Source organism: Rhinatrema bivittatum, chromosome 1 (genome assembly GCF_901001135.1).
Source record: "Rhinatrema bivittatum chromosome 1, aRhiBiv1.1, whole genome shotgun sequence".
Classification (NCBI taxonomy): domain Eukaryota; kingdom Metazoa; phylum Chordata; class Amphibia; order Gymnophiona; family Rhinatrematidae; genus Rhinatrema; species Rhinatrema bivittatum.
The window spans coordinates 168,066,393-168,210,571 of record NC_042615.1 but is presented as its reverse complement, the minus strand read 5'-3'; positions in this window follow the sequence as shown (position 1 = coordinate 168,210,571).

Below are 144,179 nucleotides of genomic sequence, written 5' to 3'. Positions count from 1 at the left end.
AATGTTCATTAATGGATTGCCAAGAGCTGCAACTCAATTCACATATTGGTAGCATACATTGTCACAGTATGGAAGTCACATTAACAGTTACAGAGCACACTCAATGTTCTCATCCTATTTCTTTCCTATAGATTGAGGATCTGAAGAAGAGGGCCCGGTGAATGTGCCTCCGCAAATGGAGGTGACTTGATTGGCTATAGCTCAGCAAGATAGGGCTAGTGGTAAGTAAATCTTCAAGCCTACTGGACACTGTCCCTACAAAAAGAACATTTCTCTATGTATCTATAACTGGACATCATTCTCACACACACACATGCTTTTGTGAGAAGGAAGCCCCAGCCCTAGCCCCTGCACAAGCAGCAGCCACCACTGGGGGGGGGGCGGGTAGAAGAAGCAGCAGTGATTGAGCCTCACCTTCTAGTAGAGGTGCACCCCAGGCCTACAGCAGTTCCTGACCCCTTTTCCATTCCTATAAGGCCAGTTCCCCATTTTGCCCTGGGAGTTAGGGATGCAGAAACCCAGACCAGCCAGCCTTTGCTCACTGAAGTAGGTAGGCATGACCCTCTGCTTCATCCGCTACCTCCCCCAGCTCAGCAGCCAAGAAGTTCATCATCAGGAGCATTTGCCTCTCACTAGGTATGAGTTTCAGGGTTTTCTGAGGGGGGTAGCAGTGAAGCAGGGAGCTTTTCATGCCTACATAATGGAGGGTGCTCGGGATGCATTGCTGGATGCCCACCTACAGGTCTTACAATTCCTGGAGCAGCTGTAAGGATCCTGTGCAGCAAGATGCCATTGTCCAGAGCAGCCTCCTACCTAACTCCCTGGGATTTTCTTGTTTTAAAGTTTTGTACAATCTTTAGTCCCTAGATGTCCCCTCCCATGTTTTTTAAGTTTAAACAAGGAATATTTATCAAAAATTCACATCTGTTTTTATTGACTATCTACTGAGAGGAGGAAGGTGATAGTCGGGGGAAGGTAGGTTGGGAGAGGGAGGCCCTAGTAAGAGGAGGAAGTGAGCAGTGAGGGGAAGGGGGAAAGGGGTTTGGGAGAGGGTTTATGTACTGAGAATGAAATAACTTGAAAAGGAAGAACAGACCATAAATAATAAAAAAAAAAAACCTCCAGACATGTATTATCAGTTCATGTAGTTTATTTCACCTTAAAGCAACATGCCAAGAGTCGAAGAGGGAGAGACATCTGCGAAGAGATGAAGTGTGCAGGAATGAAATGCATCTGCCCTAGAAGGAAGTGCTGGACCGCAAATACCATCTCCATATACAGCAGTGACAAGTGACGGCATTGACAGCCACCTGAAAAAATTAATTAAAATTAAATACATTTGCAATGCAACCTTCACACATTGCTGCATAGCCTGGGGACCCTGAAAGGATAGCACCACTTAAAATTATGAATGTAGCCACTTATCTATAGAGAAGAGATGAGTGAAAGTGAATGGTGGGACAGGGAATGGGCAAGTTCAGTAGGAGGTGGAGGCATCTGCAAAGAAATGAAGTGTGCATGTGTTGTATCCTCTCTTTAGTAGCAACTAGGCCTATTTAGTGGGCAAATGGCCAGTAATGTTGTTCCCCAACCTCTTATCAGGCTTAAGAAGCCAATCTGCAGGGCTGTTCTCTAGGCTCTCCAATCGTCATACCCCTTCCCCTTTGCTCTCACCCTGTATTGCTGGGAGAAGAACAGGAAGGGGCACACAAACAAAAGAAGGGATTTTGCATTAGTCAGAAAATGTGGAACTTGTGCATGCTGCACTGGATCACTGCTTTACACTCTCCTGGGTGTGTTGTCTTCTAGCTTCTCAGGCTATCACCTCAGGCCTTGCTGCCTCTCCAGCTGACTACATACATGAGGGTAAAAGAGGGAAGATAGTAAATCAAGGAATGGGGAAGAAGAATGATGATGGAGGCTCAGAATAACTAATGCAGAGAAGAGCAGGCCTTATGAAGAGAGAAAGCCACATTCTCCTCTTCAGCCCTGTGATCCAGCATTTCTATCCTCCTGCTGCCCTTCTCCTACCAGTGTTCAACAAACATGTAAAGATTGTGAATAATAGTGAAAGATTTTTCCAAAAAGTGCTATTAAGATCCCTCTTTGCCCTATGGATCTAAGATGTAAGAGAAAATAAATGCTACAATTCAGTTCCTAAACACATGCTATGCTATCCTACCTGTTTTAATCAAGCTGTCTTAATTATGAGCTGTACCTTGCTTAGTGCTCTCCATGCTCACAAGAATTAGCAGGTAATCACCAGCTAATCAGCTGAAGGAAATCATATCTTCAAAAACCACCCAAAAATAACTTCTGTAGGACCTACCCGTGTCTATCCCACAGTATATTTGAAAAGTAGGACATGTAGCTTCATGAGCTTTTATCTGACCCAAACACTCAAGCTTTCAGCTGAAGACAGTCACGCCCTCTACCACTACCTCTTCCTTGTATGGTAAATGCTAAGGACTAGCAGAGTGACCTGATTGAAGTTAATCCTGAGAGTTTGCCTCACACCTGGAGTCTGATGTGAAATGTAAATGTCAGCAGCTGTTTCACATTCACTGAGATTAATAGGTGTCTCACTGGTAATGAAAAAGAGAATGAGTTACACATGTACCTGGATGTCTGATAACCATCTACTCTTGAATATAAAAAAAACAAAAACAGAGGCAATCTGTTTTTCTTGAGATTCAAGTTTCCTAGTTAAAAATAACTTAGATGGGCTTGTAATTTTAGGGGAAGCAATTATATTTAAAGATTCAATAGGGGATTTAGGAAGCATATTGGGTGCTAAACTTTCTTTTAAGAACCATTTTCAACAAGTTTTGAAATCAGGATGTTAGGACCTGGAGCGTGGACCCTTGTTCTGAGGTAGAGTCTGCACTGCCTTCAAGGAGATAATTCCTCGTCGGTCTCTACCGTCAGATGGCGAGGCCTGTTGCAGATGTAGATCAAACTTCACCCTGGAAGTACGTAATCCCCCCAGAAGGAGCCCATAGGGACACGGCCGCTGGGACTTAGGCGACTCCATGAAGATAGAAGATGGTCTGGATGCAGGCGCCTCCTGCAGGCCGTGGGTTCAGGATGGCTGGCGCCTCCAGCAGGTCGTACGTAGTCTCTGTAGAGAAGTTGAAGAAACTCCAGAAGTTGGTCCAGGAATCAGAGTCCAAAGAGAAGTCCGCAGCCAGTCCAGGGGTCGGAGTCCAGATCGTGGTCCAAAGCCAGTCCAAGGGTCGATGTCCGGAGAGTGGTCCAAAGCCAATCCAGAGGTCGGAGTCCAAAGCGCGGTCCAAAGCCAGTCCAGTGGTCGGGGTCCAGAAGAATCAATCCAGCAAGGAGAGCAGAGCAGAAGCGGAATAAAGAACCAGGATACCAGGAACACAGGAACCAGCAAGACCTCAATACTAAGGCAAGGTCTGAGGAGCAGACCTTGCCTTTAAATAACAAACCCAGGAGGAAGTGCTGTAGAAGGGAGCCACGACACTTCCTGTCATGGCCCCTTTAAATGCTGTCTTCAGCCGCGCGCGCGGCCCTAGTGTAGCTGAGAAGGGGGCGGAGCCACAGCCGGAATCAGAGGCCTGCGGCCGGCCACACAGCGACCCAGGCCGCTCGGAGAACGTCGTCTGAGGCTCCCTGCACCTGCAGGAGCCTCTGCGGAGACTCAATGCCGCGGGTAAGAGTTAGGTCCCGGCTGCGGACCGCTGCGGCCGGCAGACTGCCGCGGCCGGCGGTCATAACATAGGATACTACAAGCTTAGATTATTGTGGCATCTTAAGTTTGATCTTAAGCATGATTTTTGCACAGTGGTTCAAGCGTTTGTACTAATAATAGTAGATTATGCAATTCTTGATTTGTGGGACTTCCAGCAGCTTCTCTAAAGGCGTTTCAGGTCCTCCAAAATTCCACAGTGCACCTAATAGTAGGTTGCTAATGGTAGGAGCATATTTCTTCCTACCTCCAAGATCAGCTTTGGATGCCAGTGAAATATCATATTGATTTCAAGATTTTGATTTTAGTTTTTAAGCATTGAAATTGATGGACCATCTTATTTAGCAAATCTTTTGAAATACTACATTCCTGTTCACCTGTTGCGATCCAACGGTAGTAAGCTGCTGCTAATCCCATCAGCAAATGAAGTAAGATTAAATATGTCAAGCTCTAGAAGGTTTTCTGTGATGAGGCGTAAGCTATGGAACTTCTTGCGGAGAATCTGCGTAAAATAGATGAAATTTGTCTTTTTAGAAAATGTTTAAAAGCTAATTTATTTAAGCAAACTAGCCATCTTATTGATGGCTAGCATGATAAAAGGTTTGTTGTAGATTTTTTTGTATTATGTATTTTAATTATTTGCTGTATTTCAAGATTGCTTGTTTGACATTAAGATGTTGTAACGCATCTAGTATGATTGTTTTGCAAAAGACAGGATATAAATTGTATGAACTAACTAACTAACTAATGAACTAACTAACTAACTAAATAACCAGGTTATTTACCAACTCGCAATATAGCATTTTTGCATACAAAAAATGCCTTAGCGCATGCAATAAGCACAATAACGCAAGGTGTGATGCAAATTTGTAAAAGATGAGGGATTGGGGAGGAGTCAGCGGCTGGATTTCAGCAAAAGTGGGCTGGCTTCAGAAAGCCATAACACACAATATCACACAGTTTTAATGCCAAAAATAACTACACCTTTTTCAATTGCGTTAAGCTGTACGATATCATGTGTTATGCCCATAACACAATTTGTAATTTTTTGCAAATTCCATTTTTGATATTTTTAGGCTGGGGAAGGGCCTGAGATGAGGAAGGAGAAGGAGAAAGAGAGAGAAATAGAGAGCGAGAGAGAGAGCACCTCTGGTGGTGGCACCATAGTAAGCAGCTTTTTATGCTACTATAGGAGGCCCACCTAATAACTCTAGGTAGTAGTATAGGGGTTAGGGGCCTCTTTTACATACAGAGTGAGACATACAAACAGAACAGTGCACTCTTATGAACATTTGATGTCCTTCGGAGTGAGGAAAATCACACAACAATGACATTTGTACAATGTTCTCTCAACCTAGCTTGATGGACTTTATGGAAGGCACTGCTAACACAATTGTTCCACTTTGACATTCTATGTGACACCTACGAACAGAACAGTGGTCTCTTGTGAAGATTTGATGGCATTCGGAGTGAGGAAACTCACTCCAAGATGAGATTTGGGCAAGGTTCTCTCAACCTACCCAGGTAGAGAGTCCATCAAGCTAGGTTGAGAGAACCTTGCCCAAATCTCATCTTGGAGTGAGTTTCCTCACTCCAAAGGTCATCAAATCTTCATGAGACCACTGTTCTGTTCGTAGGTGTCATGTACAATGTCAAAGTGGCCCCTAACCCCATACACTCTTACCTAATCCCCACCTCGAGTTACTAGGTGGGCCTATCATAGGGATACAAATACCTACCTATGGGCCATGACATTATGGCCAGTCTCTCTCTCTCTCTCTCTCTCTCTCTCTCTCTCTCTCTCCCTCCCTCTTCATTAACAATGGTCCCCCAGTGATTGAATGCAGGAAATACAACAGGTCAGCACCTATTGCAGAATCTGAAAAGGGTATTGCAATTTGTGCTAACTTAGCTCTTCGCACAGGTAATTAGCAATAAATGCTATATTAGCATAAAACATGCCCCTTTTGCTAACGCATGCGGTACTTACCGCATTTTGATAAATCCAGGCCTTAACCAGTTGGCTGTCCTAATTTCCTAAGAAGTCTCTTGTGAGGGACTTTGTCAAATGCTTTCTGGAAATCCGTATACACTATCAACCTTTATCCACATGTTTGTATATGCCCTCAAAAAATTTAGCAAATTTGTGAGGCAAGAATTTCCTTGCCTAAATCCATGTTGGCTTTGTCTTAATAAACTATGCTTATCTATATGTTCAGTAATTTTGTTTTTTATGATAGCTTCTACTATTTTGCCTGACACAGATGTCAGACTCACTAGTCTTTAGTTTCCTGGATCACCCTTTGATCCTTGTTTAAAAATTAGTGGTACATTGGAAACCCTCCAGTCTTCAGGTTCCATAGATGATGTTACAGATAGTTTACAAATTTGCTATAGCATTTCCACAGTTTCATTTCTCAGTTCTTTCAGCACTCTGGAATGAATACCATCTGGACAAGTTTCTCATTTTGCCTTAATACATCTTCCAGGTTCACTGAGATTTGTTTCAGTTCTTCTGAAACATCACCTTTGAATATCATTTCTGGCAGGGGTATATCTCTTACATTAAGGGGCAAAGTTTCAAAGGGTTATGTGCGTAAGATATGGGCGTAACCCCCGAAAAACTGCCCCTGCACATGCCGAGCCTATCGTGCATAGGCTTGGTGGTACGTGCAAACCCCAGGACGTGTGTATGTCCCAGGGCTTCCAAAAAGGTGTGGGGAATGGGTGGTACGGTGCAGTCCGGGGTGTGGCCTGGTGTGGCCTGAGCCTCCAGGCACAGCGGCCATTTTCCGCTGTGCCCGCGATTGTGGGCGAGCCATTGGCCGGCGCTCATAAGTTACGCCTGCCAGGAGGCAGGCGTAACTTCATCAACAAAGGTAAGGGGGGTTCTAGGTAGGGCTGGGTGGCGGTTTAGGTAGGGGAAGGGAGTAGAAGGTACGTGGGGGTGGAAGGAAAGTTCCCTCTGAGGCCGATCCAATTTTGGAGCGGCCTCGGAGGGAACGGAGGCAGGCTGCATGACTCGGCGTGCACAAGTTGCACAATTGTGCACCTCCTTGTGCACGCCAACCCTGGATTTTATAACATGCGTGCGGCTGCGTGCACATGTTATAAAATCGGGCAAAGATTTATTCACGCTGGGTTGCACGAACAAATCTGCGCCCGCGCGCAGGTTTTAAAATCTGCCCCTAAGAACATAAGAACATAAGAAAATGCCATACTGGGTCAGACAAAGGGTCAATCAAGCCCAGCATCCTGTTTACAACAGTGGCCAATTCAGGCCATAAGAACCTGGCAAGTACCCAAAAACTAAATCTATTCCATGTTACTGTTGCTAGTATTAGCAGTGGCTATTTTCTAAGTCAACTTAATTAATAGCAGGTAATGGACTTCTCCAGCAAGAACTTATCCAATCCTTTTTTAATCACAGCTATACTAACTAGGGATGTGAATCGTTTTTCAATGATTAAAATTATCGTCCGATAATTTTAATATCGTCTTAAATCGTTATAGAACACAATACAATAGAAATTCTAACGATTTATCGTTAAAAATCGTTAAATCGTGTTAGTGCGCACTAACGGGAGTTAGTGCGCACTAACAGAAAATGATACAAATTGACACTTTCCAGGTCAGTGAAAGTCAGTTAGGAATGAATATGTATTCCTATTGGCTGGCTGCCCTCTTATCTATTGATGTTACCAAGGTTCCCACTGAGGTGATGGTTGGGGGGATGGGAAATGGAACTGGAAACTCATGAACACCAACAGAAAATGATACAAATTGTTGACACTTCCCAGGTCAGTAAAGGTCACTTAGGAATGAATATGTATTCCTATTGGCTGGCTGTGCTCTTATCTATTGATGTTACCAAGGTTCCCACTGAGGTAATGGTTGGGGGGATGTGAAATGGAAACAGTTGGAAGCTTGACAAAAAAATTAATGTGATGATCATCACTCATGTGACAAGAACTTGTTTGTTTATTATTTTTGTGCATTATGTGCACACATTGACTCCAGCTTGGGGAAAATGGCAGGTCTCCTTTACTGCACACATTGATTCCAGATTGGGGATAAGGCAGGTCTCCTTTACTGCACACATTGACTCCAGCTTGGGGAAAATGGCAGGTCTCCTTTACTGCACACATTGATTCCAGCTTGGGGATAAGGCAGGTCTCCTTTACTGCACACATTGACTTCAGCTTGTGGAAAAGGCAGGTCTCCTTTACAGCACACTGACTCCAGCTTGGGGACAAGGCAGGTCTCCTTTACTGCACCCATTGACTCCAGCTTGGGTACAAGGCAGGTCTCCTTTCCTGCACACATTGACTCCAGCTTGGGGAAAAGGCAGGTCTCCTTTACAGCACATTGACTCCAGCTTGGGGAAAAGGCAGGTCTCCTTTACTGCACACATTGACTCCAGCTTGTGGACAAGGCAGATCTCCTTTACTGCACACACTGACTCCAGCTGGGGAAAAGGCAGGTCTCCTTTCCTGCACACATTGATTCCAGCTTGTGGAAAAGGCAGGTCTTCTTTACTGCACACATTGACTCCAGCTTGTGGAAAAGGCAGGTCTACTTTACTGCACACACTGACTCCAGCTTGGGGACAAGGCAGGTCTCCTTTACTGCACACATTGACTCCAGCATGTGGAAAAGGCAGGTCTCCTTTACTCCACACATTGACTCCAGCTTGTGGAAAAGGCAGGTCTCCTTTACTGCACACATTGACTCCAGCTTGGGGACAAGGCAGGTCTCCTTTACTGCACCCATTGACTCCAGCTTGTGGAAAAGGCAGGTCTCCTTTCCTGCACACATTGACTCCAGCTTGGGGAAAAGGCAGGTCTCCTTTACAGCACATTGACTCCAGCTTGGGGAAAATGCAGGTTTCCTTTACAGCACACTGACTCCAGCTTGGGGACAAGGCAAGTCTCCTTTACTGCACCCATTGACTCCAGCTTGGGTACAAGGCAGGTCTCCTTTCCTGCACACATTGACTCCAGCTGGGGAAAAGGCAGGTCTCCTTTCCTGCACACATTGACTCCAACTTGTGGAAAAGGCAGGTCTCCTTTACTGCACACATTGACTCCAGCTTGTGGAAAAGGCAGGTCTACTTTACTGCACACACTGACACACTGGGATAGGGCACTGTGTGCAGGAAGATCACAACACCCCTGGTGTCAGGGTTAGGGCACTGTGTGCAGGAAGATCACAACACTCCTGGTATTAATAGGGATAGGGCACTGTGTGCAGGAAGATCACAACACTCCTGGTATTAATAGGGATAGGGCACTGTGTGCAGGAAGATCACAACACTCCTGGTATTAATAGGGATAGGGCACTGTGTACATGAAGATCACAACACCCCTGGGGCCAGGGTTAGGGCACTGTGTGCAGGAAGATCACAACACCCCTGGTATCAGGGTTAGGGCATAAGTTCTAGTCACTTTGACTGATCACATTACTTTTTTTGTCAAGCTACCAACTGTTTCCATTTCCCATCTCCCATATACTGTCAGTGGGAACCTTGGTAACATGAATAAATAAGAGGGCAGCCAATAGGAATACATATTCATTCCTAAACTGACCTTAACTGACCTGAAAAGTGTCAAATTGTATCATTTTCTGTTAGTGCGCACTAACCGGGAGTAATCGGAAAAAACGATTTTTAACGGTTTTTTAACTAAAAAATCGTGGCAAACACGATTTTCTTCTCCTGCCAGACGATTTCAATTGTTAAGACGATAGGGCACACAATTCACATCCCTAATACTAACTGCACTGGCAACAAATTCCTGAGTTTAATTGTACGTTGAGTGAAAAAGATCTTTCTCCGATTAGTTTTAAATGTGCCCCATGCTAACTTCATGTAGTGCCCCCTAGTCTTTCTATTATCTGAAAGAGTAAATAACCAATTCACATCTACCCGTTCTAGACCTCTCATGATTTTAAACACCTCTATCATATCCCCCCTCAGCCATCTCTTCTCCAAGCTGAAAAGTCCTAACCTCTTTAGTCTTTCCTCATAGGGGAGCTGTTCCATATCCCCTTATCATTTTGGAGTCAAGACCTCCTTTGGGTAATTCCATGCTGACTGTGTTCCATTAAACCATGTTTTTCTATATGTTCTGCGGTTTTGTTCTTTAGAATAGTTTCTACTATTTTTCCCAGCACTGAAGTCAGGCTCACTGGTCTATAGTTTCCCGAATCACTCCTGGAGCCTTTTTTAAATGTCAGGTTTTCACTGGCTACCCTCTAGTCTCTAGGTACAATGGGATGCAGCTTTAGGCCTGGATCCAGGCTCTGGCCTTGGCTGAGTCCCAGGCATCAGGATCTGACCTCTGAGTCAGGGCCAAGGCTTTGACGTCGGGATCGGGCCACTGGTTTGGGTTGTGGCATTGGGCCAAGCTCCAGCCTTTGCCAAATCCCAGGCATTGGGACCCTGCCTCCAGTTCGGATCATGGCATTGGGCCTGGATCCATGTTCTTGCATTTGCTGACTCTCAGGTGCTGGAACCTGGTCTGCGGGCCAGGCCTCGGCATTGGGCTTGGGTCCAGGCACCCACCGAGGCTGAGGCCTAGGCATTGGGATCAGACTCTGTGTCGGGTTGTGGCATCAGACCTAGCTCCATCTGGCATTAGGATCCTGCCTCCAGGCCAGTTTGCAGCATCAGGCCTGGGCCCGGCCTTCAGTAGGTCAAGGCCCAGGTGTCAGGACTCGAGACCAGCCTTGCATCAGATACCTGATGGATCAGGTAAGAACTTGTTTGGGTCTCGACTGAGACCTCAACATCAGGCTGGGCCTAGGGTGAAACCCTGGCATCAGTTTGGGTCTAAGTTTATATCCCATCATTGTGTTCCAGCCTAGACTGCGACCCCTACTTTGGGAATGCTGAGGCAACTCGCACTAAGGAACACAGAGTGATCTATGCTGAGGCGAGGACTGAAGGGAAGCAAGGGCTTTTTATAGGCCAGAGCCCATAGAGTCATTAGTAGGCACAGCGGGGAATTTCCTGGTGCAAGCCCTTTCAATCTGAAGCTGTAGGGTATGTGCATGCCTAGGGGAGGCCAGGAAGAGTGTCGGCAGCCTTGGTGGTATCAGGAGCTGGTGACAGCTGATAAGACCTAGTGATAAGTGTTGCGGACTGCAATGGGAGCCTGAAGACTACCAAATTCAGCATATACATAAAAAAAATGTACAATGATCCCACCCTCAAATATTCTCAAAAACTCAACAGTTTAGTCAAGGTAACCTCCATATTATATATATTTAAGATCTGTGCTCCTAAGGATACTTTGCTATTTTCTAGAATTCCCAAGTTAAAATATCTTCTCACGATGATAACCTTTCTGATATATATAAAATTTTCAACAGTAATTCCTTCTCATCAAAAACAGAAAAAACATATTACATCCTTCACATGTGAAATAATATGGGGCGGATTTTAAAAGCCCTGCTTGCGTAAATCCGCCCGGATTTACGTGAGCAGGGCCTTGCGCGCCGGCAGGCCTATTTTCCATAGGCCTGCCGGCGCACGCAGAGCCCCAGGACTCGTGGAAAGTCCCGGGGTTTTATGTCGGGGGCGGGGCCGATCAACGCGGCGTTTTGGGGGCGGGCCACGGCATTTCGGGGGCGGGCCCGGGGGCGCGGTTTCGGCCCGGGGCGGTCCGGGGGCGTGGCTGCGCCCTCCGGAACCGCCCCCGGGTCGCGTCTCGGCGCGCCGGCGGCCCGCTGGTGCGCGTGGATTTACGTCTTCCTCCGGGAGGCGTAAATCCCTGGACAAAGGTAGGGGGGGTTTAGATAGGGCCGGGGGGGTGGGTTAGGTAGAGGAAGGGAGGGGAAGGTGAGGGGAGGGCGAAAGAGAGTTCCCTCCGAGGCCGCTCCGATTTCGGAGCGGCCTTGGAGGGAACGGAGGCAGGCTGCTTGCAGTAACAGGGCTTACTGTGCAGTAATGGGAGTTTCTGCATGGTAACTCCTGTTACTATGCAATAACTGAAATTAATGAAAAAGAAAAAAAGAAAATAATCTGACCCATTTTAAACACAAAATACACTAGGAAATGAAACAAACTAAAAATGAAACAAAAGAAAAAAATAAACACCCCATTTAGCAATATCCACCACAAGATGACAAGATGATAAAACAAAAAGTCATAAAGTACAAACTCTTACAAAAGATAGTTCTTATGAGTCTTCTACATTTCACACATAGTATTAATGCTGTTATCGATCTTTATGCAGTGTCTGTCATCACTGAACTTATGGAGTGATTGACTGGGAAGTAGATAAATTAGATGTGTTGTCATTTGAGAGTACAAAGATGTTACTAGGCAATATATTCAAAGCTGAAAGGCAGCTGCTGAGTCTATTACATATAACATGAACATGGGCAAGGTTTATCAAAATGGTAGTCACAGAAATAAATTATAGTTGACAAAATCTGACATAGTTTGAATGTATGTACCTTCAAAGATTATATTCTTTAAAAATCATATGAATTCTCACTATGTTTTCAGCACTGCAGGGAGGATATTGAAAAGAAATATATTCTTAAATGAAATCATTTTTCCATCTGATTAAAAGAACAAAAAAATCAAACTTACTTTGAAAATCATTCTGTTCTGTCACTTAATTTTCTATAGTAATGTGTTTGAGAATGGTTTCAAAGTACCCCCTGATAATTTTCCATAAAATGTTTAAATCAATTCTTTTTACCCTGCTAAGTCTGATATCCCAAAAATAATTCTAATGTACATTGGCAATCTGTAAACCTAAAAACATGAGATGTGCCATGCTAGGTCAGTCCATCATTCTGTCTCAGATAGTGGCCAGTTCAGGTCACAAGTACCTGGAAGATTCAAATAACCCAGTACTCGAGACTTGCGTCCGGCTCTACATCTTTTAGCCCCTCCCCCTGTTCCCCAATAATACCAAGACACATCTGTATGGATAAAACAAAGGCCGCAGTTTATTAAACTTAAACTTAACCCGAGCCAAAATGTTAACAACAATCAAATACCCCCACCATAACTTTCTCGTCCTTATCCCCTCTTTGCTTACACCGCGACCCGGTGATAAGCTAACGTTGTTGCCCCCCTTTTCCCCTACTCGCCCCGCCGCGTCACCAGCGAGGGCAAGCTTGCGGCCTGAGCATCGGCCCCCTCTTGCTCATTAGGCCTTCCCGTGTAGCAGCCCCAAGCTACACGGGCATTCCTCCCCCCCCTCCGAACAATAAATTACAATTACACAATACACAATACAGCATATGGCTCGGGTTTTCCGCCACCACTGCGACAAGTACAACCAACGACACCAAAAACATCGCATCCCAGGGAGGGAGGGTGGGAAGCACGAACCCCTGCTTGATCCGCTGCCTGGTTCCCAACTGCCTCACTCCCTACTCAACCCCCTATTTTGCCTCCCTCTTAACCAATGGCGAAGCGGCATTTGAATTGCCGCTTCCCCATTGGTACCCTCTCTACTGTTTCCCCTTATGGCCCTGCTTACTCCCGCCCCGCTAGCCTCCTCCCGCGCTCGAGCCCGAGTTACCTGCGGCGACACTGGACTAGCCAGCGTCGCCTTCTTTAACCCAGTACTCGAGACTTGCGTCCGGCTCTACATCTTTTAGCCCCTCCCCCTGTTCCCCAATAATACCAAGACACATCTGTATGGATAAAACAAAGGCCGCAGTTTATTAAACTTAAACTTAACCCGAGCCAAAATGTTAACAACAATCAAATACCCCCACCATAACTTTCTCGTCCTTATCCCCTCTTTGCTTACACCGCGACCCGGTGATAAGCTAACGTTGTTGCCCCCCTTTTCCCCTACTCGCCCCGCCGCGTCACCAGCGAGGGCAAGCTTGCGGCCTGAGCATCGGCCCCCTCTTGCTCATTAGGCCTTCCCGTGTAGCAGCCCCAAGCTACACGGGCATTCCTCCCCCCCCTCCGAACAATAAATTACAATTACACAATACACAATACAGCATATGGCTCGGGTTTTCCGCCACCCAACAAGGACCTAATGTTAATTAGGCCTTGTGCCCCCACTGCGGCCCCCTAGGACTAAGCTAATCTGGCCCCTGAGCCCCTCCTCCAAGGCATTATTAAACAGGTCAATTCCGACATCGGAAAGGTGTACCCCATCACTCAGAAAATAACCCTCCAACAGGTCCCAGGACCACTGATGCCTAATCCAAAATCCGCCCTCCCTTACCAGCCATTTGCCAATTTGGCGGTTCAATTTCTTCACACCTTGCCGCCATAAGGGCTCGTGCTGGTGTTTCAGCCGAATAATGACATCCGACCAACCCCATGTCATGTGGGGCAAACGATTCATGAGGGACGCCATATCCTTTCTCATCATTTTTATGAGCTGGCGACAGGTCACACTACCGATGTCGTTGCCCCCCAAATGAATGATAAGCCATTCCGGGGCACCCCACCGCTCAATATTGCCTTGCAACAAATCCCAAAGGCCTTCCCATTTCAGCCCCCCTATTCCAATCCAGCGCACGTGCACATCCTCAGGAAGCAGATTCAAATGCTCGCCGTAAGGCCTCCTCTTTGCACGACGGTAGGCACGATGAATAAAGGAATGACCCACGATCCAGGCACAATTCCTTGTCAACTCCTTCCCAGCCCGATCTGCAAGACAAACAACCGCATTAGGCAGGAACAGACCGACCTGAACAATGCTGACTCTAGCGCCTAACATAAGTCCGAAACGCCTCCGACTTCCACCTCCCCAAAGCCTTAATCCTAGCTGTGGACCAGCCCAGTTCCGCAGCCGTGGTGGCCGCGCCTATGCGAAAAGAATGAGACGAAAAACGGGCCGCATCCCAACCTAGCACCTCCGCCCCTCTGCGCAAAACGGCCCCGAACTGATAGCGGGTGAGGGGAGAGCCATCAGCATGCACCAGGAAATAACCCCCGACTGGCGGACGCACCTCAAGGTAGCGCAGCGCCAAGCGCACTGGACAGACTAAAACACACTCCGCCGGGATCAAAGAAATCCAGGCGCCCCTACCGCTTTGATCAGTTTTAGAGCGGGGAATCCGCAAAGACACACGCTGGACAAAGACGCTCACGTCCCCCACCTGTAATCCGTCTCGCCAGTCCTGCGCCACCCGGGACCTAGCCACTAGCTCCCCTATGCGCAACGCACCAAAAAACGCCCAGGAAAAGGCTAAACGGAATAGGTCACGCTCGTACTCTGAGCTACAAACCCTGCCAAGGCCGTGGGCTAAATCCAGCAAATCCCCATGCCGGATCGGCAACCGCCTATCCACCCGTGTGCCCCCCCCCTACCCCAGCCCTCCAAAACTTTCTTAAGTAAAAAACTGCGCAAAGGGTGTGAACCCCCCTCCAACTTTTGGAAGAAGGCAAAGCCCGCCAGGTGACTACGGACAGACGCCAACGAAAAACCCGCCCCTTTTGCCCACAAAATAAACTGGAGCAACGCCGGCACCCGAACCCGTCCCCCTTTCCATCCCGAAGCCACCAGAAAACGTGTCACAACTGCATTCCCTGCCACGTAAGCTGTCCAGGTGGCCAGGGCCACAGAGCGCTGAATCAGGTCCCATGTCGCATCTTGACCAAGTTCCACAGATGGGCGGGGACCCGCTCCCCATGGCAGTCCGCTTGTGGAGCCACGACCCGGAATGTGTCCCACTTAAAACGAGAGAGAGCATCAGCTATGAGGTTGAAAGACCCTGGGACATGACGCGCCCGCAGGCTCACATTCAACTGCAAACATAGTAACACCATCACTCGCAAAAGAGCAGAGACTTTAGAGCACTTGGCTGCCTGCCTGTTGACCACTTGCACCACACCTAAGTTGTCACACCACCATACCACACGCTTATTGGCCAGGTCGCGCCCCCAAATAGTCAATGCCACTACAATCGGGAAGAGTTCAAGGAAGGTGATGTTCTTCACCAGGCCCTCGTTCACCCATGAAGTCGGCCAAGGCTCCGCGCACCATTTGCCGCGAAAATACAACCCCAGGCCCGACGCCCCAGCCGCATCGGAATACAATTCCAATTGAGCATTGGACACCTCGGGCTCCATCATCAAGCATATCCCATTGAAGGAACGTAAAAATTCTTCCCACACGGCCAGCTCTTCTCGGACCGGACGCGACACCCTAAGGAAGTGATGTGCTGACCGAATCCCAGCCGTTCTGGCCGACAAACGCCGTATGAACGCCCGCCCCATAGGAATCACTCGGCATGCAAAATTCAAGGAACCGATTAACGACTGCATCTGCCTTAATGTCACCTTACTCGCTGCCCGCACACTGCTAACCAACTGCCGTAATTTGTGCACTTTGTCCTCTGGTAAACGACAAACCATGGCCACCGAATCCAATTCAATGCCCAGGAACGTCAAACAAGTTACCGGACCTTCGGTTTTATCGGCCGCAATGGGCACGCCAAAGCGTTCCGCTGTTTGCAAAAAGCCTTGTAACTGCCTTAGGCAAACCTCTGTCCCCCCCGGACCGACAAATAAAAAAATTGTCCAAATAATGCAGCGAATCCTTGCACGCAGTAAAACACTTAGCCGCCCAGTGCACAAACGAACTAAACGTTTCGAACAAGGCACACAAAATTGCGCAGCCCATGGGAAGGCAGCGATCAATGAAGTAACCGCCCTCAAAGTAAAAACCAAACAACGGAAAACACGACGGGTGTATCGGGAGCAATCGAAAAGCGGACTCGATATCCGCTTTCGCCAACAAAGCTCCCCGCCCCGCCTTTTGAACCAAAGTAACCGCCTCGTCAAAAGAAGCATATTTGACCACGCACGCTGCCCGCGGGATAAAATCATTAATCGACCCCCCTCTTGGATACGACAAATACAAGATTAGACGAAACTTTCCCGTAACCTTTTTTGGAATCACCGCCAAGGGGGAAACATGCATTAGCCCATAAGGCTTACTCGAAAAAGGACCGACTATCCTGCCCTGCTCAAGCTCCTCGCGAATTTTCAATCTGGCCACCTGCACCAGTTTATAAACGGATCTGGAATTCCCAACCCTACCCCCGTGCCCCGGACCTACGTATGGGATACGAAACCCTTCGGAAAACCCTTCCTGTAAGAGGTGAGCCGCAACCCTATCCGGGTACCTGCTCAAACCAGCGACGAACTCAGGCAGCCGGATGGGGGAGTCAGCCTTACACTCGAGGAGGGACCTACTTGGTTCCTGTACTACCGCCCCCACCCCCGGCCCCGCGTGAACACGTAATGGCTGAGTGGGCTCCGCCGCATGTGGCACAAGCATGCCGGAACTTGCACTCCGGAAACAAGCAGGTGAGCTTGTTGAAGCGTCAGCATACGTCACCCGCCCCTCCAACTCCTTTAGAGCCAAGCTCTCCGCTTCGCGCTCCCCCGACACGAAAGGACTGACCCCGAGCCCCGACCCCCGACAACACAGTCCCGGTAGCATTTGCCCCTAGCCCCCCTTGGCTCTTCCGGGCCACCCTTACACTTTTGTTAGTCATTTGAGTCAACCAGAGGTGTATGTCCTGAGAACCCCAGGACATAAACTTGTTCCCAGCCATCTTATCTCGGAATTTCTCATCATAGTTGAGCCATGCCCAACCATCATAATCCCGAAAAGCCCCTAGGATACTGTCCGCGTAGGACAGTAAAGCACCGTACTGGGAGGGGTCAAAATGACTAACTACACTAGCTAACCGCAGAAACCCCCGCATCCAGTTAACGACGTTCTAGGCGATGCGCGGGACTGAGCCACTCCTCCAGAGGCACTTCTTCGCCTTCTTGGATAGCCGTTTCCCACCCCTTCGCCCCTCTAGTAACTTAAAGATATTAACAAATTTCCTACGCCGTATCCGCTTCACTAAGCGGGTGGGCACCTCCTCCCAGAGCTCCGAAAGGGAAGCCGCCGCCGGTTGACTCACGTCACATTTCGGACCCTCCCCCAGGACGCCGCCCATACTCGGCCGGGACTCGCTTGAACCCGTCTCAGAGGATGAGGAACTATCACTAGAATCCCCCCGCGATCTCATGCGCACTCCCCCACGCCCCTTACCGCGGCGCACGTCGCTATCCTTACCTGCATCCACATGCGTGCCGACATCCTCCATAGCCACTGTTACCGGGCCCTGCCTCTCCACGCCCTGACGCTCAGTCCCTCCGGCAGCCCTCGCAAGTCCTTGGTGGGACCTCCATTGCTCCCTGCTCGAAGGACCTGGGAGATCCTCCCCTGCAAAAGTGGTAGAAAAATCCCCCGCGCCACAAAGCCCAAGACGAGGGTCCGCAACCGGGGCCTGGGAAGCACTAGCATGAGGCACCGGAACCCTGAGCTGACCCACAAGTGAACCCTGCGTTCCCTGGAACATGGGGTCCCCTGACATCAGGCTTTGCACCCTTGGGTCCTGCACGCTGCTTCCACTAGGCCTTTGGAAAACAATATAACCAGCCCTAGCTAGGTGCTCAAGAATTTCCGCCAGGGCAGCAGCCGAAGCAGGCTGAGAGAAATTCCCCAGGGGCATAGCAGGCACGTGCACTGGAGGGGGCATATTATGAGGAACATCTGAGCCCCGTGAGGCGCCAGGACCACTAGGGGGGGCCACACTGCAACGGGAGGGGGCCACCGCATTTCCCACCGTGCCTCTACGGGGGGCACTGGACCTGCGGCCTCGGTGAGCGGAACGCGCTCTAGGACGGCAGGAGGGAGCTAGAAAAGCCGGGCTGCCGGCCACGGAGGGAGACTCCGGGGGGGCCACGTGGCCGCTCTGCGGGTGGCGGACAGCCGGCGCAGGAGCAAGTGGGGGGGCGATCGGGCCGGCAGCAACCGCCTGTGCCGCAGGGAAACAGGCCCCGGAAGGTAGGGAAAGAGTTTGAGGGCGCGGTGGACGCGGAACTGGTGGGGGCACCGGCCCGTCCAACAGCGCCACCTGTGCGTGCGGCGGAGAAAGGGGTGGGCCCAAGGCAAGGCCGAAGTGGGAGCCCGGGCTGTACGGGGGGGAATCGGGATCGGGCTCCGGACCACTTTCACCCGATTCCACAGTCAAATCGGGTGGAGGACACGGGGGAGGCACAGGAGCAACAGGGGGGGTGGGGGAAGGGAGCCGCATGGCCGGTGAAACAGGCTCACTCACCCGTGGCTCCGAGCTCCGGGCCTCCGGCAAAGCACGAGCCCCCCCTCACCTGGCTCCCGTCGTCGCTGCCGCCGTCGTCCTCGCGGGCCTAGGCCGCGACTGTGCAGGCTGCCGACCGCGAGTGCGCCGCATGTCGGCAAAACACACGAAAGCTGTGAAGCGGATGGGGGCAGAAGAGAAGCTAAGACCGGTAGGAAAAACGCCGCACAGCTGGGAATCAGTACAGCAGCAAGCATGAACCCCTGCTTGATCCGCTGCCTGGTTCCCAACTGCCTCACTCCCTACTCAACCCCCTATTTTGCCTCCCTCTTAACCAATGGCGAAGCGGCATTTGAATTGCCGCTTCCCCATTGGTACCCTCTCTACTGTTTCCCCTTATGGCCCTGCTTACTCCCGCCCCCGCTAGCCTCCTCCCGCGCTCGAGCCCGAGTTACCTGCGGCGACACTGGACTAGCCAGCGTCGCCTTCTTATAGTTGGTCTATTTTTGTATCTCGCTCCCAGGAATAAGAGATGGTTTTCCCAAGTCTACCTGAGTAAAGAAACTGTTTATGGACTTTTCTTTCAGGAATTTATCCAGTCCTCTTTTGAATCACACTGTGTTAATTCCTTTGACTATGTGCTACAGCAAAAGATTCCATAGCTTGATTTTGCACTGAGTGAAAAAATACTTCCTACGATTTGTTTTAAATCTGCCGTTTGTTAATTTCATTGAGTGTCCCTTAGTCCAAGGGTTATTTGAAAGGAAAAATAACCATTCCCTCTTTATCCGTTCCACCCCACTCATGATTTTATAAATCTGAATTGTATCCCCATTCACTTGTCTCTTTTTCAAGCTAAAGAGCCTTAAACAGTTTAGTCTCTCTATAAGGCAGTTTTTCCATCCCCTTTATCATATTCATCACCCCTTCTCTAAACTTGACCAGAGCTGCATAATATGCTCAAGGTGCAGTTGCATCATAGATCTATACAAGGACATTATGATATTCTCAGGTTTGTTTTATCTTCCTTTGCAACTAGTTCCTAACATTCTATTTGCATTTTTGACTTCTGTCTCACACTGAGGTGAAGATTTCAAGGCATTATTCACAAGTACTCTGAGGTCCTTTTCCTGGATGGTAACTCCTAACATAGAAACCAGCATTGTATACCTGTAGTTTGATAAATTTCTCCAAGAATCCAGTTCCAAATCTTGTCTAAGATTGCCACATGGATGTCCTACCACCACCTTAAATTTAACTATCTTTAAGGATGAATTTAAAAAATCCCATTGTAGTGTTGTCCAAGGTATGGTTTAGGTGTTACTGATAGACTCATGGTGGTATCCTGAAGCAGACACAATCAATGCCCTACATCTGACTGGGTTGTGTAATGAAAGGGCCTGAAACCCACCCAGTACAGTCTGCCAGATGGGAAGGAAAGTGGGGATCAAAATCAGGATTGCCCTTTTCAAAATAAGATAGAATGCTAAGAACAGATATTAAAGTTAATTTTAATTGTTTGCTTTTCTCTTACCTTTGTTTTGATGTTGCTGGCAGAAAAGAATATTCTCAGGTTAGCTGTTTTAATAAAAAAATAAAATTTACACAAATTAGAGGTAAATATAATTTCTCTTTACTAACATTATATAATACATATCCCCTTTATGGAGCTCCAAAAGTAAAAATACCCTAAGCTTAATAGCATGAATTTCAATAATGCGTTTGGTTTGTGTTTCCTTTACTGTAAATTTACCTTCTGTGTTCAGTACAGGGAATTTTTTCTCAAAAAATGTTGTGGTTTGGAAGATCTGTAAGGAAGTACCACAGCACAGTGTTGCATTCATAGGGGTAGATTTTAAAAAAATGTGTGCGTGCGTCCATGTGTGCATGTTACCCAGCGCACACACATGGACGTGCGATTTTATAACATGCATGCCTCGGTGTGCGCATGTTATAAAATCGCAGGCGGCACACAAAAGGGGGGGTAGACAAAAGCAAAAATCATGCGGTGACGCATCATCGGGCTTCCCCAGTTCCCTCCCAGACCGCTCCAATTAAGGAGTGGACTGGGAGGGACCTTCCCTACCCCCTACCCTAACCTCCCTTCCCCTTCCCCTTTCCTACTCACCCCCTATCCCTATCCTAGGTCCCCCCCATTTTTTTAACTGATATTTTGCTCCTCCAAAGGAGCAGTGGCAGGTTGCGCAATCCAGCACCCTGCCAGTGCATGATCTCCTGGCACAGCGGAAAATGGCCGCAATACCAGCACCTCCAGCCCTGCCCCTCCCCACCCCCGTCCAACTTTTTGCCGAGGCCCAGCTCTTGTGTACATAATATGGGTTCCGTGCGTGACCGGGCCCCTTTAAAAATGCGCATGGCACGCACAAGGCCCGGCCACGTGCGTAACCCCTGTGTTTTACGTGCGCAGGCCATTAAAAATCAAGCCGATAGTGCACTGCTCTCACTGTGAGAGAGAGGCAGAGGTACCTCTGTAATTTGTTCACTGCAGCAGGACAAAGAGCAGTACTATTGAAAAAATCAAACAGTAATGATAGTGATTTTTTTGTCTCTGACTGCACAGTGTGCACTTCTTGACTGGCTGAGAAGTGTGTGTCTGTGCAAAAACAGTTAATCTGCAAAACACACACATATACTGCGTGTGAGTCTGTGTGAGAGAAAATATTGCACAAACTGTTAGGGATAGCTTCCTCTCCCTCTCACATGCATACAGGCAGAACTATGCTCCCTCTCTCTTATACACATACACACAGATAGACAGAATCATGCTTCCTACCACTCACACATATGCAGAGAACCATGCTCCCTCTTTCACGATTGTGCCTCTGCTTTTTCTTTCCCCTGCTGGCAGCTGCTGTAATGAAAATTGTAAGTTTCTACTTTCTAATAAGAACTACTGCAGAATGGCGTTGATTGAAGCGGCTCCATGGGGATGGGGCTGCTACGACCAACCCACATGATTGGCCGGACCTGCCCACTGGGGCATGACCAAAGCCCCTTTAGGACAATCTGCCCCTGCTAATTTTTCAATAAATTGGTTAATCTATAAGGTGCCACCCAACTCCTGTCATTTTACACCAGACTAACACAGCTATCCTTCTGAAGATTTCTCACCACTATGCTATCATATATTGTTTCATTATTTATTTGTTAGTTTTAATTACATGATGTTTTTAACTTTATTTTTTCATAAATTGATTTGATCATATACAAGAAAGGCAACTAATCAAATTTTAAATACATTAAACTAAACTAAATAAAAAAATGGGACAGGTGTAACTGCGATGTACTCATGTCTTGACAAGTCATGTTATAAAAATGGTACTGGCTGGCCCTGAGGTCAGCACCACTATGTTGTATGGCCTTACAACAAAATGGCACTGATCTGAGGAGCAACTGGGGATTGTTCCTATCCCATTTTATCTTCTTATGATAAACAGAGTAGGCACAATCTGTCGAGGGAGGATTGAGAATTAAGGAAAGGCAGAGGGTTGGGGGTGGGGTTCAATTTTGTTATTTTGTTAGTGCTGGGAAGGGGGACCTGCCATTTTATTTTATTTTTTTCTTTCATTTTTTCCCTTTGGCATCCATTTCATTTGAAGTAAAAGAAAAAACTAAACATCAAACAAAATTAAATATGAATACAAAAAATGAAAAAAAGAAAGTAAAAGAAATTTTTTTCTGTGCATATTAGTGATGTGCTTTGTTAAAGATTTCGGTCAGGCTTTGGATCGGCTGCTCCGCGAAAATTTTTGTTTTGTTCTGCAATTTTCGGCGAAGTGCATTAGTGAGCACTAACGAGTCTTAATGCACATTAACAACCAGTTAGTAGCACTATCTCAGCATTAGTGCTCAGTAGGGATGTGAATTGGGTGATCGATCGTCTTAACGATCAATTTTGGCTGGGGGGGGAGGGAAATCTGATCGTCATGGTTTTTGTTTTTTTTTAAATCGTAAAAAATCGTAAATCGGGGGAGGGCGGGAAAACCGGCACCCTAAAACCCACCCCGACCCTTTAAAATAAATCCCCCACCCTCCCGAAGCCCCCCAAAATGTTTTAAATTACCTGGGGTCCAGTGGGGGGGTCCCGGCGCGATCTCCCGCTCTCGGGCCACGGCTGCGTTAAAAGAAATGGTGCCGGTGGCTTTTTGCCCTTACCATATGACAGGGCAAAGGTAGCGCCGGCTCCATTTTGGTTCCTGTCACCCGACATCACGAGTGCAGGAGATTGCTCCCGGACCCCCGCTGGACCCCCAGGGACTTTTGGCCAGCTTGGGGGGCCCTCCTGACCCCCACAAGACTTGCCAAAAGTCCAGCAGGGGTCCGAGAGCGACCTCCTGCACGCGGGCCATATTGCCAATATTCAAAATGGCGCCGGCGCTACTTTTGCCCTCACTAGCCTAGGAAGTGCTCTTGGCTGCCAATAGACATCAAGAATGTTTTCTCAAGGTATGGGGGTCTGGGGTAGAGGGGGATGTCTGCAGGTATGGTGGGGGACCACTGGATACCAGGGATTAGATTCAATAGAAGGAGGAATTGGATGCCTGGCAGTGGGGTTGAAGTGCTGGGTGAACTACCAGAGGGGGATTTTATTCAAAAGGAAGGGGATTTGGAAAGGTGTTGGAGTGTCAATGCAGAATTATTTTTAAAATATTTTTAAACATGTTGGCCTACTGAGCCACTTCTAGAGATGGCAGAGGAGGGGTCATGAGTCTAGCAAGACCCTGCCTCCCAAAGGGGAGTTTTATACTTTGGAGGGGGAAGGTTAGGGCCAATACAGACTCTTTACATTTTGTCCTGGAGCGTTGGGACATATGTTAAAGTCTCGATGTTCCAGCAGAAACGTTAGCCACACCTTTCGATTTGAAGTTTTAAAAGAGATGTACACGCCAAAAGCACAGACAGATGTGCATCTAGCACATGTGCTTCTCTGATCAATTTTATAAACGTTTTATACACATACATAAGATTAAGTACCAATGTGTGACTATCTCATATTGAGTAAAAAAGGAGCAGAATGGGGGTGGGGCAGGGGCATTCCCAGGCAGGGCCAGGAGATCTGTGTGTATATAGTGAAGTGAATGGGCATGACTCCAGGTTCGTTTCAGCGTAAATTTACTTCTGCTATAGATCAGGTGTAAATCTGAATAAAATTATTTTTAGCCAAATATGAAGTACTTGAGTGGTCTGGGTAAACTGGGGGAGTGCAGGCTAAAGAACCAGGGGGGTCTGTATGAACTAGATATAAACGGGCAAACTGGTGGATGAACTGGTTAAACTGGTCATTTCCTTCACGTGCACATGTTTTAAAATTTAGTCGCTTGAATGTATAAATGCCAACTATTCCTAGCTATTCATGTCCATGCTTAAAATTAGGAACATACATACACATACATGGCCTATTTTTAAACATGTGTGTGTAGTTGCTTGTAGGATATAAGACTTCAGCATATGTTGCTGCAGGCTCATATGCACATATATATTGGTACCCATGCGTTCATTTTGAAATTACCCTGCTTATGTTTTCTAAATGTTTGTAGATGTGTATTTATAATTATATATTTCATTTCTTTACTTTACCACATGCCTATAGGTTAACACATCTCCAATGAATGTCACAGTGGCTACTGCTTTTAAAATGGACTGCTGCAGTAGAACATTCTCTAGTGTGTTTCTTTTGAATGCCTAATCCAATAGAAAATATGTAGTTTAGCTTATTTGATGATAGAGACAGCAGCTGCGAAACCAAGTAGGATATCTTGTCTCTTCCCCAGGTACTTAATTACTTTCTGCCAGTTCGGATATATTTCCTATACTGCACTGCATGATACCCTGCTGAATCCATTAAAATGCATGCTATGGTAGATTTCTAAAATTAGTTTGAAAATCAGAAATGTCTTCCTTTAGTTGGAGTATTTGTGGCTTTAGTCATTTTTTACGCATATGTCTGATAAAAATGTTCAGGATTAGTGAATACATTGTTCAGCATTCTTTACTTTTTTCTAGCAGGGTATTAGAAACCAGAGGCTGTATGTGTCTGCATTTCTCATATGATACACCACCACAGAAAAACTGAATGTCATTGATTTGTTTAAAAAAAAAATGGAAAGAAACAACTTTGGAAGTACTGAGGGTGCTCTTAATCATTTGAATTATTTTTGACAGTATGAAAAGAAAAGATTACTTTTTGTTGGTTTTCAAAAGACAACTTACCTCCTATTGAGTGATGAAATTCCCTTATACTGATTTACTCTAGAATCTTCTTTCTTTAAACAATATCATAGTTTATGCAAAACAGAGCTTTATTTTTTTCTGAACAAATCTATATATTATGTCACAGATACCTAGGATTTCAAGAAGTTTTAAAATGAACATCTTGAATTTAGGTAAGATATGTTTAAACCATAATGCTGATATCTCCAATAAACAATATGTTTCTGCTCTGAAAAATAATTATCATTACTATGAATCCAGCAGTAAATATTTCTGAGCACCTATTTAGCTTCTTGACCTTTAGAAACCAAGGACTTAGTGCTCCATAAGAAAAAGGCTGGAACTTATTGCACCAATATAAAATATGGAATTGTTATTTAATAAAATAATTAACATGTTGCTTATTATAATTACTTAGTGAAAGACAATTAAGATAATTCAATTTTAAAGCCAACTTTCAGTTCCTGTAGAGAACTCACCAAGGGCACATTAGTTATTTTGGAAAAGCAAAAATTATGCTAATTGCATCTTCAAAAGAGGAGGTATTTTTTAATTCATATTATGGAACATAAGAAATAGAATAATAGAAAACAATTTGATGAAAACATTTGTAAAGAGAAGCCAGCTGCATGTGTTTTCTATAAAAGCTGAATTCCTTCCAGTTTAGAGAACAATAATCAAAACTGCTTGTGTTGGTGCAAAGTCCACGGGTATGTTTTATCTATGAGTTTTTCACTATTAATCAAATGGGTAGTCTTGCTTTCATTATTGCCCTGGAAAATTTACCCACAAGACATTTGTGCTTACTTTCTGTGTAGATAATTTTTACATTGGAAACAGTAAATATAGCTTTGAATACACAAAACCATATTGCATTGTTAGCCTGTCCTATCCCCATTCCATGAAATGCCTCTGAACAATATGGGCAAAATTATCTATATTGAAGAAACTAGTAATGTTGCCTGAATTAAGAATGGGCAATATCAAAGCCTCCATTTTATGAGGTCAAAACACTGTTTTACTCATGGAAAAGCCTTTGATTATGGCCCTCTCCATTTATAAGCAAACTATAATTGGAAAATTATTTTCTTTCAAGGTAGTTTTTTTTATTGCATTTTAAAATAATTACATCAAGAATCACTTGAAAATAGAAAATGAAAAGTGCATAATTAATAATAATAATACCTACTAAAACATGCCTAGGCAAAATATCTTATACAGTTCATCTTTTTCATAGCCCACTAGATAAAAGGGATCCATAAAAAAAATATGGAAAGTACACAAATAACAGAAAAAAAAAAAGTAAATGAACAAGGAAGTGTAAGGTTCATAGACCATTGTTTCTGTGGTGAGGTTGGCTCAATCTACAGGGAAGGACCTGTAGGTCCTTACTGACAGCTGGCGGATCTAGGCTGGGAAAAGTTGGATCAGGATCTTCTTCTATACCAACTCCTATCCCCTTGGGTTGATCCATCTGGTTTGGGCAGTTGGCAGGCCTTAGGTGAGAGTCTCTTAGGAATGGACGATAGCATATGTCACGAGTCAGGCTAGGGTCGGAGGCAGGAGGCAAATGAGAAAGGTTAGAGTCCAGGCTAAGATCAGTGGCAGGTGGCAGACCAGGATGGTGAGAGTCCATGCTAAGGTCAGATGCCACAGGCAGTCTGAGGGCAAGCGTAGAAGGCAAAGAGAAGGAGTGACACAACAGGGCAGGACTGGAGGAGGAGGCTGGACAAAGTACAGCTGAATGGAAATGAGGCAGGCTGGGCTGAAGAGACAAGCCTGCCTCATATTTAATGTATTTAAATATGTTTTATGTTAACCCATATGTACAGTATAACTCTGGTTTCCCACACCCTCTAATCCACCTCCCCTTCCTCCCCGCCCCCTCCCTCACCCCCCTCCCCTGTTCATTGTTTATTGTATCAGGTTCATTCTAAAGCCCTGTTGGCTATTTTATAGTTCTATGGAAACCGATGTGATGTTTTCCTAACGAATATTGGTATACAAAACCTTCAAAATAAATAAGCCAACTTGGCTGGAACAGGAGCATAAGCAGGAATGAGACAAGGAGCAGAGATGCAGAATAAAGCAGCAACTCACACTACACAGTAAAGCAGGTGACCCATTGCTGAGGCAGGGAAGAGGTGTTAGAAGGACCTTTTTCATAGGGCAGCTGAAGTGACATCATCTCGAGGTGCTTCGGCCTGTTTCCCACTGTGGACCCTGTAAGAGGGGAAGGTTGTGACCATGTGTGCCTAGGGGGTCTCAGCGGAGGTAGCGGGTCCAGCAGTATCCTGCCACAATCAAGACAGTTGGTGAGATTCTCCATGAAGGAGGGCCCATGGCATCCGACTATATTGTGATGGGTGCTGCAGCTCACCGGGTCTATGTGCAAGCTGTGAAAAGTAACAGGAAGACAAAAAATTACTAAATTTACAAAGCTCTAAACACACCATGGCCTAACAATATTATTTCATCACCCATTAAAAAATAAATTCACTAGAACCATTTGACCTCTTTGAAGTTCCTTTAAAAATGTATAACTGATCTCCATTTTGCATTTTGACATGATATAGACAATATTATTGACATTACCTATTCTGTTTCAAATAAAGCACATGCTATTAATAAGGCAAAATGCAAAGTTGATCTGTTTAGAATAGTCACACAGACTTTCTCAGAGATTTATCTATAAGAATCAAAACAGGAAAAGTAGACACTAGAGAGGTAGCATCCAGAGCTTTGTAATGCAGTTTTAGGATAAACATAGCAAACCTGATCCACAATCACTAGTATGGGCACTAATCAACAATATCGAAATGAATAAAACACATCTTAAAAATACAGACAGTCTATTCAAGGTAAAAAGAAGGGTTTAGCTTACCTTCATCAGCTACAATACTTCAAATTTGGCCTCAGAAAAGGCTAGAATAAGTGTTAGCACACAATAAAAGCAATAGAAAATTGTATTAAAATGAATCCGGCAAAGGAAGCTTGCAAAGTGCATGTCTCTTTTGGCTCAGTCCTTCATGAGCCACCTGAGGTGAGCCATCTCTGGTGTCTGGTCAACTTTTAAATATCAACCAGCAATGACTTTATTGAGGGGACAGGGCAACATAAGAATATAAGAAATTGCCATGCTGGGTCAGACCAAGGGTCCATCAAGCCCAGTATCCAGTTTCCAACTCAGGCCAAACAGGCCACAAGAACCTGGCAAGTACCCAAACACCAAGAAGATCCCATGCTACTGATGCAATTAATATCAGTGGCTATAACCTAAGTAAACTTGATTAATAGCAGTTAATGGACTTCTCCTACAAGAACTTATCTAAACCTTCGGGGAAAATCCATCTTGGGATTCAGGACCTCTGACCCATGCCGAATTGACAATTTCTTTGAAATTTTCCAACACCTTGCACTTGTCCACATTCAATTTCATCTACCATTTGGATGCCCAATCTTCCACTCTTGCAAGGTCCTCCTGTAATGTATCACAACCTGCTTGTGATTTAACTACTCTGAATAATTTTGTATTATCCACAAATTTGATAACCTCGCTCGTCGTATTCCTTTTCAGATCTTTTATAAATATATTGAAAAGCACCGGTCCAAGTACATATCCCTGAGGAACTCTACTGTTTACCCTTTTCCACTGAGAAAATTGACCATTTAATCCTACTCTCTGTTTCCTGTCTTTTAACCAGTTTGTAATCCATGAAAGGACATTGCCTCCTATCCCATGACTTTTTAGTTTTCGTAGAAGCCTCTCATGAGAGACTTTGTCAAACGCCTTCTGAAAATCCAAATACACTACATCTACTGGTTCACTTTTATCCACATGTTTATTGACCCCATATGAAGAAACTAACCACCAAAGAAGTCAGGTGCTTCAAGAAACAAAGAGGCAGGTGAGCTCAGAGAACACAGGAGACTACAAGGTAAGCAACAGCTTGAATCAACCAGCCACTTTTCTTTTGTCTCCAGCACTGTGTCAACTCTAGTAGGCCGATGCGATATCATGCGCTGAAACTAGTGCATAGGTTAAAGAGCTCTTGGAGGCGTGTTTTGGATGTGCGTCCATAACCCCTTTTGCAAAAAGGGTATTAGTGCATCCAAACCAACGTGTAGCTAATAGTGCTCATCACATGAAAATTCATGTTGATGAGTCTATTAACTATTACCTACTTATGTAAAAAATAAATGTGTACCTGATGCACACATTTTTATTCTTAAAAATTAACGTCTGCCCTGGAGTAGGCATTAAGTTTTGAGGAGCTCCTAAATTTAACAAAAAAGCAGAAAATATTCCTTTTTTTTTGGTTCCTTCAACTTAATATCATAGTGATATTAAGCTGGAGGAAGCAAAAAAAAGAGAAGGTAAAAAAAATTAAAAAAATAAATAGACACTCATAGAACTGAGTGTCCATTTTCCTAACCCATACACAGCCACTTCTCCTGGGCTCCCTCCCCATTCTGTGTAGGCACTAGGGAAGAACAATGTCCCCTAGTGCCTCTTTTTTAACTCAGCGGCTCATTTGCCTACTGCATCACGCACCAGGAGAGGTGGATGGGTGCGCATTAGGGAAGCGGGCGCCCAGTTTTAGTGCATCTGTATTAGGGATGTGAATCGTTTTAGGACGATTAAAATTATCGTCCGATAATTTTAATATCGTCTTAAACCGTTATGGAACACAATACAATAGAGATTCTAACGATTTATCGTTATAAATCGTTAGAATCGTGAGCCGGCACACTAAAACCCCCTAAAACCCACCCCCGACCCTTTAAATTAAATCCCCCACCCTCCCGAACCCCCCCCCAAATGACTTAAATAACCTGCGGGTCCAGCGGCGGTCCGGAACGGCAGCGGTCCGGAACGGGCTCCTGCTACTGAATCTTGTTGTCTTCGGCCGGCGCCATTTTGGACCCGCAGGTTATTTAAGTCATTTGGGGGGGGGGGTTCGGGAGGGTGGGGGATTTAATTTAAAGGGTCAGGGGTGGGTTTTAGGGGGTTTTAATGTGCCGGTTTTGCGATTTTACGTTTTTTCGATTTTTTACGATTTTTCACGATTTTTCACGATATTTTACCCCCCCAAACGGCAACAATACGATTCCCTCCCCCTCCCAGCCGAAATCGATCGTTAAGACGATCGAGGACACGATTCACATCTCTAATCTGTATTGCATTGACCTGTTCATGCATTGGCTGTCAATGACTTGATCGAGGGGCCAGAACTATTTGGTGATGGCAGGTTGATATTGCTGGAAACCAGGAAGCAGGGGCAAACAAGGAACACAGGATATTACATGTTGTTAAGGCATTTGGGTTCAGCAAAGAATTGTTTTTTTCACCTCCAGCATCCAGTCAACTTTTTAAGCATCAGCTGGCAATGACTTCATCAAGGAGGTAGGACTACTAGAAGGAGCTCAATGCCAACAGCAAGTTAGTGCTTCAGGAAAACAAGAAGCAAGGGAGCTCAGGTGACAGTATTTTAAGACAACAGTGGGGTTCAGCAAGGCACTTTCATTTGCCTCCAGTGTCAGTTCAACTTTTCTGCTATATTATTGAGAAGAAAGTCCAATCTGTGCCACTTCTCAAGAAAATATTGTAAACTACCTCTTGATTAATCCAAATATCTGAACCATTTTTTTAACACTCCATATATACACTGGATTACAGGGTGTCAAGGTAAACAGGATTTGAACTTATAGTTATTGTGCTTGCAGGGCATAAACTTACCACAGGGCTGAAGAGGTTACTGGCTTTCCTTAGAGTCCTAGCATTTTTATCTTGTATTTCTGGGAGAACTAGCTAAGTCTCTACAGAATCCCGATTGGACCAGAATCAGGTGTGCCCCAAATTGTGATCAGTATTTAAGGCATACTCAGAAGGTATGCAGTGCTGGTCCATCAGCCTTCTTGGTGTCTTCCCTACGGATGTGCTGCTTGTCCAGCCTTTGATCCTGACCTTGTTTCTGAGTTTCTGTTGTGTAACCTTGTTCTAGAGTTCCTGCCCTGTAACCTTGTCCAGTACTTCTGCCTAGTAATTGTCTTCAGGGTTTCTATTTATAAATGTGTTCTTACTTCTTGCCTTCTAATCAAGTTCCTGCTTTATCATCTTGCTCCAGTATTCCCAGAGTGCTGTCTTGTTCCCATGATAATACCCTGCAACCTAGCTTCTGTGCTCCTCCTTCATCAACTAGTCACTTGACTTCACCTCTTCAGGGATGTAACTTCCTCTCTGGGGTAGTCCTGGTTTAAAGAGCCAAGATATCTGTGACACAGTGTGTATTTGCATATCTATGTCATAGGATGGTCTCGCTGAGTCAGCTCTTTAGGACAGGAATTCCAGGTCCTTCTTCTTCCCAGAGATAAGGAAAAATGCCTATATATCATTTTACATAGTTTATTTCTAGTGACAAGTGTATACTTCACAAATTGCTTGCATTTAGGTTATTATCTTACCAAATACATACTCTAGTCTATTTGCAGCTTAACACAGCAAGACATTTAAGCAAGGTAATTAAAGAGACAGTTCTAGTCTATTATGACCCTTCCCAGCATGACCAGCTATAACCTCCCTCTCTTCTCCTGTCTTAATGTAATAAAGAGCCTGCAGGGAAGCCCTGGGATCCCTTGCATCACTCCAGTCCCAATAAGGATAAACAGCTAGCCTAGGGAACCCTTTCTCTGACCTCCTGCTCTATTTTTGATGCAGGATGATTTTTTTTTCCATGAGGAAGGGGAGTTTGGCTGACCAGCTTTAGGCCTGATTATATGGCACCTAGATTTGTCCAACAGAGTTAGATGGCTAGCACTAGCTGCTTAACTTTCTGAATCCACCCTAACACCGCACCCAGATTGCTCAGAATTGTCCCTGCTAAATTTATCCTCCTATTAAAATTTAAGAGGCTCAATTTAGCCAGTTAGGTTGTCCAATTTCAAAAAGCTTTGATCTTGCCAATAAGTCCTTAACCAGCTAGATCCCTTTGATTATTGACCCCTTTGTGTTGAAATCCTTACGGTGGCCAGAAGGCAGACTGCATCCTGCTGGACCAAAAATTTAGGATGACTTTTTGTTGCTTGAACCTGGTGAAAATAAAAGTTATTTGGCAAGTAAGCCATGAAGTTCTACTTCCAAGAGATTGTCTCTTACATTGATATAGTCAGTATCTCTCTGTGTTTACTTATGGAAATGTAAATGTGGCAGTGGCTGGAAAGTGCACGGTTTGTTCTCTCCTAGCAATTCTAATGATCTTTTCAGCTACAATCTGTACATTTTTTATTATCTGTTTCATAGACTGACTTTGAGTGACAGCTCCGTGGTACAGTGGGAATAAAAGTGAGAGTAATGATGATCTTAGAAGTTGCAGTTTCTTTTTCTCATAAATGAAATACTTAACCTGAGAGCAAAGAATCTCTTCTGACTGACAGTAAAGACCAGAACCCTGTTGCTTCATGATGATGCCTTGAAACCTCATGCTGAGATGGAAGATTCACCTATTTCCCTTCTTTTCTGCTGTATTTTTGTTGAATATCCTGAAGTTTACTTCATACAAGGCAAGGTGGAACATCCTTAGGGTGCAATCTGAACACAATGAATTATCTTTGCAGAGCTCTTTCTATGGGGCATTACTAATATTTTAACAACTTTCAATTATCAAATTTCAGTAAAATCAACTCATTGTATCTGTTTGGATCATTCATCTATTTGTAAGAGCTTAATCTGAGGACCGATAAAACATATTGAGACCCTGTTTATTTGTTGTTTTCCTATTATTTCTTAGCCTCTGTAAAGACCGCTATATCACCAGGCCTCCTTAATGCCTTACATCACCTTTAAAATCAGTTTAAGAACTGTCACTGTAGCCATGGCCAACTCTAGGATAACCGGCACCCTATTTTAAAATTGAAATTAATGTGCCCTCCCACAAACAAAATGTGTACAGGGCCAGCTCTAGAGCAAATTGCATCTTGGGTACAAATCATTGATGGTGCCCCCCAACTGATACCTGCTCCACAGGGGCATAGGGTAAGGAAGTCAGACTGGAGGAGGGGAAAAGGGTGACCCCTCCCCCCAAAGGTCAAATTGCTTAGAGGCAGTGGGCACACTTTCTCCCACACCCTGATTTCAGTGCTCCTTCCATTCCCTCTGCTCCCCCAAAACATTCCAGTGCTGGCCTTAGAAATATAGAAAACCACATTCTCTAGATATAGATATGCTGCATCTACAGATTAAAAACACATATTTTTAAATTTTTTGTCAATCATGTATTACTGGATCACATATCACCAACAGAATTGAGCCAAAAATCTCCAACACACATTTCAAATTTTGTCTAAGTAACAAAGTAGAGTGCATTCCTAGACTATGAATAGCTTAGCCTGAGTAACTTTTATCAGGCAACTTGGCTAAACAATATTACAGGAAATATTCCTAAGGGTCATGAATGTAATAAAGAAAGCCCTGGCCAGTTTTAGCTACCCAGCAAAACTATTTTTAAATTATCTGTCAGCATTGCATCAACAATTAAAGAAGATGGATACAAGATATTGTTTAGATAATATATAACATCATCTCATAGATTACAGAAAATATACCCAGAGGCTTCAGTTAACTGTTAAAGACAATACAGAATAAACAGATCATAAAGCATTAACAGAAATGTGCAGGGGAAAACTGAACTGGAAATCACCACAAGCCAGGCTCTGTATGCTGTGTAATATTACCATTCCTTTTAAAACATCAAACAAGAAAATCAAGAAAAAGTAAATCATGAATCATAGTGTAACCCCTGGGCTGGTTTATTCCAGATAGTGGATCCAGAGGACATATCTCAAATACAGACACTAATGGTATACTTCCCTGCTGTCCAATATATTATTAACTAGAATTCCCTCTCAAGATCCCATTAATTGGAAATGCTTAAGTCCCAGTTCCAAGTTTTGTATACAGCACTGATGATGACAGCACTGATAAGGATTTGAGTCACTATGCAATAAAAAGCACACTGAAAGCTAACTTTGTTTTCCAACATTACTTGTACTGATATATTATGAAATGATGAAAATATTCTTTTCGGAGGTTTAATTCATTTTTTGGTGTTACAAATGCTTAAAAATAAATTTGTGACTTCTCAATGTCTTGTGTGAAGTTTAAGATGGTAAACCAAATTAATTCAATTTTTAATATGATATTTCTCCCATTTCATTGATATAGGGCAAGTTTAGTGCATCCTTCCCAATGTTGGTGAAATATTAAAGATGAAATCCATTTCACTCAATCATATCTCCTACCTCTCCATGTTGTCTTCTCATACTCTTTAGTTTCCTCACAGAACCTGAATGGCACCAGTTATTCTCCTCTTCTCCCTTTTAGGAGCAGAGCAATACTGCTGTTACTCCTTTCACAATCTCCAGTAGATGCTACTGGATCCTGCTGCAGGTCCATCTCAGTTTCTTTCTCCCTTTCTTCTTCTCTTCTGGATGGCTGTAAGTCTTCTCTCCTTTGCATCCTTGGGTTCCTTTTAAGTGGAGCAACCTCTCCATTTGATGTTAGAGCAGCAAAGAAAATAACTAAGTCCCTCATTAATGGGTACTCAGAACTGAAATAAATCAGCATAAAAATTTAGAAAGGATAGGGAGAGTAGAAAGAAACTCCCATATGAAAAATAAAAGTCTCCATGGAGGCATTAAGACTTAAACAAAATTAAAAAAAATCAGGGAACAGCCAGGGCTTGCTGCCCCTGGAAGGGAAACAGAAAATTCACAACATAAGATGGTGATCTGATTATTTATATCAGAGGAGCTCAACATGTTCACTCTAGGGAACTACCTGTCCGCATTTCACTGTTTTCTATCCAATCAAGCTGACTATTCTGTATGGTTCCTGGTAAAGATCTAACAATAGTAAAACCATACTTATAAAAATAATAAATATTTTAAAACATCTGATGAATTGAACATCTAATAATTTATAAATGTTTTACATTTCCCAAAACACCAATAGAATATTTCAAAACAACAGAAACATCATATAACACCAAATAATTAAAACTAAGAAGCATTAAAAAATCTCCTGCTCTCCATACCAGGAAATTTTTTTTATTTTCAGTCACCCTGAGATTGCCATGGATTAGGGAATAAGGATGCACAAACTTTATTCTCTCTGTCTCACATACACACACACATATTCATTCTCTCACACTCTCCATCTCTCATATGCATAATCATGCTCTCACAAATATTTCCTCTCACACACATACACAGTCTCTCTCTCTCTCTCTCTCTCTCAAATACATAGACTCTTACATATGCAAACAGGCTCTCATACACATACATATACATGTATATAGGCTCATATATGTAAACAGGCTCTCTCTCATTCATACACACATGTACATATATAAACACATTATGTGTGTGTGTGTGTGTGTGTGTGTGTGAGCCTGTGTACATAGCTCATACACATGTACACAGGGTTTCTCTCTCTCTCTCACATATACATACAGGCTCTCATGCTCTCTCTCATACATACAAACTGATACATGTTCATTCTATCACATACTCCCTCTCTCATACACATGCCCATTCTCTCACACATCTTCCCTCTCACATACACAGTCTCTCTCTCCTTCAAACACACAGACTCTTACAGATGCAGATTCCCACACATGTACACAAATGCACATAGGCTCTTACATATGCAAACAGGCTCTCTCTCTCCCTCTCACACAAACACAAACAGATACATATACACACATTATGTATGTATGTGTGAGACTGCGTACATGGCTCATACACACATGAATATAGGGCTCTCTCTCACATACACAGACTCTCATGATCAGTCTCAAACACCCCCTCTCTCATATACATGCCCATTCTCTCCCTCTCTCACATATATAGGCTCTTTCTCCCTCACACACACAGACTCTTACAGATGAAAATAGGTTCTCTTATGTACACACACATGCACATAGGCTCTTATAGATACAAACAGGCTCTCTCTCTCACACACATATACACACATCTACACATAGACTTTTAGACATGCAAGCAGGCTCCCATACACATACACATTTGTGTGTGTGTAACAGAGCCTGTGTATGTGTGTATGTGACTCATAGGCTCTCACACACACATATGCACAAGGTTCTCACATACAGACTGGCTCTCACTCTCTCTCACATACAAATACATACTCTCAGAGTATTCCCTCTCTTTGGCCCATGATGGGATGGGGTCCACCACAGCCCCATTGCCATCCATCTTTCTTTGAGGTGTATCAGGATGGGCTTTGCTGTGGCCCACCGATGGCCTTCTCTGTTCAGGCTGTAGCAGGATGGGCTCTCTTGCAGCCCTACTGCTGATCTTTGTGTCATGGCAGGATTGCTCTACCCCGACTTCACTCCCAGCCTTTTCTCTTCAGGCCATGGCAGAATGGGCTCCACCACCGGCCTTCTCTGTTTGGACGGTGGTGCCTCCTCAGTCATGGCACCTTGGCGGTCTCATGGGTCACACACCCCAAAAGCCAAATATGAATGTAGTAATAACTGTATTTGCAAGTTTTATATTCAGGAAAAATGAAAATAGGAAGCATTCAAGACATAATTATATCTATGCTTTTTGTTTCATGAATAAGATTTTACTTCTAACAGTATATGACATATTTTGAGATGAGTAGTTTGCTTGTCATGGACCAAATTATGCAAAATCAACAAAGTCTAACAAAACTTCTATCTTCAAAAGCCTCAAATCAAACTGCAAACAAAAACAAAATGTCTTTTTCTTCAGTTACTGCTGCCCTCATAATTCACACAACAACTGCAGCAGGAAGAAATTACATGTGATTTCTACCAATTTTAAACAGCCATTTAGCTATTTAGCCACTTAAGCACGGTTGTTGCATATGGCTCTAAAAACTAAAAGTCTACAATTTAGATAATTATGTTTTTTTGTTTGATACACAGAACAACTACTTCCTTCTGCATCTTGCTTTTCCTTTGCAATACTAATCAAGGACCCATTCACTATGGATGCTCTCATATTTTATGTGTTTTGGAAAATCCATATTGAAAAGGAAAGATTCAAAATGACTTTATGTGGCATGTAAAAGAAAATATTTAAACTGACAGTCTCATTTGGATTTTGCTGAATGGAAAGTTTAACTTGCAAAATTTACTTTTCGTTGAAGCAGGAAGAGAGAAATTGACTTATTTAAAATAAGACATTTCAAATGTTTTTTTTCTTAGAATGTGTTACCACGTGCATCCATGTTTATAATAATATATGAGTAATCCTGTCAGTACAAAGACTTAGATTTCTGCTACTCCTAGAAGGAAAATTCTATCACAGAAAAGGTTGAACAAAAAACCATGTGCAAAAGGAGGAACTGCGATAGTGGATTCACCCCTTCCTTCTGATTGACTCAAATTGACGCTGCCACCAATGACTGTTGTAAGGAACTACTGCTTACTATGGATGGGCATTCAGAAGAAATGAAATAGGAAATGAGATGAAAATTCATATTTCATTTTAGATCATTTTCAAAATGGAAGGAATTAAATTCTGACAAAATTTCATCCGAATCTCTCTTCAACCTATTTTAAAAAAATAGTGGCTGTTTGTGCCAAGGTCTAGGCCTTAGGCCGGGGCCTTGCCTAGTGAGTAGGCTGAGACAGAAAGCAGAAGTTCTAGCTTACACCTAAGCATGGTTCCGGTGACTTACCCAGACCTAGGCCTGAAGCCTGGGCCTCACCTTGATATAGGCTTTGACCTGATAAAGGGGCAATGGCCTATGCCCGAGTGCAACACCAGGGTCTCAGCCTAGGCCCTGGCCCAATGCCAAGGCCTATGTTGAGACCTGAACAAAGGTCTAGGCCCATAAAATTTCCCGATGAATGCCCCTCCCCCATACTTACCAAATCAGACATCACATTTTGGCCAGTAATGATGGTCTGGGCCTAAGATCAGGTTCTGAAGCCAAGGCCTCAACCCGGACCCAGGCCTGACACCAGGGCCTGTCCTGTAGGCTGAACCTGATACCTGGGTTTTGGCCTAGGCCTGCTGCTACAGTGTGGTCTAGAGACTGGGTCCCGACTCTGGGACCTCAGCCAGGACACATGCCTGATGCTGGTACCTGGCCCGAAGGCTGGGTCCTGATACCTAGGTCTTAGCCCAGTTTCAAGCCCAGCTCCTCTTCGGCATTTCTTTCTTTGGCTCTTTGCCAATTGACACCATCCGCAGGAGTTGTTGTACCCGAGTTAATGAACTCCAGCATATCAACCCCAACGGAGGGTGCCATTTTTATATTTGGCTGCTAATTCAAATGCCATCCAGCAAAATGGAGCACGTCTCTGGGGAGGAAGTGCTGGAGTTCACAACAACCCCAGTGCATGGCATTGGTTGAAGAAAGAAGAGTCAAAAAAGAAAATACCCAAGAAAAGCTGTGAGGCCTGGGCTCCAAGCCTGTGGCTGATTCTAGTCTGAGGCCCATCCATTAGGACCCGGCCACTGGGCAGGGTCCTGGCATCAGGCCTGGGTCTAGGATAAGGCCATGGCATTGGGCCTACATCCAGCCAGAAGACCCAGCATCAGAACCCATCCTCCGGCCCAGGCCATGTATTTGAACCTGGGCCCAGTCTAGGACAAGGCCCAAGTGTTGGATTCAGGCATCCAACTCTAGGCCTTGCATAGGGCCTAGGCTGAGGTCTTTGTGACCTATTGCAGCCTAGGCTTATGCAAGGCTGAGGATTCAGTCTGAGCCTAGGCTGAAGCCTTGGCCTTGCATACCCCTAAGCCATGGTAGATCACCGTGACCTTGATCTAGGCCTCATGCAATGTCCTGGCTTGGGTTAGGGTCTAGGACTTGTCTGCAGATCCCCTCCTGGACTGGGTTAGTCAAAGGCAGGGAGGATCCTGACCCTGACCCTGACCCTTTTCCAGGTGGGAGGGATGGGTGGGGGGCACAGGAGGCCCTGGGAGGCCCCGTTTCTTTTTCTTTCCATCTTTTAAATGTTTTTCTTAAATAAAGAAAAAATATAAACATTATACAATATGAAATTCAAGTTGGAAAAAGCACCCCAGAAACAAAACAAAAACCAAAACAAAATTTTCTCCCTTCCCATTTCTACTACTTACCAGAAAGAGTGTTCAGAGTGGGGACATTCAGAGCTATTCAATAAAAGGAGAGGTTTGGGTTTTACTCCCCCTTTTTGGGAGTTGCAGATGGTATGCTCTAGCTATATATGACCATGAAGCATCATCTTAGGAACATTGAATTTTAATTGGTTTTCCTGAAGGCTGAAGCTCTCTGACTCCTGTTATTTATTTTTTGAAATTATCTTACAAGGTTTGCCTGTTTTTTCCTATTGGTGGGTCAGCTTGTCAACCTGACCTACTTGTAATTGCTTTTTATCTTTTAATCCATCTTTGAGAAACTTACATTTGTGAGACTCTTGTATAAATGGTGCACAGAGGATCAGGGTATACCTGTTTATCATTAAATCAAGGGAAGTGGAGAGTCACAATGTGGGCTATAATTCCTCCAGGATTTGACCTGTTTGTGACTTGATGCCATGAAGTTTCAGGCTTCAGTTGGTTTTTCTATCAGCCACCATTTCCTCATTTTGGAGGCAAGGAAGTTTTTCCGCCCTTCCTGCTTCTGTGTTGTTTTTCCCTTTTTTGGTAAAAAAAAATATATATTTTGTTCCCACTGGAGCTGAGTGCTCTTGGTACCAGGGCGTCAGTATCCATTAGGGATGTGAATCAGGCTTTGGACGATTGAAAATATCGTACGATATTTTCAAAATCGTCAGAAATCGGAGGCTCCCCCAAAACAATAGGAAAACCCCACGGAATTGTTTGTGGAGGTTCTCTTATTGTTTGGGGGGAGGGCGGGAAAAACGGCACACAAAAATAACCCCTAAACCCTCCCCGACCCTTTAAAACAAATCCCTTAGCTTCCCCCACCCTCCCAACCCCCCCAAAAAAGTTTTACAGGTACCTGGTGGTCCAGTGGGGATCCCGGGAGTGATCTCCCGCTCCCGGGCCGTCGGCTGCCATTAATCAAAATGGCACCGATGGCCCTTTGCCCTTACCATGTGACACGGTATTCGTGCCATTGGCCGGCCCCTGTCACATGGAGGGAGCACTGGATGGCCGGTGCCATCTTTAAGTCTGTGGGTACTTTTTCCTGAGCCATTATGTGAAGGGAAAACATGTTCCCTTTTTTTCCTTTTGAGAACTGGAGGAGTAACCTAGTGTTTAGAGAAGTGGACTGTGAAACGGAGGTCAAGATTCAAATCCTACTGCTGCTCCTTGTGATCTTGAGCAAGTCACTTCACCCTAAAGTTTTTTCCCACCTTAATCCACCCCAGTAGCAAGCAACCCACTTTTAGACTCCTAAATTTAGAAGCCTCATGAAACTAGAATACTGAATTTGGGCATACAGCCTTAGTAAATTTTCATAAGGTCTAATTTAGGGAGTTAGCTCCCAAAAGTAAGCAGTTAAACCCTTAAGAATTTGCCATAGTGGGTCAGACCAAGCGTCCATCAAGCCCAGCCTCCTGTTTCCAACAGTGGCCAAGCCAGACTACAAGTACCTGGCAAGTACCCAAACACTAAGTTGATCCCATGCTACTGATGTTAGTAACAGCTAGGGATGTGAATCGTTTTTTGACGATTTAAAATATCGTCCGATATATTTTAAATCGTCAAAAAATCGTTAGGGCCACGATACAATACCAATTCCCCCGATTTATCGTTAAAAAATCGTAAATCGGGGGAAGGGGGAGGGCAGGAAAACCGGCACACTAAAACCCCCTAAAACCCACCCCTGACCCTTTAAATTAAATCCCCCACCCTCCCGAACCCCCCCCCCAATGCTTTAAATTACCTGGGGATCCGGCGGTGGTCCAGAACGGCGGCGGTCCGGAACGGCCCCCTCAATAGAATCGTGTTGTCTTCAGCCGGCGCCATTTTTCAAAATGGCCGCCGCAAAATGGCGGCGGCCATAGACAAAAACGATTCGACGCAGGAGGTCGTTCCGGACCCCCGCTGGACTTTTGGCAAGTCTTGTGGGGGTCAGGAGGCCCCCCTAAGCTGGCCAAAATTTTCCTGGGAGTCCAGCGGGGTTCCGGGAGTGATTTCTTGCCGCGAATCGTTTTCGTACGGAAAATGGCGCCAGGCAGGAGATCGACTGCAGGAGGTCGTTCAGCGGCGGTCCAGAACCCCCGCTGAACGACCTCCTGCAGTCGATCTCCTGCCGGCGCCATTTTCAGTACGAAAACGATTCGCGGCAAGAAATCGCTCCCGGAACCCCGCTGGACTCCCAGGAAAATTTTGGCCAGCTTGGGGGGGCCTCCTGACCCCCACAAGACTTGCCAAAAGTCCAGCAGGGGTCCGGAACGACCTCCTGCGTCGAATCGTTTTTGTCTATGGCCGCCGCCATTTTGCGGCGGCCATTTTGAAAAATGGCACCGGCTGAAGACAACACGATTCTATTGAGGGGGCCGTTCCGGACCGCCGCCGTTCTGGACCACCGCCGGATCCCCAGGTAATTTAAAGCATTGGGGGGGGTTCGGGAGGGTGGGGGATTTAATTTAAAGGGTCGGGGTGGGTTTTAGGGGGGTTTAGTGTGCCGGCTCACGATTTTAACGATTTTTCACGATAGTTTACACACCCAAACGGCAACAATACGATTCCCTCCCCCTCCCAGCCGAAATCAATCGTTAAGACGATCGAGGACACGATTCACATCTCTAGTAACAGCAGTGGCTATTTTCTAAAAAGTAGATTCTCAAAGGGCTGTGCGTGCAAAAAACAGGAGTTATGCGCATGGCCGGGCCTTACATACACCATGCACATTTTAGAATGGCCTGGCCACAAGATTATCCCCAGTTACATGCAAAAGTGCTGGGTCCTGAAAAAGGGACAGGCCGGTGGAGTGGTCTGGGCAGGGAAGGTGGGATGGAGGTCGCCCTGGACAGCGGCCATTAGCTACTGTCCTGGGGAATCCTGCACTGGCAGCTGGTTAGCATGTGGAAAATACTTCTGCTCCGGAGGAGCAGTAAGTAGTGAAATAAAAAATATTAGGGTAGCTAGGTAGGGGTTAGAGGTCGGGTGGAGAGGGGAAGGGAAGGGAAGGAAGGTTAAGCATGAGGATAGGAAAATTCCCTCCCAGTCTGCTCCTTAATTGGGGCGAACTGGGAGGGAACTTGAAAAAAGGCCGATTGCATCGCCATGCATAATATGAACATTCCCCCCCCCCCCCCCCCCCCGAGTGCGCGAATTGTGGTCTGCCCACACATATGCACATGGATGTTAAAATCCATCAGATTTTATAACATGCGCGCAGCATGTTATAAAATCAGCGCATCCAGGTGTGCGAGCCGGGAACCGCGCAAATATGGACGCGCATGCACGGTTTTGAAAATTCACCTCTAAGTCACCTTGATTAATAGCAGTTAATGGACCTCTCTTCCAAGAACTTATCCAAAACCTTTTTAAACCCAGCTACATTTATTGCACTAACCACATCCTCTGGCAACAAATTCCAGAGCTTAATTGTGCATTGAGTGAAAAAGAAATTTCTCCTATTAGTCTTAAATGTGCTATTTGCTAACTTCATGGAGTTCCCCGTAATCCTTCTATTATCTGATTCACATTGACCCGTTCTAGACGTCTCATGATTTTAAAGACCTCTATCATATCTTCCCCCTCAGCCGACTCTTCTCAAAGCTGAACAGTCCAAACCTCTTTAGACTTTCCTCAAATGGGAGCTGTTGCATCCCCTTTAAAATTTTGGTCGTCCTTCTCTATACCTCCTCAATCGCAACTAATTCATTTTTGAGATGTTGTGACCAGCATTGTACACACAGTACTCAAGGTGTAGTCTCATCATGGAGTGCTACAGAAGCATTATGACATTTTCTGTTTTATTCACCATTTCCTTCCTAATAATTCCAGCATTCTGTTTGTTCTTTTGACTGCCGCAGCACACTGAGCTGACGATTTCAATGATTTATCCACTCTGATCCCTAGATCTTTTTCCTGGATGGTAGCTCCTAATATGGAACCTAACATTGTGAAACTACAGCATGGATTATTTTTTCCTATATGCATCACCTTGCTCTTGTCCACATTAAATTTCAACTGCCATTTGGATGCTAAGTCCTCCTGAAATTTATTACAATCTGCTTGTGATTTAACAACTCTGAATAATTTTGTATCATCTGCAAATTTGATTACCTCACTTGTATTATTCCTTTCCAGATCATTTATAAATATATTGAAAAGCACCAAAGTACAAATCCCTGAAGCACTCCACTGTTTACTCTTTCCCTCTGAGAAAATTGACCATTTAATCCTACTCTCTGTTTCCCATCTTTTACCCAGTTTGTAATCCATGAAAGGACATGCCACCTATCCAATGAATTTTTAGTTTTCTAAGAAGCCTCACATGAGGGACTTTGTCAAATGCCTTCTGAAAATACAAATACACTATATCTACTGGTTCATCTTGATATTTAGATTGAATCGTTTCCACTATTTTTCCCAGCACTAAAATCAGGCTCACTGATCTATAGTTTCCCAGATCACCCCTATTGGGGCTACATTGGCCACTCTCCAGTCTTCAAGTACAATAGATGATTTTAATGATAAGTTACAAAATTTAACTAATAGATCTGAAATTTCATTTTTTATTTCCTTCAGAACCCTGGGGTGTGTACACTCTGGTCCAGGTGATTTGCTACTGTTTAGTTTGTCAATCTGGCCTACTACATCTTCCAGTTTCACAGTGATTTGGTTCAGTTCATCTGACTCATCACCCTTGAAAACCATCTCTGAAACTGGTATCTCCCCAACAACCTAATTAGAAAACACAGAAGCAAAGAATTAATTTATTCTTTCTGTGATGGCCTTATCTTCCCTAAGATCCCCTTTAACCCTCAGTCATCTAACGGTCCAACTGACTTCCTCACAGGTTTCTTGTTTCAGATAAATTTATAAAGGTTTTGTTATGAGTTTTTGCCTCTATGGCCACCTTCATTTCAAATTCTCTCTTAGCCTGTCCTATCAATGTTTTATACTTATCTTGACTGCTTATGTTTTTTCCTATTTTCTTCAGAAGCATCCTTCTTCATTTTTTTGCTATAATAGCCTCTTTAACCTCATCCTTTAACCATGCCAGTAATCATTTTTCCTTCCTCCCTCCTTTCTTAATGCATGGAATACATTTAGAGTGCACTTCTAAGATTGTATTTTTAAACAATGTCCATGCCTGCTGTACACTTTTGCAGCTGCACCTTTCAGGTTTTTTCTAACTATTTTCCTCATTTTATTAAAGTTTCCCTTTTGAAAATTTAGTGTTAGAGCTGTTGATTTACATATTGTTCCCCTTCCAGTCATTAGTTCAAATTTGATCACTATTGCCAAGTGTCCCCACCACCATTACCTCTCTCACCAAATCCTGCATTCCACTAAGAATTAAATCTAAAAAAGCTCCCTCTCTCGTTGTTTCCTGAATCGATTGCTCCATAAAGCAATTGTTTATTCCATCCTGGAATTTTATGTCACTACCATGTACTGATGTTACATTTACCCCATCAGTACCGGGATAATTGAAATATCCCATTATTACTGCACTGCTACTGTTAGATTTGTGGACCCTTGAGCCGGCTGAGACAGATGAAGACTCACTGTGGGGAGGCCCACAGCGGATGTCGAAGCTGGGAGGCAGCACAGAGCAGGAGCCCGGAAGGATCTTCACCACTGGAAGCCCGAGGTCCCCACAGGAGGAGCCCGTGAGGACCCGAGCTGCTTGGACATATGTGCGGTCTAATGAAGGCCGGGGTCAAAAAAGGAGTTCCTGAAGGTTGAGAAGAGAAGGGACAAAGCCAGGAGGCCAGCTGGAACTTCACCACTGGAAGCCCGTGGTCCCCCCAAGAGGAGCTTGTGAGGACCGAGCTGCTTGGACTTAGGAGGAGCCTCCTGGATGAGAGCCGGAGTCAAGAACCAGTGGAACAAAGCCAGAATCAGAAGCCGTGGACGCGCCGAGGTCAGAAGCCAGTAGTCAGAAGCTGAAGTCAGAAGCCGGAATCAGAAGCCAGTAGTCCAAACCGAGGTCAGAAGCCAGTAGTCAGAAGCTGGGGTCGAAAACCAGAAGATGAAGACAGCAACTAGTAGCTCTCAAAGAGATTGAACCTTGTTGTAAGGCAACATCTGGGCCAAGCTGCAGGGTTTAAGTACCCCTGCAGCATCTGACGTCATCCCAGGGCTGTTCCTCGATCTTCCCGCGCTGGCCCCTTTAAATCATGAACCCCTGCGAGCGCGCCTAGGGGACGGGGCCAAGTGCATCGGGTTGGAGGCATCTCCCTCACAGAGGGAGTGCCATGGCAGAGGCCCGGATCGGGCCTCGACGGGCTGGGAAGGTGATTCAGCGGCCCGAGGTAAGTGGAGGGTACCGGGTTACGGCCCGGGACATAACAGTATCCCTCTCTTACGCCCCCTTCCCGGGGGCCTGGGCTTTGCAGGATGATCCAAGTGGAACTGGTGAAGCATGTTCTTGTCCAGGATGTGTGAGGATAGTTCCCACAAATTCTCCTCGGGGATGTAACCCTCCCAGGAGAGAAGGTACTCCCATCTGGGACAGTGGAACCATACGTATAGTACGTCCTTCACCTGATAGATGATATCCTGGTCAGCAGACATGTTGGTGGGTGCAGGAGATTTATTGTGGAATTTATATAGAACCACAGGCTTGAGGAAAGACACATGGAAGACATTGTGAATCCTCAGGGTGGACGGTAATCGAAGTCTTTAGGATACCGCACCCACTCGTTCGGCCATGGCAAACGGGCCAATAAACCTGGTAGCCAGGTGCATGGAAGGAGTCTGCAACTGGATGTTTCTAGTCCTCAACCACACTCTCTCCCCCGGGAGAAAAAACGGCGCTGGATGCCGTAGCCTTTCGGCATACTTCTTTGCCTTAGCTGCTGCCAAGCAGAGTTTCTCTTGGGTGGAACCCCAAAGGTCGCACAACTGCCGTGCTGTAAGTTGTGCTGCAGGAGACGGTACAGAGGCAGGGGCAAGGGAGGTCTAAGGGTCTTCCCATAGACCATCTGGAAGGGAGACAAGTTGGTGGCAGAATGTCGGTGGCGGTTTTAAGAGAACTCTGCCCAGGGCAATAGTGTTACCCAGTAATCCTGGAGATCCCCCACAAAGGCACGGAGGAAGGCCTTTAGCATTCAATTAGTGTGTTCGGCTTGGCCGTTGCCTTGGGGGTGAAAGACCGTCATGAGGTCTAGTTGAACCCTGAATTTCCTGCAGAGGGCTCTCCAATATTTTGCCATGAATTAGGGGCCTTGGTCCGAGGCAATGTGCAAAGGAAGCCCATGCAGGCGGAAGATATGTTGAGCAAAGAGACTTGCAAGTTCTGGTGCTGTGGGTAACTTAGAAAGGGGCACAAAATGGGCCGTCTTTGAGAATCTATCGACCGTGACCCAGATCACGGTCTTCCCATCCAAGGAAGGTAGATCCACAATGAAATATGTGGACAGATGGGTCCAGGGTTCAGTGGGAATGGGCAGCAGCTGGAGAAGGCCCCAGGGGCAGCCAGACAATGGCTTCTGTTGGGCACAGGTAGGGCAGGAACTAACATAGAGATGGATATCCCTCTTGACCTGGGGCCACCAGTAGAAATCGGTCAATAATTCCAAGGTCCGGGTAACTCCTGGATGACCTGCGGTCTGTGTGTCGTGGGCACAAGATAAGACCTTCCTATGCTGGTGAGTGGGCACCACCATCTTGCCTGCAGGAGCCAGCTCAGAAGCCGCAAGAAGGACTTTGGCCGGGTCGAGGATATATTGAAGCGGATTAGGGGTATCGTCCATCTCCGCCGTGCGAGAGAGGGCATCTGCCCCGATGTTCTTGGAAGTTGGCTTGTAGCGAAGGAGAAAGTTGAAGCGACTGAAAAAGAGGGACCACAGAGCTTGTCAAGGGTTGAGGCGCTGGGCACGACACAAGCATTCTAGATTCTTGTGGTCCTTGTAGACGATCATGGGATATTGGGTGCCCTCCAACCGTTGGCGCCATTCTTCGAAGGCTAGTTTGATGGCCAGAAGTTCTTTGTCTCCTATGCCGTAATTCTTTTCTGCGGGCGAGAATTTCCGGGAAAAGTAAGAACACGGCAAGGACTTGCCGTTGCTGGATACTTGGCTCAGGACGGCCCCGACCGCCACATCGGAGGCGTCCACCTCCATGACAAATAGACGCTGGGGGTCCAGATGGTGGAGACAGGTGTCTTGAAGGAAGGCAGACTTCAGTTCCTGGAAGGCTTGCCCGGCGGCTGTGGACCAGTTCCTAGCGTCGGCCCTCTTTTTGGTGAGGGCTGTCAGTGGAGCCACCATCCGGGAGTAGTGGGGTATGAACTGGCGGTAAAAATTTGCAAAGCCAAGGAAATGCTGAAGCGGCTTAACTCCTATGGGTTGGGGCCAATCTTTGATGTCTGTTACTTTCTCAGGGTCCATGTGGAAACCCGTGGAAGATACAATATACCCGAGAAAAGGTAGAGACTCTTGCTCAAATTGACACTTCTCCAACTTGGCGAAGAGTCGGTTATCTCAGAGTTTCTGTAGTACACTCCGAACATCTCTGCGGTGTGTGGCCAGGTCCTTTGAGTATATAAGCACATAGTCCAGATATACTATAACCGAGGTGTGTAGCATATCCTTCAGCACCTCATTCATTAAGTTCTGAAAAACTGCAGGGGCGTTGCAGAGACGAAAGGGTATGACCAGGTATTTGTTATGCCCATCCCTTGTGTTAAACACGGTCTTCCACTCGTCACCTGGTCGTATTCGTACCAGGTTGTATGCCCCACGGAGGTCCAACTTGGTGAAAACCTTGGCTCCTTGTAGTCGATCCAGTAGCTCCAGAATCAGTGGTAGTTGGTATCTGTCGTGTCGCACAATATTATTCAGGCCATAATAGTCTATGCAGGGCCGGAGAGACCCATCCTTCTTCGCAACAAAGAAGAATCCGGCCCTGGCCAGAGAGTTGGATGGCCTAATGAAGCCTCTTTCCAAATTCTCCCGGATATAGGAAGACATGGCCCAGGTCTCTGGAAGCGACAAGGGATAGACCCGCCCTCTAGGCGGCGAGGTGCCCGGGATCAGGTTGATGGCACAATCAAAGGGTCGGTGTTTCGGGAGGAGCCCAGCTTTTTCTTTTGAGACGACGTCCATATAATCCTGGTACTGCAGTGGCAGCACCCGGGATGTGGTCTGGAGTGGTACGGAGGGTCGAGGAATAGGTGCCAGGCAGGTGTCGAAACAATGCGGACTCCAGGACGCAATTTGGAGGGTATCCCAGCGGATAACCAGGGAGTGCTTCTGAAGCCAGGGTAAGCCCAAGATGACCGGGTGCATGGACCTCTCCAAGATGAGGAAGGAGAACTCTTCTATGTGCAGAAGACCCGTGCGTAAGGTTAGGGGCTTGGTACAGGTAGAAATGGTCCCCGGGAGGGGGGTCCCGTGAATGGAAGACACTCAGATGGGGGGCTCTTGGGGTCGAAACCAGATTTGTAGTTGTTGGACTAGATCCCAGAGGATGAAATTCCCCCCGGCTCCAGAGTCAGTCAGGGCAAGCGTTTCAAAGTCTCCTCCAGGAAAGGCTAGGGTAACCGGAATGGTACATGGGGAAGAAGTGGTGTTACCTAGGGTCAGCTCCCTGACGATCCATAAGTTCTGGCATTTCCCGGCTGCTCACCACACCAGGATAGAAAGTGCCCCTTGCCACCGCAATATAGGCACAGACCTTGGGTACGGCGTCTCCTTCTCTCTTCCTGTGAGATTGGGCCCTGGCCCAACTGAATAGGTTCTACGTCTTGATTCCCTGGAGAGGCGGAAGAGGAGGGTAATGGTAGGGAAAACGTAGTTCCAGAGTTAACGGGCTTACGGCCTGGCCTCCATTCCCAGAAACGGCGTTGGATACAGCGGTCCACCTGACCAGCCAAATCGATGAGGCTTTTCTGGTCATCCGGGAGATCCCTCGCCGCCAGCTCATCTTGGAGTTTTGGGGAGAGACCCTCCAGGAATATGCCATGGAGGCTGTCATCCCCCCAGTTCAGTTCGGCTGCAAGGGTCTGGAATTCCACCACATACTCAGACAGAGGCCGTTTGCCCTGGCATAGCTGAAGTAACTCAGAGGCGGCAGTGGGTCTGTGAGAGAGCTCATCGAAGATATGTCGGAATGCTGTGACAAACTATTCCAGGTTTTCCAGGCGGGGGTCCTGACGCCCCACCTGGAAAACCTGGAACAGGTTTCCCAGGTGGGGGTTTCCCATTGAACAATGAAATGATATAGCTGGTTTTAATCCGATCCGTAGAAAACTGGGTTGGCAGTAGGTTGAATCAGATGTAACACTGATTAAGGAACCCTGGGCATAGCTTCGCATCCCCAGAGTACCGTGAGGGTGCTGGCAGTTGTGTGGGCATGGCCGGTCCGATATCGGCCATGGCTACGGGTAACGGAGGGCTGAATGCAAGGGCTCCATCTATCCAATCGGTTAATCTCTGCACGGTCATCATCAAGGAGTCAATGCAGATTTGCTGTTGTTGCAACCACTGTGCAATACCAGTAATAGCTTTCAGGCCTGCCGGGTTCATGGCCTTGCAAACTGTTAGATTCGTGGACCCTTGAGCCGGCTGAGACAGATGAAAACTCACTGTGGGGAAGCCCACTGTGGATGTTGAAGCCGGGAGGTGGCACAGAGAAGGAGACCGGAGGGATCTTCACCACTGGAAGCCCGAGGTCTCCCCAGGAGGAGCCCGTGAGGACCCAAGCCACTTGGACTTACATGCGGTCTCCTGAAGGCCGGGGTCAGAAGAGGAGTTCCTGAATGTTGAGAAGAGAAGGGCCGAAGCCAGGAGGCCAGCTGGAACTTCACCATTGGAAGCCCGCGGTCCCCTTGAGAGGAGCTCGTGAGGATCCGAGCCACTTGGACTTAGGAGGAGCCTCATGGATGAGAGCCAGAGTCAGGAACCTGTGGAACAAAGCCAGAATTAGAAGCCGTGGACAAGCCGAGGTCAGAAGCCAGTGGTCAGAAGCTGAAGACAGGAGCCAGAAGTCAGAAGCCGGAATCAGAAGCCAGTAGTCCAAGCCGAGGTCAGAAGCCAGTAGTCAGAAGCCGAAGAGAGAAGCCAATAGTCCAAGCCAAGGTCAGAAGCCGGTAGTCAGAAGCCGGAATCAGAAGCCAGTAGTCCAAGCTGAGGTCAGAAGCCAGTAGTCAGAAGCCGAAGAGAGAAGCCAATAGTCCAAGCCGAGGTCAGAAGCCGGTAGTCAGAAGCCGGAATCAGAAGCCAGTAGTCCAAGCCGAGGTCAGAAGCCAGTAGTCAGAAGCCGGGGTCAAAAACCAGAAGACGAAGACAGCAACTAGTAGCTCTCAAAGAGAGTGAACCTTGTTGCAAGGAGATGTCTGGGCCAAGCTGCAGGGTTTAAATATCCCTGCAGCGTCTGACATCATCCCAGGGCTGTTCCTCGATCTTCCCTGCACTGGCCCCTTTAAATCAGGATGTGCAGAAAAGTCTCCCCCGTCCCCAAAAGATTGTCCCAGTTCCTTACAAAACTGAATACCTCTTCCCTGCACCATCGTCTTATCCAGACATTGAAACTCCTGAGTTTTGTCTGTCTCTTGGGACCTGTATGTGGTACATGTCAGAGTATATAAGCAGATTTGTGCAAAAATCGCATGTACATTCATGTAAATGAAAGTTATACATGATTTTGGATGTTACAAGTGCATGGTAAATGTTATTGTATGCTCTCTTCCACAGTTATTTCTAGGGATGTGAATCGTGTCCTCGATCGTCTTAACGATCGATTTCGGCTGGGAGGGGGAGGGAATCGTATTGTTGCCGTTTGGGGGGGGTAAAATATCGTGAAAAATCGTGAAAAATCGTGAAAAAAATCGAAAAAAACGTAAAATCGCAAAACCGGCACATTAAAACCCCCAAAAAACCCACCCCCGACCCTTTAAATTAAATCCCCACCCTCCCGAATGACTTAAATGACCTGCGGGTCCAGCGGCGGTCCGGAACGGCAGCGGTCCGGAACGGGCTCCTGCTACTGAATCTTGTTGTCTTCAGCCGGCGCCATTTTCCAAAATGGCGCCGAAAAATGGCGGCTGCCATAGACGAACACGATTGGACGGCAGGAGGTCCTTCCGGACCCCCGCTGGACTTTTGGCAAGTCTTGTGGGGGTCAGGAGGCCCCCCCCAAGCTGGCCAAAAGTTCCTGGAGGTCCAGCGGGGGTCAGGGAGCGATTTCCCGCCGCAAATCGTTTTTGTACGGAAAATGGCGCCGGCAGGAGATCGACTGCAGGAGGTCGTTCAGCGAGGCGCCGGAACCCTCACTGAACGACCTCCTGCAGTCGATCTCCTGCCGGCGCCATTTTCCGTACGAAAACGATTCGCGGCGGGAAATCACTCCCTGACCCCCGCTGGACCTCCAGGAACTTTTGGCCAGCTTGGGGGGGGCCTCCTGACCCCCACAAGACTTGCCAAAAGTCCAGCGGGGGTCCGGAAGGACCTCCTGCCGTCCAATCGTGTTCGTCTATGGCCGCCGCCATTTTTCGGCGCCATTTTGGAAAATGGCGCCGGCTGAAGACAACAAGATTCAGTAGCAGGAGCCCGTTCCGGACCGCTGTTATAAAATTTGCTATATGCGGTTCATGTGCACATGACTTTATATTGATGTGCTTATGTACACGCAAATGGCAACTTGAGTGCATTAAGTAGGGGGGATTTTAATAGATATGCATGCTGATGCAATTACCTGTTTCCCCAGTTCATTCCCAGTTTGCCGCAGTAAAGGAGAGCACTTCTTAAACCTCCCAGCTATCTTGCTTCCCTTTTACCCTGTTAGCCCAGACCCCTAAAAGCCCACTGACTAGCCTAGATTTTACTTTATTACTTATACACTGTCCATAACAGAAGTAAACTTACATGACCCCCTTAGTGCCCTTGTGCATGTAAATACTTACGCACAGACTTCAAAGTACAGATTTGGTTCACCCATGTTCTGCCCAGATACCACCCATGTCCGCACTTTTTTGAATGTTTTATTTTGTGTGTACCAGGAGATACCTGTGTACTTGCTCAGTTTTTAAAATCTCACGGCTTTGGCACATGAAGTGCTTTTAAAATTTGCAAGGGTGGCTATAAGTTGGGATACAGTTTTGCAATATGAACAGGAATAGTTGGACAAACTGGATGGTCCCAAAAGTCTTCATATACTATTATCTTCTAGTATTCTATTATGTTACTATGATTATTGGGGGGGGGGGGGGGGGGTCTAGCCTTGATGAAGGGGAATCCATTTTTGGGCAGGAGGTATTCCTTTGGATGACACTGCAGGCCTTAGAAAGGGATGCCCTGCTCGGGGCAAGTAAGCAGCTTGCACAGAGTGAGAAAATTCACTGGCCTGATGTGCTTATGCAGAGGAAGCTTTGATTTGTGTTGAGCTGGTTTGAGAGGATTAAGCCCCTGTGCTAACCAGCCCTTTCTTTTTGGGTTGGTTTGCAATGGCAATTTTGAGACACAGTGCTAAGTACATAAGAACATGCAATACTGGGTCAGACCAAGGGTCCATCAAGGCCCTCCTGTCTCCGACAGTGGCCAATCCAGGCCATAAGAAAATGGCAAGTTCCCAAAAACTAAGTCTATCCCATGATACTGTTGCTAGTAATAGCAGTGCCTATTTTCTAAGTCAACTTAATTAATACCAGGTAATGGACTTCTCCTCCAAGAACTTATCCAAACCTTTTTTAAACCCACCTGCACTAACCACATCCCCTGGCAACAAATTCCAGAGTTTAATTGTACGTTGAGTGAAAAAGAACTTTCTCCGATTAGTTTTAAATGTGCTACTTGCTAACTTCATGGAGTGCCCTCTAGTCCTTCTATTATCCAAAAGAGTAAATAACCGATTCACATTTACCCATTCTAGACCTTTCATGATTTTAAACATCTTTATCATATCCCCCCTCAGCCGTCTCTTCTTCAAGCTGAAAAATCCTAACCTCTTTTGTCTTTCTTCATAGGGGAGCTGTTCCATTCCCTTTATTATTTTGGTTGCCCTTCTCTGTACCTTCTCCATTGCAACTATATTTTTTTGAGATGTGGCGACTAGAATTGTACACAGTATTCAAGGTGTGGTCTCACCATGGAGCAATACAGAGGCATTATGACATTTTCTGTTTTATTCACCATTCCCTTTCTAATAATTCCCAACATTCTGTTAGCTTTTTTGACTGCCGCAACAACTGAGCCGACAATTTCAATGTGTTATCCACTATGACGCCTAGATCTCTTTCTTGGGTGGTAGCTCCTAAGATTTTTGCATAATCATGCAAATAAATTTTGTACACCCATTAAAAAGGCTTCATTATTGCAGGTCTGCAAATTTATTGCATTCCAAGTTGAGTAAGGTTTTAGAGGGCAATTTTATAACAGTCCACATAAGGCTGAAGTTCATGAGTAGAAAGTACACAGTGACTTTAGACCTAATTTTCAAAGTGGATTTACATATATATAGTAAGTCTGATTTGAAAATTAGTGGGTATGTCTGTACGCTTGTATAGCATAAATGCACACATTTATGCCTTCTTGGGAGCAGGCATTAATATGTATGCATACTAGAGATGTGAATCGGAACTGGAGTCAGTTCAGATTCCGGTTCCGATTCACATCGTGGGTTTTTTTTTTCATCCGGCCCAATCGCGATTTTGTTTATTGGCTGCGCCCAAACTGATAAACAAAAAACCCACCCTGACTCTTTAAAACTAATCCCTTAGCTTCCCCCACCCTCCTGACCCCTCCAAAAATATTTTACAGGTACCTGGTGGTCCAGTGGGGGTCCCGGGAGCGATCTCCCGCTCTCAGGCCGTCGGCTGCCATTAATAAAAATGGCACCAATGGCCTTTGCCCTTATCATGTGACAGGGTATCCATGCCATTGGCCGGCCCCTGTCACATGGAGGGAGCACTGGATAGCTGACGCCATCTTTAAAAATGGTGCCGGCCCCTGTCACATGGAGGGAGCACTGGATGGCCGGCGCCATCTTTAAAAATGGTGCGGGCCAGCCAGTGCTCCTACCATGTGACAAGGGCCAGCCAATGGCACGGATACCCTGTCACATGGTAAGGGCAAAGGGCCATTGGTGCCATTTACTCTCTCTGCTGCACTGTTTACAGGTTCCTTGCCTTCATTTCCTTGTGACAACCAACAAGAAGCCACCAACTCCGCTGTCGCAGGATCACCTCTTCTCTCCTCCTGCCTAGAAGTACCAGCTCCATCTGATGTTGCAGAATTCAAACCCTGTGGAGGAAGAACAGCAGACACAGTAACAGGAATGACAGGCCCTGCACTTAAACCAACACCCCCATTACACAAGGTCCATGAGCCGGCTAAGTACCCCAGGGAACATACCCACTGTAGGATGCCACTCCCTATTTGCCCCCATAAATGGCTGTCCTGCACTGCCCAAAACTCAGCAACCTCAGATCCCAGCCAATATCCTGGAAAAAAAACAATTGCTCTCTCATGGCAAATAAAATCTATCAGAATAACCCCCACCTGACCATGGAGGCAACACATACTCAAATCCGCCAGACAACTGTTGTGAATCCCCGCACATGACCCCCTTGGCAAACTGTCCAATGGCACACTACCCATTCCCCAATCTGGTTGCAAACCAGCCAGAAAAGACAATGCAGGACCAGCAGCACTCACACCAGCACTGTCAGATGGAGTATGAACTCCCACCTGACACCCAGGTGCACTTAATGCCACACCCCCCCCTACTCTAATACCAATACCCTTCCCAAATCTGAACCCTGACACATCCCTGTTAACTCCCCCACTTACCTCTGCATGCAGACCGGAATAAACATTACCCTCCTCCCCAGGGTGCAGCATCCTGCCAAATAAAGTTCTACCTAAAACACCATGAGCCCCTTGTCATGCCATGGCACATGAGAAACCCTGCCTCTGTGCTCCTCAAGAACACAAAGGAGGAGCTGTGTCCAACTGTTCACTCGACTCCAGGATGGAGCTGACTTCCCTCCCTACCACAGATTGCTCTATCTCTCCTCCACTGCAGCAACCCTGCGACCGTATCTTACTACAGAAGACACAGCTCTGTGCCCGTCTATTACCACCGAGCTGGAAATGCTCACCCAGGCTGCCGTCACTGCCGAAGCCATGCGGTCAGGAACACACCCCGCAGTACCAGCTCCTGCCCACTCCTCCACCAGAACCACCATCTTCAACCATTACTACCTCCTCCTATTCCAGCTCTGCAACTCTGACAATTCAGGCCAAATGAAAAACCGCTATTTTATGGACACCACGCAATTCTCCGCCCTTTGATCCAGCTTGCAGAGCATGAAACAGGCAAGTGACAATGTATCACTTACCTATTATTACCTCAACTCCTCCCCTTTCTCTTCAACCTCAGTACCATATGAATCTCCTGCCTGCTAGAGCCTCTAACAGCTCACTGTCCCGAAACATTTCCACAGCCATTTCCCCTTCCCCCCACTGCGAATCACCCAAGGTCAGGCCTGGTACCCATGTTATCCTGGACAGCCTGTCATGCCATCCAGCCTGCCCTTCACAAGCAGTGTGTAACTTCTACATGTAAACTTACACACAGACTTTTGAAAATTCAAAAGTGTGCAGAATGCCTACCAAGTGTGCATAAAAATTTGCACATAATCGGTTTACACAGTACTTTTACACACTTACCCGGCAGGGAAAATTTCAAACAGTCACACAAATAAAACTGTTTTATCTGCAATAAGTGACTTTGAAATGTTCCCTTCAAATACCACAAGTTTTATAGCTAATGTACAGGATGCTTGTATTTTAACAAGAAAGCAAGTTTGAAAACATGAGGTCTTGATATAAAGCAAGAAAGAGATATATCTAGGATTATTATAGCACCGATGGCAGAGGCAAAAGTTACATTGAAAGAGAAGAAAGCAAGGTAGAAACACAGAAGAAGGAAGGTAAAGTCATAGATCAAACAGAGTCTATGGCACTGAAGTAGGAAAGAAAGACAAGCAGATTCAACAGATCTTGGTATTATTGTCTGTTGTTATATTCTATTTCTATTCTCTGTATTATTCATGAATGATAATAAAAGTGATATTTCTTTTAGTATTAATGGCTATATATTCTCAGAACATTCTTTCTAACACTGCCAATATTGACAAAGAAATTATATAATGCATTTCCAAGTCTTGCTCTTCCTTTGTAATGCTCCAGTACTGTGGGATGAGTAAGCGGTGACACTGCCCACTAAGATTAAAGAGTACCAGGCAGTAAAACTGTTCATACTGCTGTATGGATATGAACATTGGATGCTATACTGTAGAGACCTCTGACAACTTGAAGAATTCCATTAGTGCTCCTTGAGATCCAATTGCAATATAAAGTGCCAAGATAGCATTTCCAACAAAGAAAACCTTGAAAGATGCCCCATTTCTATTGTGGAGAGAATGGTGGTGAAATCTCAGTTTTGCTGGGCAGGTCATGTCATAGGGATAGATGACACCAGAATTCCCAAATTTGTGTTCTAAAGTCAATTGAAAAGTGGGCATAAATCTCAGGGAAGACCACACTTTAAATTCAAGGATATCCTCAAGTTCAACCTTAAAATCTTAAAAGGTAGGACTCAACAGTTGAGAAGATATAACTTAGACAGGGTCAGATGGAGGCTGCTCTGTTACTTATCCATCCAAAGCTTGGGAACCAAGAGAACACAACCGTAAAAGAAAAACAATGAAAGCAGAAAGGTTACCTATACAACTTTATCAACTACAGGTTTCATCTAATATGTCTTCAGCAGTCTCATTTTCAGGTCAAGTACAGGTTTTGAATCACATTAACAGAGAGAATCTCTGACATCAATGATGTTTATGCTTCCAGCATAATGTGATCCTGGTGAAGAAAGGAGTTCAGGTGGGTGATGGGAGAGTTAGAGAGGGGATGGTGTTGTGGGGGAAGGAGAGGAGGGGGACACCTGTTAAAGTCTTTGCTAACTGGGGATGGAGTGGGGCAGTGCCACTCATCAGTCTTCTTTTATTTTTAAAATCATACTTGGAGGAGTTAAGGAAGGTTGGAGAGAACTCAGCCCAACAAAACACTTTTTTTCGACAGGCTCACATGCAACATTTTTGTAAAGATCTATTACCACTTAACCAACTATATTCTTTCTGAATAAAGCCGATTAAGGCTAAAGTTATCCTGCCACAAAAGGCCGGATTATTTTAGATCTGCTCTCAGCCATATCTTGAGTTAGCCAAAAAACATATTTGGCTAACTTCAGATATTGCCGTAAGCCAGATAACTAATTTGGCTAACTCAATCGCGCCCCGAGATGCCCCTAAAACATCTTTTACTTATCTGGCTACATTTTAGCCATATAAGATTTATCCTTCTTTTAGGGCCTCATTTTCCAAAGCTATCGCAGGCTTGCGCTTTTAGCGCAAGCCTGCGATAGCTAGCGAAAGTAGCACAGGCCTGCTCTACTGAAATCAGGGTGGAGTCGGCCCCAGAAGAGGAGGAGTCGAGGGCATCACCGGGGCTGACTCCGCGAGGACGGCGCACACAGCAGAAAGGTAAGGGCCTTTTTGCTGGCTATTTCGCACCCAATAACTACACCTTCTATGGTGTAGTTATTGGGCGCGATGCCGGCAGCGATCGCATCGTGGCTTCGGCCATCGCCCCCCCATTAGCGCAATTTTCTAAAGTATCGCAGGCCTGCGATAATTTAGAAAATGAGGTCCTTAGTCAGATAAGTTCCAGCGATATTCAAAATTCAGCATTTAGCCAGATAACCTATATGTTATCTAGCTTAATGTTTTTGAATATCAGTCTCTTATGGATAGATTTGTTTTTAAATCCAGATTTTTTTAGCTTGGTTCATATTTATACAGACACAGAATAAAACCGTTCATTTTATTTATTTATAGTTCAAACCTGCAAATATCATAAATGCTAATATATGACTATTTGCATATGAATTAGGTCAAGACATTGAAAACAAGTGACTATGAAGATTCATGTTGAGATATAATGCTCTAGATTTACTGAAATCAGGTCACAGATGTCTTGCAATTTTGCAAGTTATTTGCAAGCTATTCTCCAATGCTCCTCTTCCCTGCCCCCTCAAAACATCTCTCCAGAAATGAGCATTTCTTATTTATTTTGCATGAATTTCAGATTGGCATCAGGTCTTCTAAGCTAAAAATCCAAGGATTTTATTTAATGGAAAAAGCCTATTGTGTTACTATATTTTCTTGCATGACAAAGAACATAACAGATATCTAACTTTATTTTTCTTTATTTAGCTTTCTCTTAAAGCTGTTAACTCAACACAGTAAAATAGAAGAAATCAGAGAAACATTTTTAAAAAAGTGAACAATCCAAATGTCAATCACGTTGATCTATTTACTTTATGTGTGTGTTGTTTTTTTTTAAATGAGCAAAAATGAAACACATACCACCATTGCCTCAGATACAAGGATAAAAATAAGTTTCTAGTTTTGTTGGTACATTAAATTCTGACCTAAGTCATGAACTAGGAGACAAAGCTTTCTCAATAGTGGAACAGACATCAGTGAAAAAATAAAAATAAAAAATGGCTCTACAAAGCAAAGGTGCTCTGTCTGATTTATGGACTTGGCAGTAGCTTCTCCAGACATATTAGTTCTTTGAAGCCCTATAGTTTAGGTGATAGGATGGACCAGCAAAGCAATAAATTCAAATGGTTTAAAGGGACTATTTTCAAATCTTTCTTCTTGTTCAACTAGGTATACTGTGATAATTTTGAAATTAAGTTAAAAATATGTAAGGGGCAAGCTACAGTAGTTTCCTTTTTGAAAACTAATGCTGAATTCATTTTGCAGAGTGAGCTGAAATGCACTGTTATGGCATCTCAGAGTTTTGAGATTTGAAAAAATTGTCACCTCATTAACTTCAGAGAGATACAGGTTTCTTATCAGTTGGGAAGGGGGAAGAGGAAACCTGAATTGTTTGCATGTCATATTTCCTCACACTGTGGGAAATAAAATCTGGTAATATTAATGTACCTAATGATTCAGCACTTTGGGACATAAAACACCATTGCTTTGCTTCTTGAAATTTGTTTGATTTTTATGTACCTGGTTGATGTTATATTTCTTTAGAGCAAGATATAGAAAACAAATCTATTTTCATGATAAAACATGATTTCTATTCTCCTGATAACAAGATGGCAGCAGCTGACTTACCTGTAGGGAATCAATTTGATGCATTTCTTTCTTTTGTGGGGTACTGTATTTCACTTAAATGGTTATTCCTAACAACAACAAGCATCCTAAGGTGTTTACCTCTGAAGATGCTAACAAAAGTGGCCTATTGGATTACTTTGCCATTGTAATAGTATCTTAAGGCAAAAAAAGATAGAAATCAGGGTCCTACAGATACTCCTGAGGTGCTCTCTGCTGCAGAAGGTTTGATGCCAAAAAGAATAACTATTGGTCAGTGGAAAAGGAGGCTTAGGGATGAGCCTCTGCTGACCTGGTGACAATTCCAGCTCTGTGGACTCCCTTCCAGATAAAAATCCCATCATAAGAACATAAGAAAATGCCATACTGGGTCAGACCAAGGGTCCATCAAGCCCAGCATCCTGTTTCCAACAGTGGCCAATCCAGGCCATAAGAACCTGGCAAGTACCCAAAAACTAAGTCTATTCCATGTTACCATTGCTAATGACAGTGGCTATTCTCTAAGTGAACTTAATAGCAGGTAATGGACTTCTCCTCCAAGAACTTATCCAAACCTTTTTTAAACACAGCTATACTAACTGCAATAACCACATCCTCTGGCAACAAATTCCAGAGTTTAATTGTGCGTTGAGTAAAAAAGAACTTTCTCCAATTAGTTTTAAATGTGCCCCATGTTAACTTCATGGAGTGCCTCCTAGTCTTTCTACTATCTGAAAGAGTAAATAACCGATTCACGTCTACCTGTTCTAGACCTCTCATGATTTTAAACATCTCTATCATATCCCCCCTCAGCTGCCTCTTCTCCAAGCTGAAAAGTCCCAGCCTCTTTAGTCTTTCCTCATAGGGGAGCTGTTCCATTCCCCTTATCATTTTGGTAGCCCTTCTCTGTACATTTATGGTGTTTTCCAGCCTGCTAAGGGGACCTATAAGGTAACAGCAAATGCATCTGAGGAGGTGTCTTTCTCTGACACTGTGATGTCCAGGCTCAGCAGCACATATACCCTGCTCAGGTTTGTGGTATTCCAGCTAGCATCTCTTTGGATGTAAGCACAGATCTATTACCAGATAAAAGGACTCTGAAAGGTGAATTTTAAAAGCTGGCATGCCAAAATCAGGAGATATTCACGCATATAGGACAGGCATGTCCACCCGATTTTAAAAGCCACCTACAAGCTCATGCATCTCCCAATACACGAATATCTCGCTTGCAACAAAAAGGGGCATGGTGTGGGTGTGATATGGGCATTCTGGAATGGAGTCAAGAGAATTTCATTCAAGTACCTATGTGCCTGGGCACGAGCCAAGGTCCAGTGCCATGTAACTTTACTTCTGCTATGGAGGACATGTAAGTTAAAAAAAACAACAAAAAAACAGGTATCCCTGAGTGGTTTAAGGGGTCTGGAGTAACTGAGGGGAGAGCAGGGGGTTTCAAGGACCTAGGTCTAGACTAGGTGAACTGGTGGATGAACTGGTGACTACTAGGGGTGTGCATTCGGATTGACCGCATTAGTAAAACGCAACTCATATTTTTTTTTTACTTAAAAAATTGATTCGACATAAACGATCGGATTTCCCACATATCGAACATAGATATGTTCGATATGTGGGAAATCGCGATTGTTGAGCCAAAATAAAAATATAAACCCCCTCACCCTCCTTAATCCCCCCCCCCGACTTACCACAACTCCCTGGTGATGGAGCGAGGAGTGAGGACGCCATTTCTGCAATCCTTGGCGAGAAGCATGTGACGTCGGCGGCACGTCGAGTGACGCCGGCGTCACGTGATTCCCGGCTCGTTCGCGCCGGACGGCTCGTTCGGCCCAAAAAGAACTTTTGGCCAGCTTGGGGGGGCCTCCCCAAGCTCCCAAGCTGGCCAAAAGTTCTTTTTGGGCCGAACGAGCCGTCCGGCGCGAACGAGCCGTCCGGCGCGAACGAGCCGGGAATCACGTGGCGCCGCGTCACTCAGACGCGACGTCACATGATTCCCGGCAAGTTCGCGCCGGACGGCTCGTTCGGCCCAAAAAGAACTTTTGGCCAGCTTGAGGGAGTCAGGAGGCCCCCCCAAGCTGGCCAAAAGTTCTTTTTGGGCCGAACGAGCCGTCCGGCGCGAACGAGCCGGGAATCACGTGACGCCGCATCACTCGACGTGCCACCGACGTCACATGCTTCTCGCCAAGGATAGCAGAAATGACGTCCTCACTCCTCGCTCGATCACCAGGGAGTTGTGGTAAGTCTGGGGGGGGATTAAGGAGGGTGAGGGGGTTTAAATTTTTTTTTTGCACATATGTACATATACCCAACTCATTGGATTTTTTTTATGTCCATATTGGCCGCAAGTGGGACCCCCTTTCGGACATAAAAAATATGAACATAAAATTTTGCTCTGCACATCCCTAGTGACTACTGTGTACAACTCTGGTCACCGCATCTCAACAAAGATATAATTGTGATGGAGAAGGTACAGTGAAGGGCGACCAAAATGATAAGGGGAATGGAACGGCTCTCCTATGAGGAAAGACTAAAGAGGTTAGGACTTTTCAGCTTGGAGAAGAGACGGTTGAGGGGGGATATGATACAGGTGTTTAAAATCATGAAAGGTCTAGAACGGGTAGATGTGAATCGGTTATTTAGTCTTTCAGATAATAGAAAGACTAGGGGGCAACTCCATGAAGTTAGCATGGGGCACATTTAAAACTAATCGGAGAAAGTTCTTCTTCACTCAACGCACAATTAAACTCTGGAATTTGTTGCCAGAGGATGTGGTTAGTGCAGTTAGTATAGCTGTGTTTAAAAAAGGATTGGATAAGTTCTTGGAGGAGAAGTCCATTACCTGCTATTAATTAAGTTGACTCTGAAAATAGCCACTGCTATTACTAGCAACAATAACATGAAATAGACTTAGTGTTACTGTTACTGGCGAGCAGTGGACCCTTGGGCCCATCTGGCAGAGTAAGGCGGGATGGACGCACTCTTCAGGGCAAAGGAGACCGGTGGGCGGTATCAGGACACACGAAGATCCGGCATCTTCACCCTGGAAGCCTGCTGACCCCCAGAGAGAAGCTTGTGAGGTCCCAGACCACTGGGACTTAGAAGATCACAGAAGTGAGTAAGAGAAGAACCAGTCTGAGGTCAAGGCAGGCGGCAAAAGCAAAACCCAGAAGCAAGTCTGGGTCAATACCAGGAAGACCAACCGAGGAAGACAGGAGCGGAGGAGAGGAAGGCAGGCACAGCTGGAGCAGGACAGAAGGATCAGGAGCTGGATCAGGAGCTGGATCAGGAACTGGATCAGGAGCTGGAATGCAGACGCAACTAGCACTCACCAGGAGGAACCTTGTTGCAAGGCAGAGAGGGAGAGCAGACGCCGGCTTTAAATACTAGCCGGTGTCTGATGTCAGCAAAGTAGGCGGGCCGCGGTCCGGCGGGAAAAGCCCTTTAAATTGGGCTTCCCCGCGCACGCGCATGTCTAGATGAGGGAGGAGCTGGAATAGAGCGTCGGTGGCGTCTCCCTCGTGGAGACGCCGCGGAGAGAAGACTGACTCGAGTCGGCAGGCTCCGTTTCTTGCCGCAGGCCCTCTCCCGCGCTGGAACCGGGGTGTATCTTCCGTCGCTGGCAGCAGGGCGCAGCAGGTAAGGACCCGATCGCCAGGAGTGTGACCGGGACCGCAACACTTAGTTTTTGGGTACTTGCCAGGTTTCTCTTATGGCCTGGATTGGCCACTGTTGGAAACAAGATGCTGGGCTTGATGGACCCTTGGTTTGACCCAATATGGCATGTTCTTATGTTCTTATGAAACTGGTAATGGCACCTGTTATAAAATTCCCCTACTTGTAAGACTCATACCCAGATGTGCATGGTTGTGTATGCCCAGTTCCAAGAAAGGACGCACACATACATGCACCTAGGCTATTTTATAACATACACACATATAGCTGTGCATGTTATAAAATTGCCACATTTCTAGGTGCATGCTGACATACATGTGCCAATGTGCACTCGAGGGTATGCAACTGACCAGTTTTGAACCAGATAGTCCAGTTTTCTGTTCACTTGTACAATGTCTGGTCAGAAGTGCTGACTGGACACTAAAAATCAGTTTCCTGCAGCAGGCAGTTCCTTTCCCCTTCAGCTCTACACCATTTCCTGTTTACAGGCAGGGGAGGGGAGTAAGGCAGAATGAGCAGTATGAGAGTGGGGCTGCAGCCCTACCCTATCTCCTCTCCTCGTGCTGCGATTGGTAACTGTAGGGAGTAGGGCCCAGCCATGTGCATAACTGGCACTTGTGTGCCAATATGCACACAAGTGCCAGGCCCTTTAAAAGGGGATGAGCCTGGGGTGTGGGCTGATTTAAAATTCGGCCAAAATTGTAATTGGTCTGAAATTTCAATTTGAGTTCTTTAAGTACCCTGGCATGTATATCATCTGCTCCAGGTGATTTACTACTCTTCAGTTTGCCAGTCTGGCCTACTACATCTTCCAGGTTCAGCGTGATTTGGTTCAGTTCATCTAAATCATCACTCTTGAAAACTGTATTCCATGCTGACCCAGAGATATGAATCTTACCTTTCTAAACTGTTGTGATCTTTATATGAAACAACAGTATATAAAATGTGTAACTAAATAAATAAATAAATAAATAAATAAATAAAAAAGGTGAGATGAGAGAGGCTATAATATCTAAAAGCATCTTTCAAGGAATGGAAAAAGCTTCTGAATGAAGAAAACAGGAAACAGTATAAGAAGCACTGGCAAATTAGACGCAAAGCATTGATAATGGAGGCAAAGAGAAAATGTGAAAAGAAGCTTGCCATGGAAGCAAATACTCATAATAAAATTTTTGCAGGTACATTCAAGGCAAAAAGCCTATGAGGGAGTCAGTTGGACTATTAGATGATCAAGGGGTAAAAGCCATAGCAGAGAGACTCAATGAATTCTTTGCTTCATATTCATTGTGGGCCGGATTTTAAAAGTGTTACATGCATAAGGTACGCGCATAACCCTTTTAAAACCCCCCCTGCGTACGCCGAGCCTATTTTGCATAGGCTCGGCAGCGCACGCAAGGCCCGGGACGCGAGTAATTCCTGGGGCTTCGCAAAGGGGGCGTGTCGGGATCGTGTCAGGAGGGCGGCACAATTTTCGGGGTGTTCCTGGGGGCGTGTCGGGGGCGTGGTGCTGGCCTGCATAACTTTATCAACAGAGGTAGGGGGAAGGGTTAGATAGGGCCGGGGGGGTGGGTTAGGTAGGGGAAGGGAGGTGAAGGTGCTGGGTGGTGGAAGGAAAGTTCCCTCCGAGGCCGATCAGATTTCGGATCGGCCTTGGAGGGAAAGGGCAACGCGCGCAGGGCTCGGCACATGCAAGTTGCACAAACGTGAACCCCCCATGTGCGCGCCGACCCTGGATTTTATAAGATACGCGCGGCTACACGTGTATCTTATAAAACCCGGCATACTTTTGTTCGCGCCTGGTGTGCGAACAAAAGTACATGCGCGTGTAGATTTATAAAATCTACCCCTGTGGAAGCAGTAAGAGATATACCCATGCCAGAAATTATATCCCAGAGTGCTGAAACAACTGAGAAATAAAATTGAGGACCTGCTATTGGAAATTTGTAAACTAACAGTAGCATCATCTAAGGTACCTGAAGACTGGAGGGTTGTCAATGTAACATCAATTTTTAAAAAGGGATCAAGGGGTGATCCGGAAAACTATACACCAGCAAGTTTGACGTCTGTACCAAGTAAATGGTAGGAATTATCATAAAGAACAAAATTGCTGAACATATAGGGCCTTATTTTCAAAGGCTATCACATAGGGATGTGAATCGTTTTTTGACGATTTAAAAAAATCGTCAGATATTTTTTAAATCGTCAAAAATCGTTAAGAGTCGCTATACAATAGAAATTCCCCCGATTTATCGTGAAAAATCGTAAATCGGGGGAGGGGGAGGGCGGGAAAACTGACATACCAAAACAACCCCTAAACCCATCTCAACCCTATAAAACTAATCCCTTACCTTCCCCCACCCTCCCAAACCCCCCAAAAACGTTTTACGAGTACCTGGTGGTCCAGTGGGGGCGCGGGGACCAATCTCCCGCTCTCGGGCCATCAGCGCCATTTTGGCTGCCACTCAAAAATGGCGCTGATGGCCCGATAAAAAAAAAACCCCACACAACCCTTTTAAAATGACCCCTTAGCTTCCCCCACCCTCCCGAGCCCCCCCAAAAACATTTTAAAATTACCTGGTGGTCTAGTGGTGGTCCCTGGGAGCGATCTCCCGTTCTCGGGTCATCGGCTGCCACTCATAAAGATGGCAGCGGCCATCTTTAAACATGGCCACTGCAATCGTAAAGATGGGCGCTACCATCTTTAAAGATGGCGCCGGCCAGCCAGTGCTCCTACCATGTGACAGGGACCGGCCAATGGCACGGATACCCTGTCACATGGTAAGAGCAAAGGGCCATCGGCGCCATCTTTATGAGTGGCAGCCGACGGCCTGAGAAAGGGAGATCGCTCCCGGGACCACCACTAGACCACCAGGTAATTTTAAAATGTTTTTGGGGGGCTCGGGAGGGTGGGGGAAGTTAAGGGGTCATTTTTAAAGGGTTGGGTGGTTTTTTTTTTTATTGGGCCATCGGTGCCATTTTTGAGTGGCAGCCAAAATGGCGCTGATGGCCCGAGAGCAGGAGATTGATCCCCGCGCCCCCACTGGACCACCAGGTACTCGTAAAAAGTTTTGGGGGGGGGCATGGGAGGGTGGGGGAAGGTAAGGGGTCAATTTTAAAGGGTCGGGCCTCACTAAAAAAAAATTAACGATGTGAATCGGAACCGATTCCGATTCACATCACCACCAATCAGATTTTTTCTCCCTCTAGCCGAACCCGATCATTAAGACGATCGGGTGCACGATTCACATCCCTACTATCACATGCTTGCCGACTCTGTGAAGCTGGTGCAGACAGCGAAAAGGTAAGGAGCCTTTTCGCTGCCTATTGGGCACCAAATAACTACCTTTTATGGTGTAGTTATTTGGTGCATCGCTGACAGCGATCGCACCGTGGCTGTGCGATCGCTGCCGGGTAGCGCAGGACCACTCCCCCGTTTTGCCCCCCGCCCCCTGTTACCACTGGATTTTCTAAGTTTTGCGAACTTAGAAAATCCACCCCATAGATAGGCATAGTTTAATGTGACAAAGCCAACATGGATTTAGCCAAACAAAGCCTTGCCTCAGAAATTTGCTACAATTTTTTGAGGGTATAAATAAACATGTTGGCAAAGATGAGCCAGTTGATATAATATATCTGGATTTCCAGAAAGCATTTGACAAAGTCCCTCATGAGAGACTTCTTAGGAAATTAAAAGTCATGGGATGGGGGTAGTGTCCTATTGAGAATTGCCAACTGGTCAAAAGATAGAAAACAATGAGTAGGGCTAAACGGTAAAAATGGAATGACCCAGGAATCTGTTCTGTAACCACTATTTTTTAATATATTTATAAATGACCTGTAAATGAGAACAATAAGGGGCAGATTTTTAAAACAGCGCGCAGGGTACATTTTTGCGTGCTATCCGGCACACACAAATGTACATCCGATTTTATAACATGCGCGCGCTACTGCATGCATGTTATAAAATCCGGGGTCATCGCATGCAAGGGGGTGCACACTTGTGTACCTTGCGCGCGCCAAGCCCTACAGGAGCCCCAATGGCTTTCCCAATCCCTACAAGGCCACTCTGAAATCGGAGCAGCCTTGGAGGGAACTTTATTTTCACTCCCCCCCCCACCTTCCCCTCCCTTCTCCTATCTAAACCACCCCCCAGCCCTACCTAAATCCCCTCCTACCTTTGTTATCTTCTTTACGCCTGCCTGAGGCAGGCATAACTTGTGCACGCCGGCCCGCTGCTGGCGCGCCATCCCCCGGCACTGTTCTGGAGGACTCGGGACCTCCCCCGGACCGCTGCCCCGCCCCTTTTTCAAATCCCTGGGATATACGCACGTCCCGGGGCTTGCATGCACCTCCGAGCCTATGCAAATTTGGCTCGGCGCGCGCAGGGGCAGGTTTTCGGGGTTACGTGCATAACCCTTTGAAAATCTACCCCTAAGTGAGATGATCAAATTTGCCAATGACACAAAATTATTCAAATTTTTAAATCATAAGAGAATTATGAGAAATATCAAAAGAATAAAGCAAACTTGGAGACTGGGCATGCAAATGGAAAATGGAAAATGTAATTTAATATGGGTAAGCTCAAAGTGATGCTTTAGAGAAGAGTAACCAAAATTATGGCTACACAATGCAAGGTTCCACATTAGGAGTCACCACTCAGTTAAAGGTCATTCTAGGTGTCATTGTTGCAAAAATATGTTGCAATCTTCTGTTCTCTGTGCAGCAGCAACCAAAAGCAAATAGAATGATAGGTATTATTAGGGAAGAATTGAAGAATAAAACAAGAGAATATCATAATGATTCTGTAGTATTCCATGGTACGACCTTGTCTTGAAGATTGTGTGCAGTTCTAGTCATCACATCTCAAAAAAATATAGCAGCATTTTTAAAAAAGTACAGATAAGGGAGATCAAAATGATAAAAGGAATGGAACAATTCCCCTATGAATAAAGGCTAAAGAGGTTAGGACACATCAGCTTAGAGAAGAGGCAGTTGAGGGAAGATTTGTGAACACTATTAGTGTAGCTGTATTTAAAAAAGGTTTGGACTAGTTCCTGGAGAAAACGTTCATTAAACATTATTAAGGTAAAGTTATAGAAATCCACTACTAATTCTTGGGGTAAGCAGCTTGAAATCTATGTTTCCTTGGTATCCTGCCAGATACCTGTGACCTGGATTGGCTACTTTTGGAAACAGGATACTGGCAAGTATTTCTAATTTTTAAAAACTCAAGTTCCCTTGGCTAGATCATATATCATAGAAACCAAACATATGTAAAGAATTTTAGTTGAAGTCCAGGTTAATGTGAAATATATCAATTTATTCAATTTAAATATCCAATCTCTCTATACAAATATTCCACATTTAGAAGCCTTGCACATAATGGGGCAGATTTTTAAAAAATACGCAAGCTCGTACTTTTGTTCGCATACCCGGCGCAAACAAGAGTATGTTGGATTTTAATAGATTTGAGCTGCCCATTCCCTCTGAGGCTACTCCGAAATTGGATGAATAGCAAGGCCCTATCCCCAGGACCTCACCTTGGCAATTGGAGGGAACTTTCCTTCTGCCTCCCCCCACCTTCCCCTCCCTTCCCCTACCTAACACACCTCCCAACCCTATCTAAACCCCCCTACCTTTATTATAAAAGTTACGCCTGCCCGAGGCAGGCGTAACTCGTGTGTGCTGGCCGGCTGCTGGCGCACGATTCCCCAGCCCGGGAGCAGTTTCAGAAGCCTCAGCCACATCCCCGGGCCGGAACTATGCCCATGGCCCCGCCCCCGGATGACATGCCACCACGACACGCCCCCCAACACGCCCCTGATGGGCCTTCCCAGGAAAGCTCCGGGACTTATGCGTGTCCCGGGACTTGCGTGCGCCGCCGAGCCTATTCAACATAGGCTCGGCGCGCGCAGGGGGAGCTTGGGGCAGGTTTTCGGGTGGTACGTGCATATCTTACGCGTGTACCCCTTTGAAAATCTGCCCCAATACAAGTAATTCTGGATACCCATATTAGGAAATAGTGAATAGCCAATTAATTTATTTTATGAATGGCAGAAATAGCTCTATATCATAATTATGTTTTTTCTTGAGATGATTTCTACTTACAAAAATATAGTACGGTGATGGGGGCCACCCTGATCCTGATATCGCCAATTTGTATGTAGCTCATTCTGAAGAGACCCGCTAATGCACATCTGAATTTTTCTTTCAATATATTTATCTATGTTCTAGCTACATAGACAATAGTTTCTTTCTTTGGACATCTACAGTGGATGATTTGCACAGTTTTATAATATGATTAAATTATATGGATAAATTCATGAATCACAGATTTATTTTTTTAGATATTTTGATTTTCAAACAACATCAAAAACATGCAACATCTCTTTTTAGAAAACCAGCTGAGAGAAATAATCTTCTCAAATTTGACTTCTAATTTACTAATAGGGCAATTTCTGCTTCTCAGATGTATCTGTTCTCACAAACGTGAATTTATAAAACATGTACAAAATCTCTATAGTAGTCAGTTGTCATCACAGAGATATCCTTTTTTCTTCATCAAGTGGGCTTATAAGAGAGCTATAAATGTTCATGGAGAGTAATTTCAACTTGACAATCAAGAAGTACCGACATTGCATTTATTGGGGCAGATTTCAAAAAAATATGCGAGCGCGTACTTTAGTTCACGCACCAGGCGCAAACAAGAGTACACCGGATTTTAATAGATACGCGTGTAGCCGCGTGTATCTTTTAAAATCCAGGGTCGGCGCACACAAGGAGGTGAACATTTGTGCACCTTGCACGCGCCGATCCCTGAGTGCGCTGCCCGTTCCCTCTGAGGCCACTCCGAAATCGAAGCGGCTTCGGAGGGGAACCTTCCTTCCGCCTCCCCCCACTTTCCCCTCCCTTACCCTATCTAACCCACCCCCCCCCCCCAGCCCTATCTAAAAACCCCCACCTTTATTATAAAAGTTACGCCTGCCTGAGGCAGGCGTAACTCGCGCGCACCGGCCGGCCACCGGCACACGATTCCCCAGCCCGGGAGCAGTTTCAGAGGCCTTGGCCATGCCCCTGAAACACCCCCGGGCCAGAACCACGCCTGCAGCCACGCCCTTGGATGATGCGCCGCGGCAACACGCCCCCCAGACATACCCCCGACACGCCCCCCTAGGAAAGCCCCAGGACTTACGAGTGTCCCAGGGCTTGCGCGCGCCTTCGAGCCTATTCAACATATACTCGGCATGCTCAGGGGGAGCTTGGGGCAGGTTTTCAGGGGGTACGCGTGTATCTTATGTGCGTACCCCTTTGAAAATCTGCCCCATTGTGTATAATTAGATATTCATGAAGGGCTCAAACAATTGCATCTTAATTTACAGGTTTTGACATGTTCTAAAATTACAGTTAGGTTTCCAAGTACCCCCTCTGATTGCATAAACTCGTGGATGAAATATCAAGGACTTTGTAGCTCATTGTCATTTACCATTTTTATACAGCATTGAAATATTAGTGCCATGGCATCATTTTCCCTGTTCATGTTTGTTTTGTTCACAAACTATTGCTGGAGTAACATGGTAAGATCCAATCTCTGGTAAAATTCAGTTCTACTAAATGCTCTTCCAGTTGTGTAATTTATTTAATCATTTACCCTTGTAATAAAACCTATGCGGGAAAGACAAAAACAAATTATTAAAACTTGTTTAGTTGAACATCAAAGTTGCCTTACAACAAAGAAGATCCAGGCTCCCATTGTGCAATATTGTCTTGACTGTTCTCACTCATTCCAAGATCTTAAGAGGTCCATTAATGATCAAATCTAGCCTTCACATAAAGGCAGAGACTGTCAGACTAGACTGCATTTAAGAGAACACCAGTGTACCTACATTTTACAAACTATCAATCTACAAGGTTTGAATCTTGAAATAGAGTGATATTCTATTATTTAATAATTTAATATTTCATATGCAATGAAGTTGATTAACATCCATTGACACGATTAAGTTTAAAAGGTATGACAGAACAAATAAGCTGACTTCTGGTTTGCTGAAAGTATGCCGCCAGGATGTTGTTGTACCACTGGATAGCGCATAGGTGTACCATTGAAATTGTAAGTGCTATATACTGTTTCTATCATAAACTGAATATTTTACTAGTAAATTTCCATGTGATTTTTGTAGCTGAATGAACGGAAAATGTCCTCGATGTAGAATTTCTTTTTGAAAACACAGATCTCTGTGGGGACAGAAAAGAAAGATATGTGGGACATGATAGTGAAAGTACATGATATTTAGCAGCATTAAATTGAAACAATCTCATCCATATAAAGTTGTGATTTTACTTGCAAAATAAGTAAAATTTGAAAAATCTGCATGTAAATTGAGAATGTGACCAATGATTATAAGTAGGCAAAAGAAATCCAATTTGGCTGTATGAAGTATGAAGATCCGAATACATCAAAAAAAGTATCAAGAATTATAAATAATATTTAACATTTTTCAGTTTCATCATCATTGACACTCAGATTTATTTATTATTTATTATTTTGACCATTTTTAAATATCATGGTGTTGTGTGTCCTGGCCTGCTCACCTCGCACTACCCTTCACTAGCTCCAGTCTTGCTGCGGCTGCCAGTTTCCGACGTCCCCGACACTCACCGCGGCCCTCCCTAGTATCCTCCATGCTGCAGGCCTCACAGTGGAGCTCCCATCGCGGCCCTGCCCAATGGCGTGCACGCAGCCAACATCCTCCGTTTTAAAGGGTCAAGCACAGGAAACCTGACTCAGACACATACCGATGACATCACGTAGCCCAGTATAAATAGCGAGGCCCTGTCCCCAGGACCTCGCCTTGGCAATCGGGTCGACACCGTGGTGTACTAGTTTGCCTAATCCTATGGTCCAGTGTTTCCTTGTTCCAGCATCTCCATGTTCCAGTGTCTTCATGTTCCAGAGTCTCCTTGTTCCTGTGGCCCTGTTCAGGTAGTACCTTCTAGAACTGATCTCTGGTACTGACCTCCGCCTGCCTGACTACTCTCTTCGACTGCTGCCTAGAACTGACAACTGCCTGCCTGACTACTCTCATCTGCCGCCTGGAACTGACCCTCGCTTGCCTTGACCATGTTCAGATTGACCTTGGTATTGACCCCTGCTTTGGCTGACCATTTCTGGATGGATATTCTGGCTTTGACCCTTGCGCTTCACTCAGACACTCTCTTCTGGCCTACCGTGACTACCAGACCGATGTGCTTGGATTCCAACCGCGGCCTTCACCTGACTAGACCCACAGGTGCTACCTGTCTCGCCCAGAGAATCTTCCTGAACTGTTACCTCCCTGAGGTCTCTGGAGCCTCCAGTTTGGGCCATATTTATGATGACCTTTTCTAGAAGAAAAATCTGAAATAAATTTTAAGTCCCTCAACTTTGTCCGAAAAGACTGATATAATTCAAACTATTGATGGGACAAAACCAATGGGTCAACATAAATGTATCCACTTTAAGATCTGTGACCAAACATTAGAGTTGAAAGAAAATACTTGTTTAAACACACAGTATACGTACAAATTGAACAATTTTATGTGTCAAACCAATTTTGTGATTTACATCATAAAATGTCCCTGTAATAAAATCTACGTGGGCCAAATGACAAGATCATTAAGATTACGTATTGGTGAATACAAGAGCTGTTTAAAAAATAAAAAATAATCGGTTCCTCTAGCTGTGCAATAACTTATTGCATATAGATCTTGTAGCAGCCTCACACCATATTCTTTGCAGTCTGTTTCATCAAGCTCTGTCGGATTATCTTGATTCCAGCTCTTTATAAGAGGACTAGTGTCCAACTCACCATCTCCAAAAGCTAGAAATCGATATATCTTTGTGATACCCTTGTATATCTTACTGGAGTGTGTCAATATTTACTCAATCAGATTTCTTTTATGAACATAAATTTTCCCCTTGTCCCCATCAGCAATCTTTGACTTTGTAGATATAGGTAATGGGTCTGCGCTGGTAAGCCAAAACTGACACTCAGATCTTCAAATGTAGTGAATGAAAATCCCTCCCAGAGTTGGTCCAAAATTCGGAGTCCCTCCATATACCATATCTCCATGTCAGGGGAAAATGTGATAGGTGATACATGTGCATTTGCATATAAAGGAAAAATGAGGGAATAAGTCTCATCCCCTCTGTGCAAGTGTTTCCAGATCTGCCTCCAAATTTTTAAAGAATGAAAAACTAGGAGTTGCTTCTTACATATGATGTTAAGGCTATTTGCTCCCAGTGGGTAAAACAGCAGACTAGCTAAATTATGGCCTGTGGTTTGACTCCTTTCCAGATCCCTCCAGTCTTGATCTCCTTCCATCCCCATCCAACTGCAGAGTTCTAATGTTCTGCAGGCAAGGTAAAAAAAGATAGAAATTGGGATATTAAAGCTCCTCACTGTCTCTAGGCATTTGTAGAGTGTCCAATTTCATCCTTGGGATTCTTGCATCATATAAAGGAAGAAAACAGCACATGCACCTGCATAAAACAAACAACGAGGGATGTTTCATGGAATCTGTTGAAACAAGTAGAGGAGTTTAGGCAAAAGAACCATTTTAATCAAGTTCATTCTACCCAGAAGTGATATAATATGGAGTAAAAACTCCAACCAGAGGACATTTGGAAAACTGCTTTCAATACCAGGGACAGCCACTAAGAGTACGTAGTGATGCCTTTCTGACTTTGTAATGTCCCTGCGGTCTTTCAACGCTTGATGAATGAGATCTTCTGGGACCTACTATACTCATTTGTCATTGTATATCTAGACGATATACTGATATTTTCCAAGGATCTAAAATCCCATCGTTCTCATGTTCAGACAGTCCTTCAACGTCTCCGGGACAACCATCTCTATGCGAAACTAGAGAATTAACTATTCAAATACCACAAAAGTATTCGGTTAAGTGATGCTGAATATTGGGCCCAAGATGTCTAAACAAGCTGAGTTTGAACTTGGAACAGGTGAATTTCATCTTGATTTGAGCATACTGCAGTTTTTGGCTTTTTCCAAGCTCTGCTTTTGACATATGTAAAAATGAAGCAGATCCACCAGTTTATGAAACAATGAGGTAGATTTTAAAAGCATTGCTCATTCAAAACTGAGTACATATGTGCGTACGTGAGTTGCGTGTGTGCAATGTGGATTTTAAAAAGCCGCAAAGTGTGCGTATATATACTGGTGTACACATAAAAAATAAGAAGGCTGAAAAAGGGTGGGGCATGGGTGGGGCATGGGTGGTGCATGAACCTTCCATGGCAGAGCCAACATTTACACACAGAATTCCTTATTTTAAAACCGGAGACCACAGAACATGGTGGCTTGTTATCCGCTTAACTTTATTGGTGCTCCAGCTAAGAAGCAAATCTTTAGATCTTCAGTTTTAGGCCTACAGGACAGGATGAGGGGTTCAAGTCAACTGGGAGGCATGCAGGATGAAAAACCATATGGATCTTGAAGACCTCAATATTAAATGGGAAAACTGGTGGACTACATGGAAAAACTGGGCAGTCCCTCATGCGAGCATGTTTTGAAATCCTCCTACATAAAGTCCACACATAAATCTGCCTATATAAATCTGCACTTAAAAGTCCAACAAGATCCTATGGAAGACATGAATGCCAACTGTGCTTGAGTAACCTCTTAAAATTAGGATCATACTTAAGTGTGGTTGGTGTACTTTAAAACATGCACACACAAGTGTGCACACAATTTAAAATTCCAGCGCATCTCCATTTGCATGCCAATAGGAAAGTGTGTATGGATGCACGTGCATTCGTTTTAAAATTAACCTGAAAATTTAATTTCAGAAAGCTTTCTTGAACCAATCTGATGGCCCATCAGAATTTGTACAGCTTTTTGAAGTCCAGGCATCTTTATTTAAGGCTTTTAAATTTGATGTCTACAGTTTTTTTTTCTTCTTTTAGGGGTAGATTTTACAAAATTACCAGGCACAAACAAGAATACGTGGGATTTTAATAGATACGTGCGTAGCCGCGCGTATCTGTTAAAATCCGGGATCGGCACGCGCAAGGCTGAACAAAGTCGGCAGCCTGCGCGCGTCAAGCCACGCAGCCAGCCTCCGTTCCTTCCACCTCCCCCCACCTTCCCCTCCCTTCCCCTACCTAACCCACACCCCAGCCCTATCTAACCCCCCCTACCTTTATTCCAGAAGTTACGCCTCCTCGAGGCAGGCGTAACTCACGCACGCGGGCCGGCGCACCATGTTCCGGTCTGGGGGCTGGTCCGGAGGACATGGCCACGCCCCCCGGAATGCCCCAGGGCTGGAACCATGCCCGCGGCCCCGCCCCTGGAACGCCCCCAGATGACGCGCTGCCGCAACATGCCCCAACATGCTCCCGACACGCCCCCCAGGAAAGCCCCGGGACTTACGCGCGTCCCAGGGCTTGCGTGCGTCGCTGAGCCTATGCAAGATAGGCTCGGCATGCGCAGGGGGGGTTTGGGGTAGGTTTTCGAGGGTTACGAGCATAAACCTTTGAAAAACTACCCCTTAGTGAGCTGCAAAAGGTGAGCAAAAGATCCTAGAACAGAAGTATGCTGGCAATGTTTCAACTTTAATGTGTTTTTATCTTCTCTGTTTCGTCATTCTAGATATGTACGATTCTGTGCCAATGAGCCAGCAAAAGCTAACCTGAAGAAATCAAGTTACTTTGATGAGAAGTCTTTGTCAGCAGTATCATTCTGAGCACCACTTGAATTCACCCCAGCAAAAGGCTACACCTGCTGCCTGAAAAGTTAAGCATAGGAATCCTGCTGTTGATACTGTATTACAGCCAAGTGCCAATGATACTTCCTAAGAATGTCTGGCAGCTGCAACCAGCTGTTAGTGTGATATTCAATTATTTCTGAGTAAAAGTAAATCTACTACAAACAAATAGGTGAGACTTTTCTTCATTCCAGTTTCTCTCCATAGTTTTGTTGTATTGTCAGGGCTATAGTTCTAGAGAATATACATGTAACAAAATATTACATATCGGATAAGAATATTAAGCAATGTTTCATGTTAAACTGTCTTGCTCCATTGATTCAGCAGCTGGAATGCTTTTTTAAAATGTTTTTTATTGTGCAGCTGTTCAAGGATAATGTAGAAAATCCAATGACAATGAACAGTTTCAACATGTTAGTGGATGTATCCAGAACCTTCACAGCCTGTCTCCATTTGTCAGAATCCTGTTTCTTTCCAGTGCTGACAGGTCATTATTCATCAAAGGAAAACAGGAAGTTCATGCATGATACTTCATACTGGGGCCAGAAATGGCTGTGACTGACAGCAGCTGAGAAACTGCTGTGCTATTAGAAGCTCTGAACCAGCATTTTTAAAGTGATTTACAGTTGATTTTCTAGGAAATGAATGGGTAGCATCCCCCTAAATTAGTTGAAAGTGGCAAGTGAACATGAAGTGCCTCTTTCTAATACAACAGAAATTTATAAAACAACAGAAGGCAGGGATGTATATTCCTATGATCCAAATGTGAAATTTGATTCAAATTAGTTGATTTTTGGTTCTTTTTGGCTCCCCTGAATCATATGGGCAGTCTCCAAAAATATCTGAATCCTTTTTGGCACATTTGGTTCAGTCCCATTAAATTCTATGTGGGAAACAAAGCAAGATGAAGTTGGGGATTGGTTAAGCAGGGAACATCATGTTTCAGCACTTTGTCAACTGTCTATCCCAGCTGGTAGCTGCATGAATTTACTTTCACTTTTTTTTTTTTTGGTGAAATTAATCTAAGAGCACTTTTAGTAGCCAGCAGTGATTTTGGTGTCAGTGATTCATCTGTTGGATCTCAGAGAGAGAAGACTGAGATTTAAAAGTTCCTTCTTTCAAAGTTCTGTAGTTAAAGAAAAGATTACAAAAAAAGTCTTCAGATTTAGAGGATAAAGCAAGGTGTTCTACAGTGACTGTCCCTATGTCATAGAAATTATAATCTTTCTGTCAGAAGGTTAGAGTTTAACTGCATATTAAGGAGAATAAGATTGCACTTGTCTTCTACAGCAGGCAAGCAGCATATATCACTGTTTGGAAGAAACATACAAAGAGAAATTTTAATTTTCTTTTATAATGTGTGCATAGTAGCAATGTGTGACAGGGAGCAGTTTGTTTTCTCTGTATAAAAGAGTCAGTCACACCTTGACACTGTAATACTTTTCTGTGTGTGACTTTTGCACTAAGTTCTTACTAGCAACTTTTAAAAAGAACACGTGTGCCCATAAAAATGCATATCAGCAAGCGAGCAGAAGTATGCTGCAATGTTATATCATGTGCACACATATGCACATATCATTTGAAATAACCCACATACAGGCTAATACAGTACAGTGCGCTCCGGCAGAGCACACTGTTAACCCGCGATTGGATGCGCGTTTACGACGCGCTAGCTTTACCCCTTATTCAATAAGGGATAATAGTGCGTCAGAAACGCGCGTCCAACCCTCCCGAACCTAATAGCGCCTGCAACATGCAAATGCATGTTGATGGCCCTATTAGGTATTCCTGCGCGATACAGTAAGTAAAATGTGCAGCCAAGCTGCACATTAAGAAATTAGCGCCTACCCAAAGGTAGGTGTTAATTTCTGCCGGTGCCAGGGAAGTGCACAGAAAAGCAGTAAAAACTGCTTTTCTGTGCACCCTCTGACTTAATATCATGGCAATATTAAGTCGGAGGCCCCAAAAGTTAAAAAAAGTAAAAAATAAAAAAAAATAAAAATTTAAAATGGGCCTGCGTCTCGCGGGTTGAAAACCAGACGCTCAATTTTGCTGGCGTCCGGTTTCCGAACCCGTGGCTGTCAGCGGGCTCGAGAATCGACGCCGGCAAAATAGACCGTTGGCTGTCAAACTTGCTGACAACCGCCGCTCCTGTCCAAAAAGAGGCGCTAGGGACGCGCTAGTGTCCCTAGCGCCTCTTTTTGCCATGGACCCTAATTTAAATAAATTAATTTACTGTATCGCATGCACAGGAGAGTGTCCTGTGCGCGTGCTGGGAGAGCGGGCAATCTCCCGGATTTTTACTGTATCGGCCCGTGTGTGTAATTTTAAGCAGTAGCTCTAGAAATTGGCCCACGTGAATTACCAGGGCTTTAGCGGCTTTCACGCATTTTATGCTCACACAAACCAGTTTTTTTGCGTCCTTACTGTGGAGGGGCATGGGAGAGAGAAAGTGAGATAGAGAGAATTGCACTGTAGGGGACAATATGACACTATGGGACAGATTTTAAATTTTACACGCGGGGTGTACATTTGTGCACATTACCCGGCACGCACAAATGTACACCGGATTTTATAACATGCTCGCGCTGCCGCACGCATGTTATAAAATCCGGGGTGGTCACACGCAAGGGGGTGCACAATTGTGCACCTTGCACGCACCGAGCCCGAGGGAAGCCCCTATGGCTTTCCCCATTCCCTCCAAGATTTCATAGCGGCCTCGTAGGGAACTTTTATTTTGGATCCCCCCACCTTTCCCTCCCTTCCCCTATCTAACCCGCCCTTCCTAAATCCCCCCCTACCTTATTTGATGGAGTTACGCCTGATCTGGCAGGTGTAAGTTGCACGCGCCAGCGGGCTGCCAGCGCGCGAACTCCGGCACGGCCGATGTGCCGGAGGATGGGAACGCCCCTGACCCCACCTCCACACCCTGGCTCCGCCCTATACTGGTGCCACACCCCCAGACCCGCCCCCGATAGGCCCATTTTCGAAAGCCCCGGGATATACACGCGTCCTGGGGCTTGCGCGTGCCACCGAGCCTATGCAAAATAGGCTCGGCGCGTGCAGGAGTAGGTTTTCGGGGGTTACACACGTAACCCTTTGAAAATCTACCCCTATATCTACCACTGTAGGAGAGACAATATGACACTACATACATCTACCACTGTAAGAGGGGCACTTTTCTTAGGGTGGGTTTTGGGTGGCTGTGTTGTTCCATTGGTGCTCCCCGGACCCTTGCACCCTGGCCGTGGGGTAGGGAATGAAGGACTTGAACAGGCAAATGTAATCAGTTATTTACTCTAACAGACAGTAGATGGGCTAGGGGGCACACCATGAAGTTAGCAAGTAGCTCATTTAAAACAAATTGGACTATAAAAATGTTCACTCAAAGCATAATTAAGCTCTGGAATTCATTGCCACAGGATTTGATATGGCAGACTTGGCAGTTAGTATAAGTGGGTTTAAAAAAGGTCTGGATAAGGTCCTTATGATTCAAACCCACTCTGAGCTGAAAGTGTCCCTTTTACAGTGGTAAATATATATAGTGTCATATTGTCTCTCCTACAGTGCTCTCTCTTCCTCCCCACCCCATCCGAGTTAGTATAGCGGTGTTTAAAAAAGGATTGGATAAGTTCTTGGAGGAGAAGTCCATTACCTGCTATTAAGTTCACTTAGAGAATAGCCACTGCCATTAGCAATGGTAACATGGAATAGACTTAGTTTTTGGGTACTTGCCAGGTTCTTATGGCCTGGATTGGCCACTGTTGGAAACAGGATGCTGGGCTTGATGGACCCTTGGTCTGACCCAGTATGGCATTTTCTTGTGTTCTTATGTTCTTATGAGTATATATGGTAGTTCAACAGTCTTGAAAATCCCTAAAACTTGAGCTCTCCAGACTCATCAGGACTAGCAGTAAATTTAAGCGGATAACACATAGATGTGCACCATGGTCAGCTTTTGTAAATGTGTAACTCCTAAGAACACCATGCCACACCACTTTTCCACCACCTTATTCTTGACATGGAATGGATATGTATGTGCGCACTTCGTTGTTCCTTAAACATTTGTGTTGCTCGCGTGCGGCCCACATACATGTGTATGAGGTCATTTTTGCATGAACAGCACTTTTAAAATCTACCTGTTAGTGTACATTACAAGCATGCTCTGGCTGTCATTGTGTTTACTAGGGGTGTGCATTCGTTTGCAACCCATTGGCAATCCGCAACATATAGGTCCATAATCGTTGTATTCGTGGGTTCACGAAACATATCGCAACCCCCCACGAATACAAACATATCATTAGTTTTATTCTTTTGGCTCGCTCGCAGTGATTTCTTAGCGACCATTTGAAATAGGTGAATGCCATGTGGGTATATCCATATCAAAAAATCTGCCCTTTCCTGTGAGTCATAAGTGACCTCACAACCCTGTCATAGAGTGGGTCAGACAGGTTGGCAAGGAGAACAGAATGCAACCTATCAGCGCTAAGCATTTTTCTAATGCAGTGAATCGTTGCTCTCAGTGCTCTACGCCGCTGTTCCTGATGACCCAGCACTATATATACGTTAAGCACGCGGCATGCCAAGCACTTTCTTTGCAGGGGTGGTCTGGGGAGGTGGTTTGTTGAAGGTGGTTTCACTCAGAGCTAGTCTGAGTGTCTCAAATCCGTATTCAATTGCTAGCTACATCAGTAGAAAAAGATATTTGTTCAATTTGGCTGCAGTGCCAGCTACTAGCCCTGTTTTTTTTTTTTACTGCAAATTTTTTTTATTGATCTGAGACGGTCTCTCTGTGCCACTGAGAGAAGCTGCTAGCACTAGCAGTGGCATTTTGCTGCTTATTTTACCCCCTGGGGTTGGTTGCAAGCAGCATTTGGGTGTTCTGGGTGGGAGATATATTCAATTTGTAGCTAGCTTGATAGAATTTCCATTGAAACAGATATTTCATCGGTTTTGCTGCTGTGGCTGTTGTGTCTGTCGGTTCCCGACGCCCTCTCTCTGCCCTCCTTACCTCTTTGGCGCCTCCCTCTTCGACCGCGGGAAGATTGGCTGCTGCAGCGTCCTCCTGCTGAAGTCCTCTGATGTCCCCGGACCAGCTAGATGCTGCAACCCGCCATGTTTCCTGAAGGCCTAGGGGCACGCGTGTGGCGTGGCTCCAATTGAAGCACCGGTGATGGCGCGAACCTCAGGGGCGTCCCCCTGAGATGACATCACCCGCGATGGATATATAAGGTCTTAGAATTTGCCTACACATTGAGTTGTCAAGGAATGGAATGGACTCGCTTCGGATTCCAAGTTACTCTGCCGCCTCGGACTTACTAGGGGTACCCGCTCCTCGGGTTTTTCAGGTGACAGTCTGGAACCGGTACTCGCTCCTCGAGGGCCCTCGTGCCCAGACTTGCTCCATATTCTCTTCTGCCTGGAAGTCATCACTGCCAACTACATCAGTGAGTTATCATCGCTCTCTCAGAGCTTTCCCTGGAACCAGGTACTCACTCCTCGAGGGCCTATACATTCCAGCTCCTGGGCTTCTATGAGACATTGTGTGAGTGTTACCATCAGGTTCGGTACATGAACTCTGCAAACCCTGCCTACTCACTATATTTCAGTTTCTCTACAGCTCAGCCTCCAGGGATAGCTGTTTCAGTATCTGAGGGACTACAGCCCAGCCGGGCATTCCAGCTCACTACTGCCAGCCCTGGAGGTTCAGTATACTGTCTAATAAAAGAACTAGTGTGTGTCTGTCTCCTAACTCTGAGCCTGACTGGTGATCCCTCTCGGACTCTTCCCCCGGTGGCGTAGTCATCTGCCACTAGTCCAAAGATCCACCCACAACTCTCCTAAACAATAACAGATTGCTAACTCCTATCTGATTGCTACTCCCAACAGATAGCAGCTCCTAACAGTGGCAAGCCAGGCTTTTTTGTTAACTGGCATAACTGCAGTTTTTTTTTTATTGAACTCACTGTCTCTCTGTGCTCTTTTAATCCAAGAAGGCATTGCACAGAGGCCACTGGGTAGTTTTGCAAACTCACGTATATTGGGACTGTGGTGATCTCGGAAGGCAAATCCCCAGTGGGCCTCTTTTGTAGTTAGTTACAACTTTGTTGTGTGCACATACATAACATTTATTTATTTATTTATTTATTTATTTATTTATTTATTTTTATCGAGTTTTATATACCATCATTCGGTTTTGCTATCAGAACGGTTTACAAATATTCGAGTGGTACAGTAGTTATTACATCAGTACTAAAGTGGTCATAATGTACATTGGGGCAGCATGCGAAGGTACATTCTGGTATAATTATGTAGTTGTGTAATAGAATGATAGTAGTATTATGATGGGGGAGGGAGATACTAGATTATTATGGTGAAATGTTTTGAGGGATGTTTGTTTGATTATGATCATCTAGGGGGTCTTTTGTTGTGAGGGGCTGGTTCAGTTGTTCAAGTGTGTCTTGTTAGGCTCTGGTGAACAGCAGTGTTTTCAGTTCTTTCTTGAATGTTTTTTGGTTGGGTTGTAGCCTTAGTTCAGTTGGGAGTGTGTTCCAAAGTTTGGGCTGGCGATGGAGAAAGCTCTTTCTCAAATTGTTGTGAGTTGCGTAGATTTGACGGAGAGGACTGTCAGGAGGCCTTTGATGATCGTAGGTTTCGTTTGGGTTTATGGAGAGTGATGTTTAATTCAGCCCAGTTTGCTTGATCTTTCTGAATCAATTTGTGTGTGATGGTCCGTGTCGTATTCTATTCAGTATTTGATTGGAAGCCAGTGAAATGATATAAGGGTGGGGGTTATATGTTATTTCTTCTTTTTTGCCTGTTAGGATTCAGGCGGCTGAGTTTTGCAGTATTTGGAGTGGTTTGATGTTGGAAGCTGGTAGACCGAGTAGAAGGGAGTTGCAATAGTCGATGTTTGAGAAAATTAGTAGTTGGAGTATAGATCTGAAATCTTGTGGGGAAAGGGATGGTTTTAGATGCCTTAGGGTTAATAATTTGTGGTATCCATTCTTGATTTTGTTTGTTATGTGATTCTTGAAAGATATTTCACTGTCAATAATGACTCCTAGGTTCCTTGCCTGTGTTACTGGGGAGATTGTTGCTATTTGGTTTTCATGCTTTAGTGGAGGATGAGGTGAGGGAGTGGGTTTACATTCCAAGATTAATATTTTGGGTTTTTTCAATGTTTATTATGAGTTTTAGGTTTGTTAGTAGCTGTTTGATTGTAGATAGATATGAGGTTGCTTTCTTGTAGGTTTCTTCCAGTGTGTTTTGAATTCGTAGAAGTATTTGAATGTTGTCCGCGTAAATGAAGTGAGTCATGTTGAGGTTATTTAGAAGTTGACATACTGGCAGTAAGTAAATGTTGAAGAGGGTGGCGGAAAGGGCGGATTCTTGGGGAACTCCAGTGTTCAAGGTTATTTTATTGGAGAGGTTGTTTTTAATTGAAACTTGGTAGTTTCTATTGGATAGGTATGATGAGAACCATCTTAAGGTGCCGTTGGTTAGTCCAATTTTGGTTAGGCGATATTAGGGATGTGAATCGTTTTTCAATGATTAAAATTATCGTCCGATAATGTTTATATCGTCTTAAATCATTATAGAACACGATACAATAGAAATTCTAACGATTTATCGTTAAAAATCGTTAAATCGTGTTAGTGCGCACTAACTCAAGTTAGTGCGCACTAACTCCCCGTTAGTGCGCACTAAGGGGTAGATTTTCAGACGAGCGCGAACAGCCTACTTTTGTTTGCGCTCCAGGCGCAAACAAAAGTACGCTGGATTTTAGTAGATACGCGCGGAGCCGCGCGTATCCACTAAAATCCTGGATCGGCGCGCGCAAGGCTATCGATTTTGTATAGCCTGCGCGCGCCGAGCCGCGCTGCCTCCCCCCGTTCCCTCCAAGGCCGCTCCGAAATCAGAGCGGCCTCGGAGGGAACTTTCCTTTGCCCTCCCCTCACCTTACCCTCCCTTCCCCTACCTAACCCACCCACCCGGCCCTGTCTACACCCCCCCCTTACCTTTGTCGGGGGATTTACGCGTCCCGGAGGGAGACGTAAATCCCCGCGCGCCAGCGGGCCTGCTGCTCGCCGGGCCGCGACCTGGGGGCGGGTACGGAGGGCACGGCCACGCCCACGGACCGCCCCGGGCCGTAGCCACGCTCCCGTACCCGCCCCCAAAACGCTGCCGACACGCCCCCGAAACGCCGCGACGACCGGGCCCGCCCCCCGACACGCCCCCGACACGCCCCCCTCCGAAAACCCCGGGACGTACGCGAGTCCCGGGGTCTGCGCGCGCCGGTAGGCCTATGTAAAATAGGCTTACCGGCGCGCAGGGCCCTGCTCGCGTAAATCCGCCCGGTTTTGGGCGGATTTACGCGAGCAGGGCTCTGAAAATCCGCCCCTAACTCGATTTAGTGCGCACTAACTGAAAATGATACAAATAAACACTTTCCAGGTCACTGAAGGTCAGTTAGGAATGAATATGTGTTCCTATTGGCTGGCTGCCCTCTTATCTATTGATGTTACCAAGGTTACCACTGAGGTGATGGTTGGGGGGATGGGAAATGGAAATGGAAACTAACGAACACCAACAGAAAATGAAACAAAGTGTTCACACTTCCGAGGTCAGTAAAGGTCACTTAGGAATGAATATGTATGTATGTATTCCTATTGGCTGGCTGTGCTCTTATCTATTGATGTTACCAATATGGTTGGGGGGATGTGAAATGGAAATAGTTGGAAGGTTGACAAAAAAAGTAATGTAATGATCAGCACTCACGTGACTAGAACTTGTTTGTTTATTATTTTTGTTAGCAGGCACCTGAAATGCTAGTGCATGTTGAATTTGCCAATCACTGTGCATTTTAGAAAGGTGGTCCTGGCTGGAACTGTACACAGTTCAAATATATGTAATTGATTGTTGGTAAGTGTATTTTTTAAGTAGCCACACTGGCACCAGTATGTTTACTTTTCCTCCTACTTAACTCACTAGCTCAGCTTTGTAAGAAGGGCTTCTCTGCTTGTGTGTTGTTTTTGTTTGGTGTGAGGAGAGCAGAAACATCAGATCTTTATTCAATCTACTACAGTCATCTCTTACAGTGCCCTATCCCTATTAATACCAGGAGTGTTGTGATCTTCCTGCACACAGTGCCCTAACCCTGATACCAGTCTGAGACAGCTCCCTCCCTGCATTACTAGTGAGAGGCTGGCTTCACAGACAGGGGGGAGCTGCCTGACCCTCACTCCTGACTTCCCCCATGTCCCAGCTAGTGAATGGTGTGTGGGTGAGGGGGGGGGGGGGGATGGTGAAGTCTGAGACAGCTCCCTCCCTGCATTACTAGTGAGAGGCTGGCTTCACAGACAGGGGGGAGCTGCCTGACCCTCACTCCTGACTTCCCCCATGTCCCAGCTAGTGAATGGTGTGTGGGTGAGGGGGGGGGGGGAGGATGGTGAAGTCTGAGACAGCTCCCTCCCTGCATTACTAGTGAGAGGCTGGCTTCACAGACAGGGGGGAGCTGCCTGACCCTCACTCCTGACTTCCCCCGTGTCCCAGCTAGTGAATGGTGTGTGGGTGGGGGGGGGGGGGGGGAGGATGGTGAAGTCTGAGACAGCTCCCTCCCTGCACTACTAGTGAGAGGCTGGCTTCACAGACAGGGGGGAGCTGCCTGACCCTCACTCCTGACTTCCCCCATGTCCCAGCTAGTGAATGGTGTGTGGGTGAGGGGGGGGGGGGAGGATGGTGAAGTCTGAGACAGCTCCCTCCCTGCATTACTAGTGAGAGGCTGGCTTCACAGACAGGGGGGAGCTGCCTGACCCTCACTCCTGACTTCCCCCATGTCCCAGCTAGTGAATGGTGTGTGGGTGAGGGGGGGGGGGAGGATGGTGAAGTCTGAGACAGCTTCCTCCCTGCATTACTAGTGAGAGGCTGGCTTCACAGACAGGGGGGAGCTGCCTGACCCTCACTCCTGACTTCCCCCATGTCCCAGCTAGTGAATGGTGTGTGGGTGAGGGGGGGGGGAGGATGGTGAAGTCTGAGACAGCTCCCTCCCTGCATTACTAGTGAGAGGCTGGCTTCACAGACAGGGGGGAGCTGCCTGACCCTCACTCCTGACTTCCCCCATGTCCCAGCTAGTGAATGGTGTGTGGGTGAGGGGGGGGGGGGAGGATGGTGAAGTCTGAGACAGCTCCCTCCCTGCATTACTAGTGAGAGGCTGGCTTCGCAGACAGGGGGGAGCTGCCTGACCCTCACTCCTGACTTCCCCCATGTCCCAGCTAGTGAATGGTGTGTGGGTGAGGGGGGGGGGGAGGATGGTGAAGTCTGAGACAGCTCCCTCCCTGCATTACTAGTGAGAGGCTGGCTTCACAGACAGGGGGGAGCTGCCTGACCCTCCCTCCTGACTTCCCCCATGTCCCAGCTAGTGAATGGTGTGTGGGGGAGGGGGGGGGGGAGGATGGTGAAGTCTGAGACATCTCCCTCCCTGCATTACTAGTGAGAGGCTGGCTTCACAGACAGGGGGGAGCTGCCTGTCCCTCACTCCTGACTTCCCCCATGTCCCAGCTAGTGAATGGTATGTGGGTGAGGGGGGGGGGGGTGGATGGTGAAGTCTGAGACAGCTCCCTCCCTGCATTACTAGTGAGAGGCTGGCTTCACAGACAGGGGGGAGCTGCCTGACCCTCACTCCTGACTTCCCCCATGTCCCAGCTAGTGAATGGTGTGTGGGTAAGGGGGGGGGGGAGGATGGTGAAGTCTGAGACAGCTCCCTCCCTGCATTACTAGTGAGAGGCTGGCTTCACAGACAGGGGGGAGCTGCCTGACCCTCACACCTCCGGGGTATTGTGATCTTCCTGCACACAGTGCCCTATCCCTGATACCAGGGGTGTTGTGATCTTCCTGCATGCAGTGCCCTATCCCTATTAATACCAGGAGTGTTGTGATCTTCCTGCATGCAGTGCCCTATCGCTATTAATACCAGGAGTGTTGTGATCTTCCTGCATGCAGTGCCCTATCCCTGATATCGGGATGTGTGCAAGAAGATCACAACACCCCCGGTATCAGGAATAGGGCACTGTGTGCAGGAAGATCACAACACCCCCAGTATCAGGAATAGGGCACTGTGTGCAGGAAGATCACAACACCCCTGGTATTAGGGATAGGGCACTGTGTGCAGGAAGATCACAACACTCCTGGTATTAATAGGGATAGGGCACTGTGTTCAGGAAGATCACAATACCCCTGGTATCAGGGTTAGGGCACAAGTTCTAGTCACATTGACTGATCACATTACTTGTTTTGTCAAGCTACCAACTGTTTCCATTTCCCATCCCCCATATACTGTCAGTAGGAAACTTGGTAACATGAATAAATAAGAGGGCAGCCAATAGGAATACATATTCATTCCTAAACTGACCTTAACTGACCTGAAAAGTGTCAAATTGTATCATTTTCAGTTAGTGCGCACTAACTCCCGTTAGTGCGCACTAATCGGAAAAAACGATTTTTAACGATTTTTTAACTAAAAAATCGTGCCTAAGACGATTTTCTTGCCCTGCCACACGATTTCTATCGTTAAGACGATATGGAAAACGATTCACATCCCTAGGCGATATAGGAGTATTGTGTGGTTAATCGTGTCGAAAGCTGCTGATAGGTCTAGGAGGATGAGTAGGTATTTGTGACCAGTGTCAAAGCCTTTGAGAATGATGTCATTCAGTTAGAGTAGCTGTGATTCTGTGCTTAGGTTTTTTCTCAAGCCAAATTGCGTTGGTTGTAGGATGTTGTTTTTTTCTAGGTGGTCAGATAGTTGGGAGTGAACAACTTTTTCGATGATCTTGGATATGAGGGATAGGTTAGAGATGGAGCGGTAGTTTAGAGGGTTGTCCAGGTCCAAATTATTATTTTTTTGAATCGGTTTAATTATTGCTTATTTGAGATAGCTGGGGTAGTTTTCTTCCATCAGGGATAGTTTTACGATATCTGTGAGTGTCTTAGAGTGGATTCTATGTTTTTAATGTTGCTATGGGGATGCTGTCAAGGGGTGGTTTGCAGGGTTCATTTATTTTATGATTGCCTGTATTTCTAGGGTTGAGGCTGTGTTGAAGTTTGCCCATTTTAGTATATCTTTCATTGTCATTTTGATGTTTTGGCTGTTGGCGTTGAGGTTGTTGTTGATTAGATTTATTATTTTCTTATTGAAGAATTCAGCGAACTCGTTGCTTCCGATTTTGGTGGATGGAGTTTTCTGGTTATTACCGGTTTTTGTGAGGTTTTTTACAATTGAGAATAACATTCTTGGGTTGTGTTGGAACTTATTAATTTTGTTTGAGTAGAATTCTTTTTTGGCATTGTTGATGAGATTTTTGTAGTGGGATAGATAGCTTCGATATGCGGTTAGTAGAGCTGTTGATTTAGTTTTATGCCATGCTTTTTCTTTCTTCCAGAACTGGTGTTTGGCTGCTCTGATGTTGTCATTGTACTATTGTTTAGTATTTTGAGAGTACTTAATTGTTTTTGTGATGGTGGGGTTTAAGTTGTCAGCGGTATTTTTGGTGATGTTTAGCCATGATTTGTTGGCAGTGTGCCTGTGGGCAGACAGTTTTGCAGACTCAAGTATATTGGGACAGAGGTGGTCTGTGAAGCCAAATCCCCAGTGGGCCTCTTTTGTAGTTACCACTTTGTTGTATGCACATACATTACATTAGTGCACATCAAGGCACTGTGCCTGTGGGCAGCCAGTTTTGCAGACTCACATATATTGGGACAGAGGTGCTATGGGCTAGAGTGAAAGCAACTGGCATGAGTGACTCTTAGCCCACCCAAGCAAAGGAGACACCAGAACAACCGTCAGTGACATGGTATCTCTCAGAGCCCACAGACAGATCCGCTGGCATATTGGGCTCACAAGTCCACTGTCTGGCCACACCTAGCCAAAGTGGCTCAACGATATCTGTCATGTCCACCAACCAGTGTGCCCAGTGAACGTGTATTTTCAATGACAGGGGATATCATGAGCCCTCACCGCTCAAGGCTGGCACCAGAGTTGATGGAAATGCTAGTGTTTTTGAAAATAAATCTGCCTTTGCTTGGGTTTCCAAATTTTCCCTGTGAATGGCACGATGAATAAAACGCTGCACCTGTCCGTCCACTGTCCAGGCCGTACATCCCTACAAGGGCATGACCTGAAACGTTGTGCCAGTCCATCCACTGTCCAAGCCATACGTCCCTATAAGGGCCTGACTTCTAACGCTGTGCCTATCTGAGTTTAGTTCTGGTATTTCTAATTTCAGTTTCATGTATTTGTGCATCACTTCTTTCCAAAATATTTTTTTCCTGTTTTGCAACAGTTGGAATGTAAGAACATAAAAAGCTGACTTCAGATGTTTGTAGCTTGCATAGTTCATATGCTCAATAGTTTTTCTTACCTTCATAATATGGGCCATAATATTTCCCGAAATCTTTCTTAGGTGCAACAGTAATGTTTCTAGTACTATAGAAAACTGGTGGTAGTTGCACTCTAGTTCATCCTCTGACTTCCCATAGTTTACAAAGGCACTGTGTAAACCACAATGTGAACATAGGTTGATATTGTAGATTTGGACTTGAGTAGCGGTTTTCTTATTTCTGAGAACTCTTCATGTTCCTTTGTCATCAGCTGAAGTGCATAAGTAACAGTTAATATTTTCTGGGTATTCAGAAATAATCTCCAGATCAGTTTTTGCTTCACAAATGGCAGTCTATATTGATTTAAAAGCATCCACTGTTGAATTATCTTTCAGAAATTTAAAAGATGCCATTTTCTTCTGGCAGTTCAAGAAGAAGTGACAGATTAAACCACAACATACCTGCACAAAGGAAATCCTCGATTGCTGTGGATGTCTGTCAAGGCCTTATGTCCCTACGTGGGACTATCAGCTTCCCCTATCAGCTTTCTGCCACTCTGCCTTGCTGCCATACACCAGATGACTCACTCAGCTCCTTGTGATGTTCTTGCCACTGTCATGGATCCTCAGTGTGTTGGTGCTAGTCTTTCTGCTTGCTATGTTCCCCCTTCATTGTGCTGTGGGATGTTGATACCACTTGTCTTGCCACTTTGCCTGTCATGCTGCCTTTGAGGGTTCATGCATCTGTTATTGGTGCTCTCTTTTGAAGCTGTGGTGTGTTTTGACACTGTCGCTGCTGTTTTGCGCCTCTTTTAAAGCACTCTTGCCACTCCTGGTACCCCTGCCCCTTTAAAGTGCCTTAGGTTATTCATGCCACTTTGGTGCCATTTTGCCACAGATTAAGTACCTCATTTTGATGATAGCTCCCCAGAAGTTTCATCAGAATTTATAAGAAAACTCCAATTCTACAGTCAAAAATAGGCTGCAAATACTTCCCCCATTGACTTTAATGGGAAATCGGAAAACAAATAAAACATATCAACAAATTGGTTTCCCCCTCTATGAAACAAATGCAATGAATTTGGGTCCTGACAAAACGAATACCAACAATTGTTTTCCTTCTGCACATTCCTAGTGTTTGCTTTCATATCTTTTAATCTATGTATTGGGGTATTCTTGCTACTGTTCACACCCTCTACCTATCTTTTGGTTCTTTGTGAAGGTCATTATACTGTTTGTTCTGTTTTGCTCATGTTTTGGTGCTGTGTGGTGTTCATGTCACTCAAAGTGTCTTGGCGTGCTGTTAACTTTATTGCAGATGCTTGCTAGCAAATATTTTAAAACTTAGATAAAAAATTACAGAATCAAGAATAGGATGCATTGCTTCCCCCTTTGACTTTAATGAAAATAAATGCTATGAATTACCCAAATGAAATTACTGAGTTTCTGATCCAAACCAAACAGAACAAAAAAATATGAACTAAACAAAATCTTCAAACCGGAGATATTGTAGGTTAAATTTTTTAAATATCTATTTAAAATATCTATTTTAAAGATTACAACTTTTTGTATTGAGAAAAATATGTTTAATAACTAATTTGTAGTTGGCATGGCTCTTGTATAGGAGGCAGCTAAGATGTAGGTTTGACATTGTCATTTAATATAAAGTTCGACATTTATTATAATGTTTGACAAGAATGTCTAGAAGTTAAAATGTTACACCCAACTGGTTTCTGTAGTATCATTCAAGCTTGTATATTTTTGCAAGTCGACTATTACAAAAGTCCTAAGTAAAATCATTGCAAAAGTCTCTACCACTAGTTAAGATTGCTGTTGCTGCAAGAATTATTGCTGGTACATCCTATTAATACCCTATCCATCCTGTTTTAGCAAGCCTTTATTGGTTCTTTATCACTTTGCAAATTCAAGGCACATCATCAAGTTGCTCCAGAAAGCATGAATACTGTGATAGCCATATATCTTCCTTCCAGATCTTTATGCTCACTAGGTGCCAATGTTACTTGAGATTGCCACAGTCAAAGCAGATCCCTTTGTGTACCCATGAACGCAAACCTTTGCAGTAGTTGCCCTCACTTTGTGGAATAAATTGTCTTTAGAACTGAGACTAATTGACCTTTGTTCCACATTTCCTAAGAAATTAAAGGTTTATTTATTTGTCCAGGCCACTTTTTAATACACTGTATTCTTCTTAATTTTGTTACTGAGATTTGTTACTTAGTTTTAGTGCCATATTTTTCTGTGTATTTATTTTCAGTATTTACTGTATATTGTATTAGGTCGAGGACAGATTACTGGATTGGTGGAATATAATTGATTCAAAACAAAAAATAAATAAACAAATAATGGAAATGCAAGCACTTCTGGACCCAGCTTGGTCTGACAGGCTATCCAGGGGATCTACGAAGTATTATTTTGGGGCAACAGATTTGTGGTTTGACATGAGAAGGGAGAGGTACTGGTTGTGATCTAAAGATGGGGTCTTGTATCTTCATCTTCTGAAAATGATAGAGTGCTAAGGAGATAGAGAAGAAAAACATCTTTTTGATAAGAGTCACAAGTTATAAGCTATCACACTCCATGACCTACAGCTGACATATATCCAAAGATAACTGGACAGATTGGGTAGGCCAATTGTTTTTTAAGCCACCATCTTATGTTACAAAGCTGAGAGTGTAATATAGATTAAAAGGAGAAGTGTGTAAAGAATAGTAAGGAGAAAGCAGAAACTTATTTTTGTTAAGTGCTCAAAGAAGAAGGGATTGGAGAAGGAGAGGAGAACATAAAATGGAGAAGATCTTTTATTTAGAGTAGATTATATGGAACTAGCAAAATTGAAAGTGGACAAGGTAATTGAATTAAATGTAATACATTTTAGGATGTTAAGGAAGCTTAGAATTTAATAGATCAATGATGGTTTCCTTCAATCAGCTTTTGGAGATAGGAGTGGTTCTGGAAGATCAGAGAAGAGCAGATGTCATCCCTATTTATAAAAGTAATAATTGCAAGAAAGGTGGTAATTACTGGACAATTAATAAGACTGCAGTAGTAAGTAAGTTAATGGAGTCAGACTGTTCCTGTGTCTCTCATAGGAAAGATATGGGTACACTTCCTAGGTCTGAATTCTGCTCTCTCGTCTGGGCAGAATTTGGGATGCCCCACCATTAGAATTAGGGATGTGCATTTGTCCTGGTTTGGGGATCCTGAAACGCGAAGGAATTTTTCCTGAAATTTCAGGAAAAATGTGGTTTTCGTGTTTAGTGCGCACTAACAGAAAAATGTAAGTGCACATTAAAACTAAATCCGGGACTCCCCAAATTTTAAAAGCCCGAACCGCGGGAAATATGAAATTTCCCATGGCGGGCCGAAAACAAAGCCTGAACCGATAGGTTCGGGCTTCGCACATCCCTAGTTACCATTCATTAAGGGGCGGATTTTAAAAGGGTTACGCACGTAAGCCTTAAAAAACCCCACTGCGCGCGCCAAGCCTATTTTGCATAGGCTTGGCGGTGCGCGCAACCTCCGGGATGCGTATATGTCCTGGGGCTTGCAAAAGTGGGCAGAGCATGGGCATGTCCGGGGCATGGCGGCGGTCCGGGGGCGTGGGCTAGTGCCCCGACACCGCGCCTGCAGACAGCTGACGCACACAAGTTATGCCTGCCAGAGGCAGGCGTAACTCAACAAAATAATTTAGGGGGGATTTAGGTAGGGCTGGGGGGTGGGTTAGATAAGGGAAGGGAGGGAAAGGTGGGGGTAACAAAACAAAAGTTCTCTCCAAGGCCACTCCGATTTTGGAGCAGCCTTGGAGGGAACAGAGAAAGCCATCGGGTCTCCCCTAGGACTCAGCGCTTGCAAGGTGCACATGTGTGCACCCCCTTGTGCGCACCGACCCCGGATTTTATAACATGCGTGTGGCAGCGTGTGCATGTTATAATATCGGGTGTACATTTGTGCGCACTGGGTAGTGCGCAGAAATGTACCCCCCACGCGTAATTTTAAAAATCTGCCCCTAATTGTGTTACCTTATGTCCAGTCTCATGCAGATTTGTAGCTGTAATGATTGAGATAAGTTGGGGGGTGGGGGGTGGACAAAATTGGAGAAAACAATACATGTAAATAGAAATAAAGGCCAATGATATTGTAGTCCAATGAATAAAATGGAATTTGAGGACAGGAGGATATTATCAGGCCAAAGAAAAATATTTGAATTCAGAACTGAAAGAAAGGATAACAATGCATCTTGAACTTCGCCTGTTGCAAACATCAATGCAGCATGGTTTTATCAAAGGAAAATGATGTAAAAAAAATCTGAGTAATTTCATTGATTAGGTGACTATAGTGTTAGGTTAGGGGAGTAGTCACCTTGAGTTCAGGCTTGGAAAGCAAGTGAGTAAATCCAAATCCAATCCAGGCTTGGATTCCTGCAAATAATTTGCCAGTTCCTAAATAGCGAGCTCATAAGTGCAGACTGGAAGACTTCACTATCTTTAGTTTTTGACAAATTTCCTTTCTACTTTGATTATCTATTTGATTATGGAGGCAACTCAACAAATTTGCAAAACAAAAATCTCATTATGGTGCACATGTAAGCTTGTTGAGAGTTTGTCACCCTTGAAACAGGCGATGGGGTGGTCACCGCAACATTGGCCAGTGTTGGGGTTGTTTGAATACCTGTGTTTATTAGGGATGTGAATCATTTATATAACGAATTGAAATATCGTATGGTATTTCTTAATTCATTATATATCGGTTAAAAACTAGAAACAAACACTTTTTCCCTGGATTTTTGTGAAAATCGTTTTTAAGCCAAAAACTGAGTTTTCACGAAAAAAAAACATCGATCCATGGGAAAATGAGATTTTCCTGCAGCCAGATGAACCCGAAAGTGGGAACGATCAGGCACCTGATTCACATCTCTAGTGTTTACCAAAGCCTTTTTGTAAAGATTATCTATGTTATGGTTTTGTATTAGTATATTAAATATAAGTAAAAAGAGAAAAAAATTCTTGAGTTTAGGGTACTGAACCAGTGAATGATGGAATAATAGTGCTGTCTCTGATACTGCTTGAGGCCCGTTGTATGGCAGAAGGCAATAAATTACATAACCTTGCATATTTTTTCTGATATCTGGTTTCAGTGTTTTTCTTTATATTTTTGATTTTTTAGTATGATATAATTTTCCCTCCATCTTGTTCATTTGTTTTATAGAATGCCATTTTCAGGGCCAGATTTAAATTAGGTATGCCCAAAGGCAATGTGGAGGGAAGAGAGGAGAAGATTATTCCCTATCACCCCATTGTATCTTCTCAAATCCTCCCATTTCAGGACAGGCACTCCCCTTCTCTCCTCACCTCTCCCAGAACCAGCCCCACAGTAGAAACCAGACAAGTTCAGTGCAGGGCATACTGCATCTGTTGCATACTGACATATTCTATGTTACTTTGCCTTCTTGTCCCATACAAGCTTCTTGTTACCATGAAAATCCATGAGAAGGACAAAGCAATGCAAAGCCTGTCAGCATATGATGGCTGCAGGAGGCCAATGCTGAATATATGTAATTGTCCTCTAGGGCCTGCACTATGGCAGCAGGGATGAATACTAGCAAGGCAGTGTAGCTGTCTCGAGATCCCAGGGCATGTCCTCAGCTTTCTGATGAGAAGTCAACCTGTACACAGCCAGCTAGATGTCTCCTACATCCTACATAAACACTTGCTTATTCACTGTCAGTGGAATCAATGGTCCATTAACTCTTACCACCTCCCAATATTTGTGGGTGGGTACATATTGGAACACTATTTGAGCCTCTTGCTGTTTTTAAGGGCTGCCAGATGTTGGTGATCTTCTGCTCCCCAAAATTTCCAGATGGGAAGGAAGATGTTGAAGGAAAATGAAGGCCCAGACTGGAGGTGGCATGGATGTGATGTCACATCTGGGACCACACCCTGCAGGAAACTAAATAAAAGTATAAAAATAAATAAAATAAAATAAAGAGGAAAAATAAAATAAGGGCTGGATAGAAGTCACAGATAGCAAAGGAAGGGCCCTGCCAGTTTGTTAAGTCCGAACTGAACCACAGCTATCCCAACAACAAAAATATAAGAAACAACTCAGGATACACAAAAATAAATATAGTACACAACAGAGGAAGTAACCTAAAGGTACATCCTGACCTCAAATGTACACTTTAAAAGTCAAAAACATCTAAAAATAGTAATGATACAAATGTTACAAAAAAGTACTTAAAATGCATACAAATGATTACAATTAATTAAATTAAACATTGGGATCATATAATAAAATTACATTTTATTTGAGCAAAAAGGTATGGAAAATTTATAGATAGACATCTATTGGAAGGGATGTATTTTGTAGGGATGTGCGAAGCCAGAACCTATAAGTTCAGGCTTCGTTTTCGGCCCACTGCGGGAAATCTTTTATTTCACAAAGTTTAGGCCTTTAAATTCGGGAAGACCCAAATTTCAGTTTAGTGCGCTGTAACAGGGAGTTAATGTACACTAAACCCGAAACAAATTTTTCCCGAAATGTTGGGAAAACTTCCTTCAGATTTCGGGCTCCCCGATCCAGGACAAATACACATCTCTAGTATTTTGTCTTAAAACCAAGGTATATTAAGAGCTATGCAAAAAGAAACATCATTTAACATCTTTAAGTTAAATGCTTAATGAACTTTGATAGAAAATAATTAAAAAATATATATAGTTTTTGTAAAAAAGCAAACTCCAAAATAGGCAGTTTTCTCTGCTCTGGTCTGGGTTTTCATGACTGCACACCTAGCTAAACTAGTGTTGACCAACATTCCAAACAGCATGGAATGCTCAAGGCAAAGCTGTAGCTATAGTAGCCAAGATGGCTCAACTGCAAAAAGCCTGGGGAAGAACATTAAAAAGGATAAGTAAAGTGACCAGCTACCCAGACCCCAGGGCAAAATTTTTAAAAATCTAAATGTTTAAAAATGTGCTCATGATATGGTTATATGTACTAAAGGGTTAAAATCTCAGAGATGGATGTGTGTATGTACTGACTCAGAAGTGCTTTAAAAATAGTCCCTTGGAGATGTCACTAAGATAAGGATGCAATAACATTTTTTTTGCTGAAGTTACATTTTAGAATTGACACAGAATATCCTGAGAATTGACAGAGAACAGAGTCCAGCATGGCTACTCTTAATCAGATCAGCCAGAAATTGCTTTAAAGTAAAAAACAAAAAAAAAAAAAAACACTAAAAGAACATCCTGAAATACACTTAATTGAGTGTAGAGTGTCAGAAAGAGTAATTATAATTAATGAGAATTGATTTAAAGTACACATCACAGGTAAGGGACAGGGACCTTTAGCTACAGTTAAGGAAAAAGCTGATCTTCAGGCATTTATAATTAGCTGAGATAGGTGTGAGGCTGCAAAAGAGAGGTTGTTAAATGATATTTTTGCTGACAACACTGATGATCTCCAAATGAATGAAATCTCCTAACTATAATTAAGTACAGTGATATGGGAGAATACATAAAAAAGTCTCTGCCCAAATCAAAGCTTAAGGTGTATTGACAGCAGATGAAAGTTCCACTATATATAATGAACACTAGCTGTCTTTAAGAATGGTACAAGATCAGTGTCAAGCTGTTGTTGACTAAACAAATAAGCGAACATTCTCAAGAAAATTTCTTAGACTTAAGATGTTCTTTCAATGATAAACAAGAGTAGGGAAAAATAAATTATCTTTTATTTTGAATAAATAGAGTACAATAAGACTTCTGGACATACACATCAGGGAACACACTAGATGATCAGAAGAATAATGGAGATAGAGTAGTAGACAAGTTTTCCTTTTTACAGTTGGTTAAAGAGTCATGTAGTAGGAAGAAGCAAGGAAACAAGAAGGGAGGATGGGTAAGGACACACAGTTGGTGTATCCGACAAAGAATTTTGTACCTGAGTAATGCCAGACAGCAGAGCATCCAAGCAACAAAGCAGTGGTAACTTTAATGTGTTCATACCACCAAATTATAATTAGGACAGACAATTTACAAGAAAGACCAAACATACTGATATAAAAACAAGTAAAGAAAAGAGAATACATAAAAGAGGGAGAAAACTTAAGAAAAAAGATATACTTACCAGTCTGAGGAAAACCAAGAACTCTGAAAAAGAGAATTGTTACACAAAGTGTTACATGTGCCATCCACAGCAGACCCGTGGCATGGCCTCCTCAATATCTACAGTGACTCCAGCCTCTGGTTCCTCCTTGCTGGTGGTGGTGGGCCTTCAGCTCCATCCGCAGGCTCCACCCGTGCCTCCGGCTCTGCCACAGCCCCCGGCGTTCCCGGTCCTGCTTCCACTTCTCAACAGGCCTCTCTGCATGGCCACCGCCATCGTAAAGATGAGTGCCGCCATCGTAAAGATGGCCGCCGCCATCTTTAAAGACGGCACCTGCCATCCAGTGCTCCTACCATGTGACAGGGGCCGGCCAATGGCACGGATACCCTGTCATATGGTAAGGGCAAAGGGCCATCGTGCCATCTTTATGAGTGGCAGCCGACGGCCCGAGAACGGGAGATCGCTCCTGGGACCACAACTAGACCACCAGGTAATTTTAAAATGTTTTGGGGGGCTCTGGAGGGTGGGGGAAGCTAAGGGGTCATTTTTAAAGGGTCGGGTGTTTTTTTTTTTTATCGGGCCATTGGCGCCATTTTTGAGTGGCAGCCAAATTGGCGCCAATGTCCCAAGAGCGGAAGATCAGTCCCCGCGCCCCCACTGGACCACCAGGTACTCGTAAAAAGTTTTGGGCGGGTTCGGGAGGGAGGGGGAAGGTAAGGGGTCAATTTTAAAGGGTCGGGCCTCACTAAAAAAAAATTAACGATGTGAATCGGAACCGATTCCGATTCACATCACCACCGATCAGATTTTTTTCTCCCTCTAGCCGAACCCGATCATTAAGACGATCGGGCACATGATTCACATCCCTACTACTTACTAGTGATGTGCAGAGGGACGTCATATGTTGCATTCGTGTTTCGGATTCGTCGGGGAGCAAATGCATTGCATTCGGCCATATGGCGCCCCGATGCATTAATACGGCGAGTTATATTCATGTCCCAGCTAAAATTAAAATTACAACCCCCCACCCTCCTGACCCCCCCCCCAAGACTTACCAAAACTCCCTGGTGGTCCAGCGGGGGGTCCGGGAACTATCCCCTGCACTCACACCCTCGTTTGCTGGTTTCATCATGGCGCCGATAGCCTGTGTCACAGGGGCTACCGGTGCCATTGGTCAGCCCCTGTCACATGGTCACCGGCGCCATTTTGAGTCCTGGCATCGGACGGCCGGCGTGCAGGAGGTCACTCAGGGACCCCTGTTGGATCCCCAGGGACTTTTGGCCAGCTTGGGAGGGCCTCCTGACCCCCACAAGACTTGCCAAAAGTCCAGCGGGGGTCCGGGAGCGACTTCCTGCACGCCGTCCATCCGAATCCAGGACTCAAAATGGCGCAGATCGCCTTTGCCCTCACTATGTCACAGGGGCCGACTGTCAGTACCTGTGACATAGTGAGGGCAAAGGCGATCGGCGCCATTTTGAGTATTGGCATCGGCTGGCCGGCGTGCAGGAGGTCGCTCCCGGACCCCCGCTGGACTTTTGGCAAGTCTTGTGGGTGTCAGGAGGCCCCCAAGCTGGCCAAACGTCCCTGTGGGTCCAACGGGGGTCCCAGAGCGATCTCCTGCACACCGGCTGTCCGATGCCAGGACTCAAAATGGCGCCGATAGCCTTTGCCCATACTATGTTATAGGGGCTACCGGTGCCTTTGGTCAGCCCCTGTCACATGGTAGGAGCACAAGATGGCGCCGATGGCCATGTGACAGGGGCTGACCAATGGCACCGGTAGCCCCTGTGACAAAGGCTATCGGAACCATGATGAAACCAGCACCGAGGGTGTGAGTGCAGGGGATAGTTCCCGGACCCCCTGCTGGACCACCAGGGAGTTTTGGTAAGTCTTGGGGGGGTTCAGGAGGGTTTGTTTAAATTTTTATTTAGGTGGCCGAATAAAACAGAAATCCGTTAAATATGTGGGGAGTTGCGATGCGTTTCGCCTCCCACGTATTTAACAGATAGGACAAAATACGTTGCGGATCACAAATACGTGGAAAATGGATGCACACCCCTACTACTTACTAAAAACCTAACTCTCACTCACTATTCCACTGAGAACTTTACCCACACCTAAGTGCTCCACACAAATCCTCACAACTTATTTTTCAAATTTTTGATCTTTGACACGTTTAAATGCTTATCTCTTCCTTTTTTCTCTCCACTCCCGCTATTCATTCAGCTCGTAGTTTTTTAGTGCCGCTGTTATATACACACTCCCGTGCCTCCCGACATCGACAATGTTTCGGCGGAAACACCCGCCTTCTTCAGGGGATCTCTCCTAAATATGAAAACACATTCATTCACACTAATTACAATAAATCTCAAACATTTTTTAACATTTTATGTCTTCAGCTATGCGACTTACTTTCAGTGCTGGCCGTAACAGGCTCCTTTCCCCAGCTCTGTCTCAAAAAATGGCGCTTATCACTCAAACTCCCAGCAGCCACTGCTTATATATTTTTGTCAGTATTTTTTATTGCTCTCATAATAAATTTAAAAAAGAAAAAGTATACAATGAAATTATGTTGCCATTACCCTATTTCCTTTTTTTATTTTCCCTGCTCTCCTTCCTTACCTGTAGGAGACTAAATTGGGTGGGTTTTGGACCCCCATCTCACAGTACCAAATAGGAGAGATGGATTTCTGGGAATTACTTTGGGAGAACACCATGGGCTCCTAATTTACATTCATACTTTACTATTGGCCTTGCTCATAGGGGTTTACATTATGAATACAACATCCATGTGGCCCACTCTGGTTTCTGACACCACCAGGCTCAGAACTCTTCTTTCTCCAACAACACTAGAAGTACCCCCCTTTCCACTGTGTCCCTTGCAGCAAGCGGTAGATTCTCCAGACCTTAGTCTACCCCAACCGTCCTAGGGGCACAGTGCTTCGCAGCAGTTATAGCCATTAGGGATGTGCAGAGCAAAATTTTATGTTCATATTTTTTATGTCCGAAAGGGGGTCCCACTTGCGGCCAATATGGACATAAAAAAAATCCAATGAGTTGGGTATATGTACATATGTGCAAAAAAAAAAATTTAAACCCCCTCACCCTCCTTAATCCCCCCCCCAGACTTACCACAACTCCCTGGTGATCGAGCGAGGAGTGAGGACGTCATTTCTGCAATCCTTGGCGAGAAGCATGTGACGTCGGTGGCACGTCGAGTGACGCGGCGTCACATGATTCCCGGCTCGTTCGCGCCGGACGGCTCGTTCGGCCCAAAAAGAACTTTGGCCAGCTTGGGGGGGCCCCCCCAAGCTGGCCAAAAGTTCTTTTTGGGCCGAACGAGCCGTCCGGCGCGAACTTGCCGGGAATCACGTGATGCCGCGTCTGAGTGACGCGGCGCCACGTGATTCCCGGCTCGTTCGCGCCGGACGGCTCGTTCGGCCCAAAAAGAACTTTTGGCCAGCTTGGGGGGGTCAAGAGGCCCCCCCAAGCTGGCCAAAAGTTCTTTTTGGGCCGAACGAGCCGTCCGGCGCGAACGAGCCGGGAATCATGTGACGCCGGCGTCACTCGACGTGCCGCCGACGTCACATGCTTCTCGCCAAGGATTGCAGAAATGGCGTCCTCACTCCTCGCTCCATCACCAGGGAGTTGTGGTAAGTCGGGGGGGGGGGGATTAAGGAGGGTGAGGGGGTTTATATTTTTATTTTGGCTCAATAATCGCGATTTCCCACATATCGAACATATCTATGTTCGATATGTGGGAAATCCGATCGTTTATGTCGAATCAATTTTTTAAGTAAAAAAAAAATATGAGTTGCGTTTTACTAATGCGGTCAATCCGAATGCACACCCCTAATAGCCATTACCTTCTAAAGAAGGACAAAAAATCAAAAACTGAGTCTTTACTTATTGTAAGTAGTAACAACATGATTGTGTCACAGCTTGGGTCTGGACCCATAAAGTTAGGGATAGTAAATTCAAACTTGCCTTTAATACTCCTTTAGATCTTCCAGAACACAGCTTGCAGTTATGTAGTGACAGTCTTAACCCTCAGAAACAGGGCTTGCATTCAATCCTTAGCTATTTTAACCCTTCAGTACTAATGCTTGCAGTTAGTAACAGTTTTAAATCTCTAGAAGCAGTGCTTAATCAATAGCAATTTTAGCCCTTCAAGAGCAGTGCTTGCAATATAATTAGTAACAGTTCTAAAGCTTCGGAAGCAGGGTTTACATGTAATCAATGGCAGGCTTAACCTTTCAGAAGCAGTGCTTGCAGATAATTAGCAACAATTCTAAATCTTCCAAATCATGCTTACATTCAATTAATAGTTGTTTTCTATCTGCAGTAGCCCGCTGGTGATTAATGCACTCTTTACCTGCACTGCCATGTTTCTCAACCCACCTCCCACCAAAACACAGAACCTTATATCCTTCTTGAAAAACAAACAAACAAAAAAGAAAAACCCCTCAACAAGGCCCAATTAAGTCTGTGAAGAAGTCTACTTTCAATCCACTTTCGTGCTTAAACCTTGGGTACTGCCTGCTCCTCAATCTCTGCTACTTCCTCTAGTCTATGGGTTGTGAAGCTGAGCTCTCTTCTTTCTCAATTTCCTCCTCCTCCTCCTTCTCCTTCAGCCACTGTAACTTTTCCCTGTTTATTGCACCTGTTAGTCTGCAGGGACTAGAGGGCCTGCTCCACCCAGTTGCTGCTCTCCCTTCTTAGAATCTCACAGTTCCCAGGTAACAGACAACCTGGGAAATGTAGTCAATGGATCTTCCCTTTTAGTTCCGGGCCTTCTTGGTTTCAAGCATGCCCTGTTTTCGGGTTTTGAGGGCTTTTTGTTTAGCATTAGGACTGGCAAAACATCTGCCTTCTCACCACAGTCAGCCATGGCATTGCTTCAGTGCCCATAAACCTTTTGTACTTGAGGCAGTTACATATCTTGCATATGTAACTGCCTCAAGTACAAATTCTGGGACTGACCATAGTGTTCATATTTGAAAAAGACCATACTGGGTTTCTACTAAAAAGCCCGTACTATTAGGGTGAATAGAGATAAAGCAAACCAAGTGGTTTACAGCTCCCCCATGTGAGCTTCTGTGTTGGTTGCTTCTAATATAAAGGATAAACATCTAGAAAGGATATGGATTTTTAATTAGACTTCTAAGCAGGCAGGATGCCGCTGTTCCTGCTTCTATCGTGGCTTTTTTTTTTTTGTGTGTGTTTGGGAAAGGACCCATTGGGTCTTAGGGATTAAGGCCTGGGTATGGAAAATGTAGAACGGGTACCTGTTCCCAGTTTCAAGGACTATTTCCTTTTGGTTTCGTGGGTTGTTTTTGTTGAAGGAAGTTTTTTGTCCACCCATCCTTTCTTTTTCTTTGGATTTTGAACCCTGGTTTTATTTTTGCCAGCCAACTAAATTCTTCTTGACCAAGGGAATTTAATTGCCATCATCTGGAGAGGATATTTTCAGTGGAGTCTCTTACCCAGAGAATTCCAGTGACCATTAAGAGGTCATGCTTAGAATAGATCTTCATTCATTCCTGTGAGCTGGAGAAGACTGAGAAGAAAGGAGTACTGTGGCACCAATCCAATGTTAGCTATTACAATATCATCAGGATATTCTGGGGGAAGTTTGGATATGAAGTCAGAAGCCTTTTCCTGACATCTGCATCAAGGTATGAAAAATGGAACTTTGAGATTATGCCATCTAAACTAATTTTAGTATCATTTACAGCAATTTAGAAGGGAGCTACAAAACTGCCACTGGAATTGGGATGGATTAGATAAACAAAAAGAACAGATTAAACCATCAGTACAGAGTCACTGATAAATGGGAAAATGAGAATGCAATGGACTGCATTGAACAATAACTTGTAAATTGGTATTCACTTCACTTGACAATCAATTATCAGTAAAGTTTATATTGGAACCACAGTCATCGTTCCAACCAATGCAATTATTACTGCATATGTTAAAGACTGTAAAACAATGTCAGAGCCTTGGAGAGAAGTATGCTTTCTGATAGGGAAAACTGGAAAGTTAGGGACTTATGGAAAATATAGAAAGAGAGAACAGAGTATGCCTTTGAATTTGAAATGTGTCCTTGGATTCCTCAATGGGGACCTCAGACAACAGGATGCATATTGCTAAGGACAGTAAAGGTATTGTGGACAAGTACAAGGTGATGCATATAGGAAAAAATAATCCATGCTGTAGTTACATGATATTAGGTTCCATATTAGGAGTTACCACCCAGGAAAAAAATCTGAGCATTATAATTGATATTATATTGAAATGGTTGGCTCAGTATGCTCTACCGAGTCCATGGCATTTGCAACCTTTTGCCAGGCCTGACATCCAAAGTACAAAAACAGCAGCAGTTTCTTGAGGCATTGGCCTCCTCCATGGATCATCTTCATGCCTGGCTTGATGCCCTCACTAATAATCCAGCTTCTACTCCAGCTCATCCTCATCCACAGAAGTAGTATAATGGGTACACGATCAATCAAACTGATTGACAGGTGAGATAAGGATGACAGCAGCCAATCAGCGTTCACTTCCGGTCTAAGCCCCGCCCACGCCCCGCCCACTCCCCATAGAAGTGAATGGGGGCGTAGCCACGCCCCCTCCCGCCTCCTCCCGCCCTCGACCACGCCCCCAACCACACCCCTTCCGCCACAGGCCCCACCCCTTCCGCAGCCAATCAGCATTCACTTCCGGTCTAAGCCCCGCCCACTCCCCATAGAAGTGAATGGGGGCGTAGCCACGCCCCTCCCGCCTCATCCCACCCTCGACCACGCCCCAGGCCCCACCCCTTCCGCCCCAGGCCCCACCCCTTCCTGCCCCGGCCCCACCCCTTCCGCCCCTGGCCCCCGCCCCAGACCCGCCCAGACCCCATCGATGCTCCTCCCCTCCCAATAGAAGTGAATGGGGAGCCCCTCCCCACCACCCCTCCACACCACCCCAACCGCCCCCATGATGTCACTGATGACCCCGCCCACACCCCAACCCCAAGCCACAACCCCCTGTGACGTAGCGGGTATGACATCACCGGAAGTCCACCCCACACCGCCCCCCAAAAACACACCCCCTAAAACGTCATCAGAAAGGGTCCTGTCGCTTTTTTAATGATGTCAGTATTAATGGACTCTGGCTGTTTTTGATGATTTCACCGGAAGTACAATACAAAAGTCCCGAAATATGCGCTCCTAGAACCTCCTGATGCCTTTTTAATGATGTCGGAGCCTAGTAGTATGCTTTTAGGAGGCAGGAAAACTGCAGGAAATATGCTTTTTTTCTAGCCACTCTGTTTTTAAAAAACCAAACAAAATACAAGCTGATAGGAGGCAGAAAAACAGTGGCTCGTTCTGTTGACAAGGATTTGGTTTTTTTTTAAAACAAGTGATTGAAGCTACCGGTGGTGAATTGCATGAACTGCAGGATCAAACTTTGCAAAAGACAGGTTTTTTTTTTTTTTTTCCAAAAGACTAGGGACCGGGTAGTATAAAGGGTACGCTGTCACTCAAACCCCCAAGCCAAACCCCCCAGTGATGTCACCAGAAGCCCAAGCCCACCCCTCCAAGCCCTTGCTGTAGATAGGCATGCCCCAATAAAAAAAATTACCAGAGAGCAGGCAGGAAACTGTGACTCATTCTGTACACAGAGACGGAGAATCCAATTACACCCCTTCCCTCCGCCCCCTCTGCCTCAATCCGACCTTCCCCCAGACCTAAATCTGAGCAGAGGATAATTGAAAGCAGTGGGGGGTGTAGGTTTGCAATGGTGAAACACAAGGCTTTAGTTTTGTTTTAAAAAAAACAGACTTCTGTATTTTACAGCCATATAAAAAAACAAGAATGCACCAGCGGATCTTAAAGAAAATTTATAATGAGCCAGGAAATACCGGCAGTTTTGGCGGTATAACACCTCTTTTGCAGGCAGCTAAAGCATGTATGCCGTCTGTGACCAAGAAACAAGTGATTGATTGGCTTACAGAACAAGATGCTTATTCTTTACACAAACCTGCTAGGGTACGATTTAAAAGAAATAAAACCATAGTGTCAGATATAGATTGGCAATGGCAGGCAGATTTGGTTGATATGACAGCCTTGTCTGGTTATAACAGAGGCTACAAATACATTTTGACGGTGATAGATGTTTTGTCAAAATACGCATGGGCTGTGACCCTAAAAACAAAAACAGGTCGTGAAGTGGCAGAGGCCTTTGAAAATATATTTAAAGGTGGTCGTGTTCCCAACAAAATACAAACAGACAGAGGTAAAGAGTTTTTAAACAGATCTGTGAAGAGTTTGTTAAAATACAGGGGCATTCAGCATTTTGTGACCAACAACGATGTTAAGGCAGCAGTTGTGGAGAGATTTAACAGGACTTTAAAATCCAAAATGTGGCGATACTTTACAGCGCGCAACACTTTTCGCTATGAAGATGTGCTTCCGGCTTTTATGAACAGTTACAATCGCAGTTTTCACAGAACAATACAGGCCCGCCCCATCGATGTAACAACCTCAAACTCACTGCGGTTCTGGAAAGTAATCTACGGCAATAACAACAAACATGAAACTGCTAAGCCTTTTTTAAAAAAGGGGGATCATGTTAGACTGTCAAAAACTAAAGGGAAATTTGAAAAAGGTTATGAACAAACATGGACAGATGAGATATTTATAATTACCTGACGTCCTAAGCAGGGGACAGAAAACAGTGTACAAGATACAAGATTATGGTGAGGAAACCATTCAAGGTTCTTTTTATCCTGAAGAATTACAGAAAGTCAGCCCTCAACAGGACAGAATATACCGCGTTGATAAGGTTCTAAAGGTAAAAGGGAGAGGTAAGAACAAGCAGTGCTTTGTGAAATGGCGAGGATGGCCTGAAAAATTTAACAGCTGGATAAAAGCATCAGAGATTCAAAACATTTGATTTGAAAAGGCCTTGTCTCATAAAAAGAAAAAAATGAATGAAGGGGGATTTTACGTAACGCTGCCTAGTAACGCCTCTGTGAGAATATTTCCACAAAACAACAGCTCTAATTTCACCACACAATTAGCTAGACCTTTGGACCTACAGGGCCCGTGGGAAGTGGGTCTGGTGGAAATACAGTACCCGAACACATGGGATAATATTAAATAAGACCATAAATATGTTGTCACCACTGGTGAAGGAAGCACAGAGCATCACTTTGTTGTACGAAGAGGGTATTATGCAACCGTTCAAAACCTGACGGATCAAATGAACCACGACATGAACAGTGTCCTCAAAGCCATGGCACCACGAATCATCTATGACCCCAATATCCGAAGAATCAAATTAAAATCAGAGGACAAAGCAGTAATTTCTGCAGGGGGTGACTTAGCGACCATTTTGGGGCTAGAAGCTAAAACGAATACGAACCGCTCGCTATTTCCAACGGATATCACAGGAGGGTTTAATACCCTATACCTGTATACGGATATTGTAGAGCACCAGCTGGTGGGAGACCATTTTGTGCAGCTGCTTCGTTGTGTTCCCACTAAAGGGGGTAAGGACGAGTTTATCACCTTCACTTATGATAAACCGCATTATGTTCCTGTGAACAAGCAGCACATAGACACCATAACATTTGAAATAAAGACGGACCAGAACCAACACGTCTCATTTCGCTATGGGAAAGTGATCCTTAAGCTACACCTGCGACCCCGGAAAACTATTTTTTAAAATGGTTGTGGTTAAATACTATGGGGACCCTGGCGCATACAGAAATTACTATGCAGCACAGGCCGGTGAAGGCCTTTCGGGGTATTACGGTGCTCCGGTCATGTACGGGGCTGGGATAGGCGGAATTTTTCGTAGTCTCTTTAGAAAAGCAATACCTCTTTTGAGAAGGGGTTTTGAGATTGTTAAACCTCATGTGAAAAGTGCAGCAAAAAACATCGCCAAAGATGTTATGGGCCGTGTCACAACGGCAGTTCTGCATAAAATGAACAATAACACAGAGCAGGAGGGGTCAGGATTAGTGGTTATTAGAAGAGCTGTTAAAAGAAAGAGAACCAATCAACAGGGGCCTCCTGAACCTTTTAAAACAAAGAAGACCAAACGTGCCAAGTCTCAAAAGACTAACCGCAAGGGGAAGAAGAGAAACCTCTCCGCCAAGAAGCAAGATATATTCTAAAAACTATGGCTTTTGTACATCAGGGGTCTGAAGAATGTTTGAAATCAGAACTGGATCTGTTTCAACTGGCCCCCACACAAACCAGCATAGAAAAAAGTGTTTATGTGGAGATTCCGCCATTATCTGCCTTGTCAGAAACAGCCCCTTTAGATTTTTATATAGCCGGACATGGCGAGGATTACCTGGATTTGAACAACACGTTGCTGTACCTGACCTGCAAAATCGTGAACGAAGATGGGTCCGATCTTGAAGTAGGGGCCAGAGTAGCTCTCGTGAACTATCCAATAGCCTCTATTTTTAGCCAGCTGGATGTCACTCTCGGAGATAGACTCATTAGTCAGAGCAACAACTGTTACCCTTACAGAGCCCTCATAGAACTGTTTCTCAATTACGGCGAGGGTCCTCTCAAAACACAGTTTACAAGCGGCCTATTTTATAAAGACACAGCCGGAAACCATGAAGTGAGAGACGTGGGATCGCGTAATAAAGGTTTTACCGAAAGAGCTGTGTTTACAGCCGCTAGCCATAAAGTAGAGCTTCTGGGACATTTACATAGCGATCTGTTTTTTTCAAGAAAAGCTGCTCATAAATGGCGTGGATGTGAAAATTAAACTAACGCGGAACAAAGATACGTTCTGCTTAATGAGCGGAGATGCCAACGAGAGGTACAAACTCATTATTTTATCTGCAGCCCTCTTTGTAAGGAGAGTGAAAGTGTCACCGGGAGTGCGCTTGGGGCATGCAGAAGCGCTGCTGAGAGCTAATGTCAAGTACGCAGTGGACCGTGTAAGTCTGAAAGTCTTTAGCATACCGTGTGACTAACCAGGAAAACCTCTTTTTGGGGCAATTACCCAAAATTATCGTATTGGGCTTTGTGGATAATGACGCTTTCAGCGGTAATTACTCTAAAAACCCCTTCAATTTTAAACATTACGATATTAACTTTGCTGCGCTGTATGTGGATGGTGAGCAAGTCCCAGGGAAACCTCTCCAGCCGGATTTCGATAACGGCTGTTGTATCAGAGAATACATGCAGCTGGTTCAAGCAACGGGTAAACATTTGAAAGACAGTGCTCTCTTGATTGATCGTCAAGAGTTTTACCAAGGTTATACCTTGCTGGCCTTTGACCTATCACCCGACCAAGAGTGCACGGACCACTACTCTTTGATTAAAACCGGTAATCTGCGGGCTGAAATCCGTTTTGCCATCGCTTTGCCACACACGGTGAATATGATTGTGTATGGTGTCTTTGACAATGTGATAGAAATTAACCACAGAAGGAACGTCCTTTTTGATTATCTATGATGATGAACACCGTACAGATCTACCGTATTTTAAAGAAGGATCCGTATGTTACAAAATCTTTTGTAGACGTCCTACCCAGTGACTGGCTGTCTGATGTACAAATAGAAAGGAAACCTGCAAGCTTGGTGGTAAATACCCCCTCCCCCGTAAAAGACGTAAAGTACTTGATACAAACAGATGGTTGAAGGTGTAATTATATCTTTTCAAATAAAAAAAAAGGCTTTTTTAAAATATAGACTATAGACGTTTGGTTTGTTTTTCAAAAACTCTCAAGAGAGATTGTTTTTATTTAGGATTAGTACAATATTCTTGGTACGGTACACACACCTGGGGGGTATGAAACAGACAGCGAAAAGATTTAGACATACAACATGTTCTCTGTTTGTTGTTTTTTACAAATTGTAAAACCATTTTGTCATTTTGCAATGGTTCTTCGGAATACAGTTTTAAAATATTTTCAAAAGACAGCCCTTTACAACGTTGATGTAGGAAAAACACACAGTGGTTACCGCAGGTTGTAGATACAGGGTGTTGCAGTTGTTTGCTGCTGTATAAAACATCCTCACAATGTTTATTGAAAAAGTTCATAATACTGTTAGGGAAGAACAAACTATCAGGCTGTTGCCCGTAGGAATCAAAAAATTCTCCTGTGCCGTTTTCAGTCACGTATATTGCTAGCCAGTGTTCTCCAGGAAGGTCGTGGGGGTGGGTATTTACCACCAAGCTTGCAGGTTTCCTTTCTATTTGTACATCAGACAGCCAGTCACTGGGTAGGACGTCTACAAAAGATTTTGTAACATACGGATCCTTCTTTAAAATACGGTAGATCTGTACGGTGTTCATCATCATAGATAATCAAAAAGGACGTTCCTTCTGTGGTTAATTTCTATCACGTTGTCAAAGACACCATACACAATCATATTCACCGTGTGTGGCAAAGCGATGGCAAAACGGATTTCAGCCCGCAGATTACCGGTTTTAATCAAAGAGTAGTGGTCCGTGCACTCTTGGTCGGGTGATAGGTCAAAGGCCAGCAAGGTATAACCTTGGTAAAACTCTTGACGATCAATCAAGAGAGCACTGTCTTTCAAATGTTTACCCGTTGCTTGAACCAGCTGCATGTATTCTCTGATACAACAGCCGTTATCGAAATCCGGCTGGAGAGGTTTCCCTGGGACTTGCTCACCATCCACATACAGCGCAGCAAAGTTGATATCGTAATGTTTAAAATTGAAGGGGTTTTTAGAGTAATTACCGCTGAAAGCGTCATTATCCACAAAGCCCAATACGATAATTTTGGGTAATTGTCCCAAAAAGAGGTTTTCCTGGTTAGTCACACGGGCGCCAGCCGGTATGCTAAAGACTTTCAGACTTACACGGTCCACGGCGTACTTGACATTAGCTCTCAGCAGCGCTTCTGCATGCCCCAAGCGCACTCCCGGTGACACTTTCACTCTCCTTACAAAGAGGGCTGCAGATAAAATAATGAGTTTGTACCTCTCGTTGGCATCTCCGCTCATTAAGCAGAACGTATCTTTGTTCCGCGTTAGTTTAATTTTCACATCCACGCCATTTATGAGCAGCTTTTCTTGAAAAAACAGATCGCTATGTAAATGTCCCAGAAGCTCTACTTTATGGCTAGCGGCTGTAAACACAGCTCTTTCGGTAAAACCTTTATTACGCGATCCCACGTCTCTCACTTCATGGTTTCCGGCTGTGTCTTTATAAAATAGGCCGCTTGTAAACTGTGTTTTGAGAGGACCCTCGCCGTAATTGAGAAACAGTTCTATGAGGGCTCTGTAAGGGTAACAGTTGTTGCTCTGACTAATGAGTCTATCTCCGAGAGTGACATCCAGCTGGCTAAAAATAGAGGCTATTGGATAGTTCACGAGAGCTACTCTGGCCCCTACTTCAAGATCGGACCCATCTTCGTTCACGATTTTGCAGGTCAGGTATAGCAACGTGTTGTTCAAATCCAGGTAATCCTCGCCATGTCCGGCTATATAAAAATCTAAAGGGGCTGTTTCTGACAAGGCAGATAATGGCGGAATCTCCACATAAACACTTTTTTCTATGCTGGTTTGTGTGGGGGCCAGTTGAAACAGATCCAGTTCTGATTTCAAACATTCTTCAGACCCCTGATGTACAAAAGCCATAGTTTTTAGAATATATCTTGTTTCTTGGCGGAGAGGTTTCTCTTCTTCCCCTTGCGGTTAGTCTTTTGAGACTTGGCACGTTTGGTCTTCTTTGTTTTAAAAGGTTCAGGAGGCCCCTGTTGATTGGTTCTCTTTCTTTTAACAGCTCTTCTAATAACCACTAATCCTGACCCCTCCTGCTCTGTGTTATTGTTCATTTTATGCAGAACCGCCGTTGTGACACGGCCCATAACATCTTTGGCGATGTTTTTTGCTGCACTTTTCACATGAGGTTTAACAATCTCAAAACCCCTTCTCAAAAGAGGTATTGCTTTTCTAAAGAGACTACGAAAAATTCCGCCTATCCCAGCCCCGTACATGACCGGAGCACCGTAATACCCCGAAAGGCCTTCACCGGCCTGTGCTGCATAGTAATTTCTGTATGCGCCAGGGTCCCCATAGTATTTAACCACAACCATTTTAAAAAATAGTTTTCTGGGGTCGCAGGTGTAGCTTAAGGATCACTTTCCCATAGCGAAATGAGACGTGTTGGTTCTGGTCCGTCTTTATTTCAAATGTTATGGTGTCTATGTGCTGCTTGTTCACAGGAACATAATGCGGTTTATCATAAGTGAAGGTGATAAACTCGTCCTTACCCCCTTTAGTGGGAACACAACGAAGCAGCTGTACAAAATGGTCTCCCAACAGCTGGTGCTCTACAATATCCGTATACAGGTATAGGGTATTAAACCCTCCTGTGATATCCGTTGGAAATAGCGAGCGGTTCGTATTCGTTTTAGCTTCTAGCCCCAAAATGGTCGCTAAGTCACCCCCTGCAGAAATTACTGCTTTGTCCTCTGATTTTAATTTGATTCTTCGGATATTGGGGTCATAGATGATTCGTGGTGCCATGGCTTTGAGGACACTGTTCATGTCGTGGTTCATTTGATCCGTCAGGTTTTGAACGGTTGCATAATACCCTCTTCGTACAACAAAGTGATGCTCTGTGCTTCCTTCACCAGTGGTGACAACATATTTATGGTCTTCTTTAATATTATCCCATGTGTTCGGGTACTGTATTTCCACCAGACCCACTTCCCACGGTCCCTGTAGGTCCAAAGGTCTAGCTAATTGTGTGGTGAAATTAGAGCTGTTGTTTTGTGGAAATATTCTCACAGAGGCGTTACTAGGCAGCGTTACGTAAAATCCCCCTTCATTCATTTTTTTTCTTTTTATGAGACAAGGCCTTTTCAAATCAAATGTTTTGAATCTCTGATGCTTTTATCCAGCTGTTAAATTTTTCAGGCCATCCTCGCCATTTCATAAAGCACTGCTTGTTCTTACCTCTCCCTTTTACCTTTAGAACCTTATCAACGCGGTATATTCTGTCCTGTTGAGGGTTGACTTTCTGTAATTCTTCAGGATAAAAAGAACCTTGAATGGTTTCCTCACCATAATCTTGTATCTTGTACACTGTTTTCTGTCCCCTGCTTAGGACGTCGGTAATTATAAATATCTCATCTGTCCATGTTTGTTCATAACCTTTTTCAAATTTCCCTTTAGTTTTTGACAGTCTAACATGATCCCCCTTTTTTAAAAAAGGCTTAGCAGTTTCATGTTTGTTGTTATTGCCGTAGATTACTTTCCAGAACCGCAGTGAGTTTGAGGTTGTTACATCGATGGGGCGGGCCTGTATTGTTCTGTGAAAACTGCGATTGTAACTGTTCATAAAAGCCGGAAGCACATCTTCATAGCGAAAAGTGTTGCGCGCTGTAAAGTATCGCCACATTTTGGATTTTAAAGTCCTGTTAAATCTCTCCACAACTGCTGCCTTAACATCGTTGTTGGTCACAAAATGCTGAATGCCTCTGTATTTTAACAAACTCTTCACAGCTCTGTTTAAAAACTCTTTACCTCTGTCTGTTTGTATTTTGTTGGGAACACGACCACCTTTAAATATATTTTCAAAGGCCTCTGCCACTTCACGACCTGTTTTTGTTTTTAGGGTCACAGCCCATGCGTATTTTGACAAAACATCTATCACCGTCAAAATGTATTTGTAGCCTCTGTTATAACCAGACAAGGCTGTCATATCAACCAAATCTGCCTGCCATTGCCAATCTATATCTGACACTATGGTTTTATTTCTTTTAAATCGTACCCTAGCAGGTTTGTGTAAAGAATAAGCATCTTGTTCTGTAAGCCAATCAATCACTTGTTTCTTGGTCACAGACGGCATACATGCTTTAGCTGCCTGCAAAAGAGGTGTTATACCGCCAAAACTGCCGGTATTTCCTGGCTCATTATAAATTTTCTTTAAGATCCGCTGGTGCATTCTTGTTTTTTTATATGGCTGTAAAATACAGAAGTCTGTTTTTTTTAAAACAAAACTAAAGCCTTGTGTTTCACCATTGCAAACCTGCACCCCCCACTGCTTTCAATTATCCTCTGCTCAGATTTAGGTCTGGGGGAAGGCCGGCTTGAGGCAGAGGGGGCGGAGGGAAGGGGTGTAATTGGATTCTCCGTCTCTGTGTACAGAATGAGTCACAGTTTCCTGCCTGCTCACTGGTAATTTTTTTTATTGGGGCATGCCTATCTACAGCAAGGGCTTGGAGGGGTGGGCTTGGGCTTCTGGTGACATCACTGGGGGGTTTGGCTTGGGGGTTTGAGTGACAGCGTACCCTTTATACTACCCGGTCCCTAGTCTTTTGGAAAAAAAAAAAACCTGTCTTTTGCAAAGTTTGATCCTGCAGTTCATGCAATTCACCACCGGTAGCTTCAATCACTTGTTTTAAAAAAAAACCAAATCCTTGTCAACAGAACGAGCCACTGTTTTTCTGCCTCCTATCAGCTTGTATTTTGTTTGGTTTTTTAAAAACAGAGTGGCTAGAAAAAAGCATATTTCCTGCAGTTTTCCTGCCTCCTAAAAGCATACTACTGGCTCCGACATCATTAAAAAGGCATCAGGAGGTTCTAGGAGCGCATATTTCGGGACTTTTGTATTGTACTTCCGGTGAAATCATCAAAAACAGCCAGAGTCCATTAATACTGACATCATTAAAAAAGCGACAGGACCCTTTCTGATGACGTTTTAGGGGGTGTGTTTTTGGGGGCGGTGTGGGGTGGACTTCCGGTGATGTCATACCCGCTACGTCACAGGGGGGTGTGGCTTGGGGTTGGGGTGTGGGCGGGGTCATCCGTGACATCGTGGGGGGCGGTTTGGGGTGGGAGGGGCTCCCCATTCACTTCTATTGGGAGGGGAGGAGCATCGATGGGGTCTGGGCGGGGTCTGGGGCGGGGGCCAGGGGCGGAAGGGGTGGGGCCGGGGCAGAAGGGGTGGGGCTTGGGGCGGAAGGGGTGGGGCTGGGGCAGAAGGGGTGGGGCTTGGGGCGGAAGGGGTGGGGCCTGTGGCGGAAGGGGTGTGGTTGGGGGCGTGGTCGAGGGCGGGAGGAGGCGGGAGGGGGCGTGGCTACGCCCCCATTCACTTCTATGGGGAGTGGGCGGGGCGTGGGCGGGGCTTAGACCGGAAGTGAACGCTGATTGGCTGCTGTCATCCTTATCTCACCTGTCAATCAGTTTGATTGATCGTGTACCCATTATACTACTCACAGACATCCATCAAGGCCTTGAGCCTTGTTGGCCCTACCAGCACCTCTGCGCTTCAATGGTGACTCCAGACTCTGCAGAGGGTTCATTAACCAATGCTATATGCAATTCGCTCTGCAGCCCTCTTCCAGGACGAATTGACCAAAGTCACCATCATCTTATCCTACCTCGAAGGGAAGGCACTGGCTTGGGCTTCCCCCCTGTGGAAACGCTCGGATTCCTTGTTAAAATAACTGTCTCAGTTTATGGCTGTGTTTCGACGGACCTTCGATGATCCTGGGCGGCATGCTGTGGCAAGCACCAGCCTACTACATCTCCATCAAGGTCAAAGAAGTCTCTTCAACTATACCATCAAGTTTCGGACTTTGGCTACTGAGCTCACCTGGCAGGAAGACTGCCTACCAGCTATCTACCTGGATGGACTATGCTCACAGCTGAAGGATGAGCTGGCTACAAGGGAGCTCCTTTCTTCTCTTGAGGACCTTATAGACTTGACAGGCCGAATAGACTACCATCTCCAAGAACATCACCGGGAGAGTCGGATGCCCAAGAAGCCTTCTCGGGTTTGGTCCCATTCGCCACCATCCACCAACCCTGCCCCAAATGTGGATACTATGGTGGCTAAGACAGTAAAGCCCATGCAATTGGGTCATGGGTGGCTGACACCGGAAGAACGGATCCGACAGAGTCAAACCGGTTTGTGTCTGTATTGCGGAGCACCTGGCCACCATCTACAGATGTATCCTATCCGTCCAGGAAAATTCCCAGCTCAAGTTCAGTAGGGGATCCTGAACTTGGGCGCAACCTCTCCGGCCCCTCAGTTATCTGTACCAATTATCTTGATCTGGGATTCCTGGTCCTTTCCAGTTCTTGCTCTGGTAGATTCCAGCCATAAAGCGAACACCTCTTAGCACATGCCTAGGACAGCTTCAGGCCAGCATCAGCATCAAGTTTTTGCTCTCCCTTTTTCATATGGCTCCACTAATCTTTTTTTTCCTGATGTTTACCCTCCCCAATCTTATTCCCTAAACCATTGCAAGCATTAAATCCACTATCTACATTTTCCACTCCACAGCCATTGTGTCTTTTGCCTTGTCTAATGCTCTTGAGATACAAAATATGCTAACTCAAATGCAGCCTTCACCTCTCTCCTTAAGAGCATTTTATGTATCTAGTTCCATTGTCCTTTGACTGCTGCCTCCTTTATACCTCCCTCACTCCCTACTATACCCAAGCTGATTCTTTTCAACATCCCCCTTCAAGTTCTCCTATATTCATCTCTTTACTCTTCTTGCCATTTATCCACATGTTTTATAAGTATAATCTATGTGTTCAATATTTTAAATGCTGGAAATCTGCCTAGAACAGGACCTGGTAATAGACATAATACAAATTACTGCAACTAAATAAAAAAAATAAATATTCTATTATTTTTCCTCCTACCTCTACACTTCATATCCTACTTCTCCATTTCTTACCCTATTGTCCTTTCCAATCCTCAGAAGCTCTCTATTTTCATATCTCACCTACTTAACCTGATATATGGATAGTTAATATGGAGCCTAATGCTAAGACTATTGCTCACTCAGTTCCCAGAATGCTTCAGGATGTGGCCTGCTTGCAATGTTGGTCATAGAAGAAAACCTTTAACTGACCTCAGATTCAAGAATTTGGAAGATATCTGGCTCCGGCCAGCCAGTGCTCCTACCATGTGACAGGGGCCGGCCAATGGCACGGATACCCTGTCACACGGTAAGGGCAAAGGGCCATTGGCACCATCTTTATGATTGGCAGCCAACAGCCCGAGAATGGGAGATCACTCCCAGGACCATCACTAGACCACCAGGTAATTTAAAAATGTTTTGGGGGGATCGGGAGGGTAGGAGAAGCTAAGGGGTCATCTTTAAAGGGTTGGGTGGGGGGTTTTTTAATCGGGCCATCGGCGCCATTTTTGAGTGGCAGCCAAAATGGCACTGATGGCCCGACTGCCCCCACTGGACCACCAGGTACTCGTAAAAGGTTTTGGGGGGGGGTTCGGGGGGTGGGGGAAGGTAAGGGATTAGTTTTATAGAATCGGGGTGGGTTTAGGGGTTGTTTTGGTGTGCTGGTTTTCCCGCCCTCCCCCCAAATAACTCCCATTAGTGGACACTAAGGGGAGTAACGATTTTTCACGATAAATCGTGAAAATTTCTATTGTATCGCGCACTGTACCAATTTTTGACAATTTAAAAAATATCGGATGATTTTTTTAAATTCGTCAAAAAACGATTCACATCCCTACAGCTAACTGTGAAAGGTTTGCTACTTGTTTGGGGAACAAGATTAGGCAAATTTCTTTATGTTTTCAGAAGATCCTTTTTAATTTAGAGTCATCCTCTGGTGAATCCAACTAGGAGGAATTTTACACAGTATTTTCTGTTGATTTGGTCCAAATTGTTGCTGGAATGAACAATTCTTCATGTCCCTTGAATCCCTGTCTGACTGTGGCACTAAAGGTCATTAGGGAGGACATTACCCCCTGCCCTGGTAAAGATCATTAATTTATCCTTAATGGAAGGTTTTCTTCTTGAGGGTTTGAAATGTGCTTTGGTTCATCTTCCTTTAAAAAAAGTCATCTTTGGATGCAAAGTGTGTGGCAAACTACAGGCCATATTCATAATTACTATTCTTGACAAAATGAATTGAAGTAGTAGTCTTAAAACAGAAAAATGAGTATATGGGGGATTTTCCTATTCTTGATGTCTATCAATTTGGGTTTAGAAAATCTCTGAACACAGTGTTGCTATTACTTTCCACAGTCAAAACCATTCTTCATGGATTTGAAACTGGGCAGAGATTTGTCCTCATCCTATTGGACCTAACTGCTTTATTCAATACTATAAATCATTTAATTCTTATCCATCATTTACAAACTTTTGGGATTACTGGAAATGTTATTTCTTGATTTATATCTCTTACCTTTCCAATCAACAACAGCAAATTCAAATGTTATCTACCACATTCTCATGGCATAGAAAAGACAGGAGTACTGCAGGGGTAGGAGCTTTGTCGCCCCATTTAATATCTATTTAATGCCACTTTATCATATTTTAACCTCAATTGGGGTATATTATCATTTCTATGCAGAGAACCTTCAGTATTTTTTTCCAGTTATATCATCTTGGGATACCACTTTGCAATTTATATCATTATATCTTTCCACTATTATGGAATGTTGCCAAATCTGATGTTATGGTAATAGTAAGGTTTACTTATGTTGATAAGCCTTTAAAGTTCACTTTTGGGGATTGCAAAATTCCTTTTTGATTGCATATAGAGTCTGGAGACATTCTCAATTCTAATTTATGTTTATGTTCTTAAGTGAATGTACTGGCAAAGGCCATCTTTTTTAAGCTTCAAGTGATGCACAATCTTAAACCTCTGCTTGAGTTCTCAGCATTCTGAACATTGTTACAGGCATTAATCTTTAAAGGTATGGAGTATTACCTGTATCTGTGATTGCCACAGACTACTATCTGTGCTCTATAAATTGGACAAAACTCAGCAGCTCATACTATTACGGGCATGAAAATTTGGGACCATATTATCCCAAGCTTATGTTAGCTGCAATGGCTCCCAACTGAAGCCAGAATAAAGTTCAAGGTTGCATCCATCATTCACAACTTTCTAGAGATTTTAGATTATCCATGGCTTAGCAAAAATCTATTATCTGCAGCGTGCTTTGCGCTCATCTCAGGCTAGGTTATTATTCATTCCTTCAATTAAACAAGCGAGTCAGAACAAAACTTGTGAAAGGACTTTTTACATAGCAGGTCCAACCCTTTGGAATAAACTTCCGGACCAATTGTGCATAGTTTCTTGTACAAAATCTTTCAAGAAATTATTGAAGACTTATTTGTTTCAATTGGCTTTTTAAAATTGAATGCTTAGTGCTGAGTGTTTCTATTTAGCACTATGGGCCTGAATTTAAAAAGCATTTATGCAAATAAAACTGGGTTTTACTCAAGTAAATGCACTTTACTCAAGTAAGAGGGTTTTGAAAATTGCTGCAATATATGCCATTGGAATTGTCGATTGGATTTGCTTGTGTAAGTGCACTTTACTCAAATACATTTTTTAAGATTGCTATGATAGTATGTTACATTTATACACATAACTCCTTTGAAAATTATCTCCTAAAGTTGCATGAGTATGTCATGTTTAATTTTTTATGTTTTTACTTGATATGTTTGTTTTTATTGTAACAAGTCACAAAAAAGGGAAATTCATAAAAAATAACCAATTATCATGGACCTAGTGACATTAAATAACAAAAACTTAATATACTTGTATAAATACGTATCAGCAAACCTGACGGTGTACCCTTATACATACAGGCCACCCGGAACTCTACAGCATTTTGGCTATGTGAAAGTCCATTTTTTCAATTCTTTTTTCTTGCATTTAAAAATTCTCATGATTAAACATGAGAGTTGTAACAATGATCCCAGCTCAACAAAGGCCAATGTTTCACATTAGAGCTTCACCAGGAGCAGCATGATCATATAAACAACTTTTGTAAATTTCATTATATAATCCAGATTCCTAACAAGAATTCTTAGTGAAAATATAAGAATAAACCATGTGTTATGATCCTGCTCATGGAGCCCATCCCACAAGCAGGCCCTTCACTTATCCCACTTACCCCAAGCCACTTTCCCTGCCGACGAAGACCTTCCTTTTCGCGGCCATGTGCCACCACCAGAACTTCGCCTCTGCAGCAAGAAATTCCCCGCTGGGATTCCCCTAAGTGGCTGGAAACTGCTGCCGGTGCTGCCTCCTTCATTTCGGCCCTGAGCCACCACTGGGACCTCTACATCTTCGTGGCTCTTCACCTGATTTAAAGGGCCAGCTTCATCTCCTGCTTCAGCCCTATAAAAGGGCTCAGTTCCTTTTCCACAGGGCCTTCAGATCCAGGTCCCATGGTCATCCATGTTCTTCTTCGCTGGATCAAGGTTCTCCGTAGTCTTCACTTGTCTAGATGGCTCTTCATTCTGTATTCTTGGTGTTCCTGGTCTCCTCGTCCTGATGTTCCTGGTCTTGTCCTTCACCGGAGCTCCTTCGTCGCCTGTTCCATGTCCTGATGTTCCAGATGTCCTGATTTTCTGTGTTCCTGATGTCCTGGTCCTGATGTCTTCATCTTCACCTCTGCAACCAGTTCCCAGATTCCTTATGTCCACCTTTCCTGGTGTGCCACCATCGTGGTCTGTAACCAGCCCATGGGAGGCTGTGTAGGGCGCCTTATGGCACATTACCTCCTTCTCGTCTGCAGCGCAAGCCTCCTGAATTTTAGGATTAGTTAGAATGTGGGCCCTGGGCTGAGGTGAGAGATGGTACCGCCCACAGGGAGTAGCCCCGTGAGCCTCACCGTCATGAGGTGAGGTCTCAGCTACGTCAGACACAGTATCAGTCTACAGTCTTTATTAAAGAGATAGAGTGACACTTCCCATGGAGCGGGAGTGCCAGAGAGGAGGTCACACAGACCCAGAGACACGGGGTCAGTGGAATAGGGAACACCCAGAGAGGATACCTCCTTAGATTTGGTACTGGTCTGTAGAGCGGGGTATACTGATAAGGTCTTCAGTAAAGATGGTAGTAGTCTGTGGAGTGGGGTATACCAATGAGGTCCTTAGTAAAGATGGTAGTGGCCTGCAGAGTGGGGTATACCGAAGAAGGTCCTCAGCAGAGACAATAGTGGTCAGCAGAGCAGGGTATGCCAATGAGGCCCTTAATAGAGATGGTAATGGTCTGCGGAGTGGAGTACACTGGTGAGGGTCCTCAGTAGAGATGATAGCAGTCCGCAGAGTGGGGTATGCCGATGAGGTCCTTAGTAGAGATGGTAATGATCCGCAGAGTGGAGTACACTGGTGAGGGTCCTCAGTAGAGATGATAGAGGTCTGCAGAGCGGGGGACACCGATGAAGTCCTCATTAGAGTTGGAAAAGGACCGCAGAGTGGGATACGCCCGAGGGAGTCCTCAGTAGAGATGGTAATTGTCCGCGGAGTGGGGTACACCAGAGAGGTCCTCGGTAGAACAGGAAGTGGTCTGCAGAGCGGGGTACTCACAAAAAGAGTAGCGATGGTTCCAGGGAAGGCCCAGGGAATGGAGCAGGTAGAAGTCCCAAGCGTCAGGCCCTCCGAGGAGCGGATAGCTAAAGACAAGGAGAGGGCCCCCGAGGAGCGGATACCCAAGACATCTTACGCCAGGAAGCAGGAACTGGAATGCAGGGTCCTCTGAGAATGAGGCGGATTTAGCAAGGAGGGATCTCTTTACCAAGTTGTCGGTAGGCAGAGCCAGCTGGCTTAAATGTCCTGAAAGGATGACATCATCCGGAGGGGACACCCCCAATGTTCCCGCCATGACGTGCCTGAAACTGGACTGTGCGTGCGAGCGCGCGTGCCTAAGGGGTTACGACAGCAATATAGTGGTCAGCGGCGTCCATGCCACCCTGGGAGGCCTGGGAATAGTAGGCAGGCCATTGGCAGCTGGTGGAGGCTGCCAGTCTACCCCATGGAGTCAGGGAAATGAAGAAAGAGGTGAGCAACAGCAGTCACAGCCACCTGCGACCGATGGGCTTAACATAGAAGACTCCTGTTTTTAATGCCTTGCTTCTGAGAATACTGAGTCTTGAATCCTGACCCAGTCTTCATAAGAACATGCCATGATGGGTCAGACCAAGGGGCTATCAAGCCAAACATCCTGTTTCCAACAGTGGCCAATCCAGGCCTGAGTGATAAAGAACTTTCTCCGATTAGTTTTAAATGTGCCACATGCTAACTTCATGGAGTGCCCCCTAGTCTTTCTACTATCCGAAATAGTAAATAACCGATTCACATCTACCCGTTCTAGACCTCTCATGATTTTAAACACCTCTATCATATCCCCCCTCAGCCATCTCTTCTCCAAGCTGAAAAGTCCTAACCTCTTTAGTCTTTCCTCATAGGGGAGCTGTTCCATTCCCCTTATCATTTTGGTCGCCCTTCTCTGTACCTTCTCCATCGCAATTATATCTTTTTTGAGATTTGGCGACCAGAATTGTACACAGTATTCAAGGTGCGGCCTCACCAAGGAGTGATACAGAGGCATTATCACATTTTCTGTTTTATTCACCATTACCTTTCTAATAATTCCCAACATTCTGTTTGCTTTTTTGACTGCCGCAACACACTGAACCGATGATTTCAATGTGTTATCCACTATGACACCTAGATCTCTGTCTTGGGTTGTAGCACCTAATATGGAACTCAACATTGTGTAATTATAGCATGGGTTATTTTTCCCTATATGCATCACCTTGCACTTATCCACATTATATTTCATCTGCCATTTAGATGCCCAATGTTCCAGTCTCAGAAATTCTTCCTGCAATTTATCACATTCTGCTTGTGATGTAACTACTCTGAACAATTTTGTATCATCTGCAAATTTGATTACCTTACGCATCATATTTCTTTCCAGAACCATATTGAAAAGTATGGGTCCCAATACAGATCCTTGAGGCACTCCACTGCCCACTCCTTTCCTCTGTGAAAATTGTCCATTTAATCCTACTCTCTGTTTCCTGTCTTTTAGCCTGTTTGTAATCCACGAAAGGACATTGCCGCCACCTATCCCATGACTTTTTACTTATCCTAGAACCCTCTCATGAGGAACTTTGTCAAACACCTTCTGAAAATCCAAGTACACTACATCTACCGGTTCACCTTTATCCACATGTTTATTAACTCCTTCAAAAAAGTGAATCAGATTTGTGAGGCAACACTTGCCTTGGGTAAAGCCATGCTGACTTTGTTCCATTAAACCATGTCTTTCTATATGTTCTGTGATTTTGATATTTAGAACACTTTCCACTATTTTTCCTGGCACTGAAGTCAGGCTAACCAGACTGAAGTTTCTCGGATCGCCCCTGGAGCGCTTTTTAAATATTGGGGTTACATTTGCTATCCTCCAGTCTTCAGGTACATTGGATGATTTTAATGATAGGTTACAAATTTTTACGAATAGGTCTGAAATTTCATTTTTTAGTTCCTTCAGAACTCTGGGGTGTATACCATCCGGTCCAGGTGATTTTCTACTCTTCAGTTTGTCAATAAGGTCTACCATGTCTTCTAGGTTCACCGTGATTTGATTCAGTCCATCTGAATCATTACCCATGAAAACCTCTCAATTATGGGTACCTCCCCAACATCCTCTTCAGTAAACACCGAAGCAAAGAAATCATTTAAACTTTCCGCGATGGCCTTTTCTTCTCTAAGTGCTCCTTTAACCCCTCGATCATCTAATGGTCCAATTGAATCCCTCACAGGCTTTCTGCTTCAGATATATTTTAAAAGTTTTTACTGTGAGATTTTGCCTCTACAGCCAACTTCTTTTTAAATTCTCTCTTAGCCTGTCTTATCAATGTCTTACATTTAACTTGCCAACGTTTATGCATTATCCTATTTTCTTCTGTTGGATTCTTCTTCTACTTTTTGAATGAATATCTTTTGGCTAAAATAGCTTCTTTTACCTCCCCTTTTAACCATGTCGGTAATCGCTTTGCTTTCTTTCCACCTTTCTTAATGTGTGGAATACATTTGGACTGTGCTTCTAGAATGGTATTTTTTAACAATGACCACACCTCTTGGAAATTTTTTACTTTTATAGCTGCTCCTTTCAGTTTTTTTCTAACAATTTTTCTCATTTTATCAAAGTTTCCCTTTTGAAAGTTTAGCACGAGAGCCTTGGATTTGCACACTGTTCCTCTTCCAGTCATTAAATCAAATTTGATCATATTATGATCACTATTGCCAAGAGGCCCTACCACCGTTATCTCTCTCACCAAGTCCTGTGCTCCACTGAGAATTAGATCTAAAATTGTTCCCTCTCTCATTGGTTCCTGAACCAATTGTTCCATAAAGCTATAATTTATTCCATCCAGGAACGTTATCTCTCTAGCGTGTCCCGATGATACTTTTACCCAGTCAATATTGGAGTAATTGAAGTCTCCCATTATTACTGTACTACCAATTTGGTTAGCTTCCCTAATTTCTCTTAGCATTTCACTGTCCGTCTCACCATCTTGACCAGGTAGATGGTAGTATACTCCTATCACTATAGTCTTCCCAGACGCACAAGGGATTTCTACCCATAAAGATTCAATTTTGTATTTAGTCTCATGCAGGAAGTTTATCCTGTTGGACTCTATGCCATCCCGGACATAAAGCACCACACCTCCTCTTGGTGTTATCCTCTCTGTCCTTGCGATATAATTTGTAGGGATGTGAATCATTTTTTGACGATTTAAAAACATCGTCAGATATTTTTTAAATCGTCAAAAATCGTTAGAGTCGTGATACAATAGAAATTCCCCCGATTTATCGTGAAAAATCGTAAATTGGGGAGGGGGAGGAGGGAGGGGGAGGGCGGGAAAACCGGCACACCAAAACAACCCCTAAACCCACCCCGACCCTTTAAAACAAATCCCCGACCTCCCGAACCCCCCCAAAATGTTTTAAATTACCTGGTGGTCCAGTAGGGGGGTCCCAGCGCGATCTCCCGCTCTCAGGCCATCGGCGCCATTTTGGCTGCCACTAATATAAATGGCGCCGATGGCCCGATAAAAAAAAAACCCACCCAACCCTTTAAAATGACCCCCCTTAGCCTCCCCCCCCCCAAAAAAACCTTTTAAAATTACCTGGTGGTACAGCGGGAGCGCGGGGAGCGATCTCCCGCTCTCAGGCCATCGGCTGCGTTAATAAAAATGGCGCAGATGGCCCTTTGCCCTTACCATGTGACAGGGCAAAGGTAGCGCTGGCGCCATTTTGAATATTGGCAATATGGCTTGAGTGCAGGAGATCGCTCCCGGACCCCTGCTGGACCCCCAGGGACTTTTGGTCAGCTTGGGGGGGCCTCCTGACCACCACAATACTTGCCAAAATTCCAGCGGGGGTCCGGGAGTGACCTCCTGCACTCGGGCTGTATTGCCAGTATTCAAAATGGCGCCGGTGCTACCTTTGCCCTCACTATGTCACAGGGGCCGATCGTCGGCCGACCGTGGGGAGGGTTTTTTGATTATCGGATCGGTCGCAGCCGATAATCAGAACTCAAATCGGGCTGGGCGATAAAAAATTTAAGATTTGGATTGGAACCGGAACCGATCAGATTCCGGTTCCGATTCACATCTCTAATAATTTGTACCCCGGGTTAGCACTGTCCCATTGGTTATACTCCCACTATTATATTTTTCCCTATCACAGACAGAATTTTCATCCATAAATATTTGACTGTACATTTAGCCTCCTATAGAATCTTTACCTTGTTGGACTCTATACCATCCCTAACATAAAGCACCAGCTCCCCAACAAGTTGACCCATCCTATCATTGCAATATGATTTGTCCTTGGTAGCACTGTATCATTGATTATTCTCTTTCCCCCAAGTCTCTGGGGTTCCAATTATGTCTACCTCTTTATTCAGTGCTATACACTCTTAACTCTCCCATCTTACATCGGGGACCCTTGTTCCTGCTTCCTTCCATGCCTAAGACTCTGCCAGAACCTGTTCCCCTCCAGTGTGGTCTGTGATCAGCCACAGGCGGCTGTGTAGGGCATGCCCCGGTGCAGGCCTCTACTGAATCTTCATCATGTTCCAGTCTCAAGTTCCATTACCTCGTCTAGAGTCTGCTTTGCATTCAGCGTGGTCCATGACCAGCCATGGGTGGCTGTGTAGGGTGTGCTGCAATGCAGTTCTCACCCAGTACTTTCGCCTGACTTCTGAATCCTTGCCTGAAACTTCTGAGCAACCTGAATACTTATCCGAGTCTTCTGAGTAACCTGAATCCTTGTCTGAGTTTTCTGAGTATCCTGAGTCCTTGTCTGAGTCCTTTGAGTCTCCTGAGTATCCGAGCTTCATCTGAGTCTCCTGAGTAACCTGAGTCTTTGTCCGAGTATTCCTAGTTCCTGAGTCCCTATCTTGTCCTGTTCCTGCCCTCAGCCTCCATCTGGCCTCACGCACTTGTTGTTCCCAAGTGGCAGGTCCAAAAGGGCTACCGAGTAGCCGGAGAGCTACTTTTGTGACCAGCATTTCATTGCTGGGTCACACTAGTGTGGGTAGGTCCAACGGAGGGCTGACCCTGCCTTGTTCCTGCTTTCAATTTCCTTACCTTAGTTCCAGTCCTGCTTGTTCCTGCTCTGCCCATGTTTTCATGCTCTGACCTCCCTCGGTGTACCTTGGGGCTACTCCCTGAGTCATGCCATGGTTCGGGGCTCATGCTCTCCTATGAACTAGTGACCGCACCTCCGTACTCTCAACACCAGCCTTAGGCCACACCCGCAACAGGATCCATAGGCCTGGTGGTCGCAACACCATGATTATTAAAAGAACTTTCATGCATATGAGTTAAAAAATACTTATCTTATAATTGGACACTAAATGTCTCTTCACACTGTATGAAAGAGAAAAGGAACAGTGGCAGCTGCCATCTAGGGGTGTGCATTCGGATTGACCGCATTAGTAAAACGCAACTCATATTTTTTTTTTACTTAAAAAATTGATTCGACATAAACGATCGGATTTCCCACATATCGAACATAGATATGTTCGATATGTGGGAAATCGCGATTATTGAGCCAAAATAAAATATAAACCCCCTCACCCTCCTTAATCCCCCCCCCGACTTACCACAACTCCCTGGTGATGGAGCGAGGAGTGAGGACGCCATTTCTGCAATCCTTGGCGAGAAGCATGTGACGTCGGCGGCACGTCGAGTGACGCCGGCGTCACGTGATTCCCGGCTCGTTCGCGCCGGACGGCTCGTTCGGCCCAAAAAGAACTTTTGGCCAGCTTGGGGGGGCCTCCTGACCCCCCCAAGCTGGCCAAAAGGTCAGGAGGCCCCCCCAAGCTGGCCAAAAGTTCTTTTTGGGCCGAACGAGCCATCCGGCGCGAACTTGCCGGGAATCACGTGACGTCGGCGTCACGTGATTCCCGGCTCGTTTGCGCCGGACGGCTCGTTCGGCCCAAAAAGAACTTTTGGCCAGCTTGGGGGGGTCAGGAGGCCCCCCCAAGCTGGCCAAAAGTTCTTTTTGGGCCGAACGAGCCGTCCGGCGCGAACGAGCCGGGAATCACGTGACGCCGCGTCACTCGACGTGCCACCGACGTCACATGCTTCTCGCCAAGGATTGCAGAAATGACGTCCTCACTCCTCGCTCGATCACCAGGGAGTTGTGGTAAGTCTGGGGGGGGGGATTAAGGAGGGTGAGGGGGTTTAAATTTTTTTTTGCACATATGTACATATACCCAACTCATTGGATTTTTTTTATGTCCATATTGGCCGCAAGTGGGACCCCCTTTCGGACATAAAAAATATGAACATAAAATTTTGCTCTGCACATCCCTACTGCCATCTTAATCAATACTTATATCGAATGATGAGCTGAACGATCAAACTTTGACATAAAGATGTGGCCAGGGGCATTTGGGTTGTTTTCTCCTTTTAACTCCCAATGGCATGTTATTCAGTTTTTCACCTAAATAGAAGCATTTCAGTTTACTCTTGTGAGAGAAACATCTTTCTTATTCTCTGTCAACACTTTCAGATTTCTCTTACAAAACTGTTTTATTATTTGATTCCCTTTGTTTACAGGCTTTTTTTTAGTTTCAATGTGTTTATTGAAAAGATTATAACATTGTCATGAATACATTGACATTGGAACAAAAGCCATAAGCACATTACGTATAGCTTCAACAATATCTAACATGAACAAGCCTGTTTTATGTAGTTCTTAAGGTCAATGTGAGCAAAAGGTCACCATCAAATCTTCTGTAGAGTAAAAGAGAATAATCATGAAGAAGTTAACTAAAAAGAGATTAGAGAGAATTAGAAGAGAAGATGAGAAGTAGAAAGAGAGGAGGGATTAACTACTGTAACTAGGTGTTAACCTTAAGAATATGTTAAAGAGGGGGGGCGCTCTTGAGCAGCGCACAAGATGGCTGCCTAAGCATGGAGCTCCGCCAGACCGCACAGAATTCGCTTTATTAAACCTGCCAAGACATAATTTTCATCTGTGACACCGTCTCCGAACAGTTTATGATGTCTGTGTCCAAACCGGTGAAGATAGAAGCTGCATTTGATGCAGTCTCGGGATCTAAACGGGATCTAAAACAAGATCCTCCTACTCCGGAGAAGGGTGTTCCGCCTAAAACAATGGCGTCTGCAGACCTGGTCTTGGTCGAATTAAAACAATTAAAAGACATGCTGCAACTGAATATTGATGCCACTACAGCGATCCGCAATGATTTACAAGCTGTGACTTTTCAAATGACGCAGTTCCAACACAGGTTAGATGATGTTGAAGCGCAAACGTCTTCTTTATTGCTTACCACAGCAGTAATTCCTACTATTAATAAAGAGCTGGAGAGATTGCATACTGAAATAGAAGACCTTTCTAATAGAAATCAGCGAAATAATTTACGTGTCCTGGGGATCCCCGAAGGAGCGGAAGGCCCAAATACTGTGGAATTCCTATTAAAATTGATCCCTGCATGCTTAAAAATTCACTTTGACAAACCTTTTGAAATCGAAAGGGTGCATAGAGTTCCAGCTAGGCCCATCCGGGACTCTCCCCATCCGCGACCCATTATTTTTAAGCTGCTTCGATATCCTCAAGCACTATCAATACTTGCTGCGGCGAAAAACCAATCACCTATTCAATATCAAGGTAAAAACATCCTGTTTGTACCGGACTTTGCTAAAGCCACCGCGGCCAAGAGGAAACATTTTCTGGCCCTCAGGCCTCGCCTGCGTGCATTGGGGGCTCAATATGGCCTCTTATACCCAACCAGTGGCATTGGAAGAATTTCTTACATCTCAGGAGCATACTTCTTCCATGGTAACTTGATTGTTTCATCTCCGGCAGAGTCTTTACAGTTGCTTTCTTCAATGTGTATATGGATGTCACTAAAGAGAGTCCTAACTTTGACCCCAAATAGGGGACAGGGGATATTTCTTGGATATCCTTTTTTTTTTTTCTTTTAATTGTTCACCATTGGACCTTGGCTATTGGACAAGTAACTTACTTCTCTCCACAACTCACAGTTCTTTTACCGCTTTGACATAAAGGTGACTATTAAGGATAACAAGAACTGAATCATTACATATTTTTGTTTACTTGTCTCTTTATGACATATGGTTTAATGTTCTAGTGTCCCATTGCGGTCTGGGGGAAACTCCCATTTTGGGCAGCCTCTGGCATGGCAAGGGGCCCTTATAAGGGAAGCAGCCTTTATGGCTAGTCTGGCTATTTCTCCCAGCTTTTTCTTCTGTCTTATTCCACTTTTTCTTACTGTTCTTCTTTTCTTTTCTGTCTCCTATTTTTCTACTCTCCTTTTCTTTTTTCCTCAGCCGCTCACAGTCTATGTTTACAGCAATGATATTCAACACCTCCCTCTACAGAATATCTGGTTTCTCACATGGCATCATCGATTACCTCTATCACTATTGTTTCTTTGAATGTCAATGGTTTCTCGCACCCCATCAAGCGAAATAAAATTTTAACATATCTTCAATCTCTTTATGTGGACATCGCCTATCTCCAAGAAACACATCTCTCATCATTAGAATCTCTCAAGCTGAAACAGCAGTGGGTGGGCCATGTACTTTTCAGCCCAGCAGTCCACAAGAAAAGAGGTACAGCCATCCTTGTACATAAAAGATTGGATGCCCAAATTCTTCACCAAGTTCCTGACATAGATGGTCAATGGAATATAGCTCAAATACAAATTGCACAACATGCATATGCCTTACTCAACTTGTACGCTCCCAATGCTGATGACCCAGGTTTTTTCCACTCCGTGTTTTCCCATCTTCTCCTTACAGCACCGTTACCAGTGATAGTGGGAGGAGATTTCAATCAACCCCTGGATCCATTCCTAGACAACTACCCTATGCCCACACCTATCTCACTCCGGTAAGACATTAAAACATCTTCTTCACACGCATAGTTTATCTGACCCATGGCGTCTTCTTCACCCTACTACTAAGGACTACACCTTCTACTCCCAACCACATTCTTCGTACTCCTGTATAGACTTTTTTTTCATATCCAAACAATTGATTCCTTCTTTACAGACTGCTTCAATTTGTCCAATTTTGGTTTCTGATCATGCAGCAGTGACTATTACTTTATGACTACTCTCACCTATACAAGCTGACTTTCAGTGGCATTTCAACCCGGCTCTTTTAGAGGATTCCTCTTTTGTTGTTGAATTACAACAGAAAACAAGGGAATATTTCCAATTGAATACGACTTCTGACATATCGCCTGACTCATTATGGAATGCCTATAAGGCTACAATTCGAGGAGTTATTATCAGTCATATCATTAAGCTTCAGAAATCCTGGAAATCAACTTTACAAACTCTACTTGATGATGTAGAACATTTGGAACATGCACATATCAAGGCTCCTACCACAGTCACCCTCACTTCTCTGCTACAAAAGAGATACAGGTACAATCAACACCTGAGTAATCAGGTACAGATGTCTCTTACCCCTCCATATTAAGCTGAAAATAATAAGTATGGGAAAATGTTGGCTACCTATTAAAAAAAAAGACAAGAACGGTCTCGAATTTCCACAGTACTGTCACCCACACTCCAGCTGTTAACGACTGATACTGATATTCTACTTGCTTTCCATTCCTTTTATGAATCCCTCTATCAATCTGATTGGACTTCCTCCTCTGAGGTGATTCATCAATTTTTATCTTGGATTTCTCATCCTTCTCTCACAGACACTCGAGCAGCTCAAATGGATATGCCTCTTACACCAACGGAAATCTCAAAAGCCATCTCATCTCTATCCAGTGGCAAGGCACCTGGTCCAGATGGTTTTACTACAGACTTTTTTCATGCTCTAAAAGTGGACTTGGTGCCACATTTGCAAGTATATTATGACTCCTTTTTGTCAGGAACTCATGTTTCTTCTACTTTTATGGAGGCTTGTATTATTGTTCTTCAAAAGCTGGGTAGAGACCCCACACATATATACAATTACCGCCCGATTTCTTTATTAAACACAGATTACAAAATGTTTGCAAAGATTTTGGCAACACGCCTATCCCATTTCCTGGGTCACATTATCCACAATGATCAATCTGGCTTCATAAAAGGCAGGTTGATCGCCCATAATTCCCACTTATTTTTGCATATTCTTGAACATGTGAGTGCCTTACACTCCCCAGCTGGGCGATCTCATTACACTCAACCTCCAGCTCCCTTCACTCGGACTACACTCAATCTCTACCATCCATCATTCGGACTACACTCAACCCCCAGCTCCCTTCACTCAGACTACACTCAACCTCCAGCTCCCTTCACTCGGACTACACTCAATCTCTACCATCCATCACTCAGACTACACTCAACCCCCAGCTCCCTTCACTCGGATTACACTCAACCTCCAGCTCCCTTCACTCGGACTACACTCAATCTCTACCATCCATCACTCGGACTACACTCAACCTCCAGCTCCCTTCACTCGAACCGCACTCAATCTCTACCATCCATCACTCGGACTACACTTAATCTCCAGCTTACTTCACTTGGTCCTCTCTCAACCTCAACCTCCAGCATCCATCACTCGGACCCCCCCCTTTGTGCAGCCTCTGAGAACAGAACCTGCTTCATTGGCCACGTCTTTCTCCTTTCATATCTTGAAAAGAACTCAGCGTTTCACCCTCAAAAATGTTAGGTTTACATAGGCAACAAGAGTCAAAACAGCTGAGTTAACATCAACAATCAACATGCCATCTGGTTTCCCAATCCCCTTACATCACCATTTTTGTCATGGTTCATACTCCATTCCAATCATCAGGAAATTACGCAATCATCAAACTAAACCTTTAGCACAACATTACAACCGTCAACAAAGGCTAATTCCAATAATGATTTCACCAATCACACAATTCCTGGGCCTTTCTCTTCTATCCCTAACACTTTTCAACGCACAATCACTTTCGAAAAAAACACATATCTTAAATGATTACCTTACAGAAGTAAACCCTGATATCTGTGTAATCACAGAAACATGGCTTAAACCCACAGATATAGCTCTATTAAACCAACTACCTACTCAACTTTACAATTTTTTCTCCATCCCTAGACTCAAAAGAAAGGGAGGAGGTCTTTTCCTAGCATCCAAGAAAGAGCTAGGTTTAACTTTACAATATTCAAATATCACATCGAACATAGAGTTTGCAGTTTTTAAATCCGAGCATCTACAAATTGGCCTTTTCTACGCTCCTCCTGGAACTATAGACTCTGACCCCTCCCCGGTCATTGAACTTACCGCCATATATTTCAACCCAGATAAACCTGCCATTTTATTGGGAGACTTCAACATACATGTCGAAGCTTCACCACAAACAACAAACTGTGTTACCCTACTCTCATCACTCAGCTATATGTGTTTCACACAAATAATAAAAAGCCCAACCCACAAAGCAGGCCACACGTTGGACCTTATTTTCATTAATCAGTGTATCTTGCCCCCGGATTCACCCTCTTGTTTTCCTGTCCCTTGGTCGGACCATCAAATTATTAACACGACACTCAAACTCTCAGGACATCCTCCCACTTCATTCCCAAAAACCACTATTCAATTCAGGAAACCCTGTTCCACAGACCTTCTCAGCAACCATCTCTCTAATGAATTATCTCAACTTGATCTCTCCAACGCTTCTACAGCCATATCTTCATGGTGCAACATCACCAATAAAATTGCTGATCTAACCTGTCCTTCAATCACCAAAGTAGTACAACCTTCGCCTGACAACAGGAAACCCTGGTTCACCAATGAACTGAAGCTGCTTAAACAAGAACTAAGAAATAAAGAACACACATGGAGAAAAAACCCATCCCCCACAACATTAGCTGTATACAAAACCACTCTCAATGCCTACAGGATCAACATTCTTAAAACAAAGAGAGATTTTTTCTCTAAAAAAATACATCATTTCATCTTTGATTCGAAAGCACTTTTCTCCTACGTTTCTGCCCTCACTAAACCATCCCCTCCTACCATCCCAGATGATCAAGCTCTCAACAAAGCCTCCGATCTAGCTGATTACTTCAAGGAAAAAATTGATAAATTGACTGTCTCTTTCTCTTCATCTAGTTCTTCTCCTCCATCTCCACTCAATACTCCACCTAAACTAAATACAACTCTAGAAACTTTCGAAACCACATCAGCTCTTGAGATTGAAAATATTCTCAAGAAAATGAAACCATCCTCTCATCCCTTAGACACAATTCCAAACAACCTCCTCATCGCTATAAGGAATACCATTTCAAAGCCAATTGCCAATATCATTAATTGCTCTCTTTCCCAAGGTCTAGTTCCTGACCAACTTAAACTAGCAATTCTTAAACCTCTTCTTAAAAAACCTAATCTTCCGGCCACAGATCCAGCTAACTTCCGCCCAATAGCCAATTTGCCAATGATCGCCAAAATTATGGAAAAGATAGTCAATAGACAACTATCAGAGTACCTTGAAGAAAACTACATTCTTGCACCTTCCCCAGTACGGTTTTTGTAAATCGTTAAGCACTGAATCCCTACTTATCTCTCTCACCGACAATATTCTAACTAATATGGATAAAAAACAACCTCACCTCCTTATTCTTTTACATCTCTCTGCGGCCTTTGACACTGTCAACCATTCATCTTTATTACAAGGTCTGATAGACATAGGCATTAAGGGAACAGTACTCAGCTGGTTCAAGTCCTTCCTGGTTAATAGACAATTCAAGGTAAAGATAAACAACAAAGAATGACACCCGGTCCCAGCAAATCAAGTAGTCTCTCAAGGTTCCTCCCTCTCTCCAACCCTTTTCAACATTTACCTTCTCCCTCTCTGTCGACTTCTTAAAAATCTAAACCTAACACAATACATTTACGCGGATGACATCCAAATACTCATCCCAATCTCAGAATCCCTACACAAAACCTTGATTCACTGGAATAATTGCTTGCAACTAATCAATCATCTTCTATCCAGTCTCAGCCTCATTCTCAACAACAACAAAACAGAGATCTTAATTATCAATCATGACGTTAATAACAATCTAATATACCCAGCTGTCCCACTCAATTCTACCACTGCTACAATTAATCACTCACCATATGTACGTGATTTAGGTGTCATGATAGATAATCAGCTTAACTTCAAAAAATTTATAAGCACCACCACTAAAGACTGTTTCTATAAACTTCTTGTCCTGAGAAAATTGAAACCACTTCTCCACTTCAATGATTTTCGGATGGTTCTACAAGCCATTATACTAACAAAAATTGACTATTGCAACTCGCTCCTTTTTGGCCTACCAACCTCATCCATCAAACCCCTCCAGATGATTCAGAACTCTGCAGCTAGAATCCTTACCAATACGAATAAAAGAGACCACATAACCCCCATACTAAAACTCCTCCACTGGCTGCCTATTAAGCAAAGGATTCTCTATAAAGTATACACAGCAATTCATAAATCTATTTACAACATATCCCCACTCCACTTAAGCACCCAACTACATTTTCACTCTTCAACTAGACCTATCAGAGGAGCTTATAAAGGCACACTCTATGTACCTTCAACAATATCCTTACATCAGAAATGTACCATTTCTTTAGCAGGACCCGTCCAATGGAACATGCTCCCACCAGACATCCGCCTTGAGATCTGCTTCGCTTCCTTCAAAAAGAAAATTAAAACCTGGCTCTTTAGCCAAGCTTTTCCAGAACTTTGATTATTTTTTACCTCCAGCTATCAAGATTTTCTCACCATCACAATCCCTTTTGCAGATCACATTTATCTTAGACAATTACGCCTTATTTTATGATTTGATTTCTCAGAGACTTTACAACTTTATCAGTGTTATTATTCGAATCTGTTTTCCATGTTTTCCAAGTTCTATAACCTTGTTATATGTACCGCCTCTTGGCATAATTTTTATGTTTCAATGTAAACCGATGTGATCTGTATTTTAATACAGGAACATCGGTATATAAAAATCTAAAAATAAATAAATAAATTAGAGAATTCCATAAGTTGAGTCTATGTCCACACGTGCAAATAAAAATTTAAACCCTTCACCCTCCTTAATCCCCCCCCCCCAAGACTTACCAAAACTCCCTGGTGGTCCAGCGGGGAGTCAGGACACCATTTCTGAACTCCTTTGCGAGGAGCACGTGACATCGGCGTCACTCCGACGTGACGCGGCGTCACGTGATTCCCCGCGCGTTCGCTCCGGGACCCTCGTTGCACCCAAAAGGAACTTTTGGCCAGCTTGGGGGGGCCTCCTGACCCCCCCAAGCTGGCCAAAAGTTCCTTTTGGGTGCAACGAGGGTCCCGGAGCGAACGCGCGGGGAATCACGTGACGCCGCGTCACTCCGAAGTGACGCCGATGTCACGTGCTCCTCGCAAAGGAGTTCAGAAATGGCGTCATGACTCCCTGCTGGACCACCAGGGAGTTTTGGTAAGTCTTGGGGGGGGGATTAAGGAGGGTGAGGGGTTTAAATTTTTATTTAGGATCAACAATCGCGATTTCCAACGTATTCAACATAGCTATGTTGAATAAGTTGGAAATCCGATCGTTTTCGCCTCATCACTTTTTTAAGTTAAAAAAAAAAAAAGTTGCGTTTTACATTTAAGTTCAAAACGAATGCACACCCCTAATAGAAAGGTTCCCTTTTGGGAATGCTTCTTTTAAACTGTCAGCTTATGCAGATGATGTTCTTCTTTTCTTACTTAACCCAGATACATCTCTCCCATCTTTGTTTGAACTTATTTCTTTTTAGTCTTTGGTGTCAGGCTACAAAATTAACTGGCATAAGACAGAATTGCTTCCTCTTAACTTAGCTGGATCTCTAATGGATCTGTCAAAATTTCCGATTCAAAAAGTTCAAGGAGGCCTTAAATACTTGGGGGTCAAATTCCAATTGGATCTCCCTTCCACCGTAATTTATAGTAAAGCATCCGTATTACAATCTGTACGAGAAACTATTCTAAAATGGTCACCTTTGTACCTTACATGTTGGGGGAGGTTAGACACCATCAAAATGGTATTGGCTCCCAGGATTTCTTATATCCTTGCTATGATACCAATCTTTTTTCCTATGAGTTTTTACAACCAATTAGATCATCTGTTATCCCGTTTTTTATGGAACCAAAAATCCCCACACATTGCGTTGGTTAAGCTGAAGAAACCGACTTCATTAGGTGGGGTCAACTTCCCAGACTTTTATGCTTATCATCAAGCATTTATCCTCCAACAAGGTTACCACTATTATATCCTTCCTCAATATACTATCCATATGCCCAGATGGTTGGCCCTAGAGCGTAGTCTTTTACAATCAGCTCCAGCAGAATATTTTCCCAGCATCTCTCTAACACCTAACTATGGTAGAATTTGATGGAATTCGACCCTCTCATTTGCCCTCTTGGAAACAATCTAAATATTCTCCCCTGTGGCGTAATCCTAAAATACGGATTGGGAATCAGCTGCCTAATTGGTAGCTGATTTTTGGCAGATATTATAGTTGAGGGGAAACTCTTATCCTTTCAACAGTTAAGCCAAAACTTTGGTCTCCCCTCCACGCAATTTTATGCATGGTTCTAACTGAGACATGCCATCCAGCATATTAACTTGTCAACCCTCATGTCTTCTGATCTCCCGTACCTAGCCACTCTGTATTGTACATTAGATGAGCAAAGTCACTTAGCTTCCAGATTGTATAAGTTCCTTAAACTAGCTAAATCCAACATTTCCATAAATGGGCTGCAATCTCACTGGCTTCATGAATTGAAGATTGCACAAGGTCAAGTTAATTGGCGTCATTTTTTGCAAGTTTCCTTGCGCATCTCTCTCTCTTCTAGTTTAATACAAACTTCTTTTTTTCTTTTACACTGCACAGTATGGACCCCTTGGAAATTACATAGAGCTGGATTACTTCCTTCTCATTCATGTTGGTCATGCCAAGAACCTAGGGGAATGCTATCACATATGATATACTTTTGTCCATATATCCAAAATTTTTGGGCCCAAATCTGGATCACCGTGTCAAAGATCTTACATCTCAATCAACCTCTCTCGTATTTGATTATTTTTCTGAGAAGTGTAGACCCTTCTATAGGTCTTCCTATGGCTCACAGCAAATTGCTGGATTTTTTGTTAGGAGCAGCGCTACACAATATTATGGCTAATTGGAAGCATGGTGACCTGCTCTCTGAACATCTATGGTGGAATTCTGTCTGTTTGTTCAGTAAATATGAAAAAGCTATGGCGTTGAAATTTCGTAAACTCAAAGCTTGGTGTCAGGTGTGGAAACTTCTCGATGAATATGTGGATTTGTTATCTCACTAAAGGGGGTGGTGTTGTTATTTTTATACCATTGTATACTTTGGCTAGTACCTGCATTTTCTATAAAGATCTTTTAACCTGCTTACGGCTACTCTTTTTCTTATTATCTTTCTCCTCTCTATTTCTGTCTCCTTTCTTAACTTCCTTTTTCTCTTTTCCTGGCTATTAACTCTTGTTCTCTTCGCCACTCCACTTCAATTTTCTGTTTTCTTCTTTTTTCTCCTATCACACTCTTTCTTTTTATAATAGGAAATAAGAGGGATACGGTGGATATAGCTATAGTTATGTCACTTACATATTACAGTGTATTAGTCCTATGTTTTCAGAGACAGTTACCCATATCTGTCGCCTCCTGACCCCCCCAAGCTGGCCAAAAGTTCCTTTTGGGTGCAACGAGGGTCCGGAGCGAACGCGCGGGGAATCACGTGACGCCGCGTCACTCCGACGTGATGCCGACGTCACGTGCTCCTCGCAAAGGAGTTCAGAAATGGCGTCCTGACTCCCTGCTGTACCACCAGGGAGTTTTGGTAAGTCTTGGGGGGGGGGGAGGGGATTAAGGAGGGTGAGGGGTTTAAATTTTTATTTAGGATCAACAATCGCAATTTCCAACTTATTCAACATAGCTATGTTGAATAAGTTGGAAATCCGATCGTTTTCGCCTCATCACTTTTTTAAGTTAAAAAAAAAAATAGTTGCGTTTTACATTTAAGTTCAAAACGAATGCACACCCCTAGTGCCCTGAATGATAATCAGAGCATTACTGGGTGGACTAGAAATCTTCAAAATTTCAGAGACAGTTACCCATATCTGTCGCCAAAAGTCATTGATATAGGGGCATAAAAAATAACATCAAGCTAGGTTGAGAGAACATTGCACAAATCTCATCTTTGAGTGAGTTTCCTCATTCCAAGGGTCATCAAATCTTCACAAGAGAGCATGTTCTGTTCGTACATCTCAATTTGAATGTCAACGTGGCCCCTAACCCCCTACACTAATACCTAAACCTCACCTCGAGTTACTAGGTGGGCCTCCCATAGAGATATAAATACCTATATAGGGTGAGGGTATAATGGCTAGGTGCTGCAAAAGGTGCAGTTAAAGCCATTCAAAAGGGTAAACACAGTCCACCCCTCCTCTTTTTCAGATTTGCATCACACTATAGGTTATGGTGCTATCGCATGCGTTAACGGCTTATCGCATGCGTTAATGGTGTTGCAGTTGGGGCTGCAGTCAGGATAGTGGACCCTTGGGCCGGTCTACCCAGGGAGGCAGGGTAGGCCGGGAGGCGGAGCCACAGGCTAGCGGTGTTCACCAGGGAACCAGAAACCCCCCAGGAGGAGCCCGTAGGGTCCTGGAACCTTGGGACTTAGGAGAATGCTCAGAGTCTATAAACAGAGAAAGCCTGGGCAGAGGGTGTAGCGATGAAAGTCCAAAGAGAACACAAAAGTCTGTAGACCAGCAATGCAGGTAGAGGACCAGCTAAAGGTAGGACAGCGGGCAGCAACAACACCTGTGGCAAGCTGGACCATGAGGCAGGAGTTGAAGACAGGCTGTGAACTGGAGCAGGCTGTAGACTGGAACAGAGTTTGTAGCTGGCTGTGAACCGGAGCAGGCTGAAGACTGGAACGGGGCCTGCAGCTGGCTGCGAACCGGAGCAGGCTGAAGACTGGAAGGGGGCCTGCAGCTGGCTGTGAACCGGAGCAGGCTGAAGACTGGAACGGGGCCTGCAGCTGGCTGTGAACCGGAGCAGGCTGAAGCGGAGCCAGGAATGGACCAGGGTCTGAGGCAGGCGGCAAGCTGAAGCAAGGTCAAGAACGGTCCAAGGTCGGAGGCAGGTGGCAAGCTGAAGTGAATTCAGGAACGGTCCAAGGTCGGAGGCAGGCGGCAAGCTGAAGCGAAGTCAAGGCAATCCAAAGGTCAAGTCAGGAGCGAGGAACAGACGAAAGCGCAACTCAGAACTACTAGGCAGTAGTGAACCTCGTTGCAAGGCAAGGAGAAGGCGTCCGGACGCCGGTTAAATCAGACTTAGGGCATGGCGTCATTAGCACAGGCGGGGCCAGACTTCCGGAAGCTGTGCGCACAAAGTGTGCATCCTCACGCGCGCGCGAGGCAGCGGGGAGACGGGCAAGCAATGGCAGACGCCATGAGGAACTGGCAGAGCTGCAGGGGTCCCGGGCGTACGGAACGCGGCATTTCCAGTAGTGGAGGTGAGCCCTGTTCAGAGAAAGAGAAGGGGAAGCGGTGGAGACCACAACAAATGGTGCTTTTCACATGCGATAAGCCCTTAATGCATGCAAAAATGCCTTACAGCATTTTGATAAATGACCCCCTTAGCCAGATAAAAAGAGACTGTGATGGAAATGTTCTGGGTGCATGATTAAATTTAAGCTGGTGAGCACTGATATTTAGCACCACCAAGCTATGGTTAGTTAGGTAAGTCTGATCAGAAAAATACCTGTCCTAAAGTTATCTGAATAACTTTATTTGGGTATTTCCCACTCAATGGGCTCACTGAATTCTGACTTCTTTATTATTTGGGGATTGATATACTAAAGTGCAATAACATGTTTATCTTACAGTAAACTAACAATTTATTCTCTCATATTAAATGGGATTATCTTGGTAATAATATACTGTATATTATTGTCTGCCTATGTAAATCTGGTAATCATATGGTAATGAAGAATAAAAAGTAGTTTTCACTAGAATTTACTAAATGCAATAATTAGTGCAATGTTTATCATGTGAAATATGTTAGGAACATCACTCACCACTTGGGAGGTGCATTATGTGTAGATTATATGAGGAAAAAAGGTATATGGAATGACATGTTTCACTAAAATGGAGAATTTGTTGTGCTCTTAATACTGCAACAGAGACAGAGAGAAAAGAGACAGAGAAAGAGGAGAAAGATAAAGGAGAAAAGACAAAGAAAAAGGACAAAAGTTCCAAGAACAGAAAGGGAGACAGGAGAAGAGGCCTCAGCAACCATCAAAGAAAGGGAGGCCAAGTCAGCAATGCAGAGGTAGGATGTTTAGAACTTCATTCGCTTGATTAGGCCTGTTTGTTAATAAATATGTTCTCAGACAGGTCATGGGCTGATGCTTTTAAGCCAAGAAATTTAAGGCTCATTTCTTCTGTAAGTCTAGTGTCTGCATGTAATGATATACAACCTAATTTTGAGATGCAGAAGAAGTAGAAATTGAGAAGTGCTCTCCTGAAAAAGCTTCTCTGAGCTAGGTCCATGTAGTATTTCTAATTGTTCATGTTATCTGAGTATTGTTGCTCCATTCAAAAGCCTGGTGTCTGATAGAGCCTCAGATAGGCGAGATATACTCAGTCATGCTCTTGGTGCTACTTGGAAGCTGCATCCATAGATATTTTGAATAGAAAAAGCACTCCCACCTTTTGTCTCTGCAGCCAGGACTGCATTTATTTCTCAATTGCTGAGATACCTTTGAACCGTTCAAGTTCAAGGAAAGTTTTCAGCTTTTCCTCCAAGGCACTGAGCATAAAGGCATAGGGCTTCCCTCCTGTGAATCCAGATTCATGAGTCTGGATCTGTGCTAAGTTTTCCCAGAAATGTCTCTTTGCAGTGGTCAGCAGTAGGATGGGAGGCCCACAAACTACTGACTGCTGTGGTGATTGCTTTCTATATCTCACCCTTTTCTGCCATTAACCTCTTCTTGGAATCTTCTCCAAAAGAAAGTCATTCTTCTCCATGCTTTATCAAATGTTGTGAAACCTGGAGGCCACTGAGCTGATAAGTCATTGCCTGTGATGCCACTTCCACTTTTAGTATATCAGGTTGCTGATGGGGCTTTCTCTCTTCATGCCATCCCCTCCTCTTACTTCTCCTTTTTCACTTCCCTCTTCTTTCTGTCTGTTCTTCTTTCTCCTTGTTTTCTCTCCTCTATTCTGCCTCTTCCACGTGTTCTTCTTCCCCCTTTCTCTCTTAATATTTTCTCTCCTATCTCCTCCTTTCCTCACTCCTATGTTTTCTGCTTCTATCTTCTGTTTTCATCCTCTTAGCTACCTTGCCATGCATACTTTCACTGTCATGGATAGTTGCAACATCCTCACTCCAGATATTCACATTATACATCCCAAAACAAGACAATCAACACAGATGAAAACAAACCAACAGTGACTTTCACATGTTTAAGAATGCCAGTAAACAAAAGGAAGGGAAACATTAAAGAACTAGAGCAGTGGTTCCCAAACCTGTCCTGGAGGACACCCATACAGTCAATTTTTCCAGATATCCACAATTAATATGGATAAAATAAATTTGCATACAATGTCTCTATGGGAGGGGGGAGGGAGAGAGAGACTTTAGAATGGCTCCTCTATTAGTTTATTATTCATACTACTGTAAGAGGGGCCACTAGTAACTCGGGGTGAGGTTTGGGGGGGGGGGGTTGGGTAGGTTTGGGAGCAGTTTTACATGCACAGTCAGACGTACAAACATCACAGTAGACTGAAGATTTTCTGTCATTTGAAGTAAATAAAGGTACAAAAAGAGTAGAATTGTACAATGAACTCCCTACCTAGCATTTCAATTTACTCACCCAAACTCCTCCCACTTGAATACTAATTTTAAATTTCCATATGTATTTAGGGTGCGGTATTTATTGCATGTATTACGGTGTTATCACAGGCATTAGGGCCATACTGTGCTCGATAAGGCCCTAATGCAATTTGATAAATGACCTCATAGATAGATAGTAAATGTTTGATCATTATCTAGCTAAATTTATGTGGAAATGTATACCCACTCAACAAGCAGGGATGGATCTGAGCCATGTAGGTTTTTCCCCTCATATGTATCCAGTTAGTCAGCATATTTCTAAGTGGACAAAAGCAGTTGAATATCTAGATGAAGTTAACTGGAAAATTTTGTCCATTTTACTTTGTCTGCTCTCTGATGACTGGATAGCTGAACCTTTGTAAATAAAAGGGTAAATGTTCTAGAACTTCTTTGTGCTGTGGATATTTACTTCCTCAGAATCAGGGCCAGTGGGTGTATTTGGTGGACTAGGCAGCTGCCAAGGGTGCCAGAAGTGGGTGGGGCACCATAGTCAGACAGGAGGGTGCTTTGGAGGTCATGGTGTGCGTTCTGCAGGGTTTAGGTTGATGCAGGAGGAGAGAAAGAGAGGATCACATGATGCCGTTGCATCATCGCCACCTGCAGTGCACTGGAACTGCTCACAATATTTAAGTCTACTTGCAAAGGTTTCTTTTTTCCTGCATACAAATATAGGAAGCTTAACTCACATAAACAATGCAAAAGAATGTAAACTGTTGATCTTCAGTTCAGGTTTCAGAAAATCTCCTTTTAAAACAAGTAAGACTAATTTGATTCTATTTTTGTCTGACTACAGCTTTGTAGAATTCTATACAATGTTTCCCAAAGGTTGACTAGTTTTAGCTTGGGAAATGCATAGCCTCAGGCTTATCTATATGTCGGACAGTAGTGCTAGAAACTTTTGGGATTGAATTGTATAACAAAGAGATTTTTTTCAGATTAATGAGCAACAGTTCTATGTTGTCTACTTTCGATACATTAAAAAATTCACCAAGGATCTGAAATGTAATCAATTGTTCAATAAATTTATGTAAATTTTCATCTGATTTTAAATTACTTTTTCAGACATACATAATAAGTTGCAATCCTAATGATGTGTTTTTATTAAGATATACATTTTGCTTTCTAGTGGTGCTTTTCACTAACAATGCATACCTTTATTGGAAGCATTGCAAAGAAATTTTAACTTGTGCCTTTTGTACTTCACATTTAAGAGATAATATATGTTTGAAAAGATTCCTTTTATGTCAGGTGCCTTTGAACTGGTGTAAACTGGGACAGCATATAGTCATTGCTCTTTGAGAAAAAGTAGCTTTCAAATACAAAAGGGCCAACAAAGGTTACCATAAAATGAGAAACCCTATGGTTCCTAAAGGATGATGTTAGAAAAGTGAACAACTGTATGAGATAATTTCTAGCTATCTTACTTATCAGTTTCAGTCTAGTAGGAGATATAGTACAGGTCCACATTTGTCTTCTTAAATGAATTTGTAAAGAATTGTATTTGAATTGTATGCATTCTTGAAACTCAATTGTGTTCATGTCAGATTTGAATAAGTTGTAAAGAGTATGCTAACAGCAATACAAAATGGTGCATTTCCCTTGAGTTGCCTCTCCTGCTCTCCCTACAAGTCCTATGGAGTTGGCAAAGCTGGGCAGCACCAGCACAAATCCCCGATGCTCCTCCCACTCCCATCTAGATGTTTTTCAGAATGGGATATTGGAAACCCAAATGTGGCAGCAGCATGGACTCCTACTAGTTTTCTTTCTCCCCCACCATCCAGAAGTGGTGTGGGGTCAAAGAAGGGGAACGTGGGTGGTGGCACAAAATCCTATTGTTCCTCCTGTTCTCCTGGTTCCTGGTCCACCTTATGTGTGGTGTGCATGCCCACTTGGCTAAGAGTGCTCGGCTGCATATGCACTGATGCATATGACTAGATGGACCCGCCCAGCACAATAGGCACTCGAGCTCTCCTAAAATGACCCTAAAAAAAGACAGTTTAAATTTGGTAATCTATGATGAAGTAGCCCATTTATATTACCATTTACACTCAGTTTTAAGATCAACCCTAAAAGCATTTTGTATTAGGGATGTGAATCGTTTTTCAACGATTAAAATTATTGTCCGATAATGTTAATATCGTCTTAAATCGTTATAGAACACAATACGATAGAAATTCTAACGATTTATCGTTAAAAATCGTTAAATCGTGTTAGTGTGCACTAACGGGAGTTAGTGCGCACTAACAGAAAATGATACAAATTGACACTTTCCAGGTCAGTAAAGGTCAGTTAGGAATGAATATGTGTTCCTATTGGATGGCTGCCCTCTTATCTATTGATGTTACCAAGGTTCCCACTGAGGTGATGGTTGGGGGGATGGGAAATGGAACTGGAAACTCACGAACACCAACAGAAAATGAAACAAAGTGTTGACACTTTCCAGGTCAGTAAAGGTCAGTTAGGAATGAATATGTGTTCCTATTGGCTGGCTGTGCTCTTATCTATTGATGTTACCAAGGTTCCCACTGAGGTAATGGTTGAGGGGATGTGAAATGGAAACAGTTGGAAGCTTGACAAAAAAAGTAACGTGATGATCATCACTCATGTGACTAGAA